The following is a 144,179-nucleotide window of genomic DNA, read 5'->3' as shown; positions in this document are numbered from 1 at the left end:
CTTCACTGTAAACCCAGTTTATTTCAGTCTAGTCTAACTATGCCCAAGCTTGAACCGCACCTGAGTGAACTTAGCCTAAATAGAAGTGTGTCTGTGCAAAGGCTCTTGCCAGAGTTTAAAAATTAATTTTAAGTTAAATTAGTGCAGCTTTTAGTTATAAGCAAAGATGTATGTCAGAGTGGAAAATAAAATATCTAGACTTCTAGTTCAGCACATATACTACAAGCCTAACTTTTACAGTAGGAAAATCGGTGCAAATAGTGGGAGATGGAGAGCACAATGGCATAGGATGAGGTTAATTTTTTGGTCTTTGTCATCCTTCTGCAAGATTTGTAGATTGTGGGGGAGGGGAAGCCAAGGGAAGACGCTATCCTTGGAGCGCGGGAGGCTAGCGATGAAGTGTTTTTGTTGCAAGTGCTTTGGGAACCTGAGCTTTCAATGCCTTAGAGGTTGTCATCTACAAATGGACAAATTTCCCTGTTGTTCTTTCCTCTCCTCTCTCCTCTCCAATCCTGGTGTGGAAAAGTGTGACTGGAAATGCATCACCTGCATTTGTGAGTTGCTTTTTTTCCTCCCCTCCGGGCTGTGGAGGCTCAGATCTTTCCCGATGATGTGCCAGGCTGCCTGCTCTCTCCGTTCCCAGGCGCTGAGGTGCCCGTTTGGCTTGCTTTAGGGGATGCTCTATTTGCAAAACCTTTATCAGCAGCACATTATGGTTTTGGCCAGTGCAGTTTACAGTGGTGTCATAGTATATTTATTTTTAATGTGGAATCGGCCTGTGCCTGATTGAACGATGTATGAATAAAAGATATGGAAATCAGAACTGGTTTTGCTTGCTGGCCAGCACAGACAAGAATTAAAAAAGAACAGCCGAACAATTTCAGCAGGTAATTCTCCATCTTCGGTGGTTGCTTAATTAAACTTCCACATGTCAGAGAGAGGAGAGAGTAAGATTTTTTTTTTTTTTCCTAGTAGTATTGCATACGTTTGGGGAACGATGAGTGCAACTTGGAAGCGTTAATTCTCATACAAGATGTTCTTCATTGATGTTCTGATTTTGTGAATATTAAAATTTTATTATCTGATCAACAACTCCTGGTATTCATTTCAGTAGAAGCTGGTATTTTCAGATTGGTCTGTAGATGGGGATTCCAGAGAAACTGCAAGTTTGTGGAACAGTGGATAGCAAGAGCATGAATGAAATAGGAAGCCAGACTTGGTTCTCTGCTAAAACGAGTCTTGCTCGAAACTTTATGTGAATAAGAAGGACCATGATAGCCACTTTCACAGGTCTGGCCCTGTTGCAAAGCCTACAAGAAGAAATAAGTATCTTGCTACTTCTTGCTATGTGGGCAGGCTGCCTTCAGGATCTATCTTGGGGAAAGATTTCACTTGATGACAGAATTATTATTAAATCATGTTTTTAGTTGCTGGGAGTTACCCCAGACTTGAAATTCAATAGATGATAGGCTTTATGTTGCTGATAAAGTAAGTAAATTTGCATGTATTAAGTCTGAAATAAAGGGAACAAGCAAAGGGAATCTCTAGTAAATATTTTAAAGACCCTTTCTACTTTGCTTTTGGAAACAAGTGAAAAATGAAACATCTCCCAGTGCTTGGGTGAGTGCAATGACATCATGCTTGTTAAATGGTTTAACCGTAGGAAAACAAATAGTCCAACTGCTCTCTGCTGGGGGAAAGAACTTTGCAGATCCTAAATGTAAGTAGGGACAGCACCCTAGGATACTCGAAAATTTTGAATTGGAGTGTGTAAGAGGCTCAAAGCTGGAATAAATAATAAAATCACATCTTATGATTTTTTTTCAGATTTTTCTTATGTATTTTTCTGTTTCCAAGATACCTAATAATTCAATGTAGATAGAGCATTGAGATCCACCCCCCCAAATATACATACATACATACATATATATAAAATAAAGTACATAAGATATTAGTTGTAGCAGAGGGCAACTGTCTGCCCCAATATTCTATCCATGACACACATAATTTTTCTGGGTGTCTTCGGGAAGTGGTGTGATTAAAAAGTCCTCTGTAAAAGAGAGGGTAAGATATGGATATTTTGATTTTGTCTTTCCCACTGTTACTCCCACCCAAGATAAAATGTTAGCAGCAAATTTATCTCTGTTATGTCTTCCTTCCAAGTCAGCTTGGGTCTGTGCTTCAGACTGTTAAGTATTTGATAATTCCAGTTTAAGACAAAGCTCCAGTTAGTTTCAGACTGCAATGGCCATCAAGGTGTAAGATGCAGAGCTTCCACGCAAGCAATTCGCTAGGCAGGCCTTCAGCGGTGATTGCAAATCAGACTGATACGCGGGAAATCACTGCAGCGAACACTCTGAGCAGGCATTCGCTTCCAAAACCCGAGAATCTCACAGTTTCTCTTGCTGGGGGCTGGGGTTGGGGAGACTCTGGCCAAGCTAAATCCATTGCCGAATTCAAAGGAATTTTCAAGGAAAATTATTAGATGTCTTGTTTTTCCAGGCATTACCATAATGGATTTTGTCTCAGAATAGAAAATGGAGGTCATATTGAGAAGAGGAAAGCGTTTCTTTCTTTTATGTGGTCAAAAGTGGAAGCCTTCCAAATTCTGGAAAATGCAGTAATAAATCTGCAGCCACCTAGAATTATGTGGTGTTACAAGTGAAGACAGCTCAAAACTTCGTCCCGCGAAACGGAACAAAACTCAGATTCCCCTGCCTCAAATTCCCTCCTGTCTGAGCTAACCTCCATCAGCCGTCAGGAGTGCCAGCTTTCTGCCGCGCGGCCAGGCTGCTCGGAGCCCCTGCTGCCTTCCAGGGCGTCCATACATGTAACAGGTTTGGGGTGTTAGACTGTTCTTTAGGTATTTCTTTATGAATAGGCATTGCCCATGACATAATTGCTGGCTGGGGCAGTCAAATTCAGAGGTCTCACAGGTCTGGGTGGCACCTCCTGGGCTCCTCAATCCCTAGTTCTGGCAGGCAACCACATCAATTGAATTAGAGGAATTAATATTAAAAGCAGTTTGGTTTCTCACTGCTATTGCTCTCGGGAAGCCACTCGGGTCCCTCACTTCTCTGAGGTTAGGAAGCAGGCTGCTTTCCCGTGCTGAGGTTCCTCTTATCTGTGTCAAACGTGCGTGTTCAGCCTGGGAGCGCTGCTTCGCTCTCCGGGACTTTCTCTTGCATGCTTAATACTGTCAATTCATGGCATTTCTTCTCTTTCTCAGGGATTTTTTTTGCCCATTTTTCTCTGTGTTGCCAAGTGGTTCTGTGTTGTAGCTTGTTAACTGCCAGCGTGTTGGTGTCGCATATGGTAAAAAGTGTAGCTGGCAACGTAGTATCACCTCCGCAAAAGAAAAAGATGCGAGCCCCCGCTGAAGTCGGCGGCAGAAACGGGAGCCCAGGCCCCTGGGCAGAGGGGTTGGGGCGGCAGCCCCCGGGCCTGCCCGTTTGGCCGCCAGTGCTGTGCGATGAGGAGCCTACTGCGAGGGCCGAGGGCGAGCAAACGCGTCGCTGTGCGCCGAGGGTCGCGCTTTGCCACGAGGGGTTTTAAACGTCAGCATTAAACGTTGTCGCTGGCAAGCCCCTGAGCAATCGGGCCTCCAAAGAGAAASCGAGTCGGGTAACGAGGATGGAAAGCCAGCTCTGTTTCTGAGCTGGTGTCAGAGGGAAGGAGGAAAGATTTCTTGCTGCTTGGGAGAAAACAAACCCACCAAAATGGAGGTTGTTTTCTACGTGGAGAATAGCCGGCAAGAAAAGCAGAAGTCTGCAGGGAAGAGTGGAAGGGAGCAGCGCAGGCTGGAGGAGGAGCGAGGGGGAGGTGGGGTGAGCGGGGCCCAGCCTGGCAGGTGGTGGATGTGCCAGCGCTTTGGGTTGTCGTTTGCACCTCGGTCACGTGTGTGGAAAACATTACTGCTGTTGTAGTTCAGTAGCATAGCTCGCTTTGCGTGGGTGCAAATGGCAAGGCGAGATGTGGGACGGAGCGGAGCTGGGCCCAGCTGCTTCTGTTTATGCTTCGCAGGAGGGAAGCAGACACCGAGCAACCGTGGCCTGCCTGGAGCCATCCGGGGGCTGGTGTCCGCGGGGAGGCTCGGCAAGGTTTTGAGTCCGGTCCGGAGCCTTCCCACTGACATCTTCTGTTTTCCTACCCGCAGTCCACTGCTGATACTCAGCTGTTGGTTTTGTTTGATCTGCAACTCGCTCTTAGTTCTCATCCTCGGTTAGTTAATCCTCATTTCTCCTTGCTGTGCTCTGAAGACCTGGCAGAGTTCAGATTCACCTTTCCTTTTTCCATCTTGAAAACAATAGTAAAATTCCTGAAAAGGGGTGAGCGTGTACATGCATGCAGGTGCGTTTGGAGAGGGAGGCAACCGAAAGGGAAAAGCCTCCATGCATGGAGGCAGCTCAGGGCCCTGGGCGAGCTCCCCTCCATGTGCCGGAGCGGGGCGCACACCCCAGGCTCTGCACGACCCCCTGCTCACGCTGTCTTTGGCACGGTGGTGGGCTTTGCAAGGCGGTCAGCGCTTGGTGGAGCTATACTGCAAGCCCCAGTTCCACTCAGATCCTGTTGTCAAGCCTTTCTCCACATCCTTGAGGACCAGAAACCACCACCACCAACAAAAAAGTAACAAAAAAACCCCCGTCCCATGTAGTCAGCAGTTGCAAGAGCTGGTGTCCACACATGGACTAACTAGTGTCATGCTGGAAGCCAAGCATGGCTGGAAAGGGAACGTGCAAGAAAAGGAGGAGAAACCCAATCTCTTTCTGTTCTGCCTYTCTCCATTTCAAATTTGAATAGGACACACGTGGCTCCTGACACATGTTGTCTAACCAGCTTGGTTTTATGTGCTACTTTAGTCAGGAAATTAATCAGGAAAAAAGATAAGGGAACATTATGCTATTCAGAGTAAATCACCGCGTTACACAATGCTGCTCCCAGTGCCTAGGTAAAGCTGTTTAAGAAAATGGGCTGGCTTGAGGGCTTCCTTCTGATTGTCTAATTAAACTTCCAACCTTTGCAATTATGAAAATAACCGTGTGGTTAGAACTACTTGTATATGCTATAGGTAACTCTTGAATTAGCTAGGAAGAGACTAAGACATTTGCCTTGAGATCTTATTCTGTAATTTCTCTGTTTTATGGACTTTTTTTTCCCCCCCCCTAAAGATACCATTTCAACGTAGAGTAGCATAAACTCATAAATGCAACTGCTGTGATGGCTGAAACTAGAGGTGCATTTGTTGCAATGTTCATTTGCAATAATGCCCAGTCTAAAAATAATGTCTCTGAGGAAAGTGCAAGAAACTGGTAACAGACACAAACCTGTTGTTTTTTGTATCACAGGCAATTAGCCTTCATTTTAAAATCCTTCATTCAATGAAAGCCAAACAATCTGAAGATCATGCCATGTGGCAGAGTGTGCCACTGGTTAACTGTGTGCTGCACTAACTTTTTTTTTTAATAGGTATTTTCAGGTTTTGTGGTGTTCTGATGTACTTGTTCTGCTGTTATAGGAGAAGATAAACTTAGTTTTTGCTTTGTTTGTTTGAAGTCTGGGAATGTTATGGCTATTACTTGCATTATGTTACGATTTTTAATACTAGTAATTAATCTATAATTCCCAAATATTCTCCTATTTGTTTCACTTTGGTCAATTGATCAAAATCCCCCCCACCCCGTGTTGGATGTGTGTGTGTGTCCTAGTCTTGTATCTTCTTCCTTATCTGTTTTCTCCTGGAGCTATAAATATTGGAAGCAGCTGTCTGCCTGATCTCCTGGGGTATGATTACTCTCAGGTGAAGGTGAGTCCATCTTTCACAGTACACCTGTGCACTACACAAGCAGTGTGCTTGCCCTGCTCTAGCCGTGTAGGTTTTCACTGCAGCAAAGCTACAGATGTAAATATTAAAAATCTGGTCTTCAAAAGAATTGTCACTGCTCTGTTACCAAAAGGTTTGTAATAGTGGAGGACTGACTTGGCTGAAGGACTGGTAGCAGAGTCTATTTCTATGTTGTCCTCCGGTACAACAAAAATGTTCTTCATATTGCCTAAAGTGTGTATCGTCAGGCTCTATTAGTATCTTATCATCAGCTTTTGTTGATGTAAGTGAACACATCCCTGTATTAGTGTGCTTGTGTGTTATAATGCCATCCTTTTTATCCAGTTTTATCTGATCTTCCTTATAAAAACAAAACTGCATGATGCACAGCTGGATGCACTTTGAGAAATACGCTACTGCTTGATCACGCTAACAGGTAGCACTCAAAGCAGAGTAGAGCTGAAGAATAGAATATGTCTTTTGTGATTGATCTGTCAGGCGGATTTGATAGTGCGGAAAAAGTAGTAGGTGTTGTATGTACAGAAACGTTCAGGCTAAGACTCTGTTTTCAGTCTGAAATATGAAGTGTGGTTGAGATTTGGAGGAAGACAGGGACTTTGCATAAGCAAGTGGTAAGAGCAGCGGAGCAGCTCGTGTCTGGTGCCTTCCAGTGACTTTTTGGTTTCTAATGGCAATAGTTGGAGTGGGGATTGCAGTGTGGTAGCCCGTGGAGGTACTGACAGAAGCAAGGATCTAGTGGCGAAGGTGCGATACATGTGGTATTCAGCCATCACTCAATGCTTCACATTCTTGTGAGAAATCTGCTTTAATCTGGGTCTGGTTCCAACTGGCAGTGCATAACAACAAGGCTTTCCAGCCTTCTCCTCCCCCAGGGTTTCAGTCCTTAAAGATGCAGGTTCTGATATCATGTTTTTCTTTTCAAGCCAAAATTTAGTTAAAAAACAAAAAATTGACAAGCTCTTACAACAAAATACAGCAAAATATTTAACCTTACTGCCAGGCTGGAATTAGCCTTTGAGTTGCTTTCTGCCATTTCGTGCATTACAGTTACCAGAAAGCAGTAGAACTACTTTGCTCCTGCTTGCTTTGCATCCAAGGACTCCATGAGGTCACCCTGTCACTGTTGCTTTCCTGAGATGTTTCCATTTTCCCATGTTTCTTTTCCCTGTACTTTAAACACCTTCTCCTGAGGTCCCAGGAAGGGACAGATAAGGGATTGCAGCCCAGGGGGACACAGGTGTAGTCTGTAACCCTTGTTTTCCTTTGCTGAGATACTCAACACGACTTTCATGAGATGGTGGTGGTGGGCAGGACCTCTTCTGTAATTGAAAAGGACTAAATATGGGTCAGAATATGACTCCTCTGATTTATTTCAGGATGACCTTTATGATTTTGACACCATTTTTCATCTATCTGGTGGACTGAAGATAACGTGGACTAGTGAGTGCACGTCTAGATGCATACTCTATTGCAAACTGTTTATGCCCCTAGCCACTGAAATGGCCTGTTGTCAGACTTTATTATGTAAAATGTGCGGTATCTGGTAAAAATAGGTTTGATATGCAAAATCAATTTCTTAGCTTTAAATAAGGCCATCTCAGGGAAAAAAAATATTTATTTATTTATTTTCTTCTCCCCACTTCCCTAGCCATAGCAACCAACCCAGACTTGCTTTACTCCAAAAGGCTAATTTTTCATGTCCTTCTTCAGTTGACCTGGCCTATGGTTCTTGCCCTGCAAAAAAGCCTAGGTAGTTCTCTTGCTGGTTTTAGTTCTTCTGTGCCCAGTCTAAATTAGCTCTTGCTTTTCCCTGAGGACTTCTGAGTTTTCACTGACTTTCCTAAGTCCTTCTTAAGATATTTTTCTGTAGTGCCGTAGGAAATGCAGTGACTCTTGGTGACTTAGTCCAACCCCACCCCATAACAAGAAGCATCTGGTAGACTGAATGTGGGGACTGGTCCTGGCTGTCCTGTGCTGGTAGCTCCAAGCATGCTCCGTGGGGTCTCTGTGTAAGCAGCAACTCGGGCAGTCCTGGCCCAGTCTCTCAGAGTATCAGATTTTGCATCAGAGATCAGATTTTGGGGGTTCCTGCGGACACCTTTGTTCTGATTGTTGCTGCGCGGAGCCGTTGTGAACGGGTGCTCTGTCTGGATTGCCTGGTGAGCAAGGGCCTTAGCTGTACGGCCCCCAGTGCCGCCGTATCAGCAGCCGGGCTCTGATATTGCAAAGGCTTAAATATTTTGCTGTTGTGAGCTGACTCTGTTTTACCCATGTGAGTGGCCCAACAAATTGCACCGATGCTCAATTCTTTGCTGGGGCAGAATCTAAAATCAGGTGAGGTTGTGGCAGGCCCAGTTTCCAGGCAAAGAGACTGCAAGTGACCTGTACGGTCCTCATGAGCTTCCAGAGACTTTTTTTTTTTTCATGTACTGCTCAGTTTTCTCCAAAGACAAACTATAGGCACTGGCTGTCTAAAGCACATTTGATTTAGGTTATTTTTTCCATTTAATTTAATCATATTCTCAACCAGTTTAACAAACAGACAAATGTGTAATGCTTGGGGCAGACCCAGTTTGCCTGTGGGAGAAATAGTTATTTTAAATAAAAACAGTCCTTTTTTTTTTTTTTTTTTTCTGGAGGTGATGAAGACCTGCAATTCTGATTGACTAGTTCACCAATAGATAAAAATCAAAATATCATCAAACTTATCTATTTACAAATTGTCCAGGAGCAGATTGTGAAATTGTCAGGTTTGTCATGTAAAGTTATTCACTAATTTCTTCAGGGAATAATTAGATCATTAGACAAATATGCCATAGGCAATCTGTGTGGGAACTTGTGTAATTAACCAATCCAAAATGAGTGATAAATTGTATATCGGTAATTTTCACACTTAGCAATTTAAGATGTGTTAAGTAGTTTTGTCATCAAGTTAAGGAACAGAAACAATACAATGTGACTTATATAACTAATTAGCATTCCAAATTTTACAAACAAAAACAATTTGGAATTTACCTTGGGCGACAGTTTGCTCATGTGAGGTAAGAGAATATTCATGAGCGTAGAATTTTGCACTCACTTTTTGCAAATGCTTGAACGTTAAAGAGGTCATAAATCTGGTTAATCAGAAATTTGCCTTTCAATTCTAACAAATGTTCATGGTATGTTAATAAAAAAAAAAAAAAACTTTTTTTTCTTTCCCTGGTATTGGCTCAGCTTCATGTAAAACCTCTTGACAGCACTTACTGAATCAGAATCATGTTGAACTGAAGAATGGGCCTGTGCACATTTTGTAATGTGCTGGGTGATTCCTTTGTTCACTGGATTGCTGAATTTAAGGTGCAATATCAGTTATAACTTCCACTTTAAGTGGACTAAGGGGGGTGGGAAACAAGAGTATAATAATTCAGAAGGCCTAAATAGAGAATGCACAGAAAATACCAGGAGTAGTTAAACTATGGCCGTAAGTTGACGAGAGGGCAACAAGGCTGGTTGCCAAGTGGAAAGAAGGTGATCAGTGCGGTGTAGGGGATGTGTAGCTGGGAGAAGTGTCATGGCAAAAAGATAAAGGTTTGGGGTGAGTATCAAGAAAGCTCTGGATGCCTCAATCTATTTATGACCCTGGTGTAGCTACCTAAGGAAGTGGGATGTGTGATACTAGACTGGGGGGGGGGGGATATGCACACGCATGCATGTGTATTCTCCCCCCAGCATTTAAGGGTGTGTGTGTGTGTATATATATATATATATGTATATATATATATAAATATATAAAAAACATGCACACATAAACGCACACAGCATAAAGGCAGAGGGAGCAGATAATCTTATGTGCCTCTTCCATACCTGAATTTGTGGTCCACAAAGCCCCCAACTCTGCAAGTGTTTCAGGCACAAATTTCACGAGTGTTTTAGACACATAAATTAAGCTCTTCCTTCGTCATCATCTTCTCTGCAACATGTTTTAGGGACAGAGTGAGCTCATCAGTACAGTATTAGGTCAAGCACTATGCAACACTATGTGTATATAACAAGGCTGTGGTGTGTGCAATCCAGGGTTACTGATGATATCAAGGTCCCTGGGAAGAACAAGCAGCTGTCTGCTTTTATACATTTTGCTGATACTACAGGAACTGTGAATGGTCTTTGGTTTGCTTGGGACACATAATTAAATGCAGAGACAAATCAGCGACACTACCCAGTCGCATCAAGCCACCAAAAAAAGAAAAAGACTTGACTAGAACCTTTTAAAGATCAGTGGGTTGAATTCTCATTTTCTGCTTGAAAGAGACACCCAAGAGTACCATGATGCTTTTAGAATGAAAAGTGTTATGTACAGCCCATTAAAAAAAAAAAATTTTTTTAAATACACTGCACCACTGGAGAGTCAGCAGAGGGAGTGCGAGTTAGGAAGCCCCTCTTTTAATATCTGAATGGCTGCAATGCGGAAAGAGGGAAGTAAACAAAAAGATGTGTGAGCTAGAATTGTGGGAAAGAAATAGAACTAAAAAAACCTTCATGATAAAGTTAAGGTGACAGCAGCAACACACCTTGATGAAAGTTTTGATACCCCTGCCCTTGGAGGCATGTAAGCTTGATTGAATAAGTGCTAGAAAATGTAGTAACTTTTCTTGAGGTTACCTAAGCACTTCCAACTACTATGATTTTAATTATTATTCTTGCAATATTTTGTGTTCACACCCTCTAGTCCATCAAATCATAGTTGCATTAAAATATTTGTTTTTCTATATTTTGTTGACTCTGAGTTGCTACTGAAATTTTATGGAGTCTCAGTATTACTGAGAAGGTCAAGGAGTCAAACTGAAATTGTGATCTCAGTGCATTTAATGTGTGAAAAAGCCATAAGGCAAATAACAAGATTCTCAGGCCTTGCAAAGTCACGATGGTGCTGAAATGCTTTGAGCTGGCAAAGCTACCACTACCTAAAATGACATTTAATGATAGTACATTTCTGGGAAAGTCCACTGAATCTATTTTACCTCTGCATGTTCTAGGAATTTTTTCTCTTACAGAGAAATATATACTGGGGTGGGGGGAGTTTTGAAATGATATTTTGCATTTGTTTTTGATTAATCTGTTTCAAGAGTATACTCACTTCAACCGTAGAGTTTTAACTTCTTTTTGTGCAGTTCAAGGTTTCTCCTTCAGCCATGGCTAAAGCCTATCCTGACTGAGACGAACAATGTCCTTGGCTATGCTGTAGAAGGATGACCAGGAACGGCCTTAAAATTTTAACTAAGTTGTAGTTTTAAGTAGGGAATAACCTTTGTTTCTCAATCTTAGAAGAAAAAAGCAATGCTGTACAGGCAGGATGATAACTTAAATGATTGAATGTGGTTTTATGTCTTGCCTAGCACTTCAGAAATACTTAGCGTGACCTTTTTTTACTTCCCAACAAATCTGCATCTACGTTGGAGATCAAAATGAAGATAAGCAGTTGTATAGGAGATACTTGTGGGCTACTTACATTTTTGCTCAGTTCTGAATATTGTTCTTCATCTGTACAGCAATTTACTTTGAAGTAGATGCTCAGAAATAAGTACTACTTGAGATTAAGGAGGAAATTACATTGAAAATTTAGTTAAAAAAAATTATGGTCAGGGCTACTTTTGACTGTTAAAGATCACTGTTGGAAGCAGAGGTGTATAGTCTTTTATTTGTAGCTCTGTCTGGTTTGGGCTATTATGCTATTAATTCAGCATGCATTTTTCAGTTTATTTTTATTCAGTTTATTCAATTTCTATTCAGCATGATATTATTTGGTTTATTTTCAGGGTTCTCCCCCTCTTCCCCTTCCTAAACTTCTGTCAGTATGTTATGGTAATGCAGCTCTGCTTTCCACTCATGAGGTGCCTGCATTCATTGGTGGGTGATGTGAATAAGTAAAACCTGTCTCTTAGTGCGCATTCACAAGAGTGTTGAACTGAGATTACACTGACATCTGAAATTCTGGCAGTTTGTAACTCCAAGTGCTTACATTTTGTAAATCTCAATCGCGTCCTTAATGTAGATTTTCTTTCTTGACAAAGAGTAAAAAAATGTAGATTTAGAAAAGACTGTCACTCTCTCCCTTGGTCTTTGAGTGATTTAAGTCATTCCTTTGTCAACTGATCTAATGTGTTTTTTATAGTGATAATGTCTGGTTACTCTCCAACATCTGTGTGCTGGACAGAAACTGAGATTCCTAGATGTGTCCTAGGCGTATCGTATCTTCACCATGGCATGATGACGCATAGGTAAAACACACAGCTTTATGCAATATGTACGAATGAGACTGATTTGAACCAAGTGTTGTTTGAAAGCTATGATGAAAGAAACCAGCAGCAGGCACAGGCTTATTTGATTGTATCGAAACTGTCCTCTTACTTGAAGAAATTGGAAGTGGAGTCAGTCTGCGGTTCTGTAACTGGCTCCGATGCTGCTGACTTCTGGGGAAGGTCAGATCTGGGTGAGAACGGCATGACTCAGGACTCTTGCTGGCATGGGCTGAGTCACAGCAGCGAATTCATGTGCCTCCTGTTGCTTGCTAAATCTGAAATCTGTGATTCTGGCCTTTCCTTAGGAGAAACTGAACCATGTCCTGGATGAGTAGAGCAGAGATTTGCAAAGAGCAAAACTTTGTTTTTCTTCATTCTTCCAAACAAATGCCTCTGTTGCTGGCAGTTGTCCCTACTGGGACTGCAGAATGTTGTAGCTTCTTAAGTAAGTTGTGTTACAGCTTCAGCTCTTACAGTTTGAGTGTGGCCTATTTCCTCACCTTCATCCCTTCTCCATAGTTACTTGCTACCTTCTTGCCCCTGTGTGCATGTGCTTAAAGACTCTTTATATCAGCTGGAGTAGCCTTGACTCTACTGTATTTTGCAGGCTTCCTGTGAATATGGCTTTTTTGTTAGAGCAGAAGGAACCAGAGTTTAGTTCATACCTCTGCCTCTGAAAGAGCCCACAGGCTAGGCAGGTGCCTGAGATACACTTGTAACTGTGAGAGAGCACAGAAGATTGTTTTTCTGCCTTGCTGTTTAGTGAGGTATGAGTTAACACTGCCGCAAGGGTCTTTCTCCGGTCTAGGCCTTGGAAGCTAAGACTGTTCCCTGGCAGAGAGCTGATGAGCCTCAACATGTTGAATCGACGACTACCATCTGCCCTCATAGAACATCACCTGCTAAGTAAGGAAGGGAAAGTTCCAGCTACAAAATTATATGGTTATACAAATACAAAATACTTCTTACAAAATAAGAATGACATGCCAAAATAAACCACTGCTTGCTGTAGCGGAGAAATGGAGCAGCTGTTCTTGGGCAAGATGAAGGGTGTAACCATAAATGCCAGAAATCAGCCTCCATACCAGAGAGCGGGGATGGAGTAAGATGGCTTGCGGCTCTTGGTTTCTGTTGCGCAAATTATACGGTCTTTAAATAAGTATAGGGCTTTGATACYAGATCTCATGCCTTCCTGAGTATAGGCTGTGGGATGTGGCTGTGCTTGCTCCATGGGCTCTTGGATGGCTGGCTTCATGACACCAGTGCGCCTGGTGGCCCCTGGGGTGGGAGAAGGAGAGGTGTGGTGGTGGTGCGTTCCAGGCTCTGCCCACAGTGACAGCTCTTGGGAGAGCAGGGGAGATGTGGCCCAGATGATGAAGAAGCGAAGAGCTGAGACAAGCCCTGGACCTGGCAAGATCCATGACTCTCCCCTCACTATGGCAGGGCTTCTGCCTTGGGCCCAGTCTCCAACCAGTCTCCGCTGGTGTCTCCAGTGACTATCCAGGTTCATACAGACTGTTGATCAGGTTTTTGATTTCCTCCCCGCCCAGCCCTTTCCTTTTTCACATGGGAAATGGGATAAGTAGCAGTGTTGAAATTTCCAATGCTGTAGTCGCAGACCATCTGACTTTGAATTCCCCGGCATCTCTCAGAGATGTTGGTGCCTACAGAATCTGAAACAGGGCTCTGGGAATACCTGTTCTCATTCAGTGGCTGTACCAACCCCCCCCCCCCCCCAGTAAAACATTGTTTTGGGCCAACCGAAATGGACTGAATTCATTTTCTTCTGAATAAAAAAGCATTACAAACAAAAGTCACTTCTGGCCAAAGCAGCATCTTCTTTCATTTCTTGTTTTTGTTGGTGCCTATTATCGCTTTTGTATTAAGAAAAAAGTGATTTTTTTTCAAATTAAACCCTATTTTGATGTTTAGAAAAAAAACCTTATTTTAAAACATGAGGGAAGCAGTTTGACTTGTTAGAATTCTCAATTTTCCAGAATTCTCAATTTTCTAGAATTCTCAATTTTCCAACATACATATCCAAGTTTGACATGAAATATCAAACCCTGTTGATCTGAAATAAATTGATAAATAAAATAGTTGTCAAAAATGCTGCCAAGCTTTCCTCATGTAGACTTCTGTGCGCCAGCTGCATTTGGTTCTTATTTTTAGGATTTCTTTGTATTATAGCAAGTTTAAGACTTAAATGAGGGCTGACATCTTGAAGACCAAGATTATTATCTCTGGAAGCCTAGGCCAAAAGACACCAGTTGCAAGATCACTGACTTGTGTAACAATACACTTTATTATGTTTGAATAATAGCAATGCTGCAGTTACTTTTCTCTTTCTTCATATCCAGTTGAAATTTGTTTTTTAGGATTAAGTAAACCAAGTTTTCAAGGAAGCTTTGCTTTATTTTCCAGAATGAGAGATTAAGTGCACCAGTAGAATATGAGTTCATTGGCAGCATTTTGCTCCTAAGCTACTGCAAACACATCACCTTAGTGGTTGGACCTTGTCTTTTGTTTAGAGCCCCTGGTAGGCAATAATCTGATTCTTCAGACCAAGGGCTCTCATGGTAGGTGCCACCAACCCACCCACAGCAGGCACCCATGTCTYCTTCCAAAGGAAATTGGGTGTGAGGATCCTCTTGTGTAGTTTTTTCAACACACAGCCAGACTTGTGAGCTATGCTCCCTCCCAGTTTAGATGTTTTTGGGTCCTGCTGCGTACTTTCCAAGAGAGATCTGAGAGTCCTGAAGATAAAATGGTACAAAGATGCATCTTGACACAAGTGGTTGGGTCTCTGTCAGAGCATGCAAATTATGTCTTATCCTTTCAGGTGTCAAATCATACAGTGCAAGAAGAAACACCAATGCCAAAGTGCTTGTCCAGTTTGGACAGAAAAATATTGTTTGCTGAGTATGCAGTATGAATTGTTTCTTGAGCTCTGGCCTTGGCTGAGCAAGTGCAAATGTCTTTGAAAACTGGATTTGGAAACCGCACTGGTGTCTATAGTCACCCACAGAATTTTGAATGTTTTGCCAGTGCAGTCACTTTTGTGKCAGAAAGCTCAGAGGGGAGCTGGTGTTACAATTTAGGTACATCAGCACTCTCTACTGCTTGCACTGAAGAAAGCTGCTTSTGGTTGACTGTAGCAGGCCTGATATGTGATCTGTGGGGCAGCCAGCTGGGGGCATCTCTCTCTTTCTTCTTCACCCATTAGTTCTTACTCCTCCAAGAATCCATAAGCTGTTTGTCTGTGGGTTCAGGAGGGATCAGGTTGTGCTTATCCTTCCTACTGGATAAATGCAGGTGAAACCCTAGATACAGTATTTAGCCTGTCTGAAATATCAGCCTCGAGGGCCATGGCAGAGGTTGAAAATATGTAGAGTGCTTTGCTGCTTGTTGATTTTAAAAACTCTTAGAAAGAAAGAAAGGAAAAAAACGCAACCCTTGTCATTGTTTATCTTTTGGCACTTCTTTCAGTCTGAGTTGGACCAGTGCTTCTTCGTTGATCCATGTGAAGATTGTTGAGCCATATAAAGACCCTGCTGTCATATTCCTGTTATATATTCTGTCATGTGTTCCTGCCCAAGTAGTAAAATGTCATGCACAACAGAGCCTTTCCTACACATAATAGCCTTGGGCAAATGCACTCTACTAGTGCCTGACAGCCCATGGGATCTAATCTCTGCTCTCTCACTGACTGTTCTTAACCTTTCTGTGCACTTCAAGCTTTTTCAGACTTAATCCTTTCTCATATAATCATAGCAACTAGGAATTTGGGGAAGGGAGCACAATCCAAGGCTGGGCCTGGAAGCAGGACCCAAGTGTCTGCTATGGTAAACCTACATTTCACTCACTTTTCCACATTGTTTTCGGCAAGCAACGTGTCTGATGACTAAACCAGAGAAAGGCTTAATGTGTTGTTGCTTTTTCGCCAATAGGAATAACCCTTTAGTTTAACTTGCTGTGGTCTATGCTTCTAGATTTTGGAAGTCCCTCTATCTGTGATACCTGAGAGTGACAGTGGTGGCTAACCTGGATATCATCCTTGGATGACAGACTGCACATTGAGGTCCAAGGAGAAGCTAGCAGAGAGGTACCTGAGACTCAGCAGTAGTGCTTTAGTTCCCAAATCACTGGATTTCTGCAGCCTGCCAGTGTCGACTGATACGCCAGGAGAGCAGCATGCCTTTCCTTAGCTGTGGGAGGAGAGGCATGTTCTGTGGACATGATGATTTGGTATTGCCTGTGAGAAGGTCCACTTGGAGGCAAATTTGCCAAAACTTCTGTGAGGTCCTGGAATAATTACTACTGTGGAGATCATATTAGTGTGAAGCAGGTGCTGAGAGGTGACATTTGAGGCTGGGTGGAGTTGAGGTGCCTGATTAATTGCTATAGCTAATTAAATCTACCTCTAAAAGTGAAGAGAGGTGGGCTGAAGAGGCATGGGAGTGCAGTGAGTGAAGTAGAGGAAACTGTGCTCAGGTAAACACCAAAAAGTTAGAACTTGACTGATGTCAGTGTATCTTTCCAGAGGTGAGTATCTCTCCAAAATCCAGTGGTTATTGGGCGAGATACCTCAGGGCATGGCATTAAGCTTCAGATATTTTTTGTCCACTTGAATCCAACACAGTTTAGTAATGACTGTAAGAAAGCAAGTTATATCAATGGGTGCCTGTGGGCCGCTCTCTGTGGGAGTCTCCGTTGTGGCACCCACCTTGCAAACCCACCACCGTGAGCTGTGGGTCTCGGCAGAAAGCTCTGAGCTGCAGACGCTACCTCTCATCTCCTGGGAGAAATTCAGCCCTTCAGGTCAGGTTTGGGCTGAGATGACAGGCCAGTGTACATGCCCATAGATAAAGTGATCACATTTTCACCAGCTCTACCAAAATGATTCCTGTCACCCTGTGATAATTCTCTGAAGTCTTTTTAAAGCTAGACTTTAGAGAGATGCAAATTAGATGATTTGCATGTCTACAACTAATGACCTTTGCACCAAAGTCATATTTGGAGGAGCACAGATACTGTCAGTTCTGCCTGTGAGCTCTGAATGCAGATCCTCCGRCAGGAGTCCAGCTGTCCTGCCCAGGTGTCCCTTGGGTAAGGAAGAGTCACCCCATGATTAAAGCATGGGACTGGGACTCGGGAGATCAGCCTTTTAGTCCTGGCTCTGCCCTAGCTTGTCTCTGTGGCCTCAGGCTGACCACTCAGAGGAGCAACCTGCTGGTGCGATTGCTCCCAAACCTATTTCAGTCCAGATGAGCTGTGTTAGCTGAAAGCTCTTGCTTAAGCAGCATTAGATGACAGACCTCCTGCTAACTGAACCTGAGCGGGGTGCTCATGCAAGTGGTTCAGCTGAAGAGAAGGGTGGGAAATGGCTGGAGTCAAGAGGATGTAGTTTTGGGGTCATGTTTGCAATGGGGAAATGCTACTTCCTCTCTTTCCTCTCCCCTCAATAAACAAATGAATCTCTGAAGCTGTTAGTTGCTCCAGTGAATTACACCTGGGACTAATCTATACTGTTGAATCCACTCATCTTTGTGCAAGGCAAGTGGGAGTGCTGAGGCTGTCCCTGGTAGCTGAGAATGAAGGATCGCTACATTATGTGGCGTATTCCAAGGGCAACGAAAGAGAAATACTTTGTATTGTTCCTTGTAGCTACTTTTCCAGTACCAAGAAGTTTGCCCCAATTTCTCAGTATTCTTGAAATCCCACGGAGGTGTTTGTGATAGCAGCTTTGACCATGCGGCACCTCTGACCTCTACAGACCAAAGTGCTGGAAAAGATTCAGCTCAGGATGGCTCTGCTGGATGAGGGGAGAGGTCAGACAGCCTGGGGACAGAGGGAGGGAAAAAAAAAACGTTCACTGGGACAACTGGCATCTGGGCTGATATGCTTTCTTTAGTCTTGGAAAAAGTTCAGCCAGCTTAGCTTCTCTTGAGACAAACACTCCTTAGAAAAATAAGTTCAACTGCGGGAAAGTGCCCAGACATCACATTTTCAAAACAGAATGTTTCCATTTGCTTTCATGCATTCACAACATTTTAGTCAGTCTGTCTGAAACTGTAACTGTGCTGTTACAGCAGGAGACTCGGGACTCTCTATCTTACTGTATAATCCCTATGTTTGCTCTAGGTATATCTTAAGAAACAGCCAGAGGCTGGGTCCCTTTCATGACTGGCTTGCTAGTCTAGCTAACAGCTATGATAAATGAGGATGTAACAGACATCAGAAAAGGGCGGAGCAGGATATTACTGCTTGTGGGCTCGTGGTTTCTGAGTTTAGATGCACCTATATTTTATTGGCTTCTCTGTTTATACCAACACAGGAGGCCAGATTCTCATGCCGTGTGAACGACTAGCTCCACACAGGGCCTGCTCTTTGATGTTTGTAGGCACAGGGATTTCTCAGGAGCAGTTTGAATGAGGTGAGGGGCTGATGTGTGCTGACTGGAGTTTGGAAAGCTGCTCCAAGCATGAGGGAAGGTGTGGGAGATGGTGCAGAAATGCCTCTGTGATGAGGGAATGAAGGGGAATGCGAGGTCAGTGCTGCAGGACTTGCTGGGGGGTGGATCAGGTCACATGCAAGACCGTGGGCAAATCCATTAACTGCTCTGTGCTTAAGCTTAACTGTTGTAAAGCAGGGCCGATAATGCAATATACTTGGCTCCTGTGGTAACTCACAGTTGATAACAAAGATGTCCAGAGTAAACACAGCTAAGCCTGGATCTGGGTATGCATTTGGGTTTGTGCTGCTCTTTCTTTTTGATGCCTTTAGAAATCCTGCCAAAGGCAAGGGACTATAAGAAACCGGGCTTTCTATCAGCATCCAGAAACTGAAATCCCAGCAGAAGACCGGTTATTGTATTATTCTAGTTCATTAAGTACCTCCTTGAGGGGTTAAAGTAGCCTGTGAAAATGTTATCACAAGCAGTGGAGTGTCTTACAGCCTTTCAGGAGAAAGAGAGATATGATATCTGTACGCTCTGAGATCCATTAATAGCGGTAGCCATGTACGTGCTCCCCCCACACTCCCGGTTCTCCTCTCATCATAGTATCTAGGTACTTCAGATATTGCAGATAAGTCTATTTGCCCTACACAAGGAGCATTTTCTAAGTAATGCAAGTTTAGTACTGGCTGGGGAGAGTCCCACATACAGTAGCTTGTACATCTTCAGCCCTGGACCTACACAGGTTGTAGGCAGATAAGTGAAAAATTCACATATTGATCAAACAGGAGGAGGTATGTTCTGCAGCCCATATTGCCATAGAGGGGGGAAAAAAAACAACCAAACAAAAAACAAAAACAAAACCCCTTTTAAACGGTTGTATCTGTAAAGAAAACCATTTTTGTACTGGGTGCTTTATTGCTGCTGGGAGGTGTATTGGTTGGTGCACACTGGGCTGTATGCTATCCCTTCTTGTTGGTTCCTGTCCCGAACTGAGCACTGCTTCAAGCTACCATTTTGCTTTGAGGTCCATGCAGTAAGTGCACACAATTTGTTTTCAGGACAATGGAAAGTTTAAATGCGAGTTCAGGAGTTTGCAGGATAATAGATCCTGTCCTATCAGGTTCATCCCAGAGGGTATAAAATATGTGAGATAATTTGCCAGCTGTTGGGATTAGATAACATACCTTAATTAAGGTACAATTTTGCTGAAAAACATGCATTAAGACAGGAGTAATGCCATTACTGAATACCATGTAGCAACATGTAGATGTCTTTTGCAGAACAATAGATGAATAAACAGACATCAAAATGGATAAATCTTTTCACATACTGCTAGAGATGATCACATAATTTATGGCAAAATCTAGCTTTGTTTTTTTTCCATTTCTAAATCCTTCATAATCCAGTCCTCATTTCTATTTGTAGCTTATRTTTGCCAAATTGCTTCTGAACAATTTTCAGCCTACAAGTTGCTCATGAGGCCTCTGCTCTGTAACTAGCTGGTATTTGTTCATGATGTGCTTGACTGGCTGCTGAAGTCAGACTGCACTCTTTCTTTCTGAGTGAATGGCTTAAACTTTTTAAGCAGAGAGGAATAATGGAGCAACGCACACTTAAACTGCGTCATTTGATAATTTATATTAAAGTCATGAAATCTTTGTGTTTGGGAATGCTTTCATAGGCAATGATCCAGGAAATCCAAAAAAAGGAATAGTATGACTGGACTGGTAGCAGCAGACAGAATTCATTGATTTTTTTTTTCCCCCCCTTTCTCCCCTCCCCAGTTCTTTGTATTATTTAACTTCGGGGGGGGGGCGGGTTGGGGAAGTGTTTCAGCTTCTGGTTCTTGTTCTTAGCAGGGTGCAAGGTGTCAGAGTTTGCTGGTTGACTTTCCTACTGGGTTCCTGCCTGAATTTGGGTTGGTTGCTGTCTTTCTGACTGTCAGTACTGCTGAAGTAGCACTGATTAGCTCCTATCAGGCTGCAGGGCTGAGCCCCTCTTTGCAGATTTGTCTTGGGAGGAGTTGAGTTGACCTGAGACAGAACCAACTAAGCAAAGTGGACAATTGGGACTCTCATACTTGAGCTCAGTCCCTGGCCTCCTTTAACATCATCGGTATAACCTTTGCAACTTATCCTTGTTTTATAGCTGAGGAATTGATTCTTTCCTATCTTGGAGAAGTATTATGAGGGGAAAAACCATCACTGTTTGGGACTTGGTTCAATGACAGACTGCTTTTAACTGGCAAAAGAGATAAAGCAGAAAACAGTTTGTGTGGACTAAGAATAGCCCTAAGGATCCCTGTGTTACACTGTGTTCCCCAAAGTAGAAATCGGATGTGGATTAATGGAAAGTGTAGCTTATGGGGTAGCGGAAACCCTGTGATGGCTCAAGGAAAGCAGATATATAGGGTCTTTTAGCCTGTGGGTCACCCCTGGCTTATCATGAGTAGCAGACTAATGCGTGTGAAGAATATGCTTATTTATATCTGTAGTTTTACCAGAGGGGGTTGTCAGATTATACTTGATAAGACTTGAAAATGTTTCTGTGTTTATGGTGCTTCTGATTTGCTAAAAGGAACAACCAAGCAAATAACTGATGACTGATTTTGCCTCCCTGTGCAGAAATATATTTAAATGCCTGATTTCAGCAGACCACTATTCTGCCACTGCAAGCAAGATTAGCATCAATATTGCAGACTTCTGGGGGTGGGAGGAAACCTTCTTGAGGAGAAAAGAGGAGACAGAAAAATGATTGTTTAAATATACCTTCATGGGACATAACTGTATCTGCATGTATTTTATCTTGCCTTTGTACTGACTCTCGTCCTTCTCTTTGTTTATCTTTGTTCTTAACAGGAACAAGGCGGTGATTCATGACCAATATGCAGGGATACCTCACTTTGCATTTGTATGGTATTGTCTGCCCGAGTGCCTCAAAGCCCTTTACAAACTTTAAGGGCTATGTCTTCAGCTGGTATAGCAGTGTTATGCTGACACCATCTGAAAATCTGATCCTGTCTCAATTCCCTTTCTGTCTGTGCATTGTAACATGACATATTGTAATATTATGGACGCRAGGGGGAAAAAAAAGACACTATGAGTTTATGGATGACTTCTTTAATATCAGCTTTTAGTATTTTGGAAGCACCTGTTTTCCCATTCCATAGGAATGCCTAGTGTCTATAGCTTTACATTTGTCTGCACTGAAATGCACTGTGTTTGAAGGAATCCAGGTTAGCAACTGATGTGGATTATTTTGTACAAAAACAGCCCTGTATTTACTGTTATTTCTTATCTGTCAATCCTAGAGGTCTCGCACACATTTTGCAGCCATTTGTCTTGTACATCCTAATTTTATATCAGTGAAAGTGTCAGTGTTGGACTTGCATTCAGATGCACAGAACTGTGCAGAACTCCCTCCTGTGACTGCTTTCTGTACCATAGCTAATTATACATTAGCTGGGCATGTGTGCTAACTGATATTTATGTGGTTACAATTTTTTTAAAAAACAGAATGTCACATTGGACCTAGCATTACAAAAAACATACTACTGTGCAAGTAGCTTCATCAGTCTTGTCACCTCCTCAAAGAATGAAATATATATWTTTTTTATTTTCCATCAAAATCATGTTGACTGGCACTGATTCAAATCCTAATCTGAATTTTTTTTTTTATTAGTTGAACCTGCATCAGGTTTATTGTTTGTTTTGTTTCTTTGTTTTTATCCAGGCCATATTAGTCTGAGTATTCTACAGTTTTGTGGTCACCCTACTTGAATATTTGTCTTTTTGAATACTTTCTTATCCTTATTTTTRTGATCTTCTGAAATTGGACTGATGTTCTCAGCTTTAAAAATAATAAAAAAGGCCATTAGTAAAATGCATATTCTTCGGGTAGCTATCTTAAAAATTTTAGTTAAAAGTTATCTGGGCCTCCTCACTAGCAAATGCTGTTTAATGGCTTTTAATGGTAGATACACTTAATTACTAATAGAAAGTTACTTATCTTAAATACTAATGGAAAGTACTTCTGCATACTTTACATACATTAAGAACAAAATGAAAGCAGGAACATTATAGACTGGTTGCTAAGGGGGGATGGTAAAATTGTTAGTAATGCTGTAGAAGCTGCAGCAATGTTTTTCTCCTGTGTTTAGGAAGAAGCCCTGGCACAGCACTCTAGCTCTATGGCCTCCTAATCAGGTCCTCACAAAGAACCTCCAATTTTCATTCATACTTTGCCCCATTTAATTTTTCCTTCCCACTCATCGCTTTCCTTGTCTTCTGAAGCAAAACTAAACTGTTATTTATGCTGTATGGCTGTGAGCTTCCCTCACCTATGCTGAATGAATTTGGGTTGAAACCATTCCTCTCTTGGTGACTGTCAACATACAGCCTGGTAACTATTTCATTTTGAATCCTCAAAATAATAGTAAATACAAAATAGAGATTTTTCATATAGGGATTCATATAAGAATAACTGGTGCATTAAAAAGTATCTATAATTTTCAGAAACACTGTCTCATTACAAGCTGTGGGGGCTTCCAGCAAATTGGAGGCATGTGTAATGCAGTCTTTATTTCTACACATTAAGCAAGTGTTCAAGGATTAACTCATCCTGCTCCCTGATGTGATTTGGTGGTCTAAAACAAACATGCACTAATATTCCCCCATCTGGGCTTTTACATTTCCCTGAAGTCTTATATAATCCGTGTAGTACAACGGGATGCTGTGTCATTTATTCCAAAGGTATCATCACCAGTGGAGACTTGCCAGGTGACTTCATCCTCCCACTCAGTTTTGCCTCTGTCTCACGGTTCTGTTTCGGGGAGTGAGCATACCAGCCTGTTGTCCTTGTGCACTTTGCTGAATTTTCTTTCCATGATGCCTACTGCCAAGTCCTTGAGGATTGCCTGCCTTTTTAGGAAAGCTGAAAGGCCCCCTTTCAGAGCTGCTTAATTCCTGTCATCAAGATACCTGTTTTCTGTGGCTCCTCAAGCTTTCTTTTCTCTTCCTTCATAGAAGGGTTCTTTGGTATTTGATTTGCTAAATGTTGGATATTTCGAGCTGGGTAGAAATGTCTTCTGATTCTTTTTCCTCGTGGTCACAAATCTGTTTCTTCTATCTCCAGTTCTTATACCATCTGTCCTTCCCCCTGCAGCATGTGTGGCAGTAATTTTGGTATCTCATTGTCCAAGAAGTCTTTGTTTCCTCAGATGCTGTGCACTAGTGATGCCTGTGAGTTTTAAACTGTGCATCTCCTTCCTTTTAATGKACCAGGAATGTGTTTGGACCACTTAGCAGACCGAAAAACCTGAGTACATGCAAGGCCCTTCCGGAAAMTCTTCTCTGCTCACAACATGAAACAGTTAGCCTCCTCTCCAGGCTTTCTCAAAAATATGGTGGTTAACTGAAGCCCCTTTCCCAAAAACTCTAATCAGCTTCACTTTCAAAGATTTGGTGACGTCATTTTGCAGAAGTGCTGGCTGAAGCACAAGTTCGTTTCCCTTGACACCGCTTCTTAATGCATTTTTGTTCATCAATGCATACAACTAATGTGAAGAGGTAATTCAGTCTCAGCAGTCATTCTACTGAGGGTGAAATACTGATAGGTACTTTATTTAATAAAATAATAATGCTGTGCAGCTGTACACCGTTTCTCCCACAAGGTTCCCTAGGTACCTGAAAGAGTATTAAATAATTAAGCCTGACAATACCCCTGTATTTCATTAGTTCCATTTCACAGGTGGATTAACAGAGGTTAAGTGACTTGACCAAGGTCAGAGTAAGACCTTGTTCCCGTGAGGAAGCCTATTTAGGTGATAGTTTGTATGTGGGTGGATCAGCTCTGGTCCCAGATTGGATCTCTGTGACAACCTGGGGTCTGTGCACGGAGGCAGAGCCTGAGCCCCTGGCAGAGCAGGGAGAGAGCTGGGGAATCCTGGCTCTGTTTTCTTAATTTGTTTCCAAATGTCCAGGTCTAGGATAATCCATACTAACTGCGGTGACAGGACTGAAGGGTTTGATTTGCTGAAGCCATAGAAATATATAACCTGGTGCCCATGAGACCTGTAAGTATTTGTTTCATATCCACTGACATCTCCTGTCCAGCCAGCTCAGCAAGTCATATTTTCGTAAAGTTATTTTRCACCATCTGTATTGAAAATGGCAACCTGGCCAATTACAATGGATTTTAAGTTTATTCTGTGAGAGAGTTTTAAAATGGAAAGAATCCAGAAGTGAGTCAGGGGGAGGAAATTATTATATTTTTCCCAAGGAAAGTCAGGGTTTGATCCTGCAGGCAGCTGAAACATCGCTGAATTAGTTGGATGCTGAGTGTTCAGCACCTTTTCAGAGATACTCAGGACTTTGCAGAGTCAAAGCACTGAGCTATAAGGTTAAGCATGAACGTTAATGAAATGTTATCTTTCTACCAGATGGAACTAAGTGACAAGTACTCTGGCTGTCAAGCGCAGAAAATTGTGAATCTGTCGCACATCCCCTGACAACAGCTAGGCAATCTTCTTAAAACTGACTTATGCAATAGGAATTGCACTGCAGTGAGGTGTCTCATTCACATGGTCAGAAAGCTGACCTGCAGGAGGAACTTTTCACCTACATCACTGTTGTGTTTTGGTTTTGTTTGTTTTTCTTTTTCTTTTTTTATTTTGGTAGTATGCGTCTAGTTTTCTGATCAGCTGCCACCTTGCAAATAATCCACTTAGGAGGATGGTTTTTCAGTGCTAAACTAGCTACAAGCTATGGCTCAGCTTGCATAAAAATTACATGTATACTTGAAATCTTTACAACTGATGATTCAAGATAAGAACAGATACTCCATTCTGATCAGCCTTCGGCTGAAAGGTGTAACCACTACGAGCCTTTTGCTGTCAATGAAACATCTTCTCTGTCTACTAGGATACAACAAAAACATTATGTTGCCATATCAGAGCACAGCAATAGAACTTTCCTGGAGCCTTAAGGGATTGCCACATATTTTATGGACTTAACTAACTGCTGATAAATGAATAACACTTTATTTTTATACATGCATGCTATGCATGAATGATCTTGTAGCATTATCGTTTCATCCACAATTGAAACAACATCGTTTCAGAAGTGGAATGCAGGGCAAAAGGGAATGTATAGGAGATTGCTAACATATTTGAGGTGGAAATTAAGATGGAAAGTGGAGTTATGAATATAAAAAGCTTACAAAATGATCTTGGGATCTCACTGCATCTCTTTCGTCTAACCTCGTAGCTGCAAGCTGATAGCAAATAAAAAGAGATAGTTCAGAGGAAACTGAAGTTCCTCTGGAAGTTTGGCTTCTTGTAGTTTTCAGTTACCTTTGTCTATAAATTGACCTGATGCTCCAGTTCTCACCTGCTTTTGGAAAATGTGCTTGTCTCCCTTCCTTCAAAGGACTCATTTTATCATGAAGTTTAGTTGAATGGTTGGAATGGATTTTTTTTTTTGTATAAAATATTCATTATGAACAAACTGTGAATTTGTGAATATGCATGTTTCCCCTTTAATCTGTTTTTTTGAGAACCATACTCTTTCACAAAAAGACAAAAATGGGTCTACCCAAACTGACCAACAAGATTTAAGTGTCAGGTGCCTAACAATCTGTGCACAAGCTGCCTGCAGACATGATTATTTTTCACATAAAGAGTTTGCTGAGTGACTTTGAAGAAAACCACAAACGTGGCTGTGGACAAGTCACTAAAGACTGAAGCTTGCTTGGTAGGTTATTTATGTCATTCTAACAACAAAATAGTCCCTAAGTAATGGGTACTGCATGGTTAAGATATGGGAATCTTGAGAAAGAGGACTGAGAAGTTTGAGGATATACCAAAAATCCTACTGTACCTGGGAAGCATGTTTATTAGTTTCCTTTCCCCAGAGGGGGAAAAAAAGTGATCATCAGGCTAATGCTTTTAGAGGGTAGCAGAGGTCAGCTACGCACTCAAGATGTGAATATTTCTTCATCAGTTTGCTGGGAGTTTCTTGGAGATTGCTGCTGCGTGCACTGGTGGCAGCCCATGGGATTCACCTGCTGCCACCCCAGGTGCCCATAAGGCAGTCTGGAAGTGCTGTACGGTGGCCCCCCTTGCTCTCTCATCCTCTTGACAAGGTTACTTGCTATGCCTCCTCTTTGAGTGGCTAATCCTTTGCCCCACTGGTAGATCTCATCAGAATATTAAGGTGTGTGGGAACTGGCTGTGGGGAAGGAAAAAACCAAATTTCTCTTCTCACCTAATGACTCTAGGAGCCRTGGAGGAACCCAGAGTCTGTATACTTGTTTCATGCACAATGGGACATTTGGTCTGGAGCTGCCCATAGCCAAGTCTTTTATTCTCTAGCAGGGGGTCTTTCTTCACAGAAGGGGAGTGCTCCATGTTTCTTATTTTCTCCACAGCAGCTCCTTGGACTGCATCTTTCCTGTCCGATGCTCAGCTCCATGATCTTGATTGAATTCAATGAAAGCAGAGATTCTTGCCTTTGTAGCTGAAATGATTAAAAATGGCAGATGCAGGAGTGGAAAGGTTGGGAAGGATTAAGCTCCTCAAAAATGCCTTGCACAATCAAGTGTAAGGTAATATACATATATCTCTATCATGCTACCCAGGAATGGGGGAAAAAATATTTGGAAACTTGTCCAAAGCTCAGCTTGTGACACGGTTTATCCAGCTTGTTCTAGGTAGCAATTATAACAGTGATGGATTTGCAGTGAGTCAGTTAGGACAAGTATTTTGGTGCTTTTTAGTAGGTCAAACTTTCATCTGAGGCGGCCAACTCTTAGAGATGTTGGCCTTCAAGTTAGTGCAGTATTTTGAGATTCCTGGCTAGTAGATACATGGCAACACTGCTTGGGAGAATAGTGGGAGTGAGGATTATAATCCTCTTCTGAAAAGGTCTCCTTGTATTACTTAATTCTTCTCCACTAACATGTATTTCATTGTATGATGAATATATGATGCTTCTCTAGCTTCTGGCCTGCTGGAAAAGGCCTCTGATTTCTTTAGGTAGCTTCAATAGAGGCACTGAATAGGAGTGAAATACTCTGCTTATGCAATTAGTCCTAGTAATAAAAGCCATGGTTGAGGATGCGTGCATTAATGTTAATGAAGAGGGTTGCATTGCAAGTAGTGGCAGCTTCCTCATGGGTCATTACTCACCACACTCCCAGTTCAGCCAGTTTTAATTGGTGAGATTTTAGCTTTCTCACAGGCAACTTCCAAACCATTTTATTAATTTCAGTAGATGTTTATGCTGTCAGGAGATACCAGACTTTCAAGGAGGTTCTTCCCTGAACAAAACAGTCTTCCAAATGTATAGCTTGCAGCTTAGGTAAGCATGGGGTAAGAGATAAATGCTCTGAAGTGATAGGACCAGAGATGTGTGAGAACAAAGTTTTGTTTTCCTTTTCTACAAATTCCAATTACACAAATGTGTAATTAAAAAAGACAATTAAATCAGCTGACAAAGTCTGAGACTGTGGGCAGCATGGGCTAAGTCAATTATGTGGGAGATCAAAAAGTTCCTTTGACTTCTGAACGCTGGGCAGCCCTGTCCCTTTTCCAGAAGGCTCCAAAAGCATTCTGTGAAGAGCTAGGAAAAAGGAATTGCTGGAGTAGGTCTCCAGTGGCTTGTTTGCCGGACTCGGGGTATGCCTCTTCTCCCCACTGCACCCATAGACTCTTGCCTTAAATTCCTGTGTCATGCTTGTGATGAAGTGGGTGTCAGAGCTGGGGGAAGCAGGGATGTGCTGAAAAGCAGTGCATGTGTGTGAAGTAGATATTCAAGGGATAGAAAATTCAAGTTAAATAGGAAGAAGGGACAATAGGAGACACCTAGAGCGTGCTATAACATGGGGAGATTAAAGGAAAGGAAGAGTCTTGTTTCCAAAGTTTGTCTGCTCTGTTCTCTAGAGCATGATGAGCAGCATCACATTCATGAAGCTATCCAAAAGCAGAAGCTGACAAGGCACTGCTAAAGCTTCATGTTACCCAGTTTTGAGATGGCTCCTGTCGCTCAGTGTTGAAATGCAGCCAGCGTTGGGGTAGGTCGTGCAGTTGCAACACACATCATTTTTGAGCAGAATATTGACTACGTGCTAGAGAAATCCAGGCAGAATAGAAGTTGGCTTGGGCATCAGTGCTTGTATCTCTGGGCTTATGAAAAGTGAAATATTTGATTATTGCAAACAGCTTCAACACAGTGATCTTCAAAAACGTGTTAGAGGAGCATTGCTTTGCTGCTGGCTGTGGGGAAAGGCGACTGCACTTCTGGAAGCACCCCATCCTGTTCCTCCTCTCCCACTTGCATATTGACCCAGCTTAACTCTCTCTGGCAGGGTCAGGAAGCACATAAGTTCAGAAAGGCTACCTGCCAACTTTCATTTTTCATAGTTTAGTCATTCATGGTTTTCTGTAGAAGAAACGCCCTGTTTGGTTAGGAGGTAAACTTATTTTGGCAGGGAGGTAAATTTGCAATTTTCACTGTCAAATTATGGCTAAAAAGAAAGAGAAACCTTTTTTGCATTCCAAGAATTAAACTCGTTAATGTATGTAGCATTACATTTTAGCAAAGTAATCACAGCTGAGCATCCAAAATGTTGTCTTGAATGCTTGAAAAATTTACTGAAAGTAGAAACTGAAAGGGTTTTGCGAAGTCCTTTAATAGAATTATTAGCTATTTCTCTTTTAAGGTTAGCAATTCAAAATGTCAAGAACATTTGTTTATAGTTAATAGATGCATACACGCATATATGTGGGTGTGCGCATGAGTGTAAGAAAAAAATCTTATGACAAATTTTCAGTTTTCTGTATTTCAGCCTATACTACTGTTTCAAGTTTGCATTTGTTCAAGTGAGCATTTGTAATACCCATTATCTGAAGTTTAGGCTTTTGAAGGACACTCTAATAATACAGAAATAATTTGTCTAGTGTTGAGGGGGTGTCACTTTTAAGAGCCAGAATGCACAGCTCCTGGTTCCTGCACTGTTTTTTTGGAATCACTTTGTGACTTTGCAAGTTCTTAAATTGAGAAGAAGTCTTGGTTTTTGAGCCTTTGGGAGCAAGGAGCATTGTATGTTTTATGGGTACTTTTACCTTTAAACAGAAATGGCTTATGATAGGCAGTACACACAAACTGGCAAGGAAGGAGTTTTGGGAGGGCTGATTTCCAAGCAGGCTTTTAGATTTCAGATTGCTGGGAGAATATTCTCATTGATACTTGGTGGTTTTGGTTTACAAACAGACCTGAGAAGATTTATTAGAAAGGAGGAAAAAAAAAAAAAAAAAAAAGCTTTTGAGTGGTAGTTGAGCAGAGATATGTAAGAACCCCTTAAGTTGCTCTGTGTGTGTGTATTGTACACACATATATGTGTGTGTGTGTATGTATGTGCATGAATTATTTTTCAGGGAAGCTGAAATGGTGGTTTCATTTTTGTTTAGTGTAATTAAGCTACTAGTATTAACGTATAATCAAACATATTGCTTTGGGGGTTGACTCTTCTGATTCTCAGCCTGAAGATACTGTCTTTCTTTCCTCCTTTTTTCTCATTAGTAGCTTAGATAGGCATGAAAAATCTTTTGAGCTTAAATAAGAGATCTTTGTTGTTGTTATTGTTCTTGTATAGTTCAAAAGTAGTTAATTTTTAAGAACTCAAACTTGGCATGTGGCCACTCTCAGCTGGCAACTACACCCTTGCTATTTTTGCTGTGTGTGATTTTTAGTTCATCTGGGAGCTGCTGTGAAACAACTGTAGTCTAATTTTCCTGCCCCTTGACTTCTGTTTGCTCTCCAAGTGCTCTGGTGCTTCCCCCCAGGTAACGAACCGGCTGTAATCTGAAGGAGAATATCAGTCATTGATGTCTCTGAGTCCCCCAGCCGTAGTGGCAACTGTGGTGGCTGGTGGTCACATGGCAACTGCTGGGTTGAGGCACTGAGCTTGCCTCTGACCTGCTCCAAGCAGGACCTTCCCATGGATAGCAGTTTTCCAGGCCCTGCAAAGCTAGTCCACGTTGCAGCAGTGCTCCTGAGGTGTAAAGGTGCTCTGTCCCTTCACTGTGCTCCTGTGATGTCCATCAAAAAGGGCAATTGCATCATTGCAACCACATAGTCTTATGTCGCATTGAATTTGCAACTTGGGAGAAGATTCTCATAGCTTCAGGTGTATGAAAATAGGTGCTGGAATATTTGTGAGCAGCAAGTGAGAGTTGTTCAGCGGGAAGGTTAGATGAGAAGGTAATTGGGAGAGAAACTTGGGGCTAGTTAATCCAAAGAAATGTCCTTGTGTCTATTATCTTTTTTTTTTTTTTTTTTTCCTGGAGCAGTTTAGGGAAAGGAGACCAATACCATACCCAATTTGAAAACAAAGGGGAAGAATGGGTCCTCCACAGACAGAGGGTAAATGCAATAGAATTTGGCTTGGACATTATGGTCAAGCAGTTATTTTTTCCAAAATGTCCTCTTATAAAGCAAAGACCTGTTTTCATCCCATCTAGAGAAATGCTTTATTTAAACTTTTTGTTGTAAATTTTCTAAATTAGATTTCCTCAGAAAATGTAAAAGAAGCTTGCAAATCTGAAGTCTTTTCTCCTGCGACTATCCCAATTTGCCAGTAACAAACAACAGAGGAAATCTGTCTGGAAAAGAATGTGGAGAAAAACAAAACATAACACTTACTGTGTTTTGTTTTACAAAAGGAATGAAAACTCTCTCTCTGAAATGCTTTAAATGGCATACCCCTCCCCTTCAACCTCACTGGCATTTATTATATATAATATTATAACAGTATTTTGAAAATATAGTTGTTACAGTGCACTGTATCACAGATGTATTGTTTCACGAAACCAAACAATACATTTGGTTAGCTATTGATTCATTGCTGCCTGGGAACTGCTAATACTTCCCTTTCCAGAACTCGGAGTATTATCTGTATGTTGTCCACCCACGTTTCCTGGCATGCTTGGTAATGCTTTACAGTCAAAGGTGGCTGGAAAGCAGGAGTCCCTTTGAGGAGGAAATATTATGTAGGTGAGAGAGAGTATCCGGGAAGGACAGAAAAGTAACCATCAAGTGACATGATGATGCACACTTTAAAAAAAAAAAAAATCTAAATCTTTCTTGGAATAGGGGAGTTGGATGTTACTGTTATTTTTTGAACCTTTGGAATTGTAAAAGCCCTAGGCAGGCGAGAGGAGTATGGAAATACAGGCACTTTCGTGTTACATATGTTACACATTTCTTACAAACACAGAAGGGTGAGTTTGTGCTGAACTGGTAGGAGAGTGAATTAAGCAGACAGCACTGGCAGTGTAGCCATAACTTGCTGAGAGTGACAAAACTGAAATTGCCAACTGAAAATTAAACACACCAAGGTTTTTGATATGGTTTTGTTTAAGATAACGAGTGAGACATCTCCAGAAACTGATGTGAATTGTCTAGATTCCCAGACAGTTTTTGCACCCGTTGAAGTTTGGGAGCGTGTCTGTCTGCACATGATCTTTGCTACGAGTGTCTGGCACAAAGCGATCCTTAGAAGACGTCTTTGCTCTCCTAGCTCCATCTGCACTAGGGTATTTGCTGGTGTCGTTAATTAGGAGTATATTTCAGTTTAAACAGGAGGACATGAAAAGGGTGGAATTTAGTCTTGCCGCATTTAAAGCCTGAAGACTGACTGCAAGGTCCTTAGTTCCTTCCATGCTTCCAGGATGGAAGGTTATGAAAATGATGCGGGCTGCAGTATTGCTGAAGCTTGGTTGATACTTGTATCTCTAATCGTCTTCTCATCGGACCTGTGTGCAGTGGTTCCTTTGCTTTCCTAGCTCCTGGCAGAGGTGGTAATGAACTGGTTGCAGTTCAGTGCTGAGCAGGTGATAGCAATGATGACTGTTCAGGAAGAAGGGGTGGGACCTCTTGCCTGCCTCAACTTGTATGGTATATGTCCTATTATATGACCTAAAGGCTTTCTCTCAGTCTGGAGGAAAGGAGTCAAGCTATTTAAAATCAGCTAGGTAGTCAGCTACTTGCTTTTAGACAAGTGTGTATTTGTGTATCTTTAGATTTCTTTAAGTTTTTCTATGAACAGAAAATATGGACACAAAGTAAAAATCAAGGGAGACGAAGTCAGCACACATCCATGCATATATATATATATATATATTTTTTTTTTTTTCAAATAATTTGTGTCTACTTCTCATCTAGTAGTGGCAAAAGAAGACATTAATCAAAAGCTACTGGATGGAAGAAAAATAATTTGTGAGAGTGAAGAACTCGGAGCTCAAAGTGGAGCATGATGGGGGATGGATGGGAGCAAGCAAACAAGGAGATGCAGAGTACTGTTGTCTTGGGACTTGTCTGCTCTGTGCTAAATGTCATCTAGTCTAAGTAAGTCTGAATTTTCAGTCAGGATTGTTAAACTTGACAGTGTGGGCTGCACGTTCAGCAGGACAGGTTTATGAACGTCACTCATGCAGGAGGTTAGACCTGTGTGCTGTTAGCAGTAAAGGAGCCAGTAACCTTGGTATGCATCCCTCCGCATCTGCTTAGTTGAAGGTCATGATTTGATTAAAAAACACAACACTCCTGATCCCCCTAAGAACCTGTAGCTCTATAAGGAAAGTGCATAAACAACTACCTCTTTTAATATATACATTATCCTTGCATTCAGCCTAACTGACCATCCAGCACCCACCACTAACTGCAGATTATGTACAATTTTGGTCTGTTTTACCATCCTTTACAGTGCTAATGTGGGCTAGGTTTTTAATTTGCCTTATGGCGTTCTTCATTCAGTCTGCCTTAAGACCACATTGAAGCATAAGACCATATTGAAGCATCCAGTATGAACACTGAGACAGAGATATTTTAAAAGTGTTAGGCTGATGTCCTGAGTTTTAAGATTAGTGAAGCTTTTTTGTGTAATTGCACAAGGTTCTCAGTTCACTTGCTGGTATTTATAGGCCTTCTATTTTTCCTCTGTGTATTGTGCTGTTGTAATTCTTTAAAACAAACAAACAATTATCAGTTTTCTGGTCTTATCTTTTACAGTGAATCTCCTCCTTGTGGATCAGAGATAGGTTTTCTTTTCCTTGTCTAAAAGAAGAAGTTTTTTTCCCTTTAATGCAGTATAGCTAAGCTGATAACGCTCACCGGAGGCTTTAGTATTTGGAAGCATGTTATATACATTAAATCCTGCAAAATTCCAATCAAGTTAGTATTTTTTCCCACATTGTACAGATGAAGAAACACAAAGTAGTTAAGCTACTTGCCAAACCACACAGTGAGTTAAAGAAAGAGATATGATTGGACTTTGTGGTTCCCAATCCATGTTCAGACTAGTAAAGTATATTGAACCTCTGGGTTCTTTTTGTGTGTAATATAATACCCCAAAACTCTCTTTGATTTCTTCTTGCGGAGTGAAAATGTCATTGACAGAAAGACTGATTTTTCTCAGCCTCCAGGAGAATGTGGATTTTTTTTTTTTTTTGAACTGAATTTTTCATCAGAAAATTGTATGCTGACTTTTATACGTCACAAATGCCATATGGACTCCTAAATATGGAGAGAGAATAATTATGAACCCCTTTGTACTGACTCACTTCTCTGATTTTTAACTGCATGTTAAGGATTCAAAAGCTGATTGCTAACGTGATGTACTGCTTCTGTTGTTAGATAATCTTAGCTTTTTAACTGAATACAGCCGTGCAGTGCCTTATGATTAATTACATGTACAACAGGTGTTGATCTTGTTGGACTGAGATTATGAAGTTTTCTGCTATCCAGGTGGTCTGTTTTAATATAAAAAGACCAGTAGCATAATGAGAAAGAAATTGAACTAACGAGCGGGGGAAAAATACTTGAATGCATTAATCACCTTTAATAAGCTTAGCCAGCTCAGCACAGCTAATCAGCTGGGAAGTCCTTGCTTTGAAGAAGCATCAATTGTTGTGTACCCAGTAGGGTAAATAAAAGATAAGCCAAGAGTGGTGGGAAGGGTGTTTGTACATCTAAAAGCTTTAAAGATTTTCCAAATATAAAGCACCTGGTATGATGGTTTTTTTAAAACTATATTAGTCAAAATGAAGACGCAGTTACCTTTTGGTAATGAAGAGAGATGTCATTCAGATATCTCCAGATGCACTAGCGTGGCAGTAATCAACGAAAAGTGCTGGTTATTTGGAGTACAGCTCATCTTAATTTTCACATTTTGAATGGAGTAATGGGCCTAATTCAAAGCCTTCTAATGACCTGCGTTCATCAACCCTGAGCTCAGAAATTGGAGGTGTAGATGCTACTCTTATTTAAAAAGAGGTGCTGATTAGTTTGCCCCCTCCCATAATATTTTTCCATTTCAGATGCATCAGTTCTTCATATTTCAAATTCTTTGATAATGAATGAAGTGTCTGTCTAGTGCTTGGTTAACTGCCTTTTTAGCATAGCATGCTTAGTTTGTTTTTCTTTCCCTAGTATCATAAATGTTTTGTTCTTCTTTTAGTTCCTAGTTTTGCAACTCTTATCCATACAGTAGCAATGACTGTACTTTTTGTGCTATTGTAATGCAGAAGCTATCGAACGCTTGTGGTGTATGGAGACAAAACAAGTGCCCAGAACCTCACATTATGGAATCCACGCATTGCAGAACTTCAGCAGTATGTTTCAGTTACTGATATTAGGATAAGCTGTTTCGGATTCTGGGATTTGGAGGTTCAGACTGTGCATATTTCAGCGATATTGCAATCTCTTTTGTGCATATTCTTTCAGCAGCTTCTCCAGGATGGAGAGGAAGAGCATGCAGCTTTCTACCTGTGGTAGTCAGGATATGATTTCATCAGGCTATTGATGTGATTTTTTTTTTTTTAACTGCTTGTGTGCTTTCTTTTTATTTCTTTCTCTTTTTTTTTTTTTCCTCCCTCACCCTGAGAGTTTTCTTTGGCAGGTGAGATGCATGGTGAGCTTGGAGGGTTTTTCTCTCTATTCTGCTCTTTTTGAGTTATTGGTGAGGAAATCGGCCTCAACTTTTTTTTCTTTTTTTCCTATTGAAAAATATATTTTCCCTGCTCTCCCATAACTCTCAAAGAGCTGAATGGATCTTTCACAGACTTACCAGGCCTATTTACCTTTGGGATGAAAATGAGYAAGCAAAGTTTCAACACTAAAAGACATTTCAGAATATGTGAAAAAGCAGGATTGAAAGGGAAGTCTGATTGTACTTTATAACTATTATCTGATCTAGAAGTCCTGGGGACAGTATAAAGACATCACTGGCTATCTTAGAAAGAAATAATATAATTATTTTTAGATATACTATGATTTGTGTGGTCTGATGCTTTGAGTATGAGTAAGGTGTTGTCTAAAACATGACTGCTGCTGTGTAGAGGGATGCAATTGCAGTGAGCAGCTTGTGTCTTTACCTTGTAACTTGGTTTAACTCCACCTGTGTGGGGGAAATCTAACCATTTCTGTGATCGCATGTAGGCAAAAGCACTTGTGTTATGTTTTCTTCTCACCACTTTAACAGACGTGCCCAAAATTCGATATAACTACTATACAAGCAAATCAATACAGATGAGGCAGGACATCGATGTTGTAGCTTAGTGCCTGGGCACAGCCCTCTTGTAACTAGCATGATCTGATGCTGTTGTAATTTACAGGGTAGGTAAGACCTAAAATACTGGCAGCATGTGGGCATGTTCAGCAGCCACTTTTTACATAAAGCTCCTGGGGTTTTCACAGCTGCCTGGCACATGGGTTGACAGGATCCGTGACAAACTGACTGAGGAGAAAGTGATCTCATCACTGTAGTATTTTCATGTTGATGTACCTCATTGCCCCGTAATGTTGTGATCTGACTAAGGCCGTCACATGTTCCTCAGCGTGTTCAGACAAACATGCTCAGATTTGGCATGCCAGGATGTTGTGCAGCCAAGATGCTGGAGGGCTAGGAAAACCTCCAGAAGTTGGATACCTGCTGCGATGACCATGGTGTCATTCCTTTAAAATGGAGTCCTTGAGACTCTACCCTTACCCGTTTAATAGTGTCCACAGTGCACAAGGCACTGGAAGCATGGATGTGGCAGTCAGAGCTCTCAACCTAAGGACTTCACCTCACGTGACAGAGAAGACGCTAAGATTTGAGGGGGTAGTGCTGAACCTGCTTTAATGCATTTGTGCCAACAACCCTGTGAGGAATGATCTGGACATAGTGACCGCAGATATTGCCTGTATTTAAAATTGAATTGTGCCCAAGCTGCTGATAAATGGTGAGTCTGAAAACTGCTGGTTCTTATTTTGGGATGTCACCATTGAGGTCCTTGATTCATAACTGCGATCCTTGAGGCTGGAGTACAGCAAATCATTTTTCTGCTTTGGGAGTGGGAAGGTAGGTGGAACAGCTGCCTTCCTATAGCTGCTGCTGTCCCAAAGGCTGGGTGTCGCCATTTAAGGGAGACAAAAGACACACAGAAGAAGAAAAGAGTGTGCACTCTGCTTCTCAGAAAGTGGTCAAGCATTAGACCCCCGCACCTTCATAACTTGTGACCTTATAAGCCAAATAGTTGTACGCTTTCTCTGGAATTGGAGTTGTTTCTACACATCATCAACAATTTGGGCTGCTTTCAGAAATATGTGCATCCCACAGACTTGTTATTGTTAACAACACCTGGATCAGATGTCCCCAGTTCCCTGAAATGGGAAAAGTTATTTCTTGTGTCATCTCACATGGATATGTTGGTTGTGTCAGTTGAATCTTGTGTTGAATTGGGTCCCCCTACCAAACTGCAGCATCATTTTATAGTCCTGGGTTTGCTTATACACTGTACAGATATCCTGCAACAATGGTGCTAACAAACAGCAATAGGTTTTTGATATCTCAGGCCTAAATTGAAAGCCAAACTCCTATGAAGCATTTTTGCTCTGAGAGTTGACTGCAGTTAGGCTAAGGAAGGACAGATTATCCATCCAACATCTTCTCAGAAGGCATCAGATGCTGCAGTATGTTTAAAAACCTGATAGTGGTTGTAAAAGAAGACAAGAAATTTGTACAGTTAGGTATAAGAGAGTCAACTAGTATTACTGCAAATCCTCCAAAACAATTTCTCCTGTCACTCAGGGATTTGTTCAGCCACATGATAAAAATTGAGGTTTGGTCTTTCCAAATGACTGCTGTCAGGGGTGTGTGTGTGGGGGACCCCTATCACCCTTAGCTCCAACAATAAAAAACTCTCAGAAGAGGTAATAATGACCTATATTCATGGATATAAATCTACCTTATATTTCCCTGAGCCAATGCTATAATAATGAGTGATGTACATGAAGTGAGCCAACCTCAAGCTACCTCCTTCGCAGATTACTTTGCTTCCTGCAAGCTCTCAGTGCTTGTGAGCATATGTGCATGCTGTCAAAGCATGATTTCAAGAGAGAAGATAAGGTCCTAATGATAATTCAGATCTCAGTTGCACTCAGACTAGTTCAACAGTGAATCCTTATTATACCTGATTTTCATTAGACTTTTTAATGCCATTTTAGAATCTAGATGGCAATTTAGGTATCTGAGTAGTCTGAAAATGTTTGGGAACTAGCAGTATTTTTCTGGTTTTGCAGTGTATTATAGTAACCCATTTTTTCTTCCGCATGTCCTGCCAAACCTGAAAGTCCTGCAGCTCTGTCAATATATAGATGAATAAAACAGATAATTTTTTCTTGAGCCTCTGTACTGCTTTCAGAATTGCCAGAGGTCGAGCTGACCTAGTCCTCGCAAAGGAAGTTAAATGGTAAAAGTTTCTTTAGCCATATAAATAAAAGAACAAGGAACGAGGAAGTGATGTTGCTCGGCAGTGATGCAATCAAAAAGTGTGTAATCTCCCAGTAAGTAACTCGATACTTTGCCTCTGGTTTTTAAATAAAGATGATGATTCGAAGTGTGAGGGTGAAACCAAGACGCCTAATGAGAATGAGTGCATAGAGTGAAAACTGGCACATCTGAGGTGGAAGCAAGACTGAAGAACTTAACACACTCAAGATACAGGTATCAGATAGTCTGCATTCCAAAAAAAGTTGAAAAACCTGGCACTGCATAGTGGAATTCCACCAGCAAGGATTTTTAATGCATTTGTCAAGCTGATGTTGTGACTGTGGAATAGCAAATGTATTACCCATAGACATAAGGAGATGTGGAAAAATTATCTGGGCAACTACAAACTTGTTGGTCTGGCCTGAGAAGTATGCAACTCCTTGGAACAAATTATGAGGGAAAGAATTATTAGACCAGATAGTAAGTGGAGAATGTGATAAAAGGTAATATAGGTTTAACAAAAGAAGATCATGCCAGACTAATCCCATAGTGTTCTTTGATGTGATAACTGATCTTTTAGGCAAGGCAACTGTGATGAATCTAACGTGTTTTGTTTTTAGTAAAGCATTTAAAATGGTGCTACATAGGAAAGTATTAGTTAAGCAGGAGAAGGTAGGGTTTGGTATTGTAAAAGCAGACAAACTCGTTAAAGGGAAGAAAACATCACTGCTGGATCCAGGGAGTTTAATAGTAGAGGATTTCAAGGATTGTAATGCCGGGGAAGCTTGTCTGATGATGAGATGTATTGTTGGCAAAAACATTGGAGAGACAGATTCATGAAGTATTATAACATTGTCTGGGATGACCTTGGTTTTGAATGACCAGAAATTTAACATTATGTAGTTCAAAGCATGGGGTTGTGGCTTCGGGAACACCAGCAACTCTTCTTGTTGTAAACTGGGTGCTTATCAATCAGAAACTGAGTAAGAGAGACAGTAAGAGTTGTACTATCATGGTGTACAACCATTACTGCAGAGCATAGCATTTGAACAGAGAGCATCATTGTGAGCTGCTTTGTGATCCAACCATGAAAAAGGCAAACAGAGTGCAGGCAAGCTATTTATGGTAGATGTATGAGCTTTTAATGCTTGTAACTTAGGCTTTGTATATACAAAAAAATGTAACTTTTAGTCACCCATCTTCAGGAGAGAATGGTTAACTGGAACAGCTTCAAAGAAAGGTTAGTGTAGAAGACTGGGGAAATAGAGAGTCTACTTTATGAGTGGAGCTGAAAAAAGTTTGGCTTTTCCAGTAAAATGAAGATAAAGAATGGACATAATTGCTGTCTATAAACAAATTGGAGCGATAAATAATAATGGTGGGAAAAAAAGTTAATCCAAAGAACAGTGTTGGCATGTAAGCAAAAAATTAAGTTGGTCATCAATACAGTTAAGATGGAAATCAGAAAATTTCTAATCATCAGTGAAATTATGTAGTTCTAGAAAACCCTTCCAAAAAAACAACAAAGCCAGCCTAACTTTTAAGATGCAGTAAAGCAAGTCTATGCACAAGATCAAATGTAATGGTTGTCCAGTTGCAAAGGGTTGTATCAGATGTCTCTGGTATTCCCAAGCCCCAAGCTTATATTTTATGGGTCCACCATGAAACTGGACTGCAGTCTGCTCTTAAATGTAGTCCCAGAAGACTCCAGAGGAACTGTGAGTTGCAGTTATAACTACASAAATTTATCCTTTGCTGATGCTTTATTAATATAAAGTGCAGTTGAATATCCATTGCCCAAATTAATGCCTGAGTTGCACAAAACTGGTTGTCTATGACACCAAAATAAAACCTGGCTGTGTTGAAAATGCATAAAATGAGGCACTGATCTGTGAAGACAAATTTAGGCGAATTTAAATTAAGACTCCAAAAATCTTGTTTTGAAAATGCAAGACCAGGTTCTAGGCTGCTACATATTAGCAGACTGAAATCAATGGAGTTGCATCAGTTCCTTTGTGTTTTAAGCTTGTTGGTATGGCAACCTATGGCTGAAGTTGTCCAAAAGGAGTTTTCTTTGCACGTGGCTCTTTGTCTCCGTATCCATCGATGTTTGCTGCTAATTTTCACCATGTCAGCAAATTCAAGGGTTTTGTGGTTGCTTTTCGTTTGGTTCAAAATATTTTGGTCCCCACTGTTTTTTACGGGGGAGTTTGTTTTCCAAGAGCTCAAAACGTCTGCTTTGTGCTTAATTATAGCTTCCGTGTTAGTTTAACAAGTTGAAGTTCAGTTTCTGTATTACGCCAAGCGTGGTCTATGGGCCGCTCGGGAGCGAAGCTGCAGCAAGCATCCTGCCCTCCAACACTAGCACTTTAGAAGAGTCATCTTAAAAATTGGAGCCTGTCATCCCAGATTTGGCCTCCGAAATGGGTTGCTGGTACTGCTGTAGCCCTAATGGCTTCCGGTTCCTCCCAGCTGGACCCAGCATGGAGGGCGCAGGGCGAGACGGGCAGAGCTGCACTAGGCAAATGAAATTCCCCAATTCCAGCAGCAGCAGCCGCATTAATTTCCAACGTAGCCTCTCGGGCTCCGCCGAGCTGAGCCCTGCCTCCCTGGCGTCATTGCCTTTTTTTTTTTTCCATCCCCAAATAGGTGATGAGTAATTACTTGGTCTTGATTTATTATTCAGACCATAGTAGTTCTGTTACAAAGTAAACATTTTTGTTGGCAGTGTCCTAATGCAAAGGCCGTTTCACAACCACCTCTTATTTTAGGTTTTAATTGCTTCGCTTTGCTGTCAACTGCTGTCCCCCTCCCCCCCCCCGCCTCGAGCCCCCTCCCCTCTCCTCCCCGCTCCTTGGTATGTTTTTTCTGTTCCCACACTGCTAATGTGATGAGCAACAGTTGCAGTATCACGGGGCCCTCTCTGAAGGGGGGGAAGGAAAAAAAAAAAATCCCTAACACCACCTTGTTTGCTTTTGGAGCCCTCCCGCCTTTTCAGTAGGGGCTGTGTTAATCCTCRCCCTCTGAAGGGAAACTCCTATGTAAATCAAACCAGTGCTCCGCGCTCTCCTCCTTCCCCCCTCCGACTCCCTTATATTAAGGGATTGTTCTCCTTCCTTAGAAATGACAAATGGTCGGTCACCTTCCGCGCGGCTTTCAGCCCTTTTCTCCTCCAACCCTGGATTCTGGCGTTGAATCTTGTTTCTTGYTGTTGACACATCTGGTTGCTGACTGCCCCCCCCCCCAAAAAAAAAAATCACTGAAAATTTGCAGCAATGTTAAAATGACCACGTGAATTTTGCTGTTGCCTCAGATTCTACTGTGTTCTTAGGAAACTTGCTTTCCACCGAGATGTTTGTAATAAACAGGCATTTTGAGATTTGAATAGGCAAACATGAACGCAACTTGACCCAGAGCCGATCGCAACTCTAATGATTATTTTTTCCTAACGCTGTTTCTTTTCCTGCGCTGCATGGCCTTTCTTGGTTTAGCCTGCACTCTAAGGCTAGATTTTGATGTCAATGATTAGTATTTCTAATCGGTTGAACAAGGACAATGTCCCTTCTGCTGTGCAGAGGACACAAAGGCACAGGGATTGATTCTGATCTCCGTCACAGAAATTTTGGCGCTGCTGGGCAGTGTTTCCCCTTGGTAGTAAATCAGGGGAAATTCCATCCATCCCCTGGGTGAACGTGGTAAGAGATCAGCACTGCGGCCCTAGAGGAGCTTGTGCTCCCGGCGGCAGGCAGAGCCGCGCAGACCGTGCCCGAGGACGCCGCGTACACCTCCTGAGCAGGCTTGGCTGCTTTCTGTGCACGGGGCATCTGGCGGTCTCCTTTCGGTGCTGGGTCAGCAGCTATGTATTTGTCGCTCTGAGAGGAAACGACTCGGGTTTTCACCTGTAAAACAGCGCCCACGGCTTTGTTTCGACCCCAACAGACGAACTTTCCTGCTGGCAGTCTGTGCCCGCTCAGCTAATCCCTGCATCTGAGTGGCAGAGACTGAAGGCCCAGGCCGACTGTCTTTGATATCAGTGGGAGTTTGCAGTTCCTCTGTGCCGCCAGGATGGATCCGTGAAGTGGTCGTACAGGTTCAGGCTTCAATTCTTTTATTTTTCCTGCAACAGTTAGTAAGTTAATTTACATGAGATGTGCACCCCAGCAAATGCCATCTCCTAGCTATTGTTTCAGCTAAGCAGCTGTCATTTGCGTAACATTATGCATCCTTCATTGTACCATGCTAATTTTTTGAGGGGCAATTTTTCTACAATGAGCACTGCGGCTTCTAACAGAAACCTCTTTATGGCATTGGCCCCGGGGAGCTGCAAGCCCTGCCAAAGCAAACAAAGGCTTATTGCTCCAACTGGGCATGTCTGTGCCTTTAATACAGCGTGAAGTTCACAGAACACTGCATCCAATCTGCACATAGTTAACACCTGGTCCAATGCCTTCTGGCAATTAATCAAGATATCAATCAGTGATGACAAAAATTAATAAATAACCCAAGCTTGCATATTGCACATTCTCAGAATGGGAGAATTTGCATTGACACTTACAGTCCATTTACATTTTTTTGACTGCATTTTCAGTGCGTGATATTGTACAATACAATGATTATTGGTGCATATAAATAAGAAGTACCTTGAGCACTTATCGAAGAGTACAAGAACCCACATTAGTCTATCTTGGCAGAAAAAGCTTTGACCTCATTGAATTCAAAGCCCCAAACTTTGAGGTAGGGCCTTGAAGCTCCTCTACTGCTAGCAAATGCATCAATTGGGTTAGACTAGGTCTTCTCTCAAAAGTAGTGGAGTGGTTTGGGGCTGCACGTGGCTTATTCTTATCTCGCTAATTAATGGGAATGTTTTCCTAYACCTGAAGTCAAATTCCCCTGTTACACTTTTGTTAACTCTGAGCAAGTACCCTCTGAGCTTCTTCCCTTTTGAAGTGACTTGTAATTCAGCCATAACGTCAAAGGAAGGCAGATCTGTTCCTTTCGGATCCATGAAGTACTCTGGACCGTGTTTAATTTGTCAAAACATAGGTAGAACTTTGCAACACAGGYGGATGGTTATTTGTGCAGGCCACGTGAAGGAATTATCAACTGAGTGGCTCATCTTCCCTGAAAATAGAAATTTCTTGGCCAGATATGAGCAAAGGTACCATCTTTTGTTAGTATGTGTTTTTTAGTGATGCAAGTAAAATATTACAGGCAAAGAATGAACCAAGTATTTGCTGTTGTCCTACAGATTGCTTACTACAGCTGTCAGAAATTATAGCTTTAAATCGCTGTCACAACCAGTTGTACTCCGTTGTGGCCCGGGAGAGGCCRCGGGGTGTATGGATCCAGCGTTCAGAACGTGCTGCTGCTTTTAGGTCAGGGCTGAGACTCATCCGTGGYGCAAGGTCGAGAAGTCTCTTGTGCTTTCGCAGTTGTGTTTCTGTTGTACCTGCTCAGTGAATAAGCAGGGTATTTCTTGGGTGTCAACCAGGGTAATTAAACCCATGTATGAACGTACAAACACTGGTGGCGAGCTAGAGGCAGGCGTGGGAAGAGAGGAGTCCGTCCTGCAGACCCGGCGACGTGCCCTGCTCCCTCCTGCGCAACGGTCTGGCAGTCGTACCCAACCGGGCAGAGGCGCTCTGAWGGTGGTAAACGCAGCCTTGGAAATAGGCTGGGAGCACCAAAACTACGCRGTGTGGAAGTCATGTCAGAACCTCTTAGAACCGGATATACATAGTAGTTCCCTGACGGTTTGGCATGCAAACTAAAAACATAGTTCTGCCACCTGCACCCAAACTCCAGTATCTCCAAAAGGTAACTCCTAAAACACTCTTATTTTGGCTCCTGAATTATTTGGAGTATAACAGTTCCTATGAACTTCATGATTTAAATACTTTCTAGAACAAGGAGACAAGAACATTTAAATTAGCTTAGTTAGAGAGGCATATAACATAAAAAGGGTAATAAAAATACATCACCTGTCACATGTGATCTTTATATGACCTTAGCCACAGAACAATAAATATTACATAACTACACTAAAAGCAGTTTTTAACATCATGTATTTATATTTAATAAGTCGTGATCTTCTTTCCTTCAAGCTGCAATTTTGATGAGGCACTTTAAGTGTGATCTAAAGGCAAAAACTTTGTGACTGGTTATGTAATGCTTCTGGATGCAAATACATTCACTTTGTTTTACCGTATTCTTTACCAATTTGATAAAACAGTAACTATGCAGTCTTTTCTTTATAGAATTTTATGTTTTCTACCCCCCCCTTTTCCCCAACCCCCCGCCCCCATTTATGACTCTTGGGCAACCCTTTGCCTAGACACATAAAATTAAGCTTGCTGATTACTGCCCAGGACAAGTGTTTAGTTGTTATTTCTGATTATCATTTTAACTCTTTGATTTACACTTGGAGTCTGTAAAAGTTAAAAAAAAAAAAAAATTATTTCTAGCTAACTGGACTTATTGTCCCTTTTAAAATAACTGTGTGAGATGCAGGTTACAATGTAATAAGACAAGAAAGGAAATCAAAGTATCTGACCTCTAATTGGCTTTTAATTGCATTAGAAAGCCAAATATTATAACTATAGTTATTTTCTAATTTTTTTTTCATATGTTATGGATATCTCATCTTACTATGGTTTTGGGGGGGCTGTGCTTGTTAAGAGATCTGTATAATGGAAAAACTAGCAGTCCTTCCCCTACAAAGTTAGGAAATACTTGCATTATCTTTTCTTGACTCATGTATGGTTCATGCAAGTTTTCTGGAGTTTTATACTGGCTATTTTTGGATTCATATGTTGCCTACCATCCAATACTTAGATGATCCCCATAAGCATATACTATATGATAGGTTGCTCAATCCARCCAAAGAGAAGACCACATTTACCCCTTCTTTCCCCAGCAAACTTATAGATATTCTGCAGTATCAGCCTTTTGGCACTGGTCAGCTGAAATGGAAAAAGTATTTATCTGCAAGAGCTTAATAGCCTGCAGATCCCTGATGTCTGGTGATGATTTCAACTGTTATGATGAGCTATACTTAACCTAAGAAATATGTTTTAATTCCACTTCAAAAGTATACTGAGATCTTTGATATATGGTTTGTGGTCTATTAAACTTATCTTAGCCTGATCTTTTAAAGGAGGRAAAAAAAAAGTGTTATTTTATTTTATTTTTTTTGAAAGAAAGAAAGAGAGGGAAAAAGAAGGAAAAAATCCACAAGTATCTCTATGTGGGATCCAACAGTTGCTGCTTCAAAAAAGAAAGGCTTTTAAATGCATGCTTTACTTAAGTGCTTCAATTGTCCCATTAACTTTACAGTCTGGATTTTTCTTACTTGCCTGTTGGGAAACATTGACCTTAAACCTGCTCCCTGCACTGGAGTTCCCTGATTGACTTTGGAGGATCAGTTACTTGAATGAAGTCAGCTGAACGGTGCAGAGGTGATTGAATGTAATAAACCTGGATGTGGCTGAATTACACTTTTAGTTGTTTCTTGCACACAAGCGCAAAGAAAGGTGCGGCGTCTACAGCAGAGGTCATAAGCAATCTAGAAAGACTGATGTGGAGGAAAGGTACATAAAATATAGGCAAGGTGATCAACAGGGTGATAGGCATGTATTCAGTAAAGGCTTCGTTTTAATTTACTGACAATCTCTCTAGTTATCTTTAAAACAATATAGCTCTGTAGGACTGGAAGATTATCTTGCATCACTGAATTCAGTCCCTTATTTTGGAGGTAGCCACATCTGTATTATCATACTGTGTTTTAAAAAGTCCTTTCTTTTCTTTCCTTTCCTCATTCCTCCTACTTAAACTGTCATACCTGGTGGATAGAGACCTTGTTTTAACTCCCAGCTTACATTTATTCATGACAAGCTCACGCCCATTTGTTCTTGTGCCAGCTTTTCCATTTGTCTAAATAACGCTTCTTCCCTGATGCTTATCCCTATAGAGATCCCTTATCTATAGAGAGCAATCATAACTCTTCTTAGACTTTGTTTTTGTAGGCTAACCATATTGTACTGCTTCAGTGTCCTCCTGCAAAGCCAAAACTGGCCATCCAAAGAGCTCTTCTTTAAACCTTTTCCAGCATCYTGAGGCTGAGTTGTTGCAGTTGGAAGAGCAGAGGCACAGCAGAAGGAATCGCTGTTGTGTAGGACCACTTCAGAGCCATTCTCCTTGATCCCAGGTAGCTGTAAGGTGGAGTTAAGGGACTGGTCTGATTAGAAGAATTATTACATGGTGTGAAGGTCACTGCAAAGGTTGTAATTACATAGGAATGGGAGATTTGATCATCAGGTATGTAGTTACAGTTGGGTATGTGGTGACCTCAAAACTGCTTGGTGATTCTCAGTTGGGTAAAAAGTACTTGATGAGAGCTGGGAAGAAACCTGTGGTCATGGTACGTGTTGGCAGTGGCATAGGAGAGTTTTTTGGAGTTAGCTTTCGAGTACTTAAACAGAAGGCCTTTCTGTTTTCTCTGGATTGCTTCCAGTGTTATGCCTTGCTGGGAGGCCACRGCGATCTTGGGTTCTCCAAAGTGTAGCTGAATGGGTTTCACAGAGCAGAGAGGGTTAAGCTTGGTTAGACATTTGTAAACATCTTGAGGAGGGGAGSGTAATGCAGGAGAGATGGGCAACGCATCAATCAAAATGGAACCATACTTCAGGGCATACCAAAAAAAAAGCTTCAGAGTAATAATTAATCTAGGGAAACCAATGGGAAATGAGGAACTCACAAATCGGAGACATCTGCTAAAGATGTTGGTAAAGCAAAGGATTACAAAAGAGGGTGGGATACAAATTGTAATTAAATTAGGGGGAAAAAAAAGGGATGTGGCAACGTATTATGTAAAGTCAACGGCATGCGAGGTTAAGTTAAACTAAGGGAAAACCAGGCATGGCCAGAGAGGTTGGGAAGCAAAGCTGTGTCTGATGGTCTTCCGCAGAGTTTAATAAAATAAATAGTTCAGAAGGGGCGCAGGAAACTGTGGACTGTAGAGGGACAGACTCCTGACCTAGACCTTTACTTGCACACTTGTGTTCTTATCCGCTGGGACCCAGAAAAGGACACTGGGTGCCTAGTATCTCAGAAAGGCAGCAAAATTCAACGCTATTAGTCAGCACAGTTAAGCAATGGGATCTTTCAATTGCTGTAATACAAAGTACTTAAAAGCTACGAAAGGATGCAGGTTAGAGAGGCAGTTTCTTGATGTTATTTATACGTATGTTTCTTGGAACAGCTCATTTTAATGAACCAAAGGGGTTGTTCACTCAACCTTATGGGAAATGCAGAAGCTGATTCATAAAGTGACGATAGCTGAAAAACTAAGTAACTGAACTCCTTTGAATTAGCTTCAATGTGTAGTGGGAAAGATAGGAGTGTGTGACATAGTGATACAAAAATGGAGTAAAACCTTTTCAGTTAAATTAAAAGTTTAAGCCCAAAACCCTACCATAAAAAGGGAATAAAATTCTTTTGGAGACTGTGGAAAATGTTTTAAAATAAGTTTCAGAAGGCATGTATGCTATTTTCTTGGATCAAAGGTCAATTAGAAGAGAAAGCAAARAATTGGATTTGAGATCGCATTTCATCACGGCTAAGTGGTAGGAGAAAGGTACCTCAGGTTTGTTATAGCCCTTGTGTTCTTTAACATGCTAGTCTGCAAAGTACGTTGGGAAGGAGAGAGGTAGCAGCATTTCCTAGTTGATACAAATGTGGTGAGTACTTTCTTTAAATCCACTGGCGAGCTGGGGAAGGTGGGCAGCAATGTTTACATGTGGATTTCTCTGCAGCTTCTTGTGCACCTGAATCTTCCCCAGGAATTTCTGTAGAACAAAGCTGATCTTTCTCCTGCTGCCTACCATGGTGAAACACAATACTTACTTGGAGGAGGTTTGTATTRGTTTATTTTGGTGCTGGATAGATTATATTTATTGCCTTAAATCTTGATTTGTCATCTTAAGCTAAGAAGTATCACTTAAAATGTTTTTGGAGTGTTCTACCAAAGCAGGAGGTCCCATGCAAGTTAAAATTTATATGAAATCCAAATTGTATAGGGGCTTATTCTTCCACCAGTAAAGTTAAGTCAAAATTTCCTTCAGTCATAAACAGCAACAGGTTCAAGACCTTTTATTAGTCACCTTTTAACTCAATTGATGTGGTTAGAAATTGCATGAATGCTTTTTCTTCTTCTTTCAAACAAATAACAAAAGCTGAATTAGGCTGCAGTGATGAAATCTGAATCATTTCCTCCTCAGACTAAACTTGCTAAACTGGTACAATCTGGAGAATGATGTAATAAGGAAAAAACCTGTTGTTTGTCTCTTGATACCATTCTTGAGAAAATAGTTGCTACGTAATACAAATATAGTCATCACCTTTTATATCCTTTCACCATTGCTGATGTTGGAACCRTTCCAAATAAGTAGCATTCCAAAATTGGCTATAGCCTTCTTCATAATTTTACCTGTTTAATTATAGGTTAACATTAGCTTCTTTTTTTTTTCCTTCTTCTGGTTTTAGATATAGCAGTAGAGTTTAAAAGATTRTTTCAACAAGCTGTATAACAATATTTTCATTAAATGCTGTCATAGAAATATCTTTAATCTCCTTTTCAGATTGACTTAGAGCTCCATAGAATCTTGGCTAGACTTCCTTTAGTCACGTATTGCTACACTTTTGATGCTAAAATAAGAAACTGAGGAACTTGAATTATTCATGGGAGACTCCATTTAGGACTCACAGCTAAAACACACAGGAGTGTAAAAGTTCAGAGGTGGCAATTCTTTTTTTTTTTTTTTAAATAAAAGACAAAACAAATTGAACCAGCCGGGTAACCTGTGGTAAGCTATAAATTGTAGATGTCTTTAACAAAGATGATAGAGATGAGCCAATGTTGTATAAACTGAACACTCAAGTTCTTTAATTGCCTGGCACACATACTTTCCCAGAAATGTAATCAGCTTAAGGAATGCATTCTTTATTTCTCTTCGGCAATTCTACCATGGTTGCCAAACTTATTTATTAGAAAATGGAGAGAGCTTGGGGCAAGATAACTTATATTATTTTTAAACATGAACCCCAAATGAAAATCTTCTGTAAGTCTTACACAATGACAATTTAATTCTTATTATGCAAGTTTGTTATGTAACACCAGCTCTACACAGGCATCATGTTGCAGAAGTGATGAATTGCTTCAAAAGAGGCAAGGTAGTCTCTTGCATTTAAAGCCCAGCAGCAGGGGTCAGGAGATGCTAGTTCTGTTTCTTATTCTGACTTTGATTTGATATATCACCATGGGAAAGTTTTTGAAAAAGACACTGGCCTTGATCCTGGAATAGGTGCTTTATGGGTAATCCTCTGAACAAACACTGCTTCTGTGCCTTTCTGACTCTGACAGAGGCTCCTATTCAAATGGAGCTCGTAGGATGAGCAGGGCGATGGTGAAGATGCCCTCTTTGCACAGATGGAGAAAAAACCATAATACTTCCTTATGTACCARGGGAATTCATTTTAGTGTTTTGAACTGTTAAATGGGAGAGGCTTGTAAAGGGACAATAATAGATTTTAACTGAAGAGCAATCTCTGGTGTCTGAAATGTGAATAGACCTTATCAAGGTGCTTAAAATGCTCTGTTGGAGTTTCTTATGCAAAATCCTGAATGAAAGATTTCTCTAGTATAATAAATTGTGGGTTGCTGGACTATTATATACAGCCAGTATGATACAAACAGAGGTGGATGAAGAGCAATTAGAACAAGCAAAATAATGGGTATAGAGAGACTAATTTGAAAAAATGGTGAAGTGGTGAAATGCAGTGGAGAAACAGCAGCATGTTACTTAATGACAACACAGACTGGATTTTTTTTTTTTTTTTTTTTTTTTTTTTTTTTTTTAGGTGAATCCAGGGCTCAGTTTGGCATCACGGTGTGGCTTCCTTTCACATTGAGTGCTTCATGTCCTACAATGATAAAGGGATTTTTGACTGAATGTGAATCATAAGTTTTGATCCTACAGAAAAGTAAGAGCTTATGGTCACGTCTAGGAATTTAAACAGATGCAGAGCTGAAACATAAGAGTTTATTCTAAGCAACAGTGTGTGTGCTAGGTCATGAGAGTATTCTCTGAGGGTGATATATGCTTTATGTCCTACAACTTTGATTTGCTCTAGTAATAGGTTCAGGCAGTAGGTGTTTTGGGTATACCGGAATCACATGGTTGAACATGCAGCTAAATTCATGTAATTGCTTCATACAACAGGAAATAATTCTGCTCATTCAGTCATGAGTAACTCATCTCTAAAGTCCTCAGACGTAGATTTTTATGGCAGGAAAGGATCATCATGATCTGCTAATCTGAACTTCTGCATGACACAAGCTGTAAGGTGTCGCTGTCATAATTATACTCATCATTAGCCCCAGTCCAGTAGAAGTGGTTACACTGGAGCACATCTTTTAGAAAAATATCAACTATAGCAGTTGTAAGTTGTTCCAATGGTTAAAAACTGGCATTGCATCTCTGATCTGAAATTATCTGACACTTATGGGGCTGAGTGGCAAACATTCACGAGACATTGAGATATTTGAAATGGACTTTCATTACAGTGAAAAATTGAAAATATTAATTTGAAGGATTTTATGGAGGAAGGGGGGAGTGAATGAAATGAAGGTAGAGATTGCCTCTTTCCCTCTTGTCCCCAGTGTCTCTGAAGAACAAATAGCCCAATGAGCAGGGCACAAACACAGAATTTAAGATACTCTGGTGCAATTCCCTGCTGAGTCAGAGGTAGTACAGGACTTTGAAGCTTGATCTTCACACTGACACCAAGTTTCGGGCTGCTAGCTACGCTGGGCACTCTGCTATATGATTGGACCATTCACTATATATTTCAGAAAAATATATAAAAACAATTGCCTGAGTGACTTGGTGATGTATTAGAAACAACAAATTCATTCTATACTGTGCTCTAGAATACTTTACTAATGGATTTGGAGGCCTTTGCATATTCTTCTCTGGCTCATTTTCTAGAGGGGAAAAAAAAAAAAGTAAAAAGTATTGTTATCATTACTGTTGCATTTCCCATGGCCCCAAAAAACAGCTAATGACCAGCCTTGACAAGTTCATTTCTGTGGAAGACATTCACTTACTTCCAATTCACTACTACCCACAGATGACACTTTACAAAATGTCACTGTTACATAATTGATAATCACTCAACAACTGAGAAAATGGAACTTGGGAAAAGGCAACATTTCTGTGTGCGGAGAGGAAATTCTCTTTCAGCTATTCCATCCCAGTGCAGATAAGGCAAGTGTTCTTCTACAAGTCAGGAAAAGCTAACTTTTGCATGTCACTATCTTTCCAAACTGATGACTATTAAAAAAAAAAAAAAAAAAAAAAGTGAAATATTTATTAAATAAAATGATGATCATCTTAAATGTATATTGCCTTTTCAGAACAAAGACCTTCTGAAAATCCAAACTGAATTCTCCTTCACAGGGGATACAATATGCTGAAGGGAAATCTTGATGAACTTTAATGGTATATTAAAGTTGGGATGCTTGGGACAGGAAGTGTGAATGATGTTTTTCCCTCAGATATTATATATGGGTCGTTCCACTGTAACTGAATAGTCACTTGATTGTACAATCAATCCTATTGGATTCCTAGATGAAGGGTGCAGATTTTAATAAACCAATCTCTTAAGGCTCAATCTTTTATCTGTTGCACAGAATAACACATCTGGAGTCATATTTTTTCTACGTCTGGGTTGAGACTTAAATACATGTTAGAATGGAAGACGTCATTTATTTAGTCTGTGATATATCCTCCTGATATCAATTAAATTAGTGGCTTACACACTGCTATTCACAGACTGCTGGATGGTAGCTTGAGAAGGCGCCAATTTTTACATTAAAAAGCAGGTGTATATAAAATATTTCTAGTTGCCATAAGAATAACAGTCTTTCACCAGTGTGCGATGAGCTGCAATGCGAGTGGGAGAGAAGGGCCGCAGTTAGGACCCCAGAAGCACAAGTGACAAGTAATACTGTGATTAAGCGAGGTAGCTGCATAGCATCTTTACACTGATCTTTTGGTACTGGCATTCACAAGAGATTCCGATTCTTCTCGTTTATTATTGAGGCTCCTCACAGCAGTGTACTGATTCCTTCCACTTCCCTCTGTGCTTGCATTCGTCATATATGTGACACCTTGGAACTGGCGCATGTATTCGTGATTTGTGCTGTGATTAACACATTATCAGCTTCCCCTTTCCTGTTAGCTAAAAATAGTCCTGGCTATCCTTGCTAGTCTGTCACTCAGGTGATGGAGATAGAGGCTGCAGGAACCTCCTGTAGCATTTGGCTTCCTAGGCCCATTTCACTCTTGCGTTTCCCCAACCTTTCCTTGATCTCCTGGCATGGGTAACTGTTCTCAGTGTTTTTTTTTACTTCCCTTGCTCAAGGATTGGAAAAATTTCTAAATTCTAGCCCATAGATTTTCTTCCCTTTTGGCTGCTTTCATAGATGCCAGCAGTCTTTTGTGTCCCTGTTGCCATCAGCAATGATGAGCGCATGAGGAACCAGAGGCTCGGTCCCTTGTTCCTTCGATTGATGACTGTTGTTGTCGTATCACCAATCACTGTAAAACAAAGCAGAATTCAAAAATACCTTGAAGAACTAAAAAGAGTGCTTTGTCTTTTTGTATGATTCAGAAAGTCCCATAATATTTTTCTGAAACTTTCCTAGGGAATTCAGCTGTAGAGTGTAAGCAAGCAGAGGAGCATTTTTGGGAAGTGATGTATTTTGTTTTCAGGTTAAACTTGTATTTTAATATACATTCTGCAACTAGAACTTCAGGTTGGTGCAAATGTGAGGAGATTAAAATATTAGAGGTCAAATTAGGCTCAGAATTAAATTTGCATATGTGTGTCTCTTTCCTTACCCCCAGGCGCTCGGCTCTAAAGCTCCAAACTCTTCTCGAACTATTTGCAAAACAGAGCACTATAGACAAATGAATGCCTACGGTACAGAAATACGAATTTCTGTCACTTATCTCTTCCATGCTGTTTGCTGTCTCCAGAGTAAAAGCTTCTATTTCAGAGCTGTATCAAGAACCATGAAGCGTTATAGCCTGACCAAGCATCGACCTAGCACTAAGCAAACTCCTAAACTCTGGAGACAACTCAGTGGAGAGATTAAATAAACTTCTTTTCAAAATGCTGTCTCTAAACAGCTGTAACGGTTGCACAACTACATAATTTCTTTTTTTCCTCCTACTTCTGACATATTTTCCCCTCACAGATTTTTTTGGACACTTACGTGGCCTATTTAAATCCCTCTGTGCCCTCATAACAGATTATAGGTAGTCCTTAATTTTTTTTGTACTTCCAAGTCTTCCAAAAATCTGGATCTTTCATCCTTTGACTCTGTATCCCGTTGTCTTATATACTGCATCCCAGAATTCTCTACATCTATTCTAGCAGGAAAAACATTCATTTCAGACCCATTTCCAAACCTGTAAAAATAGTAATTGAACTTTATTAAATCAATCACCTAACTGATTATTTGATCACATGCCTGAATATGATGCTAAGTGTCTATTTTTAATCTATATAGAAAAGCTTTGTGTTTTGCAGGCATTGTGTTTCAGTAAGCACAGTGACTGCAGTTACTATTATTTACTCCAGAAGTTGCCAAATTAGAAATGCTCAGGTCAGGATGCTTCAAAGGGAGATAGTGACTATAAGTGTCCCAGCTGACATATCTGAACCTGCTCTTCAAGTCAGATGTTCAAAAAGCAATAAAAACAAAGTGGATTCATTTTTTTAGAATGGAAGTATGGATATTTTCCCTATCTTCCTGTTTTCTTCTGTATAAATTCTATTCTCACTGTTTTTGGTTCAAAGGTGGTTGTGCATGTGTAGCAGGTGACAGCCTAAGTTTTGAATGTTCAGAGATTTTAAGATTATAAAGGGTCCCTGTTGCAATATATTCTGGTCTCTTGCATGTGGAGGCCATGAGGTTGCAGCTAGTTCAATAACTAAATGAACAAGAACGCCAATTTTAGAGAGATGTTTGGATGTTGTCTTGCTGTTGACAGAGAGAAGCTGCTTTGCTAGTTAGCTTGTTCTAGTTGCTGGTGTTCTGTACCGATGTTTTGAGACCATCGCCATGTTATTTAAAGACCCTTGTGAGAGGGGTTACTTGAGCAAGAGAGCAGGGTAGGACCAAGGAGGCATGCTGGGAGTCCGGTGCGACCGAGCTGGTGTGCGGAGACAATGCGCCGGCACGTAAAACGTGAATTATCTTGTGCGCACAAACTCTTCCTGGCCCCTTGGCATTTGTTTTGAATGCGTGTTTGAAAGTTGTTTCAGATGTTTCGGTCCCTTTGCTCCTCTTTGTCTTTAGGTTCAGTCCTCATTTCCCTTTGTCAACGCAGTATCCAGAATACTTCCAGACGCCTAATAGGAGTGTGACTCTCTTGTTCTGTGTGATTCTTCCTTCTTTTATTTCTTTAGTAGGAAAATGATGCAAGTTCATAAAACGTACATTTAATCTGTTTATTTGAGTGTGCTGTACTTTGGGAAGATCAAAGGAGACTGCCTTGTGCTTGACATTACAAGTGGTGTGATTTGAAACATTTTTTCCAAAGTTTGGGAAGAGGCAGGTACACATGTGTATGGAGGGGAAGGTAAATCCCAGGTTTTGGAATGAGACAGCTTGAAAGAAGCATTACATATGGACAAAACCTTGGAATATTTCTTTTCTTCTCTTCGCATTTCCTCTGGGGTCTGGTTTAAACAAATACGTAAGGCCCTGAAAACTTTCAGTGTATGTGATCTTATGCCCTAGGGCTGAGTGGAATTAATTGCATGCGTGCACTTTTTTCTCAGACCTCTCTGACTTGCAACCATGTGTGGACTCTGCAATTTTTCATGTATTTCACTGGACCATAGAGATGTTTAAGGTCAATATGAGTAATATGTCCATGGGCCAGATCCTCTATTAGTGTCAACCCAGCATGGCAGAGCTGTTTCCCACCAAGGAATCTGGCTGAATCTGATTAAGTGATCCAGACGTTTTCACATCTCATGTGTCTCCCCCAGCTAGATATGTTTACAAAGTAGAAGTTCACTAATGCCCCCTGGAAAGCACTTGTTATTAAAACACATTTTGTGTCCAACTTTAGGCTGTTGAGGGTTCAGTATTGTTATGGAAATGATAGCCTTAATTTTTCAAGAGCAGGTCCCTACGTTCTCTGCAACAGAAAGCAACCTGGATGACTTCACGTGGCACAACGTTGCCGTCTGGGGACGGGGAGCGCCATGCTCGGCTGCCCTGGGTGATGCAAGGCRATGCGTGCCATGGTGCCGCATGGAGCGTACAGGGAGAACGAGGAAACTGCTAATCCCAGTCAGATCCCATTGCAGAACATCTTACTATATGGCTAATCAGGATAAGTGCTGAAAAGCTTCGAGTGTGATGTCAGATTTATTTCACGATGAGCAGGGAAGATCTCTTGATCCTCAAACACTTCAAGTAAAAGTTAAAAGGGGGGGGTGTGAGGTGCGGGGGAGGAGGCGGAAAAAGATATTGCGCTTTTTTTCTTTTTTTTTCCCAAGTGTGATGAACTGTTTTCTCCTCTAAGTGTTTTAAATAGCGGCAGTGTGAAAATTACATTTGCTTTGAATAATTGCTAGCATTTTTCCCATTGCAGTCCTTCTATCTGGAAGCTTTGTATCTAATATTGCTCTTACAGGAAACTGGAGGAGCAGTGTGAATGGAGCGGCAGGTCCATTTTTAAAAAAATATATTTTATAATATTTTATTTGCTCAACAGTTCTATGCTGTAGCGACATAGGCTTACGCAGCACTTTATAAGCATAGGCCCTGATCCAACAAAGGCTTATAGCGTGTATGTTTAACTTTACGCTGACTCCAAAGGGAATATCATGTGTGATATGGGCTGTAGGTAAGACCCATTTCCTGCCCTAAGCAGCTTGCTAGTGAAATAAGACAAGACCCAGGACAACCATGCATGAGTAGGAGTCTTGGACAGGGAAAAGATCTGGGGGGAAAACCTGCTTGAGGGGAATTCCAAGGAGGGAGGAAAAGTGGATTTTTAATGCCCCAGGCCTGGGGCAATGGGAGAGATAGCCCAAGGCGAGGGGACCTTCTGATGGGAGGACAAGGCAACGGCTGAAGGAGTGGAGGGTGTCTTAGGAGGTGGGATGTAGTATAGCAAAGGACCTACTGTGGTCTCTGATTTTATCTGTTGACTAAATAATACTGGTTGACACTTCAGGGCATTCGTTTTTATTCAATCTAATGAATACTGTCAAATCCTGAGAACAGCTTGTGGAATTCATACATAATTGTTTTACTGATGAAGAAACCGAGGCAGAGAGATTAATGAATTTCCCAAGGCCACAGAGGGAACATCATAATTAAAAAAAAAAAAAAAAAAAAAAAAAAAAAGTTCCTCTTTCCCAGGCCTGGGCTGAACCACTAATTCATCTCTGAACAGAGGGTACTATTTTCAGAGGCACTAGATTCACATTTTTGAGTCCTTTAGGCACCCCTAGGAGTTTGTGTCATTGGAAGGCAATGTGATGTAAGTTCCTAAATGTCTAGATTAAGCTTCAAATGGAGTTTTTGACTCCTCAGTCACTTGAAAGAACTTGAAAAGGTTCTCTGAATTTGTAGAATATTGTAGACATGATTCTATCGTGTGTATAGCTGGGCTGGATTGTGCTTTGCTGGAGGCAAGTAGACCTGGTCTGGTACAACCGGCTGCAAAAAATCGTGATCAGTTCCCAGCTTGGCAGTTGTACACTGGTTCCAGCCACCGTCCAGCTTTACTGCTTTTCCTTAGGAGCCACATTACCTATGCTTGTCTCAACAGACAGTGTCTCTTCCTCTTCTTTCTCCCCTACCCATCAGTTTTGGAACTGGGTGCTAGCTGGCAGCATGGTTCTCTGTGTGGGTAATGCAGGAAAAAATGATTGTTAACTGTAGATGCTCTGTTTAGGGAAACTAAATCCTTTCCCAAGGATATATATCGCTTTCCAACTTAGTCATGTGCACACCCAAGCCTGTGCATGAACTGCGTTTCTGTTGCATGATGTTGAACTAGCTATGTACGTTCCCATTTCATTCAGGTGGAGTCTTGGTCATATCAAACAATAGCCACTTCTATCTCTTTTTGAAGAATAACTTCCTAAATCACCTGCTATGCAGTAAATACATCCATTGGTCAAATGAATTCACTTAAAACCACTGTACAGATGAGTACTTGTAGGACCTCAAACCAGTATGCAGGATGAATTGTTTGGAGGAAACCTTTACCTGCTTGAGTGAAAAGATGGTTCAAATGACTCATGCTCAGTGGCCTGAAGATGTACTGCTGCAAGTTACTGCAGCCAGCTGGAGGGTTTATTCTTTGCCGAGACAAAGTGTGGGTGCTTACAGAAGGTGGAGGATCTAGCATAGGCAGGATTCAGTACTGTGGGATCTCTAAACATGAGTTCGTGTGAGCACCACCATTAGTTCTGGCTGACGGTTAAGGAAAGCACAGCCTCGTCCCTGGTCTGCGTTCATGCCTTCCTTTGCTTTGCCGAATTGGGAGTATCAGCCCGTTGCAACTTTGGTCATGCATCTGCTGAGTGGATGCATGGATCAGATATATTCAAAATGGAAAAGCTGTGGCCTGGCTTGCTTACTGAGTTCAGAGCAGCAGCACGTCCTCTCTACGTGTCCCCAGGGTCCCCGTGTGCGCGTTGCGTTCGGATGAATGGGAACTCTACCTGGGAAAGCCCTTTGAATTGGGCCCTGTGAGTTTGAGTGAAACCTTATGTGATGAAAGGTCCCTGTGTAGTATCCCTTGGGAAAGGGCTTAGCTGCTCATTTGCATCTCTATACCCAGAATGCTTTTCCAGCTCATTGCTGTTTCATAGCTGTGCTGGTGTCAGTGCTACGGAGCAGCTGAAAATGGCTTGATGTGCTTCTGCATGCCGCTACTTTTGCTCTGGAGCAAAAGAAAGGATGTCTGTCTGGCAAGAGAGGGCTAGACAGAACGTCCCTATCTTTCCGCCACCCCGCGACGTAGATAGTCTCCTGGCCACCCAAACAACCAGCAAAATCTGCCTAGAGGACAGATGCCAGTACTCAAAAGCTTAAGCTGCTTGCAAAATATCACTGAACTCCCAGGCAAAGACGCAGCTGTGTGAAACTGTGAACCTTTAACGTGATTCCACCTCCCCTCCGCAGACAATACGTGGCAGCTTGGTAGCGTGGTGAAGTGCCGGGGGTTTGGAGAAGTGAAAGCCAGACTGTTTTCTTGTGTGCGCTATAGGGAAGAAAAGCTGGTAGCTTCTGTACCGAAACATCGAGCATAGCTACGACTGCGAGCGAATCCGTTAATGTTAAAAGCACTGAGGTCAGGTGCGAGCACTACAAGGCGTCCTGCTGCGTTGCAGAATCGGAGGCGAAATGGAAAAGCGCCTGACCAATTGCTCATCAATCCTCCTTCGTGACAGGGAAGGGTTGTGCCCTGTAATGAATATGCTAGTTAACTGCATAGCCTCGAAGACTCAGCATGTAATGATTTGCAAGTTACAGCCTGAGATAACTCAGAGGAAGTACTACATAAATGTCAAAGTTACACTTAATATACTGGTGGCAGTACTTTTTCAAGGAATTGTCACTGAGGTAAAAATTAACATGCAAAAGATATGGCAAATCTACTAGCAAATTATGTAAATATTTTGCAAGGGGCAAACTTTCAGTGCCAGGCGTGAAAATTGGGTCACAATTCCCATTAACAATTACACAGCCTGCGTGCCTAATTTTCCAGGCACCATGCTGAAAATTCACCCCATGTTATGGAAGCAATTAATGGCTTAAAATTCTTTTTAGGCCAGTAAATGTGTAGAAGTGTTGATAGCCTGTTCAGTGCGGCATTTAATGAGCTATAATCTGATAACTAGATTAGATTGTTCTCTCATGATATCGACAAAGATTGCTCTATATCACTATTATTGCTATTTAAATACTACAGTAATGCCAGATGCACAGATCAGAACCCTGTTGCGCTAGGTGCTGTACAAATRTCTGTGAACATGTGGTCTCTTCGCTGAAGACAGATATAATAACTACTTTGCTATTCTGGTCTGCTTAGGCACCGGGGAAATGCTGAAGGTTCCCACACAGTATGAATCTATTAAAAAGATAATCTGAAGCTATTTTGGTTTCTCATATAGAGGATTTTTTCCTTTTCAGTGCTTACACATGACTTTCATTAGCATTAAATGTGTGTGGAGGGAGAGTCGCTCTTAACATTTGTAGCTGTATACCTATCCCTTTCGTATCAGCTAAATCCCAGCGAATATAACTATTTAGTAATTGTCTGGTATTTAATTAAAATACAATAACCCCTTTCCAGAGACGCCAGTTGTGAATCTGGTGGCCCAGTCATAAAGATGCTAATTTAATGAATATTCATAAATCATGAATATTCATAGAGCGTCAGGGATGTTCTTTTGTACCCTGCTGCTATGCCAGGTCTCACTGGCACAGCAGACGGCACATGTTGAAGGAGCTTTGCTCCTAGGGGAGCAAAGAAATATTCGTACTGAACCAGGATGTGCGTCTCTGCAGAGATCTCGGCAGAGATCAATCTAACCCGGCGCGCAGGCGTTAGGAGGAGAGGCGGCTAGCTGGCGAAGCGTCGGCGTGTGCGGGCATCCGGCAGGCCGCGTGGGACGCTCAGCCTCGCTGTAGCTGCTGTGCGGCAGGAGACATTTCTTCTCGGCTTTATTAATACGCTATAACTGATGGACAACTCCAGCAAAGGTGCCGCTTTCCACCTGGGTCCTCTGCAATCACACATCTGGCAGTTCGGGTGGCCAAAACCACCGCTGTTGATGATACAGCGGAGCACGTTTGCTGGGATTTCCAGTTACTTCTGCTCTGACCAGGCCACTGTGCAAGCACCGTAGGAAGCCTTCCTGCAGCAGTGCCGCCCACGTGGCAGGTCTGAGCTGCAGAGCGGGATTCACGCAGGAAAGTCTCTCTGCTTAGACTGCTCCAAGCAGCTCTCAGCAGTGGGACCGGCCTCCTCCACGTGTGCTGCGTGGCGTATGCTCCCCTCTTCCGCATGGTGTCTACTGCATCCCCTTGAATGGTTGCGTGGCTGCAGTGACCCTGCTGAAACAATCGATGTTGCTGCTGTAGCTGAAAATCTCTCGGATGAGTTTTGCCCTYGGGAACCCAGCTGTGAAGAGGGAGGTGCTCAGTCCCCCAGAGCAGCAGTAGCGAAGGCGTACAGAGTGGAGAAGCTTGTCTCAGAATTGCAGGAGACACTTGTGGCAGACCCAGGGTGCGGGGAAATTTAGTGACGTATTTCTTTATTACTCAAAAAAAAAAAAAAATCTAAGGAGAAACTATTGTGTTTGATGCTGTCACTTCAGGTGTGACTGAACAATTTCAGCGTCCCTCCACAAAGTTCACAAGCTCCTTGCTTCCCCCATGACATGGTAGTAAGAAACTGGGTGTTTAGCTTATCTTCAGGACCCCCTAACATGCCTTCTAAGGAGCAGGCAAAGGAGTCAGCTTTGCATTCATTGCTCCTCCATTTGCCCCCATCCTTACAGATCGATAGCTGAAATGTTCTCGAATGYGGGCGGCGTGTACCCTTACAGTGATCTGCGCAGCGCCGGCGAAAGGCATTTTGCTCAGGCTTCAGGCTGCAGGGCGCATGCCTATCTGCATGGAGCAAGCCTGCTTCTCGCCCCGCAGGGCGCTGCTCTTGCACCAATTCGTTCTTGTGGAGAAAAGACCRGCATATGGGTTGGCTTGTTCATTTGGGGAAGCGGTGGAACAAGTAGCGAGTGACCTAAGTGACAGGGCAAGAACCTGGTGCCCCGTCCTGACCGAGGCGTTTAGAAGTTCCCTAACGGAGGGTGAAGCTGTTGCTTTGAGACGCTGCTTCCGCCCTCGCCCAGGGACTGTGCAGCGCCAGGCTGGGGCTGTGTGCGAGAGGATCCTCCCAGCCCGTGTATCAACACTGAAAATACGTTCACAAAAAATGGCAGCAAAAGAAACAAGGGAGGTGGGAGCAGGGCTGCATACGCTATCCAAAAGAGCTATGTTTTCTCTGGTAATTTATTTCAGCTAATACACTTTTCTAATAGTTGCCTGCTCCAGTCTTTGCTTACATAAACGCTTATTTAAAGCTCTTACGATCAAATCATTCATCTGGACTCAAACTCGCTTCTAAATTTGTGCATGCAAATTTTATTCATGGGCCCAGCTGTGTTCGTGCAGAATTTGCATTTGTGCATATGGATGTGTTGTTTTTCCCCTCTGTCAGCATACAACCACAGGCTGCAGCTGAAAATATGGACCTAGATTTCAAAAATTTTAATGACCATACCCTGAAACTTTTCGTTCTCTTCCCTGGAAATGACAGACTTGTATGCATAAGCCTTATCTTTACCATTTGCCTTAGCGAGCTCGCTCCTGTATGTTTGTGAGGAACTGCTTGCACGTGGCTGTCAAATAGAAAATCAAACTTTGTTTTGTCAATATGGGTATTGACATGAAAGGGCAATTAACTTTTTATGTTGCTTTTTATGCAGCTAATCCTTCCTTCGTGTGTTTGTTAAACCTCAGTTTACTTTGTCTACCAAAAGCATGCTTTGAAAACAGCTGCAATTTATTTTCTTTGGGAGGAGAAAGTGAGGGGGAATGGTGACAAATCCAGTACACTGGAGGCTAGGGAGAAAAATACTTTTCTATCTCTGYCAGCAGGGCCAAATTTGAGTGTAAAGAAATACCTTTCAGAGAAGGAAACACTGTAAATCAGTCTTGCAGAACAATTTGGATATCTGATGTAAGCAGCATGAGTAATTCCACTTAGTGCGTTACCAGGAGCATGAAGTGGCAGCAGTGCTGTATGGTTCCCCATTACTCTTAATCAGCAGGGTCCATATTAGCCTCTTCCTCATGCTAAAACTAGAAGATTACGGAGAGCACCTGCCTTCTGCGTCCCCCTTTGGCTATAATGTGTCCGTCCTTAATATCTGGGAGAGAATTGCCGGAGAAAATGGCACGAGAAGCCAGTTAAGTCACGCTGCAGTAAAATGTTTGTTGAACTAGCTTGCAGTCCGTTCCAAACTTTGATTTAGTAGTTAGGAGTTTGTTAAATCAAAAAATCGAGAGCCATTGCAATTGATTGTGTAAATATGTATTGTAAAGCATGTTAGTTTGCAGAGGCTAAGAGCTCGCTCAGGAGCTTTTGAAATATGCTCTGTAGATAGGTAATCCTAAAGGTAAAATAATTCCAAGAGTTCTGCGTGTCAGGATTCTTCTGAGAGATGTTATTTCATGCAGATTGGTTCTCTAACATTTAATGGGACACAGGTTATTTGCCTGGGGATGGGAGGGTAGGTGGTAGTGTAGATTTTGTCCCAGAAAATGCAATTGTAAATCAAGCTTTGTAGATAAGTGAAGATGTTTGTACTGCTTTCCACCTTCAGTGTCAAGGCACTGTACAGGAGCAGTGGGCATGGCAGTGTCTGGGAATGAGAGGCACGGAGAGGTGAAGACCCCAGCCTGATCCTTCATCCTGGTTACTTCTCTCTATGAGGTGTATTGGGCACCCATATTCCTGCTGGAGACCGGGATTTTTGGAAGGAAACTAAAGAAGGCGATTGCTGCTATTGTGAGAGTCTGAGGGGTATCTAACTTCCTTTGGCATCTTGCAAGACTGTTGGCGTTTGGGCTGAAGTCAGGGGTTTGTCAGGGGTTGGAAGCAAGCCCTCCCTTCCGGCAGCAGACTTCGCTTTTGGAAGGCTTTAGCCTAAGTGATTTGACTGAGGTCAAACCGTGAAAAAATGACAAATCTGGAAACAATCCTAATCCTGCTCATTGAGCTGGTTAGACTGCTTGTGCAATATATTTAATTACGTCAGAAAATGGTAGGAAAGTGGATCATCGTAAACTTGAAGAAAAGCTCTGCATTTAGGATGCAACCCTGTTTTTCGGATGCCGTGCCCAGCTGTAGCCTGTTTGTACAGTACTGGCTCGCTGGCAGCACAGAGCTGTGGCGTCCGTGTGCTGGGGTTGCTCGCAGCGCGACGGAGGGTGAAGCAGAGTGAGAGTACCTTTTCCCTGGCAGTCCGTATCGTGACGATGGCTGCAGAGCATACGTGGGATCTTCTGCCTCGTGCTTTTGGGCTTTTAAGATTTCGAGTGCACGAGTTATTCCTTGAAATAATATTGCTTATCTGTCAGTGTAGCATTCCTCAATAGGGAAAGATCCCAGCCCTGTAATCTTTGCTCGTGTGAGTTGTCCTTATTCACATAAATACTCTCAATTTTGCCAGTGTGATTAATTGGAATTGTAAGATTACAGCCTAAATGAAAAAAATGAAATGGAAAAAAAATGAAAAAGAATTCTACTGGGATATTTTTGACAGATTATTTCTATCATTTCACTTAATCTTAAAAACTAAATCATTTTTAAACAGGACGCAATCATGTAATAGCTCAATCTTCCTCCCTTGTCTAAGGATTTCARTGGGAAACCTTTTAGCCAGAGTCTTTTCCAAACTGTATGAGGAACAAAAGATAATCTTCAGAAAACAACATTTCCTCCTTCAGAATCCAGTAGTGCTTGTTAGAAGAAACAGTCGATACAGAAGGAAAACTGACAGTCTCTTTAACATATACTTAAGTATGGTAAGTGCAACGATGAAAGCAGACATAAGGAGTGAGAAAGATATAAATGGAAAGATTAATGACAGCATTAATTTATTTGCATCTATCACGGAGAAGTATTTGCCACATAAAAAGTAGCAGTTTGTGGAAGGCAGTGTAGTAACCTAATTCTCATCTGGGTATTAAAGTTAATACGTATAATATTTCTAAGGTTTTACCTGACTCTCTTCCTTGTTTTGTTCTGCCTTGGAATTTACAATGGCCCTTTGTGTTCTTATTCATGGCGTGGTGAGCAACGCTTTGACCTCTTTTGCACTTTAGACGTGAAGCATGTGTCTTGCCCTGTGTGATGAGTACAGCCACCTTTGCACCATTTAAAGACCAAAAAAAAAAAAAAAAATCATTTGTGCAAGCTGGTAATGTGGAGTATCTCTTGGAAAGTATTGCAGAACGCMAAGATTATTGGATATTCTTATTTTAAAAGGTCATGACTCCTTGTTCGCTCAATATCCRGGTAGGGGTTCACTCGGGCACTGAGGCGGGGGGCTGTCTCCTCCCTTGTAGTGCCTCGGGGTGGCAAGCGGATGCGTGCGTGTCACCTGGAGGGGCCGTAGCCCTGCAGGTGCCACTTGGGTCGCGGCTGCAGCCGAGGCTTCCTACTGCCTCTTGAGCTGCAGAAGCCACTTGCAGATTGAGGTAGCAAACCTGTGGCACTGATCAGTTTGACACCAACTGATACGAAGAGGAAAATCGTATTTGTTTGAAACTGTARGGGCTGGAGAGGAAAAGCAGAGGAGTTATTAGACTGACACAGGGTAACTGCTGGAAGTGGAATTTGGCCAAGCCTCTTGGTTCACGTCAGGAGTACATTATGTTACTGTTAGAGCTTTTTCTTGTGATATCTCTTACCTTAAATGACCATTGTCTGAAAGACAGCATATAATGAGGTAATTTATGGCCTGACACCTTTCTGGGATATTGACTTAGTGTTCACTTGGTAGGAAAAATTCACTCTGACTAAATCACCTTTGCAACAATCTGATGGTTTTTTCTCTTGGAGGGCTCATATCCAAACRCTGTCCAAACGCTGGGAAATCTAGCATATTCACAATTTGATTTAATAGTTTGCAAAGAGAGACAGCTCCTGAAATAAATGCACAAGATCCATTTGTATTCTTGCAAATGTTGTCTTGGCTCAGTATTTATTCATTGTTTAAAAATTTTAAACTGACAGAGGTTCTCTTGCCTTATGAAAGAGATGCTCTTTATGATAAATAATAGCTTTTCCTTTAAAAAAGGTGAACTTGAGTATGAATTCCAGGAGACCAAACTGTTATGGCAGCAAGGCCATTAGGCTGCAATTTGTCTTATAACAGATGTTGTGGAGTCCTGTCACTTTGAATGTTAAAACAGATGGGATATACACTTGAAAATGTACTAGAAGTATTTAATTTCCTTTCCAGCACAGGAGATTTCTTTTCTCTCCAAGTTCTTTGATGCTATCGCCTGTTTGTTAAATCCTGTTGCATTGGTTGGTGTAGTTTAATATGCGATTAAGTTGGATTCTTCAGAACAGAAGACAATATAGTTTTAAGATGTTAGTGTTTGATAAGAACATATCCACCAGACTTTGATAAACATTGACCTTGAAGTTTCCACAGTTAAGACTTTGCCCATGCGTACCTCTCCTTGGAAGGTTTTGTCCAAGTTCACACTCTAATGCAATTAATCTTGAATTGCTTTAGTTTTGCTGAATGAGACATGATTCCATTTTGAACTGACCTTTTATTAACCTCTTTCAAACTCTCCTGCAAAACTTGCCATTATCACGTAGCACAGAACGGTAGAGATGACACAATATCTGGCCCTTATTTTCAGCAGTTATAGATAATATTAACCAAACAGATTACCTAGGATTTTTTTTAAATCTGTATGACACACATAGTATGTATAATACTCCTATATGCRCACTAGATTACAAGACTACTATATATGTTATTAGGCTGCTGTTTACCATAACTATGCCTTCTCATCATCTGCGGAAAGGCTCAGCTGACTTCATTGGACTCCATATCAGGTTTTCTAATCCAATGCAGCTGCTTTTTCAAAGTCTGGGGATTATCAAGTCAATCCCCAGATGAACTGGGAAGCTGTTAAGTGAAAATGACAGTCCTTTCGAGGTGGAGGAGCAGAGGTCTGAAAATTCAAAGATTCTCCCCAAGACACGTGGCTGGAAGACTGGGAGAGCGAGTATTAGCTTTCATGAACCAGACTTGGGCTTTCAGCCTGCGAGCACTGGATAGYGCATATTACAGACAGATCCATGCCTGCGTTTACAGTTCATACCATATAATCCAATTTCTTCCTTTTTAACTGTGAAATACTGGCTCTCCATGCAAGACGTGTATTCGTTTTCGTAAGTCAATGGAAAAGCCCTGATATTACAGAAGTCAGTTTAATTCTTGCCCTGTTGTAAGACATGCATAGTACTCTGATGAAATTGGCTTTATAAATGGCAGTGTTTAGACAGCTAGTTCAGCACCTTTTCAAGCTTTCTGTACGAAGGGCATCTCAGGTCTTTCTCAGTAAAGCAGGGAATGCATCTGGCTGTGTGAAATGGCATTCTTATTTTCTGCTCTTGAGAGATTCGGATTGCACATGTATTTACAATCAAATCTAGAAGGAAAGGCTGGCAGGAATGCCAGCGACTTGAGGGTCTCTGGGACTTTGCTGCTGCTACAGTGTCTGAGCCCTGTAAGGGAAAGAGCAGCAGTTAGTATAGCAGTTTCTAAAGGTGTTTGTTTTTGTTTTGTTTTTTTATGTCGTGTTCCTTTCCTTTCTGGGCTAGCAATCCCAACCTTGGGAATCAGCAAATAATGGTTTTCTGATTCTTTTTCTTTTTGACCTGTTTAATGAACTGTTTTTCCAGAGAATAGTCCATGAAGCACATCTTAATGATTACATCTATTGAGATAATAGATGCTGTTCCATTTTTACTCCTGACTTACCAGTTTCTCTTTAAGTTTTTGTAGTTTGAGCATAAAAATCAGGCTGTTGTGGGTTTGGGGATGTTCCGAATTTACATGTTAAGTGGGTTTCCTCAGSATAATATGAAGGTTAAATGCAATCATCCAATACAATTAGCATCAAGAATAAAGGAGTAACATCAATTCCAGAAAATATTTCTTTAGTCTAAGTCTAAAGTCTGTTTTCCAAATAGATGCATCTTGTGGAAACAGAACAATCCGGGGAGTGTTCTAATTCACCGAGCTTTTTTTGATGAAATACAGGAGAACCTAAGTTCAGAAGGTATATCTTGAACTACCGTAAGAGGAAGGAGATGAACAAGGTGTCTTTCACCTCTAATTCTCATGATGTCATCATGTAGCTTGTACAGTATTCTGATTCTGAATTGTTGCTTCAGAATTAGCAGCTTCAGCCTCTTCATACTCTTGAGAAACTTAGTTTGTGAGGAAAAATGCTATCATTCTATGAAAATGTCTGTTCCTCCCAAATTTTTGGATTTCCCTTCCAGTTGTATATCTCAGGACGTGTCATACTGCCTTTTTTTTTAACAACCTTTTCTTAGCTATTGCTCAAAAAAGTAACTCATCTCAAAGTAATAAAAGAACTCAGAAAGTTTATATTTTCCTATCATTCCCTAAAGTCTACATAAGCAGAGAGACAAGATTGTACAACCTCAGGACATTCAGTCATCCTCAAATAATTCGTTTTAAAAAAAAAAATTGATCTCAAGTTTACTTAAGCTTCTTTTACTGTTCGTACTTCTGCCAAGAGTTTTTTTTAATCATCTACCAAGTGAATCAAGTAGTAATTCAGCTGTTAAAATTTCACATGGCTAAAGAGTTATCATAAGAATTTATTAGCAGCTTAAAGCAACTTTGTTAGAAAGATACCAGGTACATCAAACTGGTATGATTTGTGTATCATAAAAAGAACAACTACGGGAAGAGTAAAATTGCATAAGGTTACCCAAGAGTCAACTGAACAGGATGAGATTTATAAGAAAAAAAATATAGGCTTTATTATTATTATTATTTTTTTTTACTTTGACTAAGCAGTCTAAACAATGTAAACCCCAAATTTAAAATTAAAAAAGAGGAATTGAAAAATACACGTGCATCTAATCCAGAACCTATTGATAGTTGGACAGCTTAAATTTTAAAGACAACTTCTGTAGAAACCATTTACCTGGAAGCAAAATGTTTAATCTTGCCTAAACTTGACAAAATATATGGCTTAGAATTGAAGCACAATGGGAGTGCAGCTTGCAGGATTTTTTTATATTGCCTGCATAGCAAGAATACAAAAGCAACTACATGCATAAAACACTTCTCTGCATTCTAAATATAGCAGCGCCCACTTGAATGAATATTTCATAGAAGAATAACSTATATAAAAGGAATAAACGCATGCAGCAATGGTATTGGTAGGATATTACTTTCAAATGGAACTGCTTCTGAGTAAATGAATACTTGATAAAGGTGCTAACCTCTCGTATGAATAAAAATCTGATAGAACTATGTTTCATTGGTTGCTGGCTAGAAAACTTTTAAAGCAGGGATAATATGCATAAATTAAGTTGAAATAAAAAGGGAAATAAAAACTTGTACATGTTTCTGTAACTTGGACTTTTTTCCAACGAACCAGATCACCTGAGGAGGGATGCAATAGAAGAAAGACATAAACACTCCCCTGTTGTGTTTGGACCCCAAGAGGAGCAGGCAGCAGTGCTCCATGGGGCCACCGGGTGAACTGCCTCTCATCTGGCCGAGGGAACAGAATGTACTTTGGTGGTTTCAGTCTAAATCTCTTTGAGGAAATATCCAGGGTCATATTAGGCAACCACTTTCCTTCCCTGAAGTTCACCCGCATGGAGTCCTGCAAGGTTTCAGGCTGCTCCACTGACACACATTAGGTTGGCAGGCAATTTACCGAGAAATGCAGGATATGAGGCACTCAGTGCAAAAATGACACCAACCTTTACATATTCTCCACCACCCAGGTCAGATGCTCCGGTTGCATCTCAGAGGATGTTTGGGGCATAAATCTCAAAATGCTGGCAGGAGCTCCATCCAGATAAATGAATTATATTTTAGGTTTGGGCCAGAAAATGCGATGACAAACATTTGAATCTGCCCTAACGTGGACCACAGCTTGTCCCCATGTACAAACAGGAGTTTCACTGGATTCCTGACTGGGGGAGATTTTGCAAGTAATAGTTTGCAGTGTACTCTGCCTTGTAACCTGTGGAGTCATTCGGGGCCGGGGAGGGCAGGGAGGGAAATGCCTGTTGTGTGAGTATGAATGAAAGTATGAATGTTTAATGAATGTGAGTATGAATGAAAGTATGAAAGTTTAAAGCTTGCAAACTTTTGACCAAGTGTGTCTGATTTGCTACTGCAGCCTAACATGAGGGATGAAATGAAGTATGAAGGAGAAAATTTAAGGGGGATTGACAAAGATCATGGTACAGAGAATACAGAGGAACGGTGAGGCATATCCTGAGGCCCAGACTGTGGGGAGGGAGAGAGCTGATGTATATGTATAGAGTTAAAGGGACTATGACCTACGGCAAATGACCAAACCTGAAAGATCAAGTGGGTTAGGCTTTTTCTGAAATTCATGGGAATTTCATGTTCCTTTGAAATTTTAAGTGTCTATGAACATCCTGTGGGAAAAGGATGATTCAACAAGTTCTAGGAAGGCACTGGGCTTTAGTTTTGTTTTGTTTTGTTTTTCTTCTACAGAACATAGAAGCACAAGCTGAAGAAAGGCTCTTTTATTTCTGATTTTAGAAAGTTGGGTGAAATTGAGCATGAAATGAGATCTCACAATCTTTGCAAAGAGATGGAGGAGAAAAAACAATGCAACAGAAATGGACTTGGAGAATGATAGCTAAGACCTCTCCAGAGTCAAATTTAATAGATAAGGTGAATTAGCTGCCAGTCCTCAGTGACATAATAYTAATACTACAAGCACAGACTAACCAGTGTAAAGATAAACTTGGCTAAACAGTGGGTTCTGCACTGGTAATAAGAAGGAACCATATCAAAGTGGAAACAAGTCAAGTTATCAAGGACGAGTACCTGAGAATAGCATGAGCATGTAGGGACAAAATCAAGAAGGGCCAGGCACTAAATGAAATGCAGCTAGTTAGAGATACCAAGGTGAAAAAGAATGATCCTAAAGGTAGGTTAGTAAGAGGAAAATCTAGGTAGGGGTTGCTGCTTTGCTTAGTGGGAAAAGCTACTAATGGAAGACTTTGAAAAGTCTTTTTTTTTTTTTTTTCTTACTGAATCTTCACTAAAAAGGTCAGTTGTTGTCAGGTTACTAGTACAACTAATGCCAACAAAAAAGGGATAAAATCTCAGGTTAAAATGGAAAAGAACGAGTTAGGGAGTTATAGATGAATTAGATGTTGACTGGTTTTGATGGACTTCTTTCTAGGATATATAAAGACTTGCCTAAAGCAATCTCAGAGCCCTTAGTATTACTGTTGAGAGCTCATGTGAGATCGATGAGGTACCAGAGGCTGGAAAAAGAGCAAACATAGTGTCTTTCGTTTTTAAAAAGTGACCGGGGGGGGGGGGGGGGGGGAGGGGAAGGAGCCAACATATTATAGACCAATCAGCATTAACTGCAGTCCAAAGAAATATTCTGGAACAAAAAAATCAAACCAAACATTTGAAAGCAGCTGAAGGATAACAAGAAAATGAATAGCTGCCAGCACGGATTTGTCAAGAACGAATTGTCAAGCCATTTGAATTTCCTTGTACAGCAGGATAACAGACTTTGTGGAAAGGGAAGAAACAGTTGACATCATGTCTCTAGAGAGTAGTGAGGTCTTTAAAATTGGCTTACATGACATTCTCTGAAGCAGGGGAAACATGGTCTAGATGAAAGTACTGTAAGGTAGGGACAAAACTGGCTGGACAAACAGGTTTGGAGAATAATTTTCCGGAGTGTGAAGGAGTATCAAAATAGAAAGATGTATTGAATGGTGCTCTGTAGAGGTCTGGCCTGTGCTCAGCTCTGATCAGACCACAACCATGATGCAATACAGATTATACATGTTAAATTTACAGAAAACCGAAACTGAAAGGGATTGCAAGGCTCTCTGAGTTCAGAATGGCCTTGAGAACTGGGAAAGTGGTCTGAAAGAGCAGGATGAAACTCAGTAAAATAAATACTGAGGATGGCAGTTCAGCAGAAATAATAAACTACAGAAATACAAGATGGGGAACAACTGTTCAGGCAGCAGTTCTTCAGAAAAATCTCTGGAAGTTATGGTGGATTACAAACTGAATATGAGGCAATGTCATGCTGCTGCAAAAATGGCAAACAACATTGTGGAATGTATAAACAGCAATACAATCTGAAAGACATGTGAAGCAACTCCTCTGCTCTGCTCAGTACTGGCAGGGTCTCGCCTAGAACATTGTGTCCAGGGTTTGGGTACCCTCTGACTTCTAGAAAGATGTTAACCACTTGGAGACTATTCAGCCAAGAGTGATGGACGTGGTTACCAGTCAAGAAGTTATGGCCGCTGTGGAGAGATTGCATGGACAGATGCTGTTTAGCCTAGCTCAGGGAAGGCTGTGGGTTATGGTAGTAGTCTTTGAATATGCAAAAGGCTGGTGCAGAGAGGAAGAATTACATTTTGCTTTGTGTCCATAGTAGCTAAAAAGAAATGGGATTAAATTGTTGTTAGGAGGAATCAGATGTTGGGGGAGAAAAACTGAAGTTTTCATCTAATTCATGTAGTGAAGTCCTGGAATAGGCTGTCACCTCTGTGGCTGAAGACCTTTAAGAACAAGTGTAGCTGATTCTGCCTTGGAGCAAGAATTCCTTCAGATGGTCTTTCCAGTCCTTTTCCACCCTACTTTCTACAGTTCCACAGTTGCTCTGCTAGGGATAACCATTCCTCTTCTATAAATACTTGGAAAGGGATCTAATCATTGTGACATTGCAGGCATTGTTGTAGGACTTTATACTCAAGTATAAAGAATTATGGCTACATTGCCGTAGCTGTCAATATCAAAGTGAAATAGAAAGTGCTTTCAGCCAGTAGTTTGATCCAGCTCAGGCCTGTAACAGACTGCACAAAGCAATAGGTTTTCCTGCTGTTCTGAAACTCCTTGCTGTATATTTACAGATAATTAGTCTGCCTGTCTGCGTCTTTCATGTACTGTGTTGGTGGAACTTCTGAGCTGTACGACTAAATGATTAGAAAATTGTTGAGTTCAACCCTCGTGTATTGAATTTTATTGCAGGCTAAATCATATTCTTGTCTTGTTATCCAAATGAATCTGCTTGTGCTCCTGTTAAATTCCTTCACTCTGTTTCTGATTTTCACTACTGCAGATTAAAGCGCTTTATCCATACCTATGTGCTTTCGACTTTGCAGTTCCAGCACAGATTTGCATAGCAAAGGAGATATTTGTGTTTTTCCTGACCTCATCAATATTCTGGTGCACAGTGTGCACTTATATGATAGTTTATTCCGGGATGATGAACAGATGCAAAAGTGTCTTCAATTGTCTCTGGAAATTAGCAATGGTCAATACATCCTGCAAACACAATGCTGGATGCCGTGGTGCATGCAAAACATGCATGGCAGGCAGAGCACATAGCCTTTTCCTGCCTCTAGCACACTTCATTTAATTTTAATAGTAGAAGGAGATGTGGTATCTTTTGAACATAGATATCCTTGTGGGCTAATGTAGGGGTTAGACAATAAGAGTTTTGCATAGGAGAATTTGGCTTAACCTGTCAGTCTTCCAGAGATTAACAACTTCATCAACTACTGTTGATATTGACAGTCAGTTGCTAGGCTACATGTTTACTGCTAAATGAATAGGCGACTTGGGGCCAGTGTGAATATTCAACAGATTGGCAAATAAGTAAAACGTGCTGTGACTTGATTTGTTAATTATAGTCAAAATAAATGGCTGTATTGATGACTATGATTTTACACAGCATTAGTCCTCTGAAAACAGCAATTAAGTCTGCCATGTAAACATATATCTTGCCTGTGACAAAAAAAAAAGCCTTAAACAACTGAATACACCACTCCAAGCAGTTTCACTAGGAGTCCTGAAGTGCTTACATTAGTTAAATTATGTCCTTGGGTGTTTTTACACCTCTGACTGAAGCACAACATTCAGGCAGGGTCTGGATTTTGAAAAGCTTTCTTGTTTGCTGCATGCAGCACTACTTATGGTCAGAGTTTATCAAAAGGAGCATGATCACACTTGAGGGAGAAAACCCAAGTAGCTGGATTTCAGGAGAGTGCTTTTTTTCTACCATAATTTCGTTTCCTGTTGTAGGAAAGCTGAGTATGCATTTATTACACTATATGTTGTTTTCAGCAGGCATTGAAAAAGAGCTATCACATAGGCTGGGATGCGTTAGTATATGTCGCCTGGTCTTGTTACTATTCTCTCATTATATTATAAACTCTCAGTGTGTTGATTTGCTCATTCTGTGTTTCAAGATTCGCATACACTGTCAGGTACACTGAGTGTTCAGCATCGCTAATTGTTCAGCATTGTATACATGTAGGCAATAGCACTGTTTTGATATATATACTGACTTTTGATTGAAGCTTGGAAAATGCTTATTCCATTCTCGTCACTCCCGCAATGTCTTCTGTGGCACTGGTCAAGCAACACTTTCAAGCTCTTACTCAGTTTGCCATCTGTAATACATATATTTTTGATTTTTTTGTTTGTTTTTTTTCTCCATAAATAATTAACAATCTAAAGAGCACTGAGGTTGCCAAGTGTGCTGCAAGTATCACAGAACTGAAACAGAGGTTGTTTTAAGCTTGAGAACAGCAAATGTGTTTTTGCATAGAAAAACACAACTCTCCCTGAATAGGTCTGTGTTACCAATGCATGTTTAACTTAGGGTGGAGTTTGGGCCAGTAATTCTCTTTTCCCTAGGAGTAGCAGAAAGGAGCTCCCTTGTGTCGGGCCGTACTTTTGTCCTTACGAACATCTGTCCTTCTTTGTAAGCTCTTGAGTAGTCGTGTCTCCTGTGGTCCCACTTTGAGACTCCCAAGATCAAAAGAGCAAAAGCAAAGTCGTAGTGACCCACACTGATCCCAAGGAGACGGGTTGGTACCAAAAGCTGGAACTGAGAGCAGAGAGCCTGTTTTGACTTTTCCTTCAAAGTGCTCTTGAAAGAGAAACTGCCTGACTCAAATGCTTGGGGGACAGAAACTTGGAGAAAACTGGAGTGAAAGTGTGTGAAGGAGCTAGAAATGGAGTACAACAGGGAAAAACTGGGACTGGAAATTGAGCTGGGGAACTGGAAGGCTAGAAATAAGAAACAATTGATAGAGAGTGAGCTCCAAAACTGGCAGAAACCTAGGGCAGAGAACTGGGACTGATCTGATGAAAAAAGTAAGACTGAAGAAGATGAGTCAGATAAAAATCAGCTGCAAATATTGATTAGTAGCTTTGATTTTTGCTTGAGGATATGAGAGCAATGGTCTCAGCACATTGTGATACAACTGTATGGTGGCTTCCCACATGGTATTCATCACCTTTGACAGCAGCACAGGTCTATGCAAAAAGCTTGGGGTGGGGGGCGGGGCGGGGGAAGAAAACTCTARCCTCCTCTAAGTACTGATGGGATCTGAGCTGGCTGTTACCCTGAAGGAGCAAGGTGCTGGGATTATGATAGCCCTGTGGAATCTTCAATGACCCACAGTAGTTTAAAAATGCTATTAATTATTGGAAGAAGAATCAAGAGCAACACAACGAATATCAAGGTTCACCCGTACCTTGAATACTCTGAAGTTTTGGATGCCTCATTTCTGAAGGCTGTTCTAGGACTGGAAAAAAGCTTCAAAGGAAGGAGGGCAAGGATATTCTAAAGCATTGAATGGCTTCACAAAGTGGGTGATAGACCTGTGGAGCTCTTTGCTAAATGATATTGTGAATGCGACACATTTACACATTTAAGTTCATGAAAGAGAAAATCATTGAGAATTACTAACTGCATGTAAATTATATATGGGTCAGGAAGTCCCAGAGCTGAAAATAGTTGGAAGCTGAGAGAGTATGAGTGGGAAATAGCATGAATACGATTGCACTGTTTTTCTTCTTCTTCCCTGGCATCCGATTATGGCCACCACTGGAGACAAAAGCACTCCAGAAACATGCATTTTTGGCCTCGCCATTTTCTCCTACTTGCTTTTTCCGTTGCCTACGCTTTAGTTCCTCTCAGAGGGATATTCCAAGGGTTTTCTCTTCTAAGGGCTACAATTAGTTTTGTGTCGTGTATTATGCCGTAAGTATTGAGAGCCTCTTCTAGGGAGGCTGACAAATCCTCTTTTCTTTCAATGGATGAAGTAGGAACATTTGGGCTTCTAGAAATCATGGGAAAAGGGGAGATGACGGTGTTTCCTAGAGATTTTCAATCAGCCTTGTAGTCAGCTCTTGGACCAGAAGGCCCAGCCCCCTGTGTGATTATGACACTGCATTGCTGTTTTTCTTGGGATCCCCCAAATGTGAGCCATTTTGTGGAAGCATTTTCTATCCTGACCACAGACGTCTTCACAGACCCAGAGTGGGGAAAATGTTTTCTCAGGACATCTTTTTGTGGATAGGGCAAGGAGTCCTCTCAGGAAACTCACACTTCTTTCTGTAATCCACTCTCTTTTCAAGTTTTGAGTGCCCTCATACCTTTCCCTAATCACTAATAACGAGTGGTCAGTATGAAACCRCCCTGGAGTGCAGGTAGCCTAGACAGGAGCCCTTTTCAAGACAGGAAATGTTAATTTACGCTGATTGACTACTGGAATGGTTTCCCTAATCTGCTCAGGGGTTTTGCAATGCTGAAAAACACACTGATAGTCCTGTAACAGAGTTCTCCAAAAGCTTGCACGTAGTCTAGCATCCAGGGAGCTGGCTAGCTCTGGGCAGCTTCTCCTTGTCCAAGGAAATTCCACTCCATTCCTTGTGGATTTTGCCCAAGGTAAATTACCTCTTTTTGAAACAAACTCCTAACATGTCTTTTGAGACGGTTTCAGACTAGCAGCTTTAAGCTAATTACAGGCCATTTGTAAATGTATCAGTTCTTGTTCCAACATTTTAGCATGCAGCAGGATATCATCTAGGTATAACAAACAGGCTGAGAGAGGCATGCCATGTAATACCCTCTTCGTTAGACTTTTAAATGTAGCTGATGTATTGCACAAGCCAAAAGCCATCATTTTAAATTGCCACAATCCTTGTCCTGCTGTGAAAGCGTGGGGGTTTTTTTGTTTTTTTTTTTTTGTTGTTGTTCCCCGTCCCCGTCCCTCTGGACCCACTTCCACTTGCCAATAGTCACTTTTAAGATTTAGGGTAGTACACTAGACTGAGCTTTCATCAGCATCTAGGATACTATTTATGGTAGTAGACAAGCACACGCTAAATGACTTTACGTTTTCTAAAATATGATGCTGTCACCCTTTTTCTTAACTGGAACTCAAGGGCTGAGGTTGAAGGGTCTGTTGTATCTTCCTGACATATTTCCTCCATGGCTCATAAGGCTTCCTTACCGCTTCCATGCTGAAAAGCAGGATACTGTTTAGGTAGCTAGTTTCCCTGGGATCACTCTAATGTTGAAGTAGGAAAGTACAGCTTCCATGTTTCTTGGAATGAGAGACTAGCTTCTAAACAAATAGTCTTGAAACCATTTTCTTGTTTCTCTTTAAATGCTTGGTAGGATGCCAGATTAAAACTAATACGTATGCTGATAGTTCACGTGCCCCTTGCCCCAATCTTCTTGTAGTTTATATTAATTTACCAGATCCATGTTTTGCCACCGCAGTCCCTCCTTCTCCATCTCTGACTATTGTCAAAAGCATTCAGCAAATGGATAGAGATTTACTCTTGTTTCTGATCCAGAACTTCAGCAGCTCAAGTTCCCCAGAGATCCAGGGTCTCAAAACAAGCTTCAAACACTCCTCATCTTTCATTTGCTGGAAAGCTGCCACAGCCTGAATTTCTAGTGTTGTTTCTGCCCCTAAAGGTGGGACTTGGGCACTGCAAGAGAGATCTGTATGTTGAATCACCTATTCCCCTGTCTTTCTACTACTTCTGGTGTCATAACTTAGGAGTCAGAATTCATGATTCTTGTGCATTTCACATCATTTCTTGTTACACACTAAATAGCCTTTTCCTATTTTTGTAAAGTAACTGTGACACTCCGTATGAAAGCCACAAGCTGGTGTAAGAGTGTCCTGGTTTGGTTCAGCTTTCTGTTCCCTTCCTGCCCACGCTGCACCTTGGGATGGGGGCCTGCTCCAGCACATGTCGTGCTCTTTCCTCGCTAGCCCTGTATTCATAACCATTTTCCTTTCTTACAAGCTTTTTTTTCCCTCTGGGATCAATAATGAACTAAACTGTATTCCTTCCTTTTTGCTATTATTGCCAATTTCTCTTGTTTTATAAGCTTAGATTGGTCCTCACTCTTCTGCAGAGCTTGTTATTGGTATGAACCATACTAGAGTTGTGGAAGTGAATTCTAGATGCAGAACTGTACTTGAAAGAGATCCTGGCAAATTGCTGGTGTTGTCTTCTGTTTGCAGCAGCTGTTTCCTTTTGTGGTATGCAGCTGTGAAAAAGTTCAGAATCTATAGTAAATTCTGCAGCCAGTACAGATTCTTTTTGTCTTCTTTTCCTGATCTTTATTTTTGAGTCTGCCTGAGTGTCTGCAGACTGGTCTGCAGCCAATTTGCCCTTGAGGTACTCACTGATATTTGAGTATATCAGGGAAGGGTTTTGTTCCCACCCAGTTCTGATGAAGTCTTTTCTCTCCCTATCTTTTAGACAGCCACATTTGTTGATACTGCTTCATTTTCCTTCTCTAGGTCATTTTTCAGTTCCCCAAGCCCTTTCTGCAGGTTATCAGATAGCAATGTCCAGGTTGGTCAAAGCTTTTGTAGCCCTTTCCTGTGCTATTTCAAACCACAGCTGTTGCAGCTGCACCTCCTAGTCTCTTTGGGCATTTTGCCATTGGCTTTCTAATAAGGATTCATCTTTACCAGTGAGTTTTCAGGTGCTGTTTTAACTCCTCCTGTGCTTTACATGTTTGAACTGTGTACTCCCTTTTGTTTTGCCCTGATATGGGAGCGATACCAGCTCACAGGTTTTGTTCTTGGAAACCAGAACATGGGGTTTTTCTCTCTTTAACCCTGTTATAGGAAGCTCAGCATTTGAATGTTAAGAGGAGCAACTGATGATTGAGTCACATATCTTTGATGCAATCCTGTTTATTTACAAAGTCCTGATTTCTGTATCTCCAGGTAGAATCACACAAGAGATAATTCCCTTGCTTGCAATTCCAAATCTTTCAGTCAGCACTTGCCCCAATAGCTTTCTTAGTGTTTATCTTGAAGTCATGCTGTTGATGCTTTTGTGGCTCTTTTTGATGCTTCCTTTTGGCTTTTGATTTGAGATTTTCCCACAAACATCCAAAACAAGCTTTCTGCTACCAATCAAGGTCCTAACCATCTAGGCTTCAGGGCCTATTTTCATTCCAGACTTCCCATATGTTTATGCTTTGGTTGTTCTCCCATTGTTTTGGTTATCTTGCTCCATAATGGAGCTTAATGTTTATTTGTGTTTAGCACAAATAAAAGATAGTTCTCACACGCACTAATTTCAGCAAGTTTTGGCCAATCCCACTGTGATGCTTTCTTACTATTCTATGGATTAAGGCTCCCGAGGTTCACACGCACATTGCAGGGAGAGGTGGGTGACTGTACAGTGTTTAAGATGAATTTTGAGATCAACAACTCTGAACACCTTGATTGGCCCTGTAGTTGGTGGTTGTCCCTCCATCTTTGTCCCAAAGAACTGATAATAAGATTTTGTTGGAAAATACTGAGTTACTTAAATGGAAAATTTAGACACTATTTTCTCTGTAAATCATTTGTGGACTGTAGGAAAGAAAAGGCTTTCAGCTTTTTGACTTTTTTTTTTTTTTTTTTTAATAGAAGTTATCAGTTCAGGGAAATTTCCAGATTCTTTTGTCCTTTTTCTTTGACACTGAACAGAAGTAGAAGACGAGAATAAATTGGATTTTATTTTAAAAATACTTTATGCAAAGATTTTTTTGATGAAAATCTTTGCTTTCGAAGACGTTGTTTCAGAGAAACAATTGGTGTGGGAATGTGGGTCAGTTCAGTTTATGGCCTAACTGTGAAGCAGACAGGCAGAGATAGTACACATTTCTCTAAGTGCTACCTGCTTCTCCATTCTAAAAGAGCAAACTAGCAAGACCGCCATATAATGACTTCTAAAACTAATGCTTTTTTCTTTTTTTTTTTTTAATGTTGTAGGGCAACTTAGTCAAACTTCAAATTCCTTCTAAGCAAATGTGTGTGCATATTTTGCTCCTAGTAAAATTGCTAATATCTGAACTGTCAAACACGCTTATGGATTAAGGTGAACAAGACCTTAGACATATTTTGGTGTTGCCATTTTCCTACTGAATGTGACCATCATGTGTAATAGTTACAGCACCTATTGGGGGCCCTCAGGTAACTGGAGACAGGACCTCAGCATCTGTAGTGCAGATCTGGAGATGCTGGATGGCAACTGATCACTACAGTTTTGTATAGATGCCAGTTCTTTCTTGACTAAAGGGAAAGGCTTCATGTTCCCATAGTGTTATTTTAGCTAGGTAAATATACTCATTAACATGTGCTTTAATACCTGATCAAAATCCCCTTGTGCACCCAGAATCCCCGGGGTTAGAAATGACTAATCTACTGAGTAACTGCGTTGGCGCTATAATAATGATAAAAGCAAGGAACATAATTGGCATGGGTGGTAGAGATGCTGGGACGACTAGGCACACGGGATGAGAAAAGGATGCRTCTGCTTGGGGCTCTTTCACAAGCTCGAGGAATGCAGTAGAGAATGGAAGTGGCTATAGCCAGGCGCCAATAGCCAAAGAGTCCTGGAAGTGCAAATTTGATAGATAAAGGTGTTGGCTTATAAATTCCTGGCTTCCTGTGTCTCGTCCTCCCCACCACCGCCTTCCCCAGCTTCCCTATTTGCAAACGGGTGAGCATTGCTGACCAAGGGCACCATCAGGAAAGCATTTAGTGCTCCTGTGTTTCAGGAGGGAGGGTAGCAAGGCTCAAACCAGGGTAGCTGAAGCTTTTGGCTTGACAGAGAACGCACGGGGAATTGCAGAAAGCTCTGTTGTGCTTGTGCCAACACAAAATGCCACATTGCGCAGAATACAACCTTTAATTCTATCAATTTCTTGTTCGACACAAGAAAACAGAGCGTGATTAAAGAAATTGTGTCTTAACTGACTGCTCCATATTGTCATGCCAGAAACAATTAGCTTAACTAGAAAGTTAATTTAATTGCAAATGTGGATGGGCAAACTGTGCCAGCCACTTCATTATCATTATTCTATGCTATTCCTAATGCTTAGTGCTGTTTAATATGTACTTCTTATGGTATATGGTGATGTAATTAAAAGATTGTCTCTGCAGAGGTTAAGGTTGCTGCTGAAACTAATTTCCAGTAGCAATTTTACATGTCTTTATCTGTGGAGTTTCAATACACCCTTTAAAATATTTTCAGTAGAATTTCCTAGGTTGTTTTTCACTTCTATAGCAGAAAAAGAACAAAAGCATAAGGACTGCCAGAGACATATGTAGCAGGAAGATTCAACCACAGACCATTTTTAGTGAAAATATTGTGTATTTTGCTAAAGGAAGAGATTCTTCTCCTTTACCTTTTTCATGCTTTCTGAGATTTAATTTCTGACACTTTCACTAGCAAAATTTTTGCTTTGAAATGCTGAGCCTGAGGGTAGACACTCAAAAGTGTTGATTAAAATGACAACAAACAATTCCCCCACTCCCTGGCACACAAGCACACGGTAACGGACTCTTGCAGTGGGCAGTTTTTAAGAATGAATTCCTTTGGGGAGAAGAATCATATGAGGAAAAAGTCAAAGTATGGTAGGAAAATGAGCAAATTGCAATCGTTTTTATTTTTCTTATGAAATTACAACGAATGACATTAGTATGGATCTAGCCACCTTTTCTCCATGGACAACATTGTTGCTATTATTATTTCACTCTGCTGTGTTCCAAAATATTTTGTGCTACCTATATCTTGTTGCTGTTTTTGTTTTTTAATTAGATTTAAAAATTGTTATAAAGAGACAGCTCTGACAGCCTTCATTGCTCTCCTCTTTAACAGCTGAGTGGATCTATCCTTGTTCTTCCTTGGGCTGGTAATAATTTTTACATGCATCTGCTTTTTAAGCAGTGTTATGTAGAGAAAAAAATCTCACCTGCTAAATCAGTCTTCACTATAATTGTAAAGCATAATATTTAAGTATGTGTGTGTGGTTTTTATATTCCTTGTTTTCAAAAATGGTGAAAATGTAGATCAAATTTTGAGATCAACCCTCTCCCCTCCTCCTTTGGCACACTACCCTGCCTGGAAAATTTGGCYTGAGAAAGGGAGTGTTACAAAGGTTGATGATTAAAAAAATAATTTWAAAAAAATGGATTTTGTGTTAGCAATATTACCTGTAATTTTTTTCTCCTACCCTACCTACCAAAAGCATCTCAGCCCACCTGCCTTATGATAACAACTGATTTTTGCTCTCCAGCTAAGCTGCCCTACCTGCGTTTTCTAGGTTTTTGGTGACAGTTGTTTTTTATGGGCATTAAACCTTCACTTGCCACAGTACTTGGTATTAGTTGAGAGAATATGTTGGGCTAAACAGGCCACTCCTCTGATCCAATATGTCATTTCTCAGGTTCCCATAGAAACTTAGATTAATCAGTCATTCCTGATGCATTTCTTGTACAATATTGTCATCTTGATGCTCTTTTGCTGCTAGTTTTGAAGGAAGCTTCAAATTCGCTCAAGGAAATTGAGCCAATTTTGTGCTGCTTTTTGTCATGTGTGCCAGGTACTTTGCCTATAATGAAGAAAATCTGATTTTACAGGATTCTTGCAAGGTAAGGAAAATGTAGCTTCATATCCTTAATGAGAGCATTCTTATTCAAGAGTGCTTGACTGTAGTTATAAAGAGTGCTATCCACAATAGTTAGTGTGGAGAGGAAACCTTAAGTAGAACATGCTATTGTGGCCTTTGAGCGGTTCCCATCTCTTCTATTCAGAAAGCAGAGTTAACTGAGGATAGCAAGAACAAACTGTACATGCGCTTGAGAAAAAGAACTTGACTTGGCAAGTTGGCGTAAGTGTAACACAATATATTACCACTTTCTGCTGGGCTTATTCTCTTACTGTCATTGACCAGATCTGTTCAATGGCTGCCATTTTCGGTTGCAAGTAGAAGAAATCCCAATTTTCCTCCCCCCCTTTACTTTCCAAGAAAGTCAGTTTATGTAATCGATACCAAGTCTGTCTAGGAAGCTGCTCAGAAATTTGGCGGGGGGGGACGGGGGACGGGGCGGGGGGAAGATTGAGGGTTGAAGGATGAAGAAGGAACAAACATTGGACCTGACAAAGCTTGAAATATAAAACAAAAAAGCATCTGCGAGGCATAATAAAACAAAGTGTATATACGTGTTGTTCTCACAGAGTATTTGGCTGAGCCCAGGCAACGGGAAAGCATGCATAGCTAACGCTCCTGACTGTGTGAAACCCTTTGTATACTCCAGAGTCTCTGCAAGAGACCTTGATTACAGAGTTTGGCATGATACCCAATACATTTTTTGGAATGGTTTCTTGTCCATCACTGACACTCGTAATGAGAAATTTATACACCATCCAAAGCGGATAAATTAATTTCAAACACTTTTGACTTGGGTCAACAATGGCTATTGGCAGTGCCTATTATTTGCCTTTTTATTAAAAAAAAAAAGAGGAGAAATTGCTCTTCTTCATGGTGATAGCATGGTAAAGACCCYGAGTATAGTGGAGATAGAATCTTGGCAAGCACATATATAGGTCAGGATAGAGTATTTCACTTTTCAATGTAAATGAAAGTAATTTTCTTCAGTATGAACAGTTTAATAAATTCCCAGGATGGTTTTCATTAAGAAATTTGCATATTGGCTAGTGCAAGATTTTCTGAAAGCAATCAGTTGGCAAAAATAATTTGGTTTTACTTCTATTTTCCCAATTCAGTTAACAGTCAAGGAATGAAGTATAAATTAGCTATCCTTTTGAGAACTCAATTTAAAACTCAGATGCTTAAGTTAGCTTTTTGAAGATAGTAATTGTACATATTCTCATGCAGATGCACACACCAGAAATGGGGAAAAGGCATTAAAACACACCTACACAAAAAAAAGCCTATGGATAGGAAGAAAACAAGAAAATTGCATCAGTCTTCCTGGGAGATCCTGAAATTATGGGGACATATAAATAAATTACTAGCAAGCTTCCATCATGTGCAGTCTGAATTAGATAACTTACTACACACTCTAATTAGATGTAAATTCTGTTTTTTGGTTGATCTTTGACATTTTCCCTGTGTGTTTCATTTTCTATGTGCAAGGCACAAGGATTTATTGAAGGCAAAACTGTATTTATATACATGAGTTACCCAAATGCAAGAGCTTCTGCCAGCTTTTTAAATATAACTAGAGAGCTTCATGTAAACAAATTATTTAGAGTTAGATGATAATGGAAACATATGGCAGTAATAAGTATTAAAAAGTAAAACATAAAAATAGGATATGGTTTTTAAGGAAACAAAAAATATGAGCAAGATTGAGCTACTGAAATCAGTGGGAATTACTGAGTGTGAACACAGGCAATATTGCACATGCATTTTTATTTTGTTGTATTTGAATTAGCTTCTCTGTGCAGGAACTGTTTGGGGTTTTGATTTGTGTTTGTATCTTAAATTGATACTGTGCTGCCACATGAGCAGCAAAGAGAGTATGCAGGATTTTTCTGAGAATTGCTTTGGGGACTTCTTCCTAAAATGGCCAGTTTCCCTGTTATCTCCCTTCTTACCTACCTGCTTCCTTTATGCAAGTAGGATTGTTTGAACTGGGTAATAGCTGCTGTCTGCCGCGGCGGTTCGAACGTTGGAAGGATGCTTCGTGCAGCTGATACGCTGGCTGCACTGCGCATAGTGACAACTGAAATACGGATCCTGGGATGCTGTGCTCGTAGGTCCTGATGGCATCGCATGGACACCCATTATTAGGGAAGAACCAGAGCAGGTTTTCAGATGAGCTCAGACTAGATGATCTAATGGTCCCATCTGGCCTTAAAATCTGTGAGTCTATGAGAGACAGTCCTGCAGTTATAGGCATTTTAGAACTGTCAATTCCAGATTTACTTCAGTGTAAGAGGCAATTGCTTCCATGCTGAAATGCTCCATTATATATTATGTGCACAGTGGTATAAATGCTCTGTAAAATAGAGAGACACGCAGTATGAGCAAGGCACAGCAAAGGAGAGCAGCTCAAAGTAATGAGGACGAGGAAAGGTGAAGCTAGAGATATCTGTAGACGGTGGATATTTGGAAGAGATTTGAGAAAGCAAAAAAGGGCATTTGGGAAAAGAGGAAAGAAAATGCTCACAAAATAAGAGAGAGACTGAAGGTGCAAAGCCAAGGAAGAAAGGAGAGTAAAGGGGGAAGTGAGGGAGAGAAAGCAGGAAATTTGAAAGGACTAAAAGAGAGTGAAGCTGTAGGATCTGAGGGATGAATATAACATGTATATTTACTCCCTTTATCATTCTAGGAACATGCCTGTATGGGTTGCCATTCAGTATCTCAGCTGCTATGCCTTCCTTACCTTTTCTGGTGAAAGAAATAGAAAGGGAAACAAATGAGAGGAGGAGAAGAGATGGGAGATAAGGGAAATGTATTTTTTGTCCCTTTCCTTGGCTTTTTATCCTGAACTCCAGCATTGTCAGAGCATAGTAATCCAGGCACAGTTGTATTACAGTCACACTTTGTCTCTTTTTTTTCCCCTTTTTTCCTTTTTTTTTTTTTTTTTTTCTTTTCAAGATAAATATTTCACTTTTCTTCCCAGTCCTGGGCATCTCAGAGTTTTGCTGATAACAGGGAATGAGGTTAACAGAGGGCAGTATACGGGAAGGGTCTCTGCCCTCCATGGCCTCTCCGAGCTCCGTGCCGGAGGGGCCAGTGACGCTCTGCATCACCCGGCATCTGCAGCTGAATCTGCCTCCTTGAAGTCCTTCCCAAAAGAGCTCGTTGGCATCTGCTCTCCTGCAAGTACAGCGAAATACATACCAAAAGGCCTTATACTTGTAGGGCGTGTGTACAACAAAATATTCTCGGATTGGAAAAATACAGTTGAGATAGGAATTTCTTTCTGTAATTTTGACAATTCTGATGAATTTTTGCTGGGGGTTTCTGTGGTCCAGGATGGCTTTTTTGTGTAAAATGGAGGTGCTTCCTCCYGGGTAGTCAACAGCCTTCACCTGTGATGAGGGAGACTGGTGTAAGTCAGTATTCCTATAAACCCACAAAATCTTAAGCGGTACTCCTAGAGCTACTCAAATGAGTATGATAATCACTGGGCTGTTATCTATGGCAGGATAGCTTTTTTTCCCCATAGTCAAATATTTGGGATTTTTGTTTGTTTATTTTGCAAAACTGAGTCCTTGTTTTCTGACCAAGGCTTAATTCATATCTTTCTGTTTGGTTCAAATAACAAAAAAAAAAAGAAGACTTTCTGTAAGGTATGGTATGGCAAGGATTTGATTGCAATTTTATTAAAATTTTCCCCAGGGGAAAGGAAGGAGGAAGTTGATTATCTTGTAATTGGTATCTCTCTGGGGTGCTCCACTTGTTAAATCCTTGTATATGATGGGACTATCTAGTTACACTGAACAGATTACCTGCTGATTGCTACTTCTGGGGTTTACTGATAATGCTGAATGCCAAAATCATTCTGAACTGTGAGTGGAAGAATTAATTCCAACTGCCTTCGTTTACTTTCTAATGACAGCTAATACTCTATCTGGGTTTCATTGTTTCTAAGCATAGATCCTAGGAAATCTCACTCAAACGGAGCAGACAGGATTTGCTGGCACTCCTACCTGTTGCTTCAGTGGGAGAGGGAATTGCTTGCTTCCTATCTCCATATCCTGACTTGCTCTTCACTTTTAATAAAGCAGCCAGGTTTTACCCTCTGATGCACTTTCCCCTCTGTGTTCAGAGAAGGGTTTCAGCCTCTAAGGTCAAAACTAGGTACAAATTTTTCAGTGATTCGGGATATTTTAATGAGGCATTTGGCCTGAGACTTTCTTCGATACCTAGCTGGTAAAGCATTTTTTGGATGCTTTGGGATGAAAAACTCTGTCTGAAGCATTTCTAACGCTGATGTTTCTCGACGTTTATTTTAAAAGCAATACAACAAAATGCGGTAGGGGGAAGCGCTAGGCACATTTAGATATAAGCGGTAGAAGGCGATTATTTCCGGCAGAGTGGTGGCAGAACTGAAACGGGCCCAAAATCCCTGCTACAAGTTGGCTTTCTGGCAGGCAGCCCCCCCGAGTACTGTACTTTGTGCGGCCGGCGCGCTGCTTGCGGGAGAGCTCCCTACTGTACAGCATTGCGGTAGTGAACACCGAGCGGCTGGGATGAATGGAGCTGGGGGGCGGAGGGGCGAAAGCAGTCGGTAATATATTTCTGCCGCTGACAAGAAAACCGGAACTGTTATAATTACATAACAGATGATGTAGCGTACAGGCTGTACCCTCTCTCCCAAAGAGCAGAGGTGGGCAAGCCAAGGAAGGCTTGAGCCTGGCTCAAGTTGAGCGCCTGACTCTGGCCTGGCTCCACGTCCGCGAATAAAGACGAGTTAAGGAAGAGGCAAAGCGAATCTGCTGGCATGGCCACGCTCCCCGCTCCTCACAGGAACTACGTTGTTGGTGGGGCGAAACAAAGCCGCGCGGCGGGCGGCGGGCGGACGGGCTTCTCCCGCGCTGGGCCGGAGAGCCGGGAGCGCCGCTTTCTCCAGCCTCCTCTCCGCACGTTCCTCCTCTTCCCCAGGTGCTGCGGCGGGGTCACGAGGAGGCGTCTCGCTGGAAGGAGGCAGCGACCCGCTGCCTTTTTCCCTTAAAACCCCTCGATGCCGTGCTGCTCTCCAACATCCTTTCGCAGGCTCTAGCGGCTGCAGCAGCCTCCCTGCAGAGCAGCCGGGCAGCCAGCGTGCAGCTCCTACCTGTGCAGCTCAGCGCCACAGCTGCCTCCAGCTCCGTGCTGGCAAAAACGCAGCGTATTTTCAACGCTTAGCAATGAACGGAAAATGGTTCCATTACAAAAAAAAAAAAAAAAAAGGGGGGGGTGTTTTTTTCCTCTTTGTGGCAGATCAAACACATTTATCTAATATTTTAATTTCTTTTTCTTTCACATTATAGTGAGGATCTTCAGTAGGGAACGGAACAGCCGGGTGATGTATTTTTGGGTTATAACTTGAGAACAAAAGCTCATTAGGACTCAAAGATTTTATATGGATAACACCACCCACGGTTACTTTAGATAGGGTAGAAATGTTTTTATGCTTTAGGGCACAAACTAGCTATTAAATTACTAGGGAACTACAAATATCTACTAGACATATCGATGAGAGTGCAACCAGAACGCAGAGTACTACATAAAATAATTATATACAGTGCAGCTAATATTAGAGCACGTGAAAGTACATGACTGTTCTATAAAAATCATTTGCATCTGTGTTTTGGACACTGGGAAAAAAAGATTGGTTTTGTACATAGTGAAACACTGACTTAGTTATCAAAGGTTCAAAACCTTCCAGCCTTTCCTAGCATTTCTTGTCAGGGCTGTCACTGGAACAGCCAGAAGAGCTGAGTGTGTAACTTAGTTTTCGAGACTARCAAAAAGTCTTTCCTTTTTTGTGGTTAGATAGGAACTAGGAAATCCGAATGAAATGGAATGGATGATCCGTCATGCTGAGATGATCCACTGAGCAAGCGCGTCCTTGATGTGTGAGCCTGAATTGGGGTCGGTGACAAGGACAATTCTGACATCATATGAGTCATGTGAAGAGGGAGAGATGTCACTCTGCCTCATGACGGGGGGACGCATCTGTTCCACTCTAGCTCGTGAGATGTGAAGAGGTTGCAGTGCTAAGATGCACATAGGGAGAGTGGGAGTGTGCCGTTCAGCAGGGCTTTTTTGAGTTTGGGAATCTCATCGGAGCAGCCTCTCTTCTGCTCTTTGATTCCCACCCTTCCGATGCAGGTGGTTGTCAGACCAGAACCGGTGTTGCGAAGGCATGAGAGCCAGGCATAGGTGTGGGAGAGCATGTTGGGAAAGTCAGTTGTGCATTTCCTACCTCTGTGAGCCTTGAGAGCTGCATGTYGTCCCTCAGGTATCCAAAGGATAATGGAACAGAGGTTTAAAGAAAGTCTTGTAGGACATACTTTTATCAATTAGAGGTCATACAGATACTATTAGATTAGCTGCCTGATCCTTCCCATTATAAAAGTTACACTTGAAGTAGCTAATATATTGCCAAACTGAGAAGTTAGGGCATTTGTACATGTGGAATTTTCTAATCTCCCTTATTTTTCTCTCTCAGCAGCAGTGCTGTGCACTCCATAAGGAAACATTTCTTTGGGGAGGAGGGGAAAGTATGCAAACATGTAATTAAGACTATCAAAAGGTATGTGCATGAGAAGGGGTCAGTTCAAGCTGCAGAGCTATAAATGTTTCATTTTCTGTCCCTTCTCAACTTTGCGGCTTAACAGTCTCTTAACGCGGGGAGATTGTTTATATGCCACGGTGCCCGAGAGCACTGTTTAGGAGCTAAGACCACAGTGCTAGGTGTTGTACAAAGACAGTGAAAAGAGATTTCTTCCATCAAGTACTTAAGACATATGGCTAAAAGCAGACGTGCGTGTGGGGTGAACACAAGTATCAAGCAGCCTCACCAGGAACTGCAGTTAGATATGTCTACTTTTTTCTGTTTTATTTTTTGTGGGTCCTATCTAAAAGTTTAAAATAGTAAAGAAGGTGAGAAGATGGGTAGCATAGGGAAGGTATGAAGATACTTGTCTGTAAATCTAACAACAACAGGGTGTTTGGTTCTCTCATCGTGGGCCGACTGGAGTTCAGTGTGTGAGAGAGGGCAGTTCTGGCCTGAGCAGGCTCAAAAAGCAAATGGAAGTGCTGAGACCCTGCATGGTTGGTACCACTGAGGAAAAGGATCCAGTGGCGAAATGCAAAGGAAAGACCGACACAGCTGAACAAGGGACTAAGAAAAAAACATAACAAAGTTCTTGGTAGATATTAGCAAATCAAAACAGAAATGAACATTGCATTAGCTGCAGTGGATATGAAGTAATCTTTATACAGAGGGCGGTGATTTGTGTTTCTGCCTGAGATTAAGAAATGACAAGGTGCAGAGGAAATGAAAAGAATAATACAGATGCTGCTGGGAATTACTATCATAATTCTTCTGTTGTGGATAACTGGCAAAACCTGAACCCCGAGCCCTCAGCGCTGTATGCGGAATAAATGCTTCTTGGCTTCAGCACTTCACAAGTGGCAGCCACAGCCATGGGGCTGCAAAACGGAGTAGGCTGGTTTGTGGAAGAAAAATCCCTTCTCCCCCAAGCATGGGGAATGGTTCGGTGGTGCTGTGTGTGGATTTAGGGAGCAACCATGCATGTGCCCTGCCCTGTTTAGGGGCTGAGAAGAGAGCTTCAAGGAGCAGCATGTAGGAGGGGAACCTGACCCAATCCAGCTGTGTTCCCAGTAGTGTCTGCTGCTGGTTTGTGCAGACTTTGCCATAGAATACTCATATTTAACTCTTATTTTTACATTTTATTATTTTAGCATGTCATTTCTCTGCCAAATTTTCCTTGGAAGTGTAAGCTGGAAAAAGTTTTGGGTAGAGTTGGATAGCACAAATCCCACAATTTATATCTTATCTAAACCATGAAGGAATTTCATGGAACAAGTGAAAAGACACATGTGCAAGGCCGGGGCTTAGTTCCAGCTGAATTTCAGAGGTTGTGTATAAGTGAAAGTGTGACAGCTTCTCAAAGAAAAGGCTCTCCTTATTGTATACTGGAAGTCTCACTGAACTCCGCAGTTGAAGGCATCCTGATAATTACTTGTACTGCACTAATACCCGGCAGCCCAACTCATACAGGGACCCCGCTGTCCTCAGCACATGTCATGCAAAATGAGAAATAAAAGCTTCTCTCTCCATACATTGCAGACAGGATGGGATGAGAAAGTGCCACTGAGATGCCCCAGTTCAAACAGCATGTCAGTGGTAGTGCCAAGAACATAAAATACCTGAGCCTTTTTAATACATATCTCTTGGGTTTCTGTGCTTAAGCTCGTGTGTGGACATTAATGTGCATATTCCCTCCACTCTGCCATAGATGCCCCGTCATGTGCATGTGTGCACAGTAAGAAAGAGGCAAGCTGTGACAAGTTCTACCACCAGTCTGTTTGTGCTGTCAAACACAACTTCCTCCTTTCCTGGGTCCTTTCGCAGCAAGTATCTGCTTTGACCTGTTCTGGCTGATTTGCACAAAATCCTTTCTTAGGTTTTAAGACTGGCAATAAACAACACAGTTTATCATGATTTTTTCTGTTTTTTTTTTTCTTGTTGTTCTCAGATGTAAGGCCCTAGTCAATGCTCTTGGCGGCCTTTGTAGAATTCCTCATTCTCCATCTCCATTTCCTCTGATTTCCCTTGCTAGAGGTCTTTGGTTCTGGACCAGATTCTGATGCAGGAAAGTGCTGGAGGCATCACCTGTAAAGCAGTCACAGGTCACAATAAATGCTGAGGAAGCAGACAAGGGGCTTCTTACTTGCTTCTCCTCTTATGCAAAAATCTGTCATGCAAATATCCTTGAGAATTTTGATACTGTTCGGTTCTGTATGGAACCCTAAAATAACCCCCAGAAAAATATAGCTTCTGCTTTAGTGACTCTCCAAACACTGATTTTCTTATTAATCTCCCTAGCAATACTTATAAAAATGCTCAACTGTGGTTACGCAGATTGTCTGATATGATCGCTAGCAATTATGCTAATCACAGTCTTCTCACAGTTCTTTCCCATCTGTTTTATCCACCTATGGATACTTACTGTAATATAAATGATAAAAGAGGCTCCAATCACATCATGCTCTCATTTTCTGGTCACCGTACAAGTAAAGATTTCACAGATCAGAGTCTACAGACTAAGCAGAGAAAGTGAAGAGTGAAAGGAAGTTGCAGAGTATTCTCATTTTCATGGAAGAGGAATGGACACAGGACTAAACTTCCCCAAGGATGTCCGTGGCAGAGTTGTGGATTGAATGCAGGCCTCTGGAAAGCCTTTTCTGTATGAAGCCGCATGGGATGAGCATCACACAGAAAAGACCTCTCTACTGCCATTTGCTGGAACTGGAGGAGGAGGAATGTAAGGGCAAGGAGCAGATTTTGTTTGCTTGCCCTGTAGATTTCATTAGCTGTGGATGGAAAGACAATAAAACATTGTTTTCTTTGCTGCGTGCCTGAAGAACCACAGTTTGCCAAGTGCAACTCTGTTCGTGAAGGCACACGCTATTCAAATGCCAGCCTTGAACAGACAGGCAGTGCAGCTGGCACGTACCCACTGTGCAAGCCAAGGAAAAACAGTTCCCTTCTCCTGTGAGGAGCAATTCCTGAGGGCAGGAGCTTGACTCAGGGGTCCTACGTGTGAGGGAATCCCTTCTGTAGCCCAGTGGATGGTGCTGACCCTCTACATCTTGGCCAAACAGGGAGAGGGATGGAAGAGTGACAGTGTGGGCGGCTGTGACGTGTCTAACAGGGCGGTAAAGCCTTGCTTGGTGGGGAGGGTGGAGACCCCACACTGGCATTAACGCTAGAAGCACCAGCCTGGAGAGAGTTGCATTCCTGATGGCTGAAGCAGGTAGAGGGCCAGAGACACAGGGACTGCAGATGGCGTGACACAAGATGATTAGGTGAGGGGGTAAAATAATTAATAGTGGTGAAGTATCTCTTCTCAGTAGCTGAAGAGGGCTCTGTGTTCTCACGCTTTGATGCTTCACTAACCCTGATGCAAAACTACAAGTGAAGAAAGAGATCTCAAAGAAGTGCTTGTTCATAAGGTATTGCACTACTTCAGGAAACAGAAGCAAAGATTTATTGCACAAATTACTGTGGTAAGGGCAGTAACTTGTTTGAAAAGTAATAGACTGCTCCTTTCCCCCTTCATACAGTTTTCTTCATTTTGTATGGAGACTTAGGCTTGGGAGAAGTGTAGTTAGTAAAGACTGTACAAGGAAAACGTTATTTTCCCGGTGTTTCCAGGTGGAGATGGGATCTGCTGCTAGAAGAAATCCATAGTTTGACAAAAGCGTCCTTACATGCAAAATGCCCTGACCACCCTTTTTTTATAGCACATTGCTGTATGCAAACGATGAACTCTTTGAAACAGGAAATATGTTTTTATTATGTGTTTGGATGGACATACCTATCAGACTGGGGGCCCAGTTTTGAGAGTGTAGATGCTACCATGATAAATGGCATTTACTTTTCTGAAAAATTTGGATTAATCTTGGACACACACACAAAAAAAAAAGCAACAGTGTTCACTTGGAGATCATTTATGGCCATTGGAGAGAAGATCTTGCTTTGTTAAGAGTATTACCTGTCAGAAAGAAACCTTGACCCCAGAATATTTCAGGGCGTTATATGACATTCAGCAAAATCACATCCGTTAGGAGATGCTTTCCTGCAGCAGATCAAGCTCAGTGTCCCATTTCCGGTTAATACAAYGCACAATGGGATTACAGATTTCTAAGGAAATAAATTCTTTCCAAGCAGTTGTCGAAACTGTTGAGTCTAGGGAAATATATAGAGATGGATGGGATATGTCATTCTTCGAGGGATGAGTTATTTAAAGCTAGTCTGGGGTATGCTGTTCTTAGAGGAATGAGATATTTATTAACAGACTTACATATTCCTGTAATGATTCCAGTGAGAACAATGAAAATTGTGACTGAGTCAACATTAAATTTAGAGTTAAAAGTTAACTTAAGCTTGGAATTTTCAAAGGCACTTATTGTTGACCTAACTCAGATTTCTTCAAAGTCAGTGGGAATTTTATGACTTACATCAGCAGAAAGAAAATTACTCTGATAGAGAATGCTTCTGAAATCACACCCTAAATTGATAAATATGTTCTTTTAGTATATTTCTGATATACACCTGATGATAGATGCACGTTATTCTAATACGATGGGTTATTTCAAATGTGTTGGATGCTTTCTTTAAGAATAATAGAATGTTTAAAAAAATAAATCTTAAACCCCTTTATGGTTAGAGAATATGTCTTCTGTGTCTTGCATAGAGCTTATCATACCAAAACATTAATATATAATAAATAAAAATAAGACTAGCTTTCCAAATGTTTTTGTTTTATGATAGGTGCCTAACTACATACTTAGGTCACTGGATATCATTTATGTTCTTAAAATAGTACCCAAGTGCTTAAAACAAAACATTAAGATACTCAGTTAATAGACAAATCCATAACATTTACCCACCTGGAAAATATGGCCCTGAAATAACTGCTCAGAATTAAATTTCCATGCAAAGTTTGYCCACTTTGGACCTCATCTCCAGCTGGGGGATTAGGATGAGTTTCTTTGAGAGTTAACTGTTTTACCCCAGCTGAGCATTGCACCCCAAATTTGTTTTTGTCCTGCTGGTTAGATGTGATATACAAGGCTTGATTGTTTGGCTAGTGCACACTGGGAAGCGTATACGATACAGAACCAAACCAATGTGRCGTTAAGGGGCAAACCGTGAGTGAAATCCTAGTCCTCGTGAAGTCAACTGGAGCTTTGCCACTGATTTACATGGGGTCAGGATTTTATCCCTTAACTTCTCTAATCTCTTTGCTTTTGATGACTTGCTATGTCAGCATTTATGATACATTAATGCTAGTTTATAAGTTCTAAAGATATAGTGGCTGGTAAACCGGTTGATGCAATCCTAGTATAAACCTCCAGTGTGTTTCTGTTCTGTCTTCTTCAGGCATTAAAGGATGTGTCTTTTTGGCTACTGCTCTGCTGGAACTGAAGCTTTCCCAAAACTCACAGCTAAGCAGTTCAGTGTGTGTTGCATGGGACAGCTACAGAATTCCAATTACTGCAATGGTGAGTAGCACTGAGACATGTAATCTTCAAATTTAAGTCATTAAGGAGGCTGTAAATGCACCCAGGAGCGTTCAGAAGATAAAACGAACACATTTAAATATATATATGTAAAAAGATCTTCAGGTCATAATACTCTCTGGCTGACGGAGTTTTCTAAAGAATTTGTCAGAAGGTGTTATTTGACACGTATTTGTTGTATCAGAGTGATTTGCAAAATGAGAATCACAGCCCTATTTCATTAGATGTTGTAAAGTGGTGGCAAAAAGACTCTTGGACGTCTAAGATAGTCTTTCTAAGAAAGCAACTACCGTAAGAGTGATAGCGGAGGGACAGAAGCATGCAATGTAGTTTTCATATATACATGTGTGTATTTGTGTTATAACTATTAAAGCAAAAGTCAGACATCCTGATTTATCCTTTAACTTGCTCATCAACCAGCTAATTTCCTATAGGTGCAGTAGCAGAAATGAGTCTTGAGAAGGAATTTGAGGGAAGATTTAAAGAGGGAGATGAAATGTTTGGCTACTGCTTGATCAAGTTTTCCGTTAATAGTAGTTGACCTGGGACTTCTAAATCTTGTGCTTACCAGAGGTTCTGATCAGATGTTGCTCCTTGGACCCAAGGCGCATCTAYGGCTTTGAATGTTATATAGACTTATATTATACAGTAATGCTGATTATGCTGATCAGTAGTAGACTGTGAATATGAACCTTAAGGCAGATTGTTTTATGTCAGACATCCTATCGAATCTCACAATGATGCAAGATCCCTGTGCATGCAGTATATAGCTGTACAGATACATAGGTTTAGCTGACTGTTTAACATCGTATCATTTTAATGTTATTGCTTCTATGGAAATTATAAAGTAAATGATAAAATATTTCTCCATAACTATCACTACAACATTTTTCTGAGAAAAGGACGAAATCTTTTCCTGGTTGTAGCTCATCAATGAAAAACTAAAGAAACTTTAAAGACATATGCTACTTTGTGTTGCTGCTTGTATCGCAACGTTGGCTAAAATTCTTTGCAGGCTTTTTTCTGGCTAGGGGAAATTCTGAGAAAAATAGAAAAACTATGTTTAGGAAGACTTATGAGCATTTCACCTATCGCAGGGTATACTTTTCTTTATGCAGTCTTTCCTTATATTTACTGAATTTGCGTTTTATGTGGTTTACTGACAGCAGTTAGATTCCTTGATTGTGCTTTGTTTTGAGTATTTCACTTGCAGCCAGTGAAATGCTGAATTAGACATGTAAGAATCCCAAAAGCATCTTTCTTATTATTGTGCTTGTGGTTTAAGTTGTCTTGTTCTGAATGCCAAAGATCTGAGGCCTAGGGAAATGTTGCAGATCTTTCAAAACCTGTATAGCGATGCCAAGTTTTGGGAGCAGCTTGCAGCTAATAAATGCAGCAATCGCTTCTACAGGTACTCATTATTAGACACATCTATCGTTCCGTGTCTAAAGACATAAAATAAAGCAAACACCTAGCACCCACACTTTTAACTTTCAAAATGTAACCAGTTAAAAGACCATCATGTAATCTGACTTCTAGACATGTTTCCCCTCCATTTCCAAACTAAGCTTACTCAAAGACAAACCCTACGAAAGAGAAACCTAATCACGAGCTTCATTATACACTCTGCTGTAGCAGGCAAGTGAATAAGCAGGGTTCAGATTGTTTCTTTCATCTGTAAACCGTATGTGCTGATTGCAACTTTGTTAAATACATAAATAACTGGAGCCCTTCCAATCAGAGCCAGCCAAACCTTTTAATCATATACAGAAGTGTTCCTCGTGACATAATTATGCTATCCAGACTCCTTCCTTCATTGGGAAATATTCTGTCAAACAGTAAAATAATTAGCATGGATTTTAAAATCGGCATTGACATTCTAATGTCTAATTAGGTAATTGTCATTGGCACAGCAATACCTATTAGGAGCATGCAATTTGTGGAAGGGGTTTTGATGGAACAGACTGCAGGTGCAGATGGTCTAACAGCAGGACTCTTACCCGATGTAAACAAAGGTATTTTAATTAGCCATGTGACCCTGATCATTGTTAAAAGGTAAGGGCTGCGCATTCATCTTCCCACCATGTACTTCCTTGTACTTTCAAGGGTAATGCTGAAATACCTCGGCCTATGGTAAACTACATGCAGACTTGATTGAAGTTCTGTTCAAATCTAATTATTGTTTCATTTGATTTTTTGCAAAATTAGCACTATAATTCAGTTGGCTCAGAAGTATTACCTAGTTTCCAGTCTATTTTTGGTTTGTAGATGTCAATTGGTAAGCTACACAAAAGTATCAACTTTTGCTTGGCATATCAGAAAAGTCTTTACAAGATCTTGAAATTCATTTTTCAGCAAGTGTTTCTCCATTGCTTGCAGGAAAACACTTTAAAAATGTAGAAGACTAGTGATACAAGTTTATAAAAATCTATTACTAGCAGGTTTGCATGTAACTCAACACAGATCTTACCTAAAAGGAATTTAAATTAGGAAAATAGGAATCAACACTTGGCCCTAGTTGCTCTGAGCAACTTTGAAGAACAGAGGAGATCTTGAAGGCTCCCTGTCCTGTTTGCRTCAGACATAGTAGAACTGTGGCATATACTAAATGTTCCAGGTTTGTACTTGGTATCTGAAGCAAAACTTCATGGAAACTTGCTCCATTTTTATCATTACTGCAAAGGAAACAAATATCCAAAAATGTGAAGGGAAAACACATTTATAACTTTATTCTGGAGGTTCTTTTATTGAAGTCTCAATTACATTACAGTTGTTTAGTTTTTATAAGAGTGTTTATTATTGTTACAGTTTGGACTTAATCATATTTAGTTTTTTAGGGCTTAATCACATTAAAACATATATACATGCTTCACTGCAATATGTAGTTGCATTTAATATATTGGAATTGTTCTTTATGAGCAAAAAGCTAAGTATTTGTAGGACTGGGACCTTAAACTGCACATTGTGTAGTGCAGGGTCCATCTTTGTGCTATGTTTTCTGCAGTGTTTAACTCAGGGTTACTGATTACTAATCTGCGAGACTGATATTCAAATAGGGTAAAAATGTATCTACACATCTTCCCTCTGTCTTTCCTTTTCTAAGCTTGTCGGTGCTGTTACGAGGCACAGGAGTACAATTCCTCAGTCAACCTGCTAGTTGTTATGTTGTGAATATTTATGTTCAGATATCATCAAGTCAAGAGTAGGTGCGCTAATCTGAAAGTAACTCCTGAAACACCTAATTTCAAGTTCAGTCTGAGTGCAAGTGCTGGATCAGCATTAAATTATAATTACAGATCTACAATATCCAGATGACTACAAAGGTAGAAGTTGGTGCTCTGAAGCTGTCATTACTGATGATACCTGAGCCAGGTGTAAAGGGCTTGAAAGTTTAGACTTTTGATTAGTTCACAGGAGAAGTTGGGCCTGGGTTCAGCCAGTGTTAGGGACTTAATGCAGGTGCCTAAGGCAGAAGTTGAGTTATCTTATGCTCCCTCTCCTTCACTGAAGGAGAGAATAGGTGTCTCCAGAGGATAGCGGAGACCACTACAATCTGAATTCCCTTTTGGAAATGTCTGGTTATCTGTAGTGGCTGAGAAGAGGGAGCTCTGGCTGATGCAGCTCCTAATGTGGCTGCTTAATAAATGTTTAATAAGAGTTTGATAGGATGAGCCTGGGCCATGGTGAGAACAGGTTTGAAGTTAAAGGGTTTTTTTTGTTGTTGTTGTTATTGTTTACATTTCTTCTGAAATCAGTGAGAAAAAGTGCACAGAACCCTCCCAAGTCACTTTTGGAGTTAACCTTAAGACAAAAATGTTAACTGTAAATCTTCTGATTATAGATAATTACAGTACCAAAGTAGTTTGAATTCTCTAGCAGTAGAGATGTCCAAGAACCCAACAGAATACATTTCTTTGAGGACAGTTGCATTCACTGCTCAGGCATATGGTTTCTTTAAAGTATGAGAATCAAAACCATTTTTTTCAGAAATTTGATTCACCACTGTTTTTAGGGTGGGAGGATCTCTTAGATGCTGGAGCACATGGGAGGTCTTGGTTATTTCATGAAAGGCCTGTTTCAGGCTACAACTTCATAAATGTTGCTGGGCAGAATCTCTAATTAAAAATATGCTGGCCTTTTGACTTTACATTCAGATCCAGTGCTGTAAAATGAAGAAACTATATTCCTGACTGAGGTGATATAGAATATGTCCACTGTTTAGATTTTTTTGAAGGTATTTAAACCCAGAAACATTTATGTAATCAATGGCAAAAATAAACTTCTTTTATTATCAGGTTGGGTAACTTTGGCAAAACTTCTCATCTTGAGAATTGTGTGGCTTGTCACTGCTTTCTGATGAATGTGAATGTTTTTCCACTTCTGTCAGGCAAGTGCTATAGAGACCTTATTGTTTGAGTGTGAAATAATGTATACTTGTTAGTTAATGAGTTCAGCCACCATGAGATAATCCTCAAGTGACATGATGCCTGTCTGTGCTTAAAAATAAATAAATAAAAGCTAAAAAGAATACAAGTGATAAACACACATTATATCTCTCCTACTGATGCTGGAGTTTAATTATGGGGGACAATTACCTRCCGTGGTCAAAGGATTCACACATTAATAACATTATATGGGGATAATGTCTTTCTAAGCTGCTATAGCATTTAAAAGCTGGTACTTATGTTGCAATCCAGATTCTGTCTACCAGTCAGTCCTGTCTGGATTATTGCTACATTATGTAATATGGTCTCTTGTGTTTTGTTTTTTTTACTATGTAATTAACATGTGGGTCTGACTTATCCAGTCCATTCTAATAAATCAACCTTAATGAGTAAAATAATAATTATAATAATAATAAATCCTGCATGATTTCTGATCTTCTTTGTTATTCTTACCGTGACATTCATGTTCAAGGAATATGAAGGCTCAGTTAAACATATATATAATTCTATTCAACTTGTGTGCATCAGTCTTCCAAGGACTTTTCTCTGGTTTTATCCTGGAAAAAAACCATCTGTACTGAATGTATACAATGCTTAGACAAACTTTCTAACTCTACATTCCCCATTGCACTTCAGTCTTGCACTTTCTCAGAGGAGAGCTACGCTAAAACCTGTCAAAACCTAATCTCTTGCATATCCTTCTTAAATATTGCTTTTTGTGCTCTTCCCACTGTAAAACCTGTTACTGATCTCTTCTAAGAATGAGTGAAGGATTTGTGACAATATTACAAAAGCACAGGTAATTAGAAAATCACAGGATTACTGTTGGCTTCCAGTTTATGCAAAATGTGCTGCTTTTTGTGTCGTTTTAATACATTCATTTGACTCATGGAGTTTACTCTAGAAATAATATTACTTTGGRCATCAATTTTCTGTGGAGGAAGGAAAATCAATGGCTTGATTTAGTGGCAGTTGCTAATTTTCTAAAGTTTGGAAAAGAAAAAGGCCATAAAGTTAATTATTTCTAAGAGTCTACCACTTTATTTTGTGTTTAGTTGGTTACTGTTAGCCAGTGTAGCGTTTCTATGTTGTGAAGAGTATTACAGCTGTGTCTAATTTACCTGATGTCTACCCTGTTTTCTGGTGAAATTAATTAATGTTTTTTTTCTAGGTATTTGGTTGCTTCATGCCTGATTTTCCATGTTGGTACATTAACAACTCGGAAGACAATGTGCTTTCATATTGCTTTAAAGCATTTCTTAATGTTTAGGGGTACTGGAGAATTCTCTTGGTGAGCTTATCACAAAGTTAAAATTTCACGTACAAACACAATGTAATACTTTGTAGGTGGAGAAAGTACCATGGCATAGATCAGTGCAATTCAGTTTGACTCCAGTGGGGATTACTGATTTATGTCAGCTCTAGATTTGGTCCTGGGTTTTAGGGGTTCTGGTTTTACTGCCTAATGCTGATGATTATTTTCAGTGCCTTTAAAATCTGCCCGTTCCCTATAAAAATCATTGTGCTATCAGAATCAGAACTTTTAAAAAGATAATTTCAGATTAAAGATGTTTTTTCATGAAACTTGCATCATCCTGAATAAAGTAATCCATGTGCTAACATAATAACTTCCTAATATAGCTACACTTGAATTGAAAAGATGCTATAGCATGTAATCTCCTTTTACTTTAAGTATAGCCTAGGTAATACTTTCTCTCAGATATATATATATATATATATATATATATATATATATATATATTTTACTAAAGCCATTTTTAGGCTTCAGAAATATACTAGTAAAATATTATATCAATCAACCTGAAAATGAAGGTGAAATGGTGTACTTTCATCCAAACTGCTTTAGCAAAAGTAAGTGTGCGTTAGCTTTGTATAGCAAGGTTTGTAGGAAGTGTCTTTTATTAGAGTAATGGAAATAGCTAGGGGAAAAAGGACATGCTCTGAAACAGAACCAGCAGATTTCAGGCGAAGAACACTTTGGGAACAGTTGCTTTAATTTAATTTCATGTTACTCTATTAGACAACTTGAGAAAGAGGGGTAGTTAGCACCAGAGGAGCAGTGATGCTGCCAAGGGAGAGGTGAATATCATCAGTGGTCTCCTAGGACAGCGAAATGGCCAGCAGCTGTCAAACTACAAAGGTGTAAAAGTGTAATATGCCATAAAATCAGTGCCTTGTATTGAATTCAATAGTTTTGCTAGCTAGTCCACACTCCCAGTGCTTTGGGATGGCCGTGCAGCAGTGATGGTCCCAGGCATCACATCTCCTAATCTTTAAGTAGGCAAAGTCCAGCCTCTCAGAAGTTGTCAGAAGCGAACTCTTTCGTCCAAAATACATTGAGTGGATCTTAACCATAGGGAAATGTACAACGCACCCTTCAAAGATGAGGCTGGCAACTAAAATTCCTGACTCAACTGGATACCAAAAAGCATGGCTCAAAAGAGTTACTTGTTTTATGGCACACTATAACTTCCTTCATTAACCTCGCCACGTTTCACAGGCTATAAACTACCTGTCTCTTTCCTTCTCCTAAGAGAGAACCACATCATCATCTCTTTCCTCCCTTCCTTTTCTTTCCCTCCCCTCTCTGTGAATATCCCCTCTGTTTCAGTGGTGCCAACTACCTTTTCTTTCAGAGATGGTCTTATAAATACTTGTCTTAATTACACTCCAAGCAACTGTTCTCAATTTCTTTTTAGCTTTGAAGTCTGCTGCTTCTATTTCAGACAAGAAATAGAAGAGGACTTTTATGCCCAAAAGCTTGATTCTCTCTAACTATACCAGTTGGTTTAACAAGGGATTTTGCCTCCAACTACAAATTTGTCTTGCCTAGTTTCTATCGGTGTGTGGGCCTCCCTGGAGAATCGAGATCGAGAAGTTGGGATTGGAGTGGCTGCTTTGTGACAGATGCTTCTCCACTGGTAAATGCATGTTTCTGGCCTTTATCAAGCTTCTCTCTAATGTATGTTGCCTGCTTGCCCTCACCCATGTAGTTGCCATGATGGTGCAGGTATATGGGATCACCTATACTCCATTCTGAGGTGTATGTGTATATAGGATCCTGGAACTGGGCAGCTCTCTGGCTTAAGAGCATTTATTCTTAAGTTTGGAAAGATGTACTGGTGAGTTTTGTATTTGTTGCACTGGTTTGTCTGGTTTCATCAAGGATTTGCTGATCTGCAGGTAGTTTGCTTCTGATGATTTCAATGGGAGTGCGTTTGAAGGGTGGAGAAGCAGCTCAGTTCAGGGAAAATTTCAGAGGCTATGATCAGAGGCTGTGACTGTTTAATAACTTTTCTGGGATAGGGTGGCATGTTACCGTCAGGAGTTGCTGTATATGGGATTTTCCTTTTGTACTGTAATGAGTTAGTACAATATTAACATGGCTCATTTGGAGAGATGAACTGTTTGCCTGGAGAGTACTCCTACTGAATGAAGATCATATTTAGATTGGTGAGATGGGTATCATGATTGTTCTTCGCATTATAGACATGATGATGCTTCAGGATTTGGCCACTTGGATTTTAAATATGTTTTGGATGATTTCTGACTCTCTGACATAGGTATATGGGTTTTTAGTGACAGTAGTTTGTATGTTATCATTTCTTATACTGATCCAACTGCAGATCTGAAACAATGTGATTGATGCTCTCTAAAAAGTTGATGTTATGGAATTTTTCCAGACACAGTTTAATGGAGGAATGGTTGTTACTGAATTCTGGTGGAAACAAAGGAAAGAATAAAACCTTTTAGCCATCTGTACGTGTTAGCTATAACCTGCCCTTGGTGCAGTTATCTAGAACGTGTTCATTAGGGTGGGTTATAAAAGGGTTGGCATATTATATGACTGTTTCAATGCCAGTTTCCTGGGGTCAGAGAAAGTCAGCTGTGGTTTGTGAAGATAAAATGGGTGAGTTTGGTAAAATATTTGGATGTGAAGTCTGATGGTTAGTCATCATACTGTAGATGCTCAGGAGAGTCTGTGATGTCAGGAAGGTCTTTTGTTAAAGTACTTTGAGGATGAAGTCCTTGGAAAAAAACAGCTGTATGCAAAGCTGTGGGATGTTTTTGTGAATGTTGATAGCTCTTCAGCAAGGATATTATAACTGCCTATAAGTCACAGACTTTCCTTACTTATGCATCRTGGAAGGCCTGTGAAAAGTGTTTGGGATGAGAATGAGAGGTCAGAGCACCAGTTTTTCTAGGAGCTGTCAGGGAATGCATCTAATGATATATCTGAGCTCTAAAATGATGAGAGCAGAGTAGGGTCTTTCACTAGTTCCTTGGGGTAGGTAGTGTCTGTTAGTCTTATTCCTGTAATCTTTGCAAGTTAGCATTATTTTTGCCCACTAATTGATGGCTGAATCATAAGTATTCTAGGAATCTTCATTTAAAAGCTTTGTTAGTGGCTGATTTTGTTCATTAGTATTTTTTGTTTCGTTTTCTGAAACAGTTGAAGTARTGATGAAGGTTGGGGAGGCAAGAGGTAGCTAGAAGTTGCTTCATCTTGGTTATGAAAAAATTCTTGGGGATGGAGTTGATAGGAAAAAAAGAAAGCCCTCTAATGTCCCATATGCTTGTGTATCATTGGGCAGTTTCTCTGTGCAGAAATGTACGCCTTTGGAGAGGTTTGTTCATTAACTTAGCAGCTACTGTGGTCTAGTGCTGGATGTTGAGGTGTTCACACGGTCATGGATGCTGCAGAGATGGGTGAGGTTGTGGTGGCTTGCCAAGTCTGAAGGTTTACGTGGTTTATTCCAACCACTGTTGCTTTGGTGCTATGTATGTGGACAGCAGCAAGTCTTGATATATTTTTTATTTTAATCTTGTGATTAAATTTAAATGACTAGAGATCGGTTAATTGTGCACATACATAATTATCTTATGTACCACAGTAATACTTGAGGATTAGCCAAGACTGGGGCTCTGTGGTTCTAGGCCAAGTAGCAAATAACCCATTCCTGAAAGAGACATTGCTCTGATCTCTTCTATCCTTGTTCCTTAATATTGTCTCTTTAGTTTTTGCACCCATTTTGTGTATATTGACCTAAATTAAAATGAAAACTTTTCAGGGAATGGCTTGTTTATTACTTGGGGTTACAGTATTTACTGCAGTGGGAATTCTGCTGGCTGAGATCTTTGAGGACACCAGTAACACAAACAGTAATAGTACTGAATCATTGAAAGTTAGCCTTTCATCTGTTTGACATTTACATTCTTTATGAGGGAGGGACTTGACCATGTTCATATTTTGCACTGTGCGTGAACATGCTTTCGCTAGAGTTCCGGCATGTTCATTTGGTGTCTTGCTCGGGACCGTGTCTCCTCCTCTTACATAGCTCTGATAAACTATGTAACAGCTTATACCAACTACTGAGACAGAAAAGGATGCTAAGCTCAGCGGAAGCAGAGAAATATGGACTAAGGTTGGAGCTGTCATGGATCCAGAGACCATATCCAGCTGCCTTATTCCTGCCTCAGTGCTACGTCAGGAGCAGATTTGCTTTAAGGTGATGGGGCTGTAACGCACGCCCAAGTCCCATCCTGCAAGTGTGTGCCCTGGGAGAGGGGTGGCATGGCACCCTTCACCAGTCAGCTTTGCCCAGCCTTCGATCTTGAAGGTGCCTACACCTAAAAGCATATTTCACAGTTCATCAAGAAACTTTCCTCAAACTCCTGTTTAAAGAAGAATAGAAATGAAACAGTCCAGGTTTTTCTTCCAAGGTAGCCATGTGGGATATAAACTTCACAATTATGAAACAAACAGAAAATATCTATATGCCATCCATAGACTTCACAGTCTCCTCTTCCTCCCTTGCATCTTTCATTTGCATTATGCTAATAGAAACACGCACAGGAGTCTGCATGGATTTGGAGTAGGGGAATTGTTTGTTTGTTTTTGTTTTCCCCGAGGGGACTATTATCTTAAAAAGATGCGTGGGCAGAAAGCCACAAAGTAAGGGCCTTCAGTTTTAAGTTCTTCAGGTTTACCTCTGGTTTATGTCCTGCTTATCTAATCTGTGTATTTACAGTCTCTTTTCAGTGTTCTACTGTGTTGAATGTTTTGTTAGGTGTAGACAAACAATAGTAATATTGGCACATTAAGCCCCCCCCTAAGTCTTTGTAGTGAATGAACAGAAAATTTGTGGTAAGTGCAACAGTCAAAATCATGCAAATTGCCAACTGTAGCATCAAAAAGATGTAATTACTGGACCAAAATGCCAAATTTTCTGTCCTCTTTTTCTGATTAGTTGTTGGAGCAATGAGTTATTGCAAGATGGCCACTCGTTAATATTGGCAAATCAACAGCTGGTATTCTTTGGTGTAATAATATCACTAAATTCTATGATTGTCACATATCTAGTTTTACATCAGATATGATTATGCCCATTAGGATTAAAGTCATTATATGGCAGGATTAGATCTGAGTGTGATTTTGGATAATGACAGTGTTAGTGTCACTATAGATTTCAAATTATATTAATTTCTGTCAATATGAAAAAATACATTATAAATCATTTCCACAGAGACTCAGGCATGTGTTTGTTTCCTGGTAATAGCATTCAGATGATATTCAGACTACAAATGAAATAGGTTTCTATAATTTACTGTCTGCTTCTAATAAGAGTATGTACCCTGTCATCAAATATCCAAGTGCTGTAGAAATGATCCCATCTCTGAGCAAATGTTGCAATTACTTCAAGCTGTTGAAACTCTGCTTCCTTTGAACAGAAGTGTCCAGAGCAAATACTGCAACAATGAATCTTTTTATCATTCTACAATCCCATTTGTGATAAGAGGAATTCCTTGGGGATTACTTTAAATTCTGTACATTAGCAGCAGTTCCGTGGGTTAAATCAGATAAAACTGGCTCTTATCAGATTATTAGTCACATTAGGCAATTACATTCTTATCTCTTAGAAATAATTCTTGCAGCCTTRGTGCTTATTTCTCCTCATTAGAAGAGGCTAATTCCTGATTAAGATCTTTTGCCTTCCGTACAATAAACCTTTATATTGGATTTACCACATAAATTGAAAAAAACCTTACAGCAGAGAGGGACAGCTGCACTTCCCCTTTAAAAATATACCTCACTTACATTTTAGACATCAGTCATACAGGTTTGCTGCCTGCAGTTTGGAATTTAGGAAGACAACACTGACGTTCTTTGCATCCATCAAATTTAAAAGCCTCCCAACCAGCACGGTTTTACAGGGCAGGAAAAGCAAACGTCTTTTCATTTGTTTTCATGGAATTCAGTTAAAATTGCATGATAATCCAAGTAGTGGAGGGATGTTTCACAGATATATGCATAACTGTCATAAATGCATTGCCCCATAAACAAACCCACCTTTGGGGATGCCTTTGCCAGGAGCTTCACATGCAATGAAAGTGCGGTAAGGGTTGGCACAGGGATGGACCCTAATCCCTGATACAGGGTGCTCTTTTTGAAAGTTTTCCACGAATGCAGTGTCACGTGCATGGAGCCATGCTTGTTGGCAGGTAGGTCTCAAATATGGGCTTGTGTTTACCATAGGAGCTGGATCAAAGTTATTTTGCTCTTTCATGTAATTAACTCAACCAGAAAGAAATATCCAATTGACCGATTTATTCAAGATAAGCGAGGAACCTGGGAAGTGTAAGTGCTTCAGTGGAAATGATATATGGGAAAAAATGAGAGTTGAAATGCTACACGGGTCTGTCATGTCTGCGTTACTGACATTTATTTCAGAAGCTAGTTGCTGAAACAGATACCTCACACCTCCCACCCTTATTATGAGCATTTGCTTTTGTAATTGTTCAATACTATATCATCCCCACTGCTATTCCCTGCATGCCATTAGATATAAATCTATTTTAGGTACAGAGGTCTCAGCACGTGTGTGTGTGCATGCTTGTGTGAGAAATAAGTACAGTCAGTGTTGCTTCAGTATTTTTGTAAAGGATTAGCAAAAATTTCTCCCTTATTAGAAGTGAGATGATGGGAAGTTTTCAAAGGCAAAAATGGCAAACACCTAACTCCTATTAAAAATAAATGGAAATTAAGTGTCTGCCAATTAGGCCTGTGAAAATCTTTCTGGTGGTCTTTAGGATTGAACCAAATTACATTGAAAAACAGATGGGAATGTGTTGAGGATGAAGTGATTGCTTGAGACAAAGTGTTGCCTGTTAGAGGTGGTCCTGAGTGAAGTTTTCAATGTCTGTATACGTATATGTGATGTATGTCATATTATGTTTACAGAGCACCTTTAGTACAAAGTTCAATGCATTGGCTGTACAAATATTGCCATGTGTATTTCTTTCACTCAGTTTTCATATATTGCAAGTGATGTTAAAAAGTTATGCCAGAGACGTTTTGTTTGGACATCTACTCGCTAGATTGCATGGGAAAGGCTAATAATTACTTAGCTTGTTCTTCCTATAGCTCCCTGGAAGACAGTTCTGTGGCAAGTTTTGAAGCTACAGTGTTTCCAATCTTTCAAAATTGGGAAGAAAACAGCATTATTTTAAGAAACTTGTTGATGTGTGGGGGAGATGAGACCCATTTCTTTCCCAAATTACAGGATGTTAAGGCATTGTGCTGGGRTTCAGGTGCCTGCCTGGTCAGATCAGAGCAGGGAGTTGAACTTGGGTCGCCTCTGTCGCTTTGTCAGCAGAGAGCCTTGAGCCCTCCCCTCTCTCTGTCCACAGTCTCTTTAAAACCTTTGTGAGAACTGACGTTGACTTGGACAAAATTTCTGTGGTCAAAAATGTTTGACTTAGCCCTAGTTATTCATGCTGGAATTGCACCTTACAGCTGAACAAGCCTAGAACCCATCGAAGCAGGAACTGTACAGCTAATATTCATGATAGTCTGCGTGCAAAGATTACGTGGTCTAAATAAGCCAGATAGAAGTGAGAGAAAGGAAGCATTATCTTTGCCTAGGACTCTGAGGTATAAAGATTAAGTGATTTACCCAAATCTCAGGAAGTTCAGGACAGAGCTGAAAATACGAACCCAGATCTCCTACTTCCCGTGTGGCGCTACAAACCTGTTCCTGGCCATAATCCGAGAGCATCCCAACACCGTGCTTTGGACCAACGTGGTTAAAGGTCTGCAGCAGTCAAATACCTTGAGTGATGTGGGATTCAGCTGAAAGCGTTGCGCTGAGCCTGGCTCGTTCTTAGGCTGTCTGGTCCATTAATCCCCTGCTGTAAAGTCAAAGAGGACTGGGATCCTGGGGCTGCTCAGTTTAATCCCCAGTTGCCTAAGGCTGTGAGTAACTGCTTGAATATCAAGGCACTGATGCAGTGCACATAAAATTCTTTCTTAAACTATTGTCTGGGGGAAAGTTCGCATTAACAGCTATCTGAAGGTAGCAAAGAGCTCGTGTAATGTGGCCATAAATTTCAGCAGTTAGTTTTATGCAGGTATGGTGTTTGTAATCAAAAGTTTTCAGTAGAGTGGGAGATTATTTAGTTGCTAATTAATGAGCACTTGAAGCATTTTTGTGCCACCAGGGTAGCATAAAGCATCTTTAGTGGAACAGTGGATCTTGCCTGTTTGTTTACTTCTCTGGATAGCCTTGGTTGTTCCCTGACATTTGTTTTGCTATAAAACAGATAAACAGATTCTGTTTATGGAATACACTTTTTTTTTTTTTAATTGAGACTTTTACTCTGGCCAGGTTCCATTTATGAGGAAAGTCTGGTGGAGCAAAACCAGCCTGCTGGGGTAAAGGGGTTTTCAGCAAGTTCCCATTCTGAACCTAAATTCTTCACTCTTACTCAAGAGTCAAGTGTGAAATATTAGGTTGCCTAAGGTGTGATAGACTAGCTTCTTTTTCCTTCATTAGTAACTATAGCATTTTTCACTATTGTGGTGTGCAAGATCTGTTTCCCTGTCCATGTAAGAATTTTGGTGTGGGTGAGATATCTTCTTATAGATCACTATTGGCTCACAAATGGCAAGCATCATTTTGACTAGGCCTGAAAGTCACCCCAAAAGCTTTAATAGAAAATTGGTTTTTAACCAAAAGAAGAATTTCAGAGAGTGCCTACTATCTTCCCTTCCCCTCCCCCCCCCACTTTCCCATTTTCAACTGGCTAGATTCAGATCATTCTGTTTTTTTGACAAATATAAAATTTTCTGCTAGGGGTATGTTGTTGTATCCTATGCTGTCACTCTTAGAGGTATTAGAGCTGGATTTGTAGAGTTCRTGTCAGCAGCTATCTCAAGGTAGCAAAGAGCTCCCGTAATGTGGCCATAAGCTTCAGCAGTTAGGACGTCTGTCTCGTCTTCTCTTCATCAAGACTTACGAGCCTTTTCTCTTCTGAATAAATACAGGTATTTAAAATATGTGTGTGGTAAAGCTATTCTTGTTCTCTGGTCTTTTCTTGAGGTTTGATGCTGAATGAAAAATGGGCAGCTCTCTCGAAATAATACATCATAATGGTTGCTTTGCTGCAGAGGGATTTGTGAATTGTATGCCTGTGGTTACTGGGTTTTAACAAAGTCAGTCTCTCTGGGACCAGCTTTCTTACAGTAAGCATAACGGGCACTTGTGACACAAGCATAACTTATGACAGCAGCAAGAACCTGCAATAGTATATGAGATCATGTGCTGTGACCTACCTTTGAAATTACGTCAGATGTGGACTCAGCTCTAAAATATTCAGCTTACAGTGGTCATACCTTCTACTTGGCCCCTATGGCATTACAGGAGAGAGACAGGTGTAGCATGTCTTCCATACTGCAGCTTAATTTAATATATAATTTATGCATTTAAGAGCAGTTGACTACCTCACAGACTCTGTAAGTAGGATGGAAATGGTTGCTAAGTAGGATGGAAATGGTTGCTGCTTGTTATTTGGAGTCTCTCCCATGAGCAAAGGACAAGATGACACTAATTAAGAAACCTTGTTAAGGTACTAGCTAAGTTGAGGGAACCATATTGGTCCTAACCCAGATCCCACCAAGGACTACTAGAACCTAGGACTACTATCACCCCAGGGAAAGTTGTCTGGTCACTCCACTTTCCTCGGTGATCTTCTGTGATATTAAGACACTGATTTTCCTTCTGAATCTTTTCTGCCACAAGATCATTGCCTGTTAATTATGAAATGATTTGGGTGTATTCCTGGAAATTCTTCAGACTCCTGGAAAAAATGTCGCTGTATGGAATATTTCCAAAGCTTTCATTTCCCCAGGGACTGCAAAAAGATAATTTAATAAGAAGCATAAAAATATTGTGCTTTCCTTTTCAATCTAATTCTTTTTTGTTGTTATTTTTAGTTTGGTTTTGGTTGTTTTTTGTTGTTTTTGTTTTTAGTTCTGGCTCTCTCAACACACATAGAAATAATTGTCAGAGTTTATTCTGTTCTTGAGCACAGGGATGAGGTGATCTTTTAAACAACCTTCTCACCAAATTTTCTATGATTCAGTGTTTTACAGTGTTTTGTAACACTGTGGTTCCCCCAAAAGATCCYAACTTCTGTTACGTTTTAAATAATATTTGGTATATGTCATCTGTATTACTGCCATGTCGTCTATTTTAATAAGCTCTTTGTAGTAATGGTTTCCTGAACATCTCAACCTTTCTCTTAAGAAGTTTGAACATTAAAAGAGTAGGTTTTAAGAATTTTAAGTTTTGGAGATGAAAAAAAATATTGAAATAAGTATGCTAAACCCTGATGTGTGAGAAGACTTAGGAAAGTGTAATTCATATTATATATGCTACCTGAGCTGTTTGATGTGATAATGGCCTCTGGCATATCTTAGAGCAGCCTTTAAGCTACTTCCAGTGCGTTATTCCCGGGTTGCTGCAGCCAGTGGGTACCCAGCTGCAGACCTTCTCAGCAGTGGCTCTGTCATGTCACACCAGCTGTATTCCCCTCTCTGACCACGCTGTCATTTTTGAGGGCACACCCACAAGATGTGGCCAGAGATCACTTTTCTTTCCAATTTTCAACTGACTTGCTAAGAGAAGAAGGAAAAAAAGCTGGGAAAAAAAMCCAACAAAAAACAAAAAAACAAGCCAAGAGCCCAAACGCTTAATCTTTTCACTTCCCGTAGCACCATATATTTAAAACATCATTAGTTATATTCAATTGGGCCTTTTCCAATATCACTCACAGAAAATGGAAAGTCTCCAGCTAACTTCACTAGATTTTGGCTTGAGGCCTGATACTGAAAAGTGGACTGAGCGTCTGCCTGAGCACCACTCAACAATGCTTTAGAAAAGGCAGCCTGGACTTCAAACAGGGCTGTATCTAACGTTGCATCTACTCTAAAGAGATGGGAAGCTGATCTACCAATGAGACAAGTCAGATCCTCAACTGGATTCTGAAGCATTTGTTGATTTTTTAGCTTCTTTCCTTTTTGCATGGAATGTGTTGTTTGAAAATTGAAAACTTCGTAGGAAATCCTTTCAAAAAGAAAGAACTTGGTTTTGGTATGTTCACCCATAAAACAACAAATTATGAAATATGCAGACAGTTTTAAGTCTTGGTGAATGACCCTCCAAAGCTTTAGAATTTGGATTTCATTTTGTTAAACTTCCAAAATCTGTAGGCTGACCGGAGACTTCCAGTGCTATGATGAAGCTGCAAATCTGTTCCAGTTGTATTTTTGTGTGAGCAACTTGTATGAACTGTCTGAAGCGCCCTAATTCTGAAATCAGTTAAATACCTTCACTGAATCTTAGGAAAATAAATGCTTTTGGCTAACTGGAACTTTGGAGCATTCCCCAAGTGTACGTTGGTGAAGAATCAGATAGGAAAGAGTTAACGAGTCAAATCTGAGTTTTCTTTCCAGAGTGGTTACTGCCTTAGATTATATATGGTAAAACAATTAAAAGTCAGTAGTATACAACAGATTGCTGTGTCCTCCAGAAGAGGAATAGGTTCACTTTTTATAAATGATATGAAAGGAATTGAGTCTTCAGCTTGTTATTCGTGTTACCTGTGGTCTTGCATGTTTAAGCAGTTCTGCTGCTTTGGTTAGCAGGGATACAGATCCTACTGCTCCTTACAAGGCTTCATTTGCAGTTCTGCAATATAGCAAGCAACCTTTAATACAACCCTTCTTTTTCTATCTTACTCCTGAATCTTTTGTGGAAAGAGCCAAAGATTTCCCCGAAAGGAAAAGAATTTTTACCCTTTACCCTTTCTTTGGAAGGAGATAAAAATGAAATCTAAGTGGAGGAAAGTTTTATTGAAAGGGTGAGTAAGAAAGAAAAAGACTCATATTGTTTGGATCAAGATATTAGTATGTGAGATCCGGTTTCACATAGACTTCAAAAACAAACAAAGACAACTCCTTCTGAGCCTCTGGCAATGTGACTGGCTCCGTAAGATCAGAGCTCAAATTTACATGGATCTGTATTAGTTCAGGTATGAAGAGTTTCATTTTGCTGATCTTTTGAAGCAAATTCCACATAGCAGCACAAGAAAGGGCTGCCACATCGGATTTGACACCCTCCAACTGTGCCTTATGCCAATGTTTTCATTGGTTCCCTCCTTACAGAATAGCTCTTTGCCAGTTTTCTGAGGAATCCGTCCTTTCTTTCTTTTTCTCTTTCTTTCTTCCTTCCTTTCATTTTTCTTTCTTTTTTTTCCCCCTATTTGAAAATGGTATAGTTTGGGATTGTTAAGCTATGTATAGAATAGCCATGAAGTAGAGGGAACTGAAGAGCTGGCTTGCAAAAACCCTCTACTTTTTTTTGAAAAATAACCCTACTGGAAAGTGATCTGTTTTTTTCCTTTGGTCTGTAAATAGTTCTCATTTTCTGTGCATTTATTGACAGGATATAAGTTTCCAAATTTCTATGTCCTGCACATCTGAAGTGTAAAATAAATTGAACCTTGCTCAGTCCCTGGGATTACACTGCTTCTCAGTCTCTTCTATGCTGTGCTCTTGCGCGAACCACCTTCTCCCCAGTTATTTCAAGCTTCTTCGCACTAGCTTCAGGCTTCTTACGCTCTGGTCGTAAACTGGATCAGAGGCTTGTAGCTGCGTGCTCAAAACCTGTAAGAGAATCTCCTCTTTAAAAAAAACTGTAGAAAGTATCACTGGGTACAAAAATTCCCATATAGCTCTATATATGAATTAAGCTATGGCAACACAAAATGCAGTGGAAGGCAGCTAAAGCAGGGGCAAACCGCACAGCATAATCTTTGGTGCCTCCAACTGCGTTGTTACTAGCCAGCTCCTTGATCCCCGCGTCCAGTCCTTACAGTACTGCATTGCTTACACATTCACTTACTCTTAGCAGACTGGTGTACAAACAACCAAAATGTGACTTGATGTATTTAGCAAATTCAATTACCGTTAAAATAACACAGCGAAGGCAACATAGAGCTCTCCCTGTATTGCCGCTGCTGCTCAAAAGCTGCTCTGAGCAAACGGCAGTAATTGACAGCTCCTATATTATGCTCTATGTGCTATACTAGGCTCTTAACAAGCTTATCTTTTATAAGATGGATGATGTTCATGCTATACATTCCCTGAATTCTGCAGCCATGTAAGGAGTAGCATTTAGTTTGCAGGCATGACACACTAAATCAGGCTTAACATTTTTCAAACTYTTTTTTTTGTTTTTTTTCGACGGCCCTGCCGCACAAGTACCCCCCTCAGTAGGTGGGAACCGGTTTGTGATCTAAGGGTTGCAAAGAGAAACAAACAGGATGACTTCATGGAATTCAATACAGACTATTCCTACCTCCCACAAATGGCTGGTAAAATAGCCACGCTTAAGACATGAACATCCYGACTTAAGAGGGGAGCTCTTAATGATTTAAAGTTTGGTTTTTTTGTTTTTTGTTTTTAACACACTGTTGGTTCTGATTTCTTCCTTCTTAAGGCTTTGAAGTTGGAGTCCATTTAGAAATTCTCTGCAAATTTTAGAAATAACATTTCTGTGAAAATGTAGCACAAAATCTGGTGGCATATGGTTGTATTTAGGTGACTAATACTCACTTGGGGCCACCTTCTTAATTTATTGTTGGCTTCACCATTCATGAGTAATGCATCCACTCTTAGCTCATGCCAATAAAGCTTTATGCCACCGCACATATAATATTTCATTACATGTATTGCCTTCCCCATTGCCATGGCATTTATGTGGTTTKTGTTAACAAATAATCACTGAAATGAATAGCTCAGTAAAATTATATAACCTGTAATTAGCCTTAGCAATTAAAAAGCCTAACAGCAGACTTTATAAGGCCAAGACTCCACAGATACCATTATCTCAATGAGCTTGTTTTCAGATCTCAATAATAGTATGTAAACACATCCTGCAATGAAAATAGTTGTTCTGTCTTTTAAGAAGATGCTCTTTAAAAACAGGTCTTGGGGAGAGGGTTTTTTGTTTTTTGCTTTTTTTTTTTTTTGAAAGGAGATATCTGATTAGTTGAACCATAAAAAAATATTTACTCTTGTTTTGGTAAATCATGAATCCTGCCAATGTCATATTTACTATAAATCACTCTAGATTTTGGATAGCAGTATAAACAATGCCATGAAACACTCCAGCACCTCCTTTCCTCCACGTCTTGGATTTGGTTGCTTTCAACAAAAACTTCTCCAGGCTCTTTTAAGTGACTTTTACATATGGGAGAGTCTCATATTCCCCTGAGACTTGGCTGTCAAATTTTTTACAGATGATGTAAACTGGCACATCATCGTGTTCCTGGGATGGGGATGAAGGAAAAAATAGTTCTTTTGTTTTTGGGGGGGAGGGGAAGGGACTTGCAGGTCAACACTGGGAGACGAGCATTCTCCAGCATGTAAACTCAAGAAATCGGATCATAGACCAAGATAAGAGAAATGGGAGCTATTTTTAGTGGGAACAGTTTCGTAAGGGGAGGAAAGAGATATTCAAGATGATAATGAGAAGAAATTCCCCTGTCCCACACATGCAGTCTGCTCTTGCCATGGCTCCATGAGTTCACCTTATATAAGCATCACTTGTGATGGGGTCACAAATTTATACTTTCAGTTGACTGGAAGCTGAAGGTCATGTGAAGAACTCTCTTGGGGATCTGACAAAATGTTTTAGACAGAAGACATCATTTTTTAATTCTTCAAAAGACAAGTTAAATGTATTCATTGCATAAGAAATCTATAATTTAACAGCAGCTGTGCAGCAGCCTTTCCACGCTATAGTGCAGTCTACTATATTGATGATTTCAAATATTTATACCATCATCCCACATTCATGAAAAATATTTAAATTAAACATGCATAGGAACAGATGCCATTCTGTTCTGGCAAGAAAACCTAGTCATAAACTTCTGCTTATGAAATGTTATTTCACTTGACCCCTATCAGTTTAGGAAGTCATGAAAATTAAACTGGTAAAGGAGAAATTTTGTTATGTAAGCTCTTCTTTCAGTCAAACCTTTCAGTGGGTATGTGAAGACAAGATGCTCCAGTTAATGGCAGGGCACAGTTTGATTTGAGAAAGTGAGGCTCACTGCTTAAACTACTATTGCAAGAGTTAGTGCCCAATTAAAAGTTTTGTTGCTTGCGTAGAAGACCTTGCTAAAGAAGCTTTCTAGACGAAATGACAAGTATTTAATTTTTAGTCGTCAGTGCTTCTATTAATTTTTAGAGATGATCTAAAATAAGTAGGCTCATTTTTGTACTAAGATGTACAAATTTACCATTGTTGTTGCTATACGAAACAAATCCAGAGAGACGCTGTTTCTTACTAATTCTAACTATGCTTTGTTACGAAAAAGGGAAGAGAGAAGGGAAATGTCATGCAAAGACTGCAGGCTGTGGACGTAATCAGCTCGACTCTGTTCACGTTAAGAATTTACATCTCTCTGCATGTAGTCCATATCAGACTACATATGCATTTGACTAAAATATCTGTAGTAAGGACTGAACAAACAATTGATTCTGTCTATTGTGTCTAATCCATCTTGGCATTTATACAATCCTTTCAATCCTGTTATCTGATAGAAGTTAGAAAAATAAGCGGGTAATTTCATGGTTCTCCACTTCTAATAGATCCTGCTTGAGATGTTAGTCTTGGATTTTCTTCTTCTTTTGGCCTTGTATTTTAGCCGTGTTAACAGATTTTATCACTTACGTCCTCCCCTCCCCAGCTGAGGTAAAAAATTGTGGAACTTAATGACACTTCAATAATATAAGGTGTGCTTTTGTCACCTTAGTCCTGCTGTTTTTGTTTGTAAAAGTTAAGGAGAAAGGGGGATTTGGGATTATATGCTATCTTTTTTTTTTCTCTCTCTACACAATATTTGTCCGGGAAATCAGATTTGGACTGATGGAAAAGTTTGATCATTGCAGAAGTTGAAGCGATCACATAATACTGAGCAGTGACAATGAACACATTGTAAAAAGCATGATGCTGCTACATAAACCAGTCCAGAGCACACCCAAAATTCTGCCATGGTTTAAATGACYGTCCCACGAGGAAAAGTCTTTTCTGCTTAGGACGGTATATGAAAGAGGGTTTGTTAGCCTTATTGGGAGACTGCTGTGGTATGAGCTAAGGATCGCAACATTTTGGCCTGAAAACATTGACAAAAAATTATATCAGAAATAAAAATTGGATAAACAAATGTGTGTACCTGAGAGCATGAGGTATAGTAGATTCCCCAGTTGACAGAAAAACAAATAAATTGAAAGACCCAGCTGAATTAATGAACCTTCAGCCTGCTAGATGGGGACAATTTGGCTCATTCCCCTGAATATATGGTACAGTTTCTGGTAGCTCTTTCCTCCCTTGTTTTTATTTTTATGGTATTAGATAAGACATGACATTTAAATCAGCCAAGAATAGCAAGAGCTCAGTGTTAGAAAGTTGTCAAATACCCTCTCCAAAGAGTTTTCTGTGAAATGGCAGGAGCAAGGTTGAAGGGCACAGGGCTGACTGGTGGTGTGACAAGAAGGTACCTTTTTTTTTTTTTTTTTAATATCCTCAAAGCAGTGTACAAACACTGTTCCTTTCATTACCTCTGTCATTACCTTTAAACTTGATACTGTGCTGGTTAGAGCCAGAAGTAACAGCCATGTAAAGCAAACCAAGGTGCATGAAGTAGACTATGCAGACAGATGCTAAGCTGTGCTACTATAGTGTCCTCACTTCTCTGCTCATTTTGTCTCTGTCCTCAAAAGTCTGCAAAAACAATTCTTCTCTTGGTTGTTTGGGAATGGAAGGTTTGTCAAGTGAGGAAGAAATAGGAACAAGACTTAACTGACCTAGGTTTAAATCTCAACTCACACACTGGGTTCTAGTATGAGATTTTGTGCAAGATGTTTAACTCTGATTTTCAGAAATAGGCAAATGTTCACCAGCTCACCGGGAGCTGAGATTAAAAAACAAAACAAAACAAAAACTATTCTTGATAGCAGATATACAGTAATGAAAGAATTACCCAGATAGACATATTTGGTTTATACTCATTGCCTACTTAAGAATTTAATATTCCTTGAAGTATTTTTGATGTCTTTGTATTTATAGTTATAGTGTATGTTTAAAATAGATATTATCAAAGCTCTGGGGTTGTATTCCTGTTCTTTTCACATCTTCTTTTCTCTGCTACTTACTTCCTATCTAAACCACCCCTCCAAAATTTCCGGTGTTGTGAAAGCTGGCAGGATGTCACAACAGAAAAATGAGTGTAGTGCATCCCAAAGACCTTTCCAATAACACCCTCAAGCATTTCAGAGGGACAAAACAGTCAATGATTAAAGAATTTAAAGAAATAAAAAACAAGTACAGAGAAATATGCCCTAGAGAAATATTAACTTGAATCTCTGCAAATGCAGTATAATTTACAAAACAGATTTAGCAAAATATTTACTATAATAAGCTATGCTCTTAGTAGGTGCAAAGAAAGCAGATCCGATTTTCTGTGTATTACTATTGGAATATATATTTTGTGCATCTTCACTCTGTTATTTTAATATAGCCACTCTGGCATATCATTAATGTAGATTCTTTGAATTTAAGCCGTGAGTGGATTGGTTGGACTGAATATTTATGGAAGGTCCTAGACTGATAGTCTTAAAAGCCTATAAACCTCTGTTTATGTATAGTTTACACACAGTACAATTACAGCACAGGCACGGGCAATGCAGCAATCCCCTCATCAGAAAATACCATGGTTAAGGGAATGGGTTGCTCGGGTTCCTTGGCCAGCCATGGTCTCTCCAAAAAGTGTCAAAGGGTGACTTGTTAAAGGCCTCTGAATGATAGACAGGACCTGTTTTGGACCCTCCTAAGTACTTGTAAGCAAACCAGTTGTGGGAAAATGCTGTTCATATGCAGATAGTATCTTCATAGCTATTTGCCTCAATGGAAATTAATAAGCTATCATAACTATTAAGGGTAAGTAGACTACGTGAATATATGTGCTCTCAGTCATGTCAATGCCAATCTGGAATAATTGCATTGGTTATGACAGAGTGGCTACAGGTTTAAAGAAATGTAGCTGAGGAAAGAATTGGCTTTATCTCTGCTCTTTTGATAACTGGTATTTTACTAATATAATGTGTACACACCAATATCCTGTGAAATTCCTGCACGTCACCAGCGGTTTTTATTCATGCCCATTAAAATGCATTACAGTGTGGAGGTTGCTGAAATGTAAATTAAAGGCTACGGCGCTCGTAGTTTAACAGCTGCCATGTAGATTGACAGCCTTTGTGCGCCCAGCTGGCAGTGTCAGGTTAGTGGGTCTCTAGTCACAACATTAATCAGCTTTATTAGTGCCACTAATACCAATTTGTAAGCAGACTGCAAGGATCAGACGGCCCAGCTGTCAGGCACTGCACATAGATTATTACAGGATTTCATTTTATTGTTTAAGATTGGAATTATAATTTAATTAGGGAATTTAACTATTTTTTACACCTGCTGAAAGCTAGCAGAGATTTAATAAAAAATGTTAACTTCTTTACCCCCCTGTTCCACCGTCTTTTCTACTCTCCTGTTCCCCATCCTCTTCCCCGCCTCCACCCTCGCACGCACAGGAGAGAAAATGAATTCCCTTCACAAAACCTGTTGTAGCATATCACCAACTGAGCTGAAGAACTTCTTACATTGCAGCAACAGCTCACACTGTGCTAGTCAAGATTTCCAACTGATTTCAACAGATTTTCCTTACTACCTTAATGTGATATAGCCAGTAAATCGAACGACCGAGGAATACAGAGATTGTGTTAAAAATTTGCCCAAAAACCCTGCTACTTGCCTTTATGGCTCCTAATTTCTTCATATTAATTACTTTTCTCAATCAAAGATGTCCCTAAAATGTGTCTGTAGGCTGCACATATCTCAGGACTCTACTAAATAGGGTCATGTTATACAGTAAATTCTAATTCAAGAAAAACACAGCAAGTTTGAATACATGGAGATCTCTTATATCTTCTTCATTTTTTGGTGTGGGACCTCTTGTCCTTATTACATTACACATCAGTTTCAACACAGTTTTAATTAATGATTTTAAATTAGGCTAAGAGGATATTAGCTTGCAAAGCCTAGCGATGAAGAATGGATGTTGTGGCTCAGACACAACCTTCCAAAATCTCTGCAGCTCACATCTTATAACACTTTCATGTCGGCCTTACAGATTACATTTCCTGCAACGCTAAAGCAGCTTTTCTAGTGGGTCAGAAACATGATAGGTTTATCCTTCAGCGTGGCCTGAACATAAAACCGAACAGGGAAAAAATGCCCTTAGCACCTACTTAATACATTGAAACAGGGGAATGTAAAGATGAAATTACAGGCACTTATGTGACTTATGCCACAGAAATTTCTGAGGAGTGTTGCATAGCCTTTCCGATGCCTCCAAAAGACAGGGAATAGGAATACAAACCGAGAGGTCTTTCTGCCATGTAGTCTCTTATCTGGACCTGCTGTGCCAACCATGTGGTAGGGTACCGCTCCGCGAAGTGTGGCCCTACCAGCTTCACCACAGGAGTGGGGAAGCTCTGCAGGTGGGACAGGCATTATTCAGCCTGCTTTAAAAAGTAGCTGGAGGACAGAAGAGCATTGGGATATCCGAGCTTTCAAAGCAGAGCTGCAGTCCTGGCCGTGTCTGCGTTGGTAACCAGGGGAAGCGACCTGCCAGCAGCCAAAATGAGCCCCGTGCCCAGCCATGCTGGAGCTGCCTGTTGGACCCAGAGAGGGCCTTGACCCATCTGCTAGGAGCTGCTGAGCTGCTGCGTGTGGGACACAACCCAGTTTTTGACTTTTCCAGTTTACAAGAAAAGACTTTTCTGGGAAATGTTCGTATTAACGGTCAATTTGCCAGGTGTCTTATACATATGGGCTGTCCTTTGTGATATGGTGAGTCCAGTGTCCCACATGAAAATCTAATGGGACATGCTATTTCGTGTTCTGTCCAACTTCTACACATCCCAAAAAGCAGCCAGCACTGAAGCACAGGTGAAGTGCCTATATGTAGCTATTATGCACAGGTACAGCAAAGCTATATTAGAGGCTCAGCACATCTGATATTGCCCTTCCTGGGCATGCACAGAAATACAGTTTTTGTTTAGGAAGGTTCTGGATTTTAACAGATCAATCCTGACAACCAAAGTAGCAGATAAAGCATAATCCTGTACCTTTCAGTCCAAGTGCCTTGAGTCTGAAGAAATTCAGAAGAAAAATGGGATGTGTTTTAAAATTCAGTTGACATCTTTTAGCTGATGGTTTTGATTTGTAAGGAGATGTACTGAAATTTTGGACAATTTTTAGATGCAGAGTAGAAGGCCCAGGTAACAGGTATAATACAAATACAGAGAGTAATTTGTAAAGGTGTTGCTCTTGCCTAAGGACTACTGAGGTCATTGATAAAGTTTTTTTTTTTTTGCTTGTGATTAACACTTCCCTGAGATACAGCTGAAAGATGACTAAGAAAGAATAAATTGGATCCTTTATTTTACTCCAAGAAACTCTTTTGACAAAGGCAAAAAAAAGCCAACAGAGGTCCTGCTATTTCAGCAAGGAAATTACCAATGCACTACACTTCCGAGCACTGAGAATATTTGAAGCTAAGTGGAATTAGCGTGTTTTACACTAAAATGCAAGATCTGTTAAGAATGAGCTATATCTGCATTTTTAACCCACATATGTATAGAGAGATTTAGCTTGTAACAGCTAAATTTAAAAGATATATTCATAATTTATCATTGAGAAATGTAAGAGTTGATGAAGTTCACATACATTATTTGTATCGGTAACTTATCATGAAGGTATCAAAGTTTTCAAGTAGCTCAATAGTATGGTTGAGACTGTAGATTCAAAAATACCTGACAGGCTTCTCACCAGACCGTCCAGACAGCAAACTTTCATAAAGACTCTCTTTATTCCTCCATTATTTTTACCCAAACTTTTGTAAACTGTGTCACTAAACCTATTCCATCCTGGTGCAACACATGCAGTCTAAGGCAACTAAACAGCAGCAAAAAGGTTAGATGTTAGGAAGAAACTTTCYACTGGTAAGAATAATCAAGTCTGCTTGGGGATATTAGGTGGTCTCCAATATTGGAAGGCTTTATGAACATGTTTAGCAAGCATCTGTCAGGATTGATGCAAGTATTGCTGATCTTGCATTTGGGCAGAAAGGTGAGCTAGATTTCCTTATTATTCTATAAAATTTGATTCTATAAAATCTGCAACATAATGCCATGAGCTAGTGGTGGGCCTTGCCTAGCTGATATCATCAACAAGTGCTGCTCAGTGGAAAATCGAGCGACTCAGGTTGTCTCTAGGCTGAGAAGCGAGCGTACTGCCTGGCATGCCCTGGAGACCTGATCCACTCGACATCTGGCTAGTCCCGGCCCCACTGCAACTTGTTTGTCCAAGTTTCCTTCTCGCAGAAGCTCTCAGGGAGAGAATCAGTGCATCTCCACGTCTTGCATCCATCAAGGAGGCGGAAGGTATCTGGAGGGCATGCTCAGCTCGGTAAGTTTTAGGCGACACTTCAGAAGAGCATCCTAATGGGCAAAGCTGGAGACTGAACTGTGGGTCCTGCTATGACTACAGTGGAGGAGATGGCCCATGAGTGTAGAAATATCACTGTAATCATTACTGGAATAGTGGATAATAAATTGCTTCAAAATTGTAAGGGATCACAAGCAAGTACACTTCTAGCAGTAGAAATGCAGGATTCAGAAACCTGAAATTATTCAAGAATTTTACCCTATTAGGCTTGCACAGCTTTTCTGTAAGCCGGTCAGGCCAAATAAAAGGTCACCAGATCTCAGAAAATTCCCCTGGTTAAAGTATGTATCTGCCAAGTCTTCTTTTGAATTTAAGTATTTACAGATAAAGTTCTCAAACCCCAAAGCTTGTTCTAAAATAAACGTTTAGGTCATTGTGTGTGTGTGTGTGTGTGTTCAATATTTAATGGACTCAAATATTTTATAGAAATGTTACAGAAACAGAGGAAAGTTACTAGAATACATATGTTCTTTTTGTAATATCTCCTAGAAATTTTCTGTTTTTATTAACCTTATAGAAACTCAGATAAGCTCACCATTTTAATTAAATGTAAACAATTTTGTAATAACAGCCCTGATGTCTTTTCCCAAAGAATGATCCTAGAGGCCCAGTGCACTTAGAAATACCAAGAAGTTGTATTACAACCTGCTGAGACACTGCTGTACTGTCAAAATGATGTGGCAGTGAGCAGATTTTGAAGACAGTCCTAACCAATGTTTTGAGTCATGGTCAGCTTTAAAAATGTATTGTTTCCTTCCAGCATTATTAGTTTTTCATCTCCGTGTAAAGGGTAAATTTTCCAAGGTCTAGACATTTAATTCAAAATTTTATACTTGTTAATTCTGAATTCAGTAGGCATGAATAGAACAGAGACGTTATGATTAATCTGAATTTGCTATTTTTATGGRATGATGGTTCTGACTCTCTCAGGTGCATTGAGGAGTCTCAGACTCTGTGCAGTAGGAGTCTGCATTTTCTTTAACCATAGTTTGTAAAAGTTACGAGCATGCCCAGTGTGAGCTCCTCTGGAGCGAGGCAGAGTGAAAATCATTGGTCAGCAGCAGAGGTAGAAGTTAGAAGTTAATCTGTTTCTGTTAATACCAGGCAGAGGCCATCCTGCAGACCTTGCATGAGCGCTGCAGCTGACGAGTGCAGGCTGGCTTTGTAGGCACATCTTGCGCTGTGCTTCCATGCACGGCTTTCAGTATGGGGGGGGGTGAAGAGTTAATACACAGTTACCCTCATACCATGTACTGGGCTTTTTGTGAGTGAGAAGTTGGTCCTTTCCGGAGTCTGAATTTGACTCCTCGTAGCATGTATTGGGCTTTTTGTGAGTGAGGAGTTGGTCCTTTCTGGAGCTTGAATTTGACTATTGCTTTTGCTCTTGCAATGCTCTATTGCCCTTTCTTCGACTTGCTTCCTTTGGGCCATTCAGTAGTTATATTAACAAGCATACTTATCATCAACTAAGAAATATGTCTATGCATCTCTGCCAGAAACTGAGAGGGGGATCAGTTATGTAAATTATGTAATAACATGTATTATACATTATGTACTTAGCAGTAGTAGTTGAAGCAGTTCTTGATTTGCTAACCAACGAGGGAGGGGAGTTGAGGGAGTGGAGAGATTTGTTCATTGAGACCAGGAAGGAGAAAGAAATGTTCCCTTTTCTTTTTCTGGAGTTTCACAACTGACAGATGCTTTTGCCTCTGTGGCAGCCTATTGCAGTAGAATTAAGTGTCAACCAAACAAGCAGCACCAAGGCTCCCTGCTCCATAAATGGGTGGCCAGTCCCTTTGACAGACAGGTCTTGGTGCTTTTGCTCTTTGAGACTTGCTGAAGAGCCACAACAGAAACCTCTAAAGAGCAGGAGAGACCCAGGTTGCTGTAACAGCTCCTGCAATGGGAGGGCTGGAGGGCAAAGTGCATCTCTCTGCTGTCGGCACATGGGGAGGCTGAGGGGAAGAAGGTCTCAGGGAGCAGTAAACCAGTGTGAGGAGAGGGACTACTTTTGTTTGCTATTTTCAGATGTTTCTGCATCTGGAAAAGGAAATCTTTTCTCTAAGTAAGGTGAGTTCAGTCTTTTGTGAAAATCATGGTGGGCGAAAGGAAACTTAGTTGGGGAAAAACTGCTGCAGAAAGAGTATCCATACTCTGGAGAGGAATGAAAGTCAGCAGAGAGGTGGAAGAGAGCTAGGATAATTTTGCTATCTGTTGTTCGACATCAAAATCCTGATCTGTGGAGTCCCTTTGGTTCCGGGGATCCCCGTGGTAGATGGTGTGCCTGTTATTGGACCGAGCTCAAGAAGGTGATAGCGCTTGCTAAGGTGTGTGGGGGGGTGAGAGGTCTCCTGAAGTAGGTCATATCTCTGAGTCAGGACGGGCTAAGCATCACCACCGAGATCCTCTCTTGTGGACAGTGTGCACAGACTGAGATTATTTTAGAGAAAAAAAAAGTTACCTAGGGAGCTAGCACTCTAGTCAGGTTTGTTTCAAACGTCGGCTGCTTAGTGTGTTGCTACACTTGAGCTCGGTCTGCAATAACTGGCATTTATCAAGGCAATCTGTGTATTTTTTTTAACATCTCATTTATGGCAGTTTTAAGTTCTTTACATTGGACTGTAGAAAATCCTCTTACAGATTCAGAAATGATCCCCCATATATTTATATAAACAAAGCTTAGGAATGGGAAATCTGAATTGTTAATTACTTGTGCTGTTTTCTCCATGGAAATATCAAGCAGCTTTCCTTTGAGAGGGTAAAATACGCTCTTTGCACTCCATACAAAAAGGTTTTCTTTGTTACACCTGCCAGCATGAAAAAGGATTAATTTTAACAGAGCTTAACCTAGCCATCTAGGGGAAACCGTTTAAATGACTCCATGTCTTGGTTGCTTTTAATGGCACTGCTCTGGTGACTTCATTTAGTTTTACAAAATATAAGAGAATTTTTTGACCTATGCATGCCTCTCAAGTTTGCTGTTTTTCTTTGATGTTGAGTTCATCAGGGAAAGCAAGTAAAAAGTTACAAATGTGCCTTATTTACCGTTACTTCATTTTATAAAGCAATGTATCCTAATCTTGTGATGAGGTTTGGCAAACATATTTTGCAGAAGGCTTTTGTACTGCATTATATAGTAAGTTAAAAAAAGGTTGAATATTATTTCTTGATCAGATTATTATCGTTTTCTTCTTTTTAAGGTATTTTAAAATGAACCTGTCCTTTGTGGAAAATGCAAGCCCAGAATTTCTGCCCAAACGGACACTGTTGGAAAGTAAAATGTTAATTAAAGCAGGAGTTTAATGGTAGATATATAGTGGCCTTTTATTATCTTAACACTTTCAGTAGTCATTAGCTTAAGCAAAGGGAAATGCAGAGTGCCTCAATGAGTGCTACAACATCATACATCCAAGTTAAATAAAACTGCTCGTCATCAGTGCAGATGGATGATTGCGTAGAGGTAGAAACTCTCTAAGGCAATCCTTCGTAAACCTGCACACTGTGTTTTCTGTAAAAAGGGCTGGTGTGGAGCTGTTCACTCACGCAAGGCCCTAGGGACACTAATCGTGTGTGTCTGTGACACAGGTACAGGACCACAACTAAGAAAACTGTAGGACCCTTAGCCTTTTCACTTTTTGTCGTTTTACTGCCTTTAACATGCTAGTGAAGTTAGCAGCATATGTAGTGGGTTTTAGGTTTAACCTCTGAGAACAGATCTTTGGAAAAAGTTTGTAAATGAGCGATACCAGGTATTGATCATAAAAACAGAGACAAATGTGGGCTCAGGTAGTTCCTCTGTACTGAAGGTAGGGTAAGCAAGCCTCCCTTAAATCATCCCTCTTGCCTACTTGCCTACTAGAACAAAACACATCAAATTCAACAAAATAAGTGTTTCCTGCTGGGAATTATTCAAACTTCTTGGATTAYCTGAAATTTCTTAAGTACAATAGTCCTGTTTAATTGCTCACATAATCTGATATTTGAATTGTACTGCTGCAAACTGTATTTGGCAAGAAAAACAGAACTGTGAAGGGTGTTTCTGCTATTGCTTTCTGCTTGGTATCCTTCTTGCTCTCTTCTTTTTTTTGCTGTTAGCAGTAGTAATGAATAGCTTATTTAAGATTTGCTTTAAACTATTTATAATGAATAACCTCACTAAGCTGAAAAGTAAATTTGTACAAAGGCCCAGGTGACATTAGCTTCTGCAAATATACTGGAACAGATCAGTGAACAGGAAGTAATTAAATCATTTAAGGGAAACAAGTCTCTCAATTTAATGCAACGAACAAAAAGTTCCCTGTTTCACATTGAACTTGTTGTTAAGAAATATTTTATACCATAGAATATCCTCACTGAATCTAAAATTTAATCAAATTTTGATACATTTGGATCTATCTGGTTCATGTATGCAAAATCTCTTGAATGTAATGAAACATGTTACTTTAAAATGAAGTTTCCTAAAGTACATAAATTTTAATTAAGTTTAAATTTCAAAAATACAGTTTCTAGAACTGGTTATGTACTTGTACAGCTAGCAAACTATTTGGAATCTTATTTTTATATTTCCTAAATATATATTCACACACAAAACATTATTTATAGAGTAAATATTTCCAAGAGAAATAGAAAATTGGAATTTGCATTTTTTGAAGGAGTAAATCTTCATATATGTGGTATGTGATATGTCCTTCCTCTTAAAGAATGATTGAATCCTATGCTTTCTTTACTTCCAATAACAGATGTAAATTCTTTCTTTTTCCCTTTTAGTTCTGTAAAAGTTAAGACAGAGCAACTTAGGAAAACTAGTCCTCTGGTCACAGACCATAGTGACTTAGGTGCTATTTGAAAGAAACTCAGGACAACCTTTGTGAAGTTGTTCAGTCTCAGTAGTTGCACGCATTGCAGCCACGGGCTGATGGACACTCGTGCACCAGAGGTGTTTCACAGACACCAGTTGTGTGACTGTAGGACGAGACACTTCAGTTTTTGAAACCTCAAGACTTTACAAAATCCTCCTCTGTGTTAGCATGTGTGCTAACAAGTGACCTGAAGGACCTCTTCCTCACTGTGCTAGGCTTCGCAAAGCTGCTCTAGAATACGGTTATTAGGAAAACAGTTGCCCCAGATGTGTTATTTATAAATTTGGATAACCCTTGCAGCAGAACTTTCTTTTCAGCAGGAGGTTTCTGAAGCCTGGAAAGCACACGCCAATCTAAATGACAAACCCTAAGCGTCCAAAGTGGTACTTGGGTTTAATTTAGAGGAAGCCCCTTGCAAATGGGTTACGTCAATCAATAAGGAGAAAGCTATACTGTGCTGAATTAAGATCTGCTTGGAATGGATCACTGAGTGCAAATTATCCATTGCCCAAGAGTAGCAGTATTAGTGGAAGATGCCACTTTTCCTGTGTAGCTRTGCTGCGTATGATTTCTAGTTGGAGGGTAGCAGAAAGCTCTTTGCCGTTCCTTTTGTAGGAGCTGTACTTTTTTTTCTCACTTCAGTAACAGTAATGTAGTTTACATAGCAAATAGTAAGGCACAAAATACAGACTGCTTTACTGGTGACACCAGACTTTGGATTAACATCAAGACTGTGGGTTTTTCAGAGCTAAATTTGGCCCTCATAATAAGCAGATACCATGTCTTTAAGCCTATGTAATATCACTTTTGCTTCTTGCTCTCTGGTAAGATTGCTCATTGGCTTAGTATTTTGTGGGATAATGTGAAGAAGCAGCAACTTTGATGCAGATGCTGCTAACTTTTAGTTACATTTTACTGTGGATACTTGGGTGTCCTCATGGATTTTTTGTGCTACTTGACTGAGTGCTGTGGTAAGGTAATAATTTACGGACACCTATGCTGTTACATAAACTATATGAGCAACCTTAGTGTCTGAAATACACAGTAACCCCCCCAAATCCTCTTATTTTGTTTACAGCTTTCTGAAATCAATTATTCATTAATTATGGGTTATATTTAATGTCTCTGTAAGAGCACTTTGTTTATTCTCTCCTCTCCACATCCTTTTGTATTCCTCTATTGGCATATTCCATTTTTACATGAAAGAAAAAGTTGATCTGAAGGTGATATTGAGCAAGACACTGAAGTCAAGATTCATAAAGACATTTAGGCATCTAACTTTCAATAGACTTCATCTGGAAAGGAGGTGACACAACAGAAGTTAGAAACTACTTGCCTTTCTGAAACCAAGACTCTCTTGTTCTTGGGTTTTTGTCTGTTCAACATTGATCATTGCTGCTACAGAAATAGGAATACCTGACCTCAGGCACATTTCTAAGTTTAATACATGAAAGATTGASAGGTGCTCAGATATGATGGTGCCAGAGAGCTTGCAAAAAAATTACCATATATCATAGTCTTTTTGCAGTCATTTAAGTTCAGAAATGGTTTTTTAGTGTATTTCATGCCTGAAATCTTCCTTTTGCAGGTATTTCTGATATCTGCGGCAACCACGCCTCAGATTGCCATGCCATCGTTATATATTTTAAAATCAGTGAAGCGTTCTAGTCTCTCTGAGAGCATATTGTACGATAATTTCAATGGCCCATGTATTTTGAAAGCACTGGTTGTCAAGTAAATTGTGCACTGAAGAATCCAAGTGTGCGTTATTAAATATATATGCAGTCTGACAAAAACTTGTCAATACATCCAAAATGCCAAAGAACTTGTTTTCTTTTCACCTCAGAAAGAATCTTATTGTGGTGAAAGGGCATGCTCAGGGTTTGGTTTTTGTTTTTTCCCTTCCCCCACCTCTTTCACTCAATTTTCTGGAGAATAAGCAAAGCCTCAAACACGATACAACCTCCTTCTCCTCCCTACAGTTTTGAAGGAATATACCCAATGCAAAGCTGTTTGGGAGTGGAGAGGTGTATTCAGTCTGTCGTCCTGTTTCAAAGCTCTTTGATCATTCTTGCAAGGCCTACACTGAGGATGAGACGTCTAGTGAGATTTCTGTTTTCCCATAAGCTCCAGTTGTGTGTGACCAGAGTAAATTGCTTTTCTGTGAGCAAATCTTACATGCAGATTCAGGGGTGCTAAAGGTGCCTAGGTCTTGGTGTCTAGCACCAGTCTTAGGCTGTCTTTTCTGTCTCCTGTTGGCGCTCCAGCAAGGTGCAAAGCGCTGCAAGCCCTGCGGCACTGATGCCATCTCCATGCTGAGGTCTCYCATATCCCCAGGCCCTTAGGAAGGGCTGAATGTCTGTGTTGAGGTACCTGACTTGCTCCCTTACTGTCAGGTGTGTTGRGTATTTCCTACGATTAACCCAGGTTGTCCCATCCTTGGGATGTATCCCTTTTTCCCTGTTACCTCTCTTCTTTAAACATACTTTAAATTGTTCAACCATGGTGGAGAGAATTTCGAAATCTGTGCTTCTACAATTGTACATTGAATTTCTTTCATCCTGTTAAGCCGGTACCCATCTTGTCTCTCACAGATGAGTTGTTTATTTCCTTTTCCCATAGCATATTAAAACCTTTTGAAAGGCACCCATATATCTGGACAGGTAAGATTGTGTAGGAACCCAGCTACCCTAAAGCTATGGAGAATTGCCCCTCTGCTTGTTGTCAGTGCCCTCATGGGACAGATCATGCAACTTGCATGATTGTTGCAGTTTGTGAAAATAACAGATAAAGATTTCTGGTAATCATCCATTTAAACAGCATTACAGATTTTCATAGTGCATTTAGTGCACTCTCTCAACCCTTGCCAGTTTTCTTCACTGTTGTCCTTTAGGAATGAAAGATACGTAGCACTAAAGTTTATTAAATAAGTACACTGACCCTGGGTTTGGGAGTTTTTGTAGCCTGGTTACAGCTCGCCTGTAAACAAAAGCTTTGAAATATTGCCCTATAGTAACTTTATAATGGGATAACAAATAACATATAGTAGGGCCTGACCTATATTTGTTTGCATTTCAAGTACTTGACAAATGAGRTTCAGAGTATCTCCCTGACAAATGTTTACCCTCTTCTTTTCCTTGTGATGATGACAAGGATTTTTCATGCCTAGCTGACAAAGGATGAGGAATTTGGAAAGTCCCTATCTCCCTTCTGGAAAGGCAATTGCAAGATCAGCTGGCTTCCTTGTGTTTCTAGGCACAAGTGAATCAAGGCAGGGATTTGGGGATTCCTGCTTAATCCTTTCCCCATGAATTCTTTTCTCCTTTTCCTCTGGTTCTGACCAGTCAGAACTGACCGGTCCATTTTATCTTGTATCTTGTCTGAGAAGCAGGGACTGCTGCTTCCCAGCGCTCTCTCTGGTCACCTGCTGTCCTGCTTTTGTGCAATAGCAGCCTGGAGAGAGGGGCAAAGGGYAGATGGGGTGCACCTTTCCAACCCCCAGTGCTGCTCATGCCCTGAAGTCCGATGATGCGATGAGCTTTTATTTCCTCTGACTTCAGGCTATGTGAAACATTACAAAAAAAAGAAAGGAAAAGAAAAAGAAAAAGGRAAAAAAAAAGCACCAGAAAGCATCTCCAAGTTTAAATGCTTGCCTGTGCAATGTAGGCTGAAATGCTTATGCATGCTTTTGTGATTAGCGGGCTGGATTATTATGCAACCCTGCATCATCGGGTCTCCCTGCTTCAACTCTCCCTCACCCTCTTTGCATCAAGTTCACACTGCAATGGAAAGGCTATAGTGAAATCTCAACTTTAATATCCTTGTATTGACTTAAGCAAAGCTTTACGTGGCCTTGGTTCATCTTACAGATCTGATCCGACTTCATCCTACTCTCTAGGGATGTCCTTGTGTTGTGCTAAAGCTGCCATGGATTAGACCGCAGTGCTCGTGAATGATCATTTCCTTGTCTGAGATTCGCATGGAAATCTCCCTCTAGGAAGCAGGAGGTTTTCCTCCAGCTAAAGTCAATGGCAAAGCTCTCACTGATTCCAAAGGAAGCAAGATTGGACCCAATAAATTCTATAATTTTTCCATATATTAATCAAATTCTACAATTCACATACTGCCTCACTTGTGCATTTTTCTTTATTAAATTTAAAACACATTGATGTTTAAGTACAATTTCAGAACGATARATATTAACGATCTAGTTCAAAACCCGTTGAAGCTAAATGGAATTTTTCATTGATTTCAGTGGGATTTGAGTCAGGCTCTGAAATTACATTTTGACTGCATTCTTTCCTAACCTTTCACATACTCTGAGTATTAGAACCATGTCTTTTTTTGCCTTCTTCCCTCTTGTGGTTTTCATTGCTGCACATTCTTCAAATAATCTATCTCACCATAACATAGTTTGTGTTTTAATCACCCAGCAAAAACCCACACCCAGCTCAGATATACAAACAGACACTCATCACCTTCCCCATGTCCCATCAATGCAAAAACATCGATATGCCTGAACTATCTTTCTGCAGCACAAATATACAGCCTGTTCCTACACAACATACCAGAAAGGCAACAAACCCAACTAATTGTCGGAGGGGGCTGATAAATAAGGACACGTTCCTACTTCCATTATCAGGTGTCACTAATGACTGGTTGGGAAGGGACGGGGTGGGTGAAAGGGTCCCCTTTCTGAGGAATTTTTTCAGCTATGGTCGCTCCTTATCTTCTCAGATCCCAAACAGGGAGAAACCAGCCAACGGTCCCAGACAGCACCTACCCAAATACAGGATGAGGAACATATCTAGCCAGCAGTTTTACAGAAAAGTGTTGTTCTTCTTATGGATTAAAATTGGAACAAGAACTACTAAGTTGCCAGGACTCCCTTCTTCCCCCCTCCCCCCCACCCTCCGCAAAAAAGAGGGCAAATGTCACACTTGAATATCAAATGCCTGAACAAGAGTGAGTCTGATCTCTGTATTGGGCAGAAAACATGCTAAAAATAAAGTAGAAATACAGATAAATATGATTTATTGGGAAGAGACAGCGTGACCTTTGTAGAGGGATTTCATCTCACAAATTTGTTAGGTTTTTTTTTAAATGAATTAGATATAGACATTGGGATGAAGTTGATACGGTGTATTGTGAATTTCCAGAAAGTTTTTCAAATGATTCCTGCTTGATGTCTTTTAAAGAAGCAGCTATCATAAAATAAGAGGGAGCATCATTTTAGGGGTTATTAACTAGCTAAAAGATGGGGAAAAACAACTGGAATAAATAGTCAGCTTTCATGATAAGGGAAACTTAGCAGTATCAAGCTGGTACCTATGCTGCTCAACATATTCATAAACAAACTTAGATATTAAATTGAATAATGAGAGCATTTGGTGATATAAAATTATTCTGGATAATGAAATCAAAACTTAGGCAGAAAGAGTTGCAGAAGACTCTCACGAGAGTGACAGCATGATACAACAGCAGATGAAATTTACTGCCAATAGATGAAAGCAAAAATGTGCAGGCGAAACAACTGTAATGCACACAGGAAAAAGTATTACAAAGGGATCTCTTCCTTTGGAAGCCTGCTCTCAGTGTGAGAGTATGCTCTGGGGAAGAGAAATGTAGAAGATGTCAGGAATAAAATTTTAACAGGTATGGCAAATTTCCTTTATAGAAAGTAGAATCTGTTTTAGATTCAGAGTGCCCATAGGAACAGGAGCTGTCTCTGATTCGGAGGCTTTAGAAAGTGTGAGGCACGGAGAAGTCCGAAAAGATCTGTGCACTGGTTCTTACCTTTCTGGTGGAGARTGAAATTGATTTTAACAAATATGAAGCATGAATATTTGAAGGACTCTTTCTGCTTTTTGCGGTGATGCAGCCGTAGCTGGATATTGTGTTCAGATTGGGGTGCTGCCATTGAAGAAAGAAGTGGTTTCAGTGGAGTGAGTCCAGGAAGGAAAAACAAGGATGACTTCAGCTCTAGATAAAATGATCAAACAAAGAAAAGACTGTGTTATTGTGGGATCGGGAGTTCTTCTGGAGTGTTTTTTTGCAAGCAGAACAAAGAGAGAATCAGYATCCACCTAAACAGGGGGCGCTGGGCCTTTGGCTCTAGTACAGCTGGTGGGACATCGACTCCTATGGATCTACCCGAACAGTTCAGAAACTTTATCCCACCAGCACTCACATAGCTTCTGCGGCTTAAACCAGAGATCAGAGATGTGTAAAGCATTACCTGGAGAACACTTTGCCCCCTCTCTTAACCTTACAACCTGGTGAAAATCTTCAGATCCAGCTCCTACTATGGCAGAGATATCTTGTAGCCTCCATTTTTTCAGTAAACTTTAAGAGCCCATTTCCAGTTTATGAATTCTTGCTCAGGARTCATCACAAGCAATATATATGTGATCAACCACCTTAAGAAAGATATTTCTTCTCCTAGTGCAACTGTGATTTTTTGAGATGTTTTCTACATATATTCCCTAGATGCTCACCTCCCATGTTTTCAAAATACTTGACAAAGAGTTAATACATACTTTGTCCTATACTTTGTCCTCGGTCGTCTGGTCCCTCAGTGACATCTGCAAAATATTCCACCTGCAGAAAGTGTGCAACCAGCAGAAGTAAATGCTACTTCTGGCACATAGAGGCCATTCATTTCTTCTTCAGCTGGATATTTTGAAATCCTTGCTGCTATGAAGGAGAATTTTTTTGTGTTTTTCTATTAAAAAAAAAAAAGATTAAGACCGTTATTATGATTAATTTTTCACACCTAGTTTAACAAGAATCTGCATACCCCCTGACATCTAAAAAAAAAAACCCCACAGACTGAGTTTGGTTCTTTGTGTTTTGCATTTTCTAGGTAGAAGTTTGAGATGTTGCATCTCAAAATCAAATTAGAAAGTACAGAAAAGAATTACAGTAAAATACTCACAAATCTATATAGTAATTCAGTTTCTATTTGAAAATTCGTTTGGACTGAGACTAAAAATGAAATGTACCAACCCCCAAATCTGAATTTTATGATGAGGTTAAGACCATAATGGAGGAGAAATCTGAACTGAAGATTAATAGCATCTGTTCAACTTTCCCCAAACACGATGGTAAACGTGATACAGCACATTGAGCTTAGAGGGTAGGTAAATGAAAGATGTGTGTTGTTGAAGTCTGATTTTAACTCCGTGGAGGCATTTCAGTTTTTCACGAGTGTTGTCAATTTTGTAGTCTTATTTAATAATGCACATCTTAGGTTAATTTGACTGTTGACGTAAAATATCAAAATGCAAATGAATAATGTAATTTCTCCTGCTTTTCCCAAATCACACAAAACAAACCTGAAATATCTTAGCATAACAGAAGTTTCTTGAGTTTATTGCCTTCTAGTGTGTTTCACTCTATGCTCTAAAAAAAATGATTGACTTTCATTTGTTGAAAGTTGCCAGAAGATAAGTGGGACTGCCTGTGATTTGTCTTGCTTTAAAAGGCAGAAGCAATGTTAAGTGTCTCAGTAATAAAATTTGTCAGAACATAGTCACATCTAGTCCCACTGTGGCTTTGTATAGGTGAGAATAAAAACAGTTGTGTGAGAACTCCCTGTACAGTAATATGTGCAGTATCACAATGCAAATCTGTCCAAGTCCGGAGAGCTGATCTTGGTCTATGACAGAGAATGAGCAGCCAGTCAGTTGCTTAAACCTACAGACTAGATGTCGAATAAAATTCTCTCTTTGCTAAAATGGCGATACCACTCTGGAATAACTGATATATTTGTAGGCAGTCTTATCTTGCGAAAGCTTACAGTAAACAAAGTGAGGCAAAGTTAACTTTTTCCCCACCTGAAAAAATCTTCCAGATTCTCCAGGAATTATTAATTACTGCAAAATAAGCAGTACTGCCCGTATAAACCTCACATCATTTAGAAATCCCGATGCTTTTACAGAGGATGTGATTTGCATGCAGCAGCCCAAATTGTGCCTTGCGTTCCTGCAGCCGGGAGACTGGGGTGAAATTGCTGGCGGTACCTCTGAGGGCAGAATTTGGCCCAGTAACTTTATGAAAGAAATCTGATTTGTATGTTTCTTCTTTCTGCAGAGATCAAAGACCGTTTACTCAACTAAATAGCGAGGGGTAGTGTAGATTTATGGAACCAATTTAGAGAATTAATAAACCACGCCATAAATCTTGTTAAGGTCACACTGTATGTGATTGTGCCTATATGCAGACATGGAAATTTGGTATCCTTCCAAGTGAGAAGACTGACTTTCTTGAGCTTAGTTACAGTAAGTAATTAAATTCATGCCCCTTAAATAATGGATCATTGAAGAGAGTGTTGTTTTTTTTTTTTAACAGAGATTTTTAAATTACGTGCCCAACCCTTCAAAGTACAGAGGGCTTTCAAGTCCCTTAGACTTCAGTGCGAGTTGAAAGTGCTTTGCATCTTGTAGAATCCAACCCTTTAAATGGGCCTAAATCAAAACAGCTATGAACTTGGAAAAGTTTGAGTCAGGATGCAAATGCTAAACCCAGTGACTCAGACCGGTCTTTATTACAAGCCAGTATTTACAGTTTGTGTGGTCTTAAAATGTAGTAGCTCAGCAAGTATGGTCTGTATAATAGACTGAAGGAGCATGAATAAAAGAAGAATCATCTCATGAACAGAKAGGTTTAAAATAGATGGTATAAAAATAGCTTGTTACTTAGGAAATTTTCTCATCCTTAAAAGCTACAGAGAGCCAGAGACCTGATCTTTAGTTTTTGGTTTTTACTCCCCTTAGGTCAAACTCTGCACTGATGCCTAAGCCGTTGGTTCTGCCTCTACAGATGTAAATTTGCTTCCACACAGCTTTTGGCCCACTAATTCTCAGCAATTAGCCTTTGACATTTGCTATTTATTTGCAGCTTTGTCACTTAGTAAACGCTCTTTCCCCTTAAACCCCAAGTAAGAAATATATATATATATATWTWTTTTTAATCTGGATGCATGAGGGAACAGCAGCTATATATCATATATATATATATGATCGCTCATCCAGTCTTCCCTTCACCTTTGTAACTTTTGAACCTTAGACCAATTTCAGCCGGGTTTGCCCGAAGGCAAGAGCAATCTCTCAAGTCTCAGAGACGCGAGGTGTGCGCCGCTTTCCCGATAACAGGGGCTGGATGGGGAGAGGGGCAGAGCACAGCCACCCCTCCGTCCGAACGGCTGCTGGCACGTGCCCAGGCAGTTCCCAAGGGAGCCGGGAGGCAGTGGAGGGCGTCTTGCGTGCGGGGCGGCTCTCCGCGTGGTGAGGGGGCACGGAGGTGTTTTACGGCGAGGGGAAGGCGTAGGAGCCCGCGGGAGGGGAGCTGGGCTTGGGCGTGGGAAGAGGTTCAGGCACCTGTGGATCAAAAGCATCGGAAAATAAGCGCGGGTAGTTCTGCTGCTCCTGGGCAGCCTCCTCGTCTCCTTGGTTTGGGTGTCAGCCGCTGCRGTGAGGTTATCGCAAGTCTGGAAGCAGGGCGGTGTAGTTGCTTCATTCGTTAATTGGGAAGCGGCAAGAGACTGCAAGTATCGCTTTAATAGCGGTGCTGCGTCTTACTGCTGGCGACCGGGCTGGCAGAGTCTGTGTAAAACATGGGTGCAGAAGATCTGTACAGCAGGTTTGAACATTTCCATTTTTATATCCTGGCCTGAGAGGAAGGTCTCCCGTAAACGAGCCGTTTCGAACTCCAGATCTTGGTTTGAAATCCTGCTTTGAACAGGGCATGAAAGAGAGATGGTGGTGTGTAGGAAGAGTAGGAAACACAGTGGGAGGAGAGAGACGGCAGCGGGGCTGTGTTGTCGTCCGTGTTGGCTATTGTTGCCCCAAAAGCGCCCATGTGTAGTTACCTGTTCTGGTGTCGTTAGTCTGAAGACCTGAAGCTCCCGGTCCTGCTGTGAGGGGAGGCTGCTGGGATAGTTTTTCAAAGGTTTTTTTCTCACCTCCTCTCTCAGCCTGACTATGTGAGTGGTGAATTCTGCCTGGCCTGAGGAGACTGTTGCGAGCTCACGCTGTCAGCCCCGTGAAAGAGTAAGTATCTGACAAGTTTCTGAAGCTGTTCAGGTGGCCTTGTGGCTCTCGGATGCGTCACGAGGCTCCATTCCCTTCCCCTAGAGCTGCAGTGCTTGTGCGACACAGCAGTCCCTTCTGCCAGAGCTATCCAATGTTTACAGAGTTAGTGGACTGAGATGCTAAAGACATCTAAGACCTGTTGAGGGCATTTCATCTGCCTGCCCAGCTGCATATTAATAGGGTGCACTGTAAACCATGCCTTGCAGCTGAAGGGCAGGCAGCTTAGCTCAATTCTTTCAAACTGCTGTGAATGTAATTACACCTAACAAATCAGCCTTTGAATGATGCCCACCAAAAACGAAGCACACACAGATTTATTGCCTGGTCTGTGTGTGAGAAAGGCAGAGAATGTGATTTGAAAAGGAGAGAATAAAAAATTAAAGGACCCGATATAGTGGGAAATTCGGTTTAGATGGTTAAAGTATAAAAGAGCATCAAGATTTGTGGTTTTATTTTAAATACATCAGGTGTTTTGCCTCTCAGAATATATCATATCAAATCAGTGGCCACCTGGGGGGTACACAGCTGTTCAGATAACTGAACTGCACACTAGAGGAAACTGGAAATTCACAGTGACAGTTCTTTTACTGTTAGTCATATAGTCTGGTCCCGTACAGAAGACCAGCTCTAACTGCATACCTTTAAGTGCAGCACTGAACATACGCGCTAGCCTGCCTGTGACAGAGCAATAGCAGTTGCATCCCTGACTCCAAGGATCTGGAGTGATTTATTTTTCCTAAGCATTCCTGATAGGATATTATTATATGTTGGCTTATTTCCAGCAGCCGTGGTGACATCCCGTATTTTAGCGTTATATTCAAAATACACACACGTATCAGAAGAAGGTTCCTAGCTTAAAAAAAAAAAAAAAAAAAAGTGACATGAAAACCTTACACTTTCTGAATGCTATGCACATACTCATCAACCAGGGATAATTAGGCCTGTTGAAGCCAGTGAATACTGAAAACGTACAGAGGGTTTATTTGTTGCTCTGAAGGGGTGCAATAACAGGTTTGGTTTCTTTCGCTGTTTGCCTGTCAATCATACTTTTAATTACCTAATTGTTAGATCTGTTAACAGCCAAGACTGGTTGACAACTTTAGGGTAAAGGGCCTAATAATTTTACTGTCAACAGTACTCCAGTTTTTTCAGTACAAGGAAAGAAAACAAATGCAGCCTTCAACACAAACAAATGGAAAAAACTGCTCCAAAAGCAGCATGAAGCAAACGACAAGCTAGCTGTAGCATGCTCGGATGATGGAGCTCCTGTAAGTGGATAAGCATTGTGCGTGGAGTTGTCCGGGCTGGGGTTGTTGTTTGCATTTGCCGAAAGCCTGAATTGGACCCTAATTTGTGCTAAGTGTACAGAAAGTTTGATGAGTTCATTTTTAGTTAAAAAGTGAGGATTTTTGTGCAGTAGTTTCTACCTGCCTAAAGCTTTTGCTGACTTTTTTTTTTTTTTTTGACGTGTTTGAGGGTGTGAAGGACCAAATCTTGACAACGCCATGCAAAGTAGGCATGAGTGTTGGAAACAAAGTACACAACACGTGATCCTCCTGGGAGCTGAACGTAAAATGACAGTCTATGCATCTTTATCTGCATAGCTGACAAACACCCAGGCTACGTGAAAGGGAACTGAGAAACTTCTGAGAAGTCCCCCTGAAGCATTTCGAGCTTTCTAGACCAGCAGTATGATTCACACAAAGAACCTCATTCCGGAAGGGAACATAGTTTTAAAGTCATTTCTTCATTTTTTCTTTAAAAAATTTCTTTTTTTTTTCTTAAAACAATTTCTTTTTTTTCTTGAAATGATTTCTTCTCTTTTTCTTAAAAGGATTTCTTCTTTCATGCACATATATATATATATATTTTGTGGCTAAGATATGCTAACCTACTGTTACATGACTTGCTAGCTATTTAGAAATGGGCACGTAGCACATTATTATTGCTACCTTATGGTATAGTAGCGCGTAGAGGCCAGGAGTATGACAGATGCCTCTCTGTGCTCAGCTATGTATAAATATTTTGTAAGGCATAGTCTGGCCTAAAGAGATCACACTCTATTTTAAAAACAATTCATTTTTGTGTTTGCATTTTATCTCTGTCTTAATTTTGTGAGATAAAACCAGAGATGGCTACTTTACTGGGAGCCAGATATTTCTCTGACTACAGTGGAGCATTTGCTGTTACCAAAGGTTTACTCATATCTCAGGAGTCACTAGTTCAGTTTTCTCCTTTTTGGATCAGTGTTTAGGCTATGGGAGTTTTTGTCGCGATGAGGTAATGCTTCTATTTTGTCTTTTATTGATTAACTCTTTTCCCACATTCTTCTGGCAGAGTGCAAAGGTTTGTAAAGCATAGCAGGCTTTGTCTTTAACTGTTTAGTTAGCATTACTCTTAGTAAACATAGTTACTTTTACTAATTCCCTGGCAGACTCTTAAATACTGTTATTACAAAACCAACAGCGTGAAATACCCTGTGCAAACTGTATGCCAACCTGTAACCAGCTTCTTTATTCAGTGATCCACAAATAATGGCCAATATGAATAACATCAGCTTACCCTAGATTTTGGCTCAAGCATGGTTACAGACTAGTGGCTATATTATTTGGTTACAATGCACAAACAAAATAAAAAATTATCTGTTAAAGAAACAGGCTAGTTGCAGATTATTTCCTGACTTGTTTGTGGAGAAGAAGGGGTTTGAAACAAAATATTTACTTCTAAGGGATGTAAAATTGCCATTCCAGGCATGTTTATAATTAAAGGTTTGGATCCAGAGATCATGAAAGCCCATTATTAGACTTTTAGTAATTTAAAGAGATTTAGATCAGACTCTAATAGGCAACCTCTGAGCACTTTTGCAGGATTTAGGGGATTGCAAGAAAGTATTTTATAAAACCTTTACACGCCACTGCTGTTGACATCCCCACTGACAAGTCCAATGTCATAATTTCACTGTTTCCAGCTGGCATTAGATTTTGGAGCAGAATTATGGCTCTATTCCTCAGTGTGTTCACTAGTCCTGTAGCAGAAGTCAACATAACAGAAGCCAACAGAGACAAACTTGAAGTATCCTGGTACAGTTTGCATGAGTGTATACAAGGAGATACGAAACACTTTTTTCAGTTTTAAACTTGACACACAGAGACAGGCAAATTACTGGGACTTCTGTTAAACGACCAAAATGTTAACAAGGTGCTATTTATTCATGTCTTTGCTTCGTATGATCCTCTGGACATCTCAATGTGCTTTATACAAATTGCTTAATGCTCAGATGTCTATGCATTAGGAAAGCAGAAGGTTGCTATTTTATGAAAACCTAAGCAGGTTTAGTTATTGGTATGAAGCTGTCCTGTGGGGGACTGTGGGTCTGTTTCTGCGTTTCCCTCACAATAAAGCAAGTTTCAGTTGAATCCAGCGTCAATGGTAAGGTGCAGCCCGCAAATACAGATGAGGAAACTTGCTCCTCAGGAAAGGGAAAGTAATGCAGATGTGCTGGTTGCTCAAAGCCTGGCTATCGCTAACGTCCCCACTCTTTCATTCATTTTGTGCTGGATAAGAGTGCTTGTAAAACTAAACTGCCCCTTCCTGGATAGGTTTATTTACATCATCAGATCTATCTGAAACAATAGCTGGCGCTCTGTTTATAAGCCCAGGGCTTTTTTTGGTGCCTCCTGGACATGCTCCCTGCCCTCCCACCTCTGAGCTTAGGAGTGGGCCAAGAGGGCCAGGGGCCCTGTGCAATGTGTCTGGGGGGAGCACAGGTCCTCGTGGGTCGGTGGCTCTGGCACCCACAGACCCCACTCATGCTCTTGCTGCTCTCTCATCTCTCCCTGGACTTTGGCTTTTTTCCAGTGCTGTCCTCACCTCGGCCCCTGCTCAGCCAGTGGCTCCTCAGGGCCCCCGGCCCAGTGTCTCCTGGCCCTTACCCATGATACCGCTGTCATTCGAGGATGGGTTTTGGCATGTTTCTCTGTTTGCTCCTCGGGCAGCATCGTCTTCCTCCCAGTTGCTCTCTCCCCTCATCTCTTCCTCACTGATGGTGGGTCCTCTTCATTTTCCCCATGCGACCTTGTCCATGGGCCGTAGCTGTGGCTGGGCACGCTGTAGGTCTGTGCGCGTCTTCATCCTCATCCTCACTGGCATGCAGGACTGCCACCATTTTGGAGAACACGTTCCCCACTCCTGTGTGACTCCAGTGTTTGAGTTTGATTTGGGTAACTGATAGTTGGACTGAGACAGATTCACCTGCAGGAGGCCGGGGTCCTTGCCCTCTCTGCTGCAGATGACTGGCTGCCTGCCCTGGTGTCCTGCAATAGTTTTTCTATTTTTTCTATTCTTACAGTTCCAGGATAAAGCATGCTTGTAAGGTGTTTTATTTTTTTTAAGAGATCCACTGGAATGCTTGTTTGGGGTGTTGTGGAGGTGCGCTCGGTTCCTATCTTTCATCTTGCTTTCTGTGGTGTGTCTGTGTTTTTGGTAAGTCTGTCTGGCCTTCTGGATACCTTTTCCTCCAGCTTCTGGTATATTTGTTCTTCACTATTGGTACTTCTAGTTTTGGCATCTTTTTTCAGCAAGTCAGTGCTTTCTGTCTGGAAGCACTTGTAATAGGGCTAGAGCCATTTCTCTCAGTGGTCAGTCCTTTATCTTAGCATCAGTTATCCTGTGAATGATCTCATCTGTTTAGGGAATCCTTCATGTCTCCAAAGGTAGACACGGATACTGAGGTTCTCAGCTGTGCGTTACAAGCATGTGTTTCCTTCGCTGACTCTTTGTGCTGAAATATTATTGTCTAGCCTCACTCAGTATTTATCAAATGCATTTTTGTCGATTCACTGATTATTTCTCACAGTTGCATCTTACTCTGTGTGTGTGTGTGCATTGCAAGCTAGTGGGGCATTAAAGTATTCATTTTCAAATCATTTCTTTCACTTTCATGTTTTTAATCCACAAGAGCTACTCTGCTCATAGGCTGAATTCTTGCTTCCATGCTTGTACAAGGCTTTGGGGCTTGAAACCTAGCTTTCCTGCTCTCCCAAGTCCCTTCTCTGTTCTGCTTTAGATGATGTTTTTGTCATCTTCCTGTCAACTGCAATCTCTTCTTTGCTGATGGTCTCACTGGACCAAAAGAGTTTGTATACTACTTGCTAGCCAATAACATAGGAGAAATGTGTTTAGCTTCTTATAAAAATAGCTATATACCCAGATTCATGGCCTGATTACCAGTTATACACTGTGTATGCAGTTATCTAGCTAGTATTCAAGCTGTGAGCAAGACAACTCCTCCAGATCACTTCCCCCTGCAAGCTGTGCTCCTTCCCTCTCAGCTCAATGAAAGTTGTTACAATTGCTGCTAAACCTACGCATATCTGCAGGTATGGCAGTATCTGCTATTATCTCTCCCCTGCTACTTCTGTTAGTGTCAGTGGTACAGGGGGATCTTATTTCTTCTGCAGAAGATTGAATATATGGCATGGCTGCCCAACATCGGGAAACATACCAGGAATGTAAAATTAATTAAGTGTAAATGGGCTGATCTAGAGAGCAGATCACACAGAAAGAACCTCAGAGTCATAGGGAACTCAAAGACGTGTAACAAGAAAATTTTCTGGTACTTAACCCCAGAAATATTTGATCTCAAGACTTCACAAAGGATATTGAGGGCCATAAGTTCTTGGCCTCAAAGCGAACCCTTGAAGGTCAATAATCAGATTCACTGTATTCTCAATTCAAGAAATCGCCCTACACAAAGCAAACTAAAAAGAGGTATTTTTGATATCATCTGATCTCTGAAATAATGCTTTTTCAAGACTTTACAAGGGAAGTTCCAGAGAAGTTATATAGGAAGTTATAGGCAGTTTTTAGCTGGGTCAGGCTCCTGGCGAGCTGAATACGTTGTACAGTGTTGCATTGAGTTTCCTGCATTGTTTCATCGTCATAGACAAGCTCAGGAAGTGTGAGTTAGATGACTGGACAGTGAGGTGGATTGAGAACTGGCTGAATGGCAGAGCTCAGGGTTGTTATCAGTGGCACAAAGTCTATTTGGAGGCCTGTAGCTAGCGGTGTCCCCCGGGGGTCAGTACTGGGTCCAGTCTTGTTCAACTTCTTCATCAATGACCTGGATGAAGGGACAGAGTGCACCCTCAGCAAGTTTGCTGACGATACCAAACTGGGAGGAGTGGCTGATACGCCAGAGGGCTGCGGTGCCATTCAGAGAGACTTGGACAGGCTGGAGAGGTGGGCAGAGAGGAACCTCATGAAGTTCAATAAAGGGAAGTGCAGGGTTCTGCACCTAGGGAGGAATAACCCCATGCACCAGTACAGGTTGGGGGCTGACCTGCCGGAGAGCAGCTCTGTGGAGAAGGACCTGGGGAGTCCTGGTGGACAACAAGTTAACCATGAGCCAGCAATGTGCCCTTGTGGCTGCATTAGGAAGAGTGTTGCCAGCAGGTCGAGGGAGGTGGTTCTCCCCCTCTACTCAGCCCTGGTGAGGCCACACCTGGAGTACTGTGTCCAGTTCTGGGCTCCCCAATATAAAAGAGACATGGAGCTACTGGAGCGAGTCCAGCGGAGGGCTACAAAGATGATTAAGGGACTGGAGCATCTCTCTTGTGAGGAAAGGCTGAGAGAGCTGGGACTGTTCTTCCTGGAGAAGAGAAGACTGAGGGGGAATATTATCAATGTGTATAAGTATCTGAAGGGAGGGTGTAAAGAGGATGGTACCAGGCTCTTTTTAGTGGTGCCCAGTGACAGGACAGGAGGCAACGGGCACAAACTGAAACACAGGATGTTCCATCTGAATATGAGGAAAAACTTCTTTACTGTGGGGGTTATTGAGTGCTGGAACAGGTTGCCCAGAGAGGTTGTAGAGTCTCCTTCCTTGGAGATACTCTAAAGCTGTCTTGGACACAATCCTGGGCAATGTGCTCTAGGTGACCCTGCCTGAGGGGCTGGACTAGATGATCTCCAGAGATCCCTTCCAACCTCAACCATTCTGTGATTCTGTGATTCAGTCTGTTACTGTTGATTTTATAATCTGCATCATCCTAACACTAAGATCCCAATTTATAGGAATCCTACTGGGCTGGGATTAGAGCAAAAAGACAGCTTTACCTGATGAGTTTGCTTTTTAAGTATAAACCAAGAGAAGAACATGACCTGGCTAAGACACTGTCACATCAGCCATGTGGTCTGCAACTAGGGAAATTCAATATGAAGAATTTTCATAGACTTTTTGGCAAACTTCCAGAGATGCACGCTTCCTTATCATAACTATACATAAGTCTAATAAAATCTGGAACTAATAGTACATAAATCTTTCCACTCAAGCCATAAAGTAGATAGTCTAGAACTCCAGTATCATAATAAAAACTATATTCATAGGTTGATTATTCTTTTTTTCTAACCTCATGGGAGCTGCGTTCAACTCCTCAGCTGATGTACTCCTAATCTCTGACTGTGCATTCAT

The sequence above is a fragment of the Apteryx rowi genome, unplaced genomic scaffold, assembly GCF_003343035.1.
Source record: "Apteryx rowi isolate R43461 unplaced genomic scaffold, aptRow1 scaffold_57, whole genome shotgun sequence".
NCBI lineage: Eukaryota > Metazoa > Chordata > Aves > Apterygiformes > Apterygidae > Apteryx > Apteryx rowi.
The sequence above is the reverse complement of the archived record's forward strand: the minus strand, read 5'-3'. Positions refer to the sequence as shown.